The sequence below is a fragment of the Melanaphis sacchari genome, unplaced genomic scaffold (genome assembly GCF_002803265.2).
Source record: "Melanaphis sacchari strain LSU unplaced genomic scaffold, SCAv2.0 Contig221_pilon_pilon, whole genome shotgun sequence".
NCBI lineage: Eukaryota > Metazoa > Arthropoda > Insecta > Hemiptera > Aphididae > Melanaphis > Melanaphis sacchari.
The window spans coordinates 741,009-852,565 of record NW_020271098.1 but is presented as its reverse complement, the minus strand read 5'-3'; the positions used below and the strand labels follow the sequence as shown (position 1 = coordinate 852,565).

General features: G+C 28.3%; 5 protein-coding genes across 11 annotated transcripts in view; 3 read left to right on the top strand and 2 right to left on the bottom strand.

Annotated features, from left to right (window-relative positions):
- Positions 1-2,334, top strand: part of LOC112594213 (RNA-binding protein 1-like) — a 5,131-nt gene extending 2,797 nt beyond the window's left edge. Inside the window, exons 3-5 of one of the 2 annotated variants that reach the window (XR_003114644.1) lie at positions 501-575; positions 754-1,078; positions 2,130-2,213. Coding sequence is in view for 1 of the 2 variants with exons in the window: in XM_025338889.1 (XP_025194674.1) it covers positions 501-575; positions 2,130-2,253 (199 nt within the window). In the remaining variant the exon portion in view is untranslated. Of the gene's footprint in view, positions 1-500; positions 576-753; positions 1,079-2,129 lie in introns of both variants that reach the window. The other variant, XM_025338889.1, reaches the window with a different exon arrangement.
- Positions 2,335-5,379: 3,045 nt separating this feature from the next.
- Positions 5,380-18,319, top strand: LOC112594235 (protein polybromo-1). Of its 4 annotated transcripts, none has more exons than XM_025338921.1 (31): positions 5,380-5,606; positions 5,673-5,825; positions 7,264-7,383; positions 7,455-7,580; positions 7,937-8,059; positions 8,193-8,384; positions 8,650-8,909; positions 9,050-9,234; positions 9,312-9,424; positions 9,482-9,580; positions 9,753-9,818; positions 9,880-10,047; positions 10,120-10,287; positions 10,365-10,495; positions 10,576-11,100; positions 11,160-11,339; positions 12,794-12,962; positions 13,043-13,288; positions 13,349-13,525; positions 13,581-13,742; positions 13,810-13,970; positions 14,104-14,273; positions 14,332-14,504; positions 14,561-14,635; positions 14,698-14,979; positions 15,047-15,299; positions 15,373-15,526; positions 15,784-15,875; positions 17,644-17,709; positions 17,793-17,898; positions 17,962-18,181. In XM_025338921.1, exons 2-31 carry the CDS (start codon positions 5,715-5,717, stop codon positions 18,179-18,181), a joined length of 5,073 nt encoding a protein of 1,690 aa, XP_025194706.1. In that variant the 5' UTR covers positions 5,380-5,606; positions 5,673-5,714. The 4 variants fall into 4 exon arrangements, with proteins under 4 accessions (XP_025194706.1, XP_025194708.1, XP_025194709.1 ...); XM_025338923.1 differs by having other exon boundaries at positions 5,381-5,606; positions 5,673-5,819; positions 17,962-18,319; XM_025338924.1 differs by lacking the exon at positions 15,784-15,875 and adding an exon at positions 17,430-17,506 and having other exon boundaries at positions 5,381-5,606; positions 17,962-18,319.
- A 22-nt stretch (positions 18,320-18,341) lies between these two features.
- Positions 18,342-18,921, bottom strand: LOC112594234 (succinate dehydrogenase assembly factor 4, mitochondrial-like). Its single transcript, XM_025338920.1, has 2 exons — positions 18,631-18,921; positions 18,342-18,568 (listed from the first exon to the last, which is right to left on the bottom strand). The coding sequence occupies exons 1-2, from the start codon at positions 18,776-18,778 to the stop codon at positions 18,399-18,401; spliced, it is 318 nt and encodes a 105-aa protein (XP_025194705.1). The 5' UTR covers positions 18,779-18,921; the 3' UTR covers positions 18,342-18,398.
- Positions 18,922-19,433: 512 nt separating this feature from the next.
- LOC112594232 (gastrula zinc finger protein XlCGF26.1-like) lies at positions 19,434-25,141 on the top strand. Of its 2 annotated transcripts, XM_025338917.1 has the most exons (4): positions 19,434-19,969; positions 20,038-20,181; positions 21,696-22,060; positions 24,174-25,141. In XM_025338917.1, the coding sequence occupies exons 1-4, from the start codon at positions 19,826-19,828 to the stop codon at positions 24,991-24,993; spliced, it is 1,473 nt and encodes a 490-aa protein (XP_025194702.1). In that variant the 5' UTR covers positions 19,434-19,825; the 3' UTR covers positions 24,994-25,141. The 2 variants fall into 2 exon arrangements, with proteins under 2 accessions (XP_025194702.1, XP_025194703.1); XM_025338918.1 differs by lacking the exons at positions 21,696-22,060; positions 24,174-25,141 and adding an exon at positions 20,363-21,457.
- Positions 25,142-25,402: 261 nt separating this feature from the next.
- On the bottom strand, positions 25,403-71,517 carry LOC112594231 (paired box protein Pax-6-like). 2 transcript variants are annotated; one of them, XM_025338914.1, is made up of 12 exons: positions 71,009-71,517; positions 66,214-66,383; positions 54,773-54,829; positions 54,240-54,405; positions 53,653-53,833; positions 46,527-46,693; positions 46,172-46,281; positions 31,609-31,806; positions 31,360-31,442; positions 30,482-30,717; positions 28,535-28,893; positions 25,403-25,761 (listed from the first exon to the last, which is right to left on the bottom strand). In XM_025338914.1, the coding sequence occupies exons 2-12, from the start codon at positions 66,368-66,370 to the stop codon at positions 25,673-25,675; spliced, it is 1,803 nt and encodes a 600-aa protein (XP_025194699.1). In that variant the 5' UTR covers positions 66,371-66,383; positions 71,009-71,517; the 3' UTR covers positions 25,403-25,672. The 2 variants fall into 2 exon arrangements, with proteins under 2 accessions (XP_025194699.1, XP_025194701.1); XM_025338916.1 differs by lacking the exon at positions 54,773-54,829 and having other exon boundaries at positions 71,009-71,511.
- Between the last annotated feature and the right edge of the window lie 40,040 nt (positions 71,518-111,557).

Genomic DNA, 111,557 nt, shown 5'->3' with positions numbered 1-111,557 from the left:
TGATGAACAATATCAGTTATCCCTGTCAGACATTTTTATGTTGATAATAATTGTATCTGAAATAATTTTTAAGAAGTTATTTTTGTTTAAATATCTTATAACTATTATTTATATCTTTTAATTTATAGTACCTAACAAAAATTATTAAATATTGATTGAGTACACAGAACCATTAGCTATATAATGGTATATTTCAAATTTATTAGCTTAATATTGTATTATTTAATCAAATTTAAAAATATAAATAAAAATGATATTTTTAGTCTTATTTAAAATAAATAAATTATAATTATATTTATTTAGAATAGAAAAAAAAAGTTTTACTTTAAATTTTGATTTTTATCTTAATTTGTGTACTCAGTTTAAAACTGAACATATTCAGTGCGACCTAATATCTTTTTGAAGAATAAATAAAAAAATAAATACAAAAAAAGTGACTGCTATTTAAATGCTATTATATATATATATATTAATTTAAATATATTTCTGTATAATTGTAGAAGATGTTGTGGATCCAGAATTATTGTTCAAATGTCAACTGGGAAACGCTCCAGAGATAAATCACCTGCTTATAGGTAATTAATTTTATTATTAAAATCTTAACTCTTTTTGTTTAAACTTTAATTTTTATATCTGCATATAGTTAATTATTTATTTTTATATTTATATGAAATTAAATAACTAGAGGGGTAAATATTGGGTTAAAATACTATTATTTAATTTAAAATTAATGAGTATAAAAACTTTTGGCAGGTTATTTATTATAGATTCAACTTTATTGAATTCTTCATCATCACCACTACCACATCCACTACTACCATCACCTTTCAACACAGTACTACCAACTTGAGCCAGCAACAAACAACAGGGGGTGTGCGAGATTCTTGAATCCCTACTAGGCATTCTATTTTCATGAATCATTCATCATTTGGTTTTAGTTGTCAAATCCCTCGATTTTTATTGCAGTACAAAACAACAACTTAGCATTTGAAATTCATCTTCCTAGCTACTGCTGCATGCTTTGATTACATTGTTTTTGCATCGCTCATCGTTCATCATTATTCTGGTTATATTTTAGGTATTTAAATAAAATATAGTTACTAGCAGGATATTTACAAATTGAGTCTTATAAATGAAATTCTTGCCTATGAAATATTAATTTTTAACAATAATTTAATATTAAAAATAAAAAAGAATACAAATTTATTTTCAATTCAGATTCAAGTAAAAAAATATAATATATCAAAATGCAAACCCCTTCCTCAGTACATGTTTTTTTAATTTTTCTTTTATATTCCAATTTATTCCAATATTAATAACTTGATAATCATTTGTTTACCTATTGTATATAATTTAAACAATGTCCTTAAATGAAAGAAGCAATGTTTAGATCTATCAAACATGGTATTTTCTCATGAAAAAAAAATAGCATTTTTATTATATTTTTTTCATATATTTAAGTCATATTAAACAATTTTTAATATGTAAATTAATCCAGTTCTTTGATAATATATTTGCGCCAGAGTAATAAATCATAAAATATGTAATTTAAATATTAAAAGGGATGACTGGTTTCAAGAAAAATATACTCCTCTTACTATTTCTTGAGTATTGTGCCATAATTGTTATTAGATACATATCATGTATATTTGCATTCTGCAAATGTATTATTAAATAACCAGTTTAGTTTATATATATTATAAATTGTTTAATATACTAGAAAATTATAAAAACATTTAATAAAACATGGTTACTTCTTTGTGTATGAAAATATTTTATATCTGATTGATCTAAACATTGCTTTTTTCGTTTAATTACTGTCTAAATTATTTGCACTAGATAAACAAGTATATATATTTATATATATATTTGAATATAAATATGTATATGCAAATTAAAATAAAATACTACTATGAAACTGTTGTTGATCTAATATAATATAATTGAAAATTATTATGTATTGAATTAAGTGCTAATTATAACTTGTAAATGTGGAAGGGATTTTTACCAAATAAAATAATTACATCAATTTTTTATTCAAAAATTTAACAGTTTATGGAGTTTTTTATAGTTGAAGATTTTACTTTATTATAACTTACATGTTTTTGATTTTACTTCATTCGTTTTAGAGGGCGATCTTCACCTCCGCGGCGTACTTATCATTCATATTCACGTTCACCATCAAGGAGTCGTTCACCAGTTTATAGAAGTAGAAAATCTCGATCAAGATCTTATTCTAGAGGAAAATACTAATGATCACTATTTATGCAAAACAAATATGTTTCACATTTTTATAAAATACATGATTTTAATTAAAAATATATTTTGATTGATTATACTCGTACCCTTATAGATTGCTGTCAATAATTGAAAGGTGTTTGTATTCATTTGAATTATTAAAATGTATTTATTATTAAGGTTTAGATTATAATGTAATGAACACATAATTATATTGTGACTTAAAAAATTATTTTAGACAAGTGATTGGTTTATTTCTAATGATTTGTAATAAAATGTACCATACTTAATATATTTAGTCATAAATACACATTTTTACTTATTAAATATTTAATAGTGGAAACTTTATTGAAGTATTAATATATACAATTTAATTCTTATTATTGACATTGATTAAGCTAACTTACAATGAGCTGTAATGAGTGTAATGTATAATCATATGATTTAGTCTGTATTTATAACTTACCAACTATCTAAAATATTATTATATATTTATTTTTAAATTTTGAGTGAAGCTTTGAATGTATAAATATAAGAAGTTTTTTTTATTAATGAGATACTTACAGTTATTATATTTTGATAATTTCAGTAAAAAATTAAAGACAAAATTTAATATTGACAAAGATTAAAGAAAATTGAACGCGTAAAGCTCTTACTATTCAATTTTTAGACCTATTTGCAGTATCACATTAAGAACATGTTTATTTCATAAATATGTTAACTGAATTACCCGGCTTTGGCTGTATTGTAGTCGATAAATTTCTCAGAATAATTTATATTTACATGCCGTACGGCCTATATGGGTACTGGTTACAGGTAGCTGGAAACATTCGAGGATGGCCGCCATGCCGCACAATACGTATTAATTGGAGAATAATTGAAATTATTAATATTAAATTAGTCCACTTAAATGCAACATTTTTTTAAAATCTTTTCTTATTGTCCGGTAAAAGTATTGGAGGAACCACTAATCCAAATTTCAAATTCTTAGGTTGAGTAGTTTTTGAGATACAGCAATTAGTGAGCGAGGTATTTGGTTATTATATGTATAGATTATTGTCTGAAAGAGCATTAATAGGAGATAAGGACAATTGAGCAGAAGTGAAAATCAACAAGATGAACTGTTATAGTTGGCCGTTGGGTAGAGTACAATTACAACTATTATTAAGTCTCGATTTGAATGAGGTTGTTGTGGCCAGTGCATAACTTGTATTTAACTGTTGCAGTGCTGTTGATATCAAGAGATTGAAACCGACAGCCGTTGAGGTATGTTTTTTGGAATTGTTTTATATTTAGAAATTATTAGAAATGGGAGGTTGTCCCATTCCAGTTTCGTTTTTGGATGAATATGCGGTATAGAGTATATACTATAGGGGAATTAAATCGATTTAAGGGAAAAACTAAGGACCTCTGGGAGAGGGGCTTATCATAAAGGTAGCTAATTACTTGCGAGTGCTTTTTGTCTTATAACGGGAGCCCTTACAGGAAGGAGATGGTGATAACTGATAAGTGATAAGTCTGGTTTTGGGATAGAGATATGTGAATGAATAGAAATAATGGACAGCACTTGGAATGGAAGGTATTGCAATTGCTGGCTTTATCTAAAGGGCTGACTTGAAGTTTGAAGATCAGAAATAACTATATTGTTAAGGGGGAAGGTGTAGAGCGACAATGCGTTTTAATAATCTTACAATAATATAATATGATTTTATTTTTTTTGTGTAAACATTATGCAACCATGGTGGCATAGTAAGTAATAACCGTGTTTACTAAATATGACATATTATGTATTTGAAAAATTTTTTCGATTTTCAATTTGTGGGTAATTTGAACTAATTTCTGGTTACAGATCGAATCTAGTTTGAACCTATTAACCAAATTTATTAGAAAACAGAAATTTTTACTAAAAATCAGTTTTCAAAAATTTTTTTAGCAATTTCTTATTTTTTTTATGTGTTATTCTTATTACATCATTGTGTGATAAGTCTGTTGTCTGTAATCTGTATTGACTATTGACTAAAACATTAATCTTAATAATATTATGCTATGTAGATATTTTTATAGGTAGAGATGAGCTTTTAATAACCAAAAGAATACACAAAAATGTTTTAATGACCTAGAAACCCTAAACAAATGTACTTAGGTAAGTGAAAAAAAATTAATTTTAAAATAATAATTATTAATTATAATTTATTTATTTTTTATATTACACAAAATAGGTAAAAAATTGTCTTAAGAAGTAAATTAAATAAATATATTTGAATTTGAGTTGACAATTAATTATATTATTTTTTCAATATCAATAGATCAGAGTAGGTAATTGTGATTACTTATATAACACATACTATAAAAAGTTTAAAATAAAAAAATATGAGTTAAAATACACAAAATTAACGTAACATTTGTAAAAAAAATACAATAAAATGTTTATAACATAAAAAATGCAAATAAAAATTACATATTTTAAATTGTTATAAAACGAAATAAATTTAGTTATTGGTTAGAACTGTATAGCATTTAAAGAAAACAAATGCCTAAGTCATAAAAATTCTTTCTCTATTTATTAGTATATACATAATAAATGTCATGTTTTCGTCATAAGTCATAAGCCATAACCCGTTGTAATAATAATAATAATAATAATAATAATAATAATTATAACATAAAAATAAAGTACTATAATAAATTAGTAAGTAATTCATTAATCTTCATCATACTAGTTGCATTGAACTGATGTAGGTAACCACTAATCGTGTATATTAAATATTTTATAGTATAAATCCGTGGATATGACATAATATTAATGTCATACATATTATGTAGGTACATTAAATATATTTTACTAACATTTTTTTGAGAAAAAATTCATTCTAACTGATTTGGTTTATCCTAAAATTCTCAAGATCCTAATTATTGGTTCAGTAGGACTTTAAAAGTCAGATGTGTTAACCTATAATAGAATCGGTTAACGTTTTTCAATGAACAAAATGATATTCGAACAACTTGTTAGTGGGTAAAATTGTCTGACCCCTATAAACATTCATAGAAGAAACAACAATCATACTTATAACCAATGGTAGGCTCTTATTTTGTAAACAATATTAAATAATCAATAAAAATTGTTATCACTATTATTTTAGTGTTTATACTTGGGTTTTGTAAGCTGCATCTGCCGATTCTGCCGCACTAGCCACTATTCACTAATGTACTATTTACTATTTAGTTCACAATCGATATGTGTTTAGTTTTTTTCATTACTTAGTTTTTTAAACTATTTATTTTTATTCGATTATCTTGATTTATTTTCATTATAATAATATCCGGTTACAACACTTGGTGTATCGCTAAGTGAGTTTGGTTTACCGAAGGTAAGTACAAACCGGTATACATGGACTGTGGAGTATTTATGAATGTAATTTATGTGTGTATTCTAGGACGTATTTTTCTAACATTTACGGTAGAAAACTGTTTAAATTATGAATCGACGCAGGAGAGCGTCATCAATTGCTAGTCGTGCAACTGATGACGAAGTAGAAAGTTCACCAGTTGAGCACATACGCAAGAAAAGACGAGTGGATCCGGTATATGTAATTTCGAATAGAAAATTTTATATCATACAAATATGTATATGTAAAATAGATAATAATATATTTTCAGACATTAATTGAATCAAAAAATTATATGTTAAAAATCAGTTGGTTACTAATATATTTGTTAATAGATTAATTAATAGTTTTTTGATTTAGCTGTCATGAAAATATAGAAAAAAAATGGAGATCTCAATTGTGTTTAATCAGCTTCTTATTCATATCATATATTTTATTTGTATTGTTAAGGACACATGTATATGAATAATTATGATAACAATTAGACTATTTAAGTATTTCATATCACATCATCAATATAAATTAATTATAATAATCATTAAAAATACTTGTTAGTTGATACATAATGATTAGAATGTAGATTTCTATGCAATAGCATATTTTTTCCCTTTTCACTTATTTAGATTTTTGTCATTATCTTCATGAATCGTAATAATTTGAATCTAATGGTGACATTTTTTACATATTTCTGCATATGTAATGGTTAATGTATGTTTTTGTATATTTTTACAAAATTTGAAATGTATTGCATATTACAGTAAAAATTTTTCATTAAGTATTTAAGAAATTTATTATTAAAAGTTGTTAGGTTTATAATTTTTAAATAAATAAAAAAAAATTTCTTGCATATTTATAGCATATTTTTATGATTAATACTGTAAATTTTATTGTATATTTTGATACTTTTTACTGCATAAAAAGCTCTAATAATGATTTATAAACTTGCTTTTAACTAGAAATTTTTATTAAACTAAATACTTTTTATATAGCTGAGTTTTTTGTAAATACTCTAAAAAGTAATAAGTAACTATTTATTATTTTGTAAAAGAAACAATAATATGTACTAAGTAAAAATTGTATGGTCTATTTAAATCATTGGTTACCAACCTTATTTATTCTACGCCTCCTTTGTAGATTTTCAAAAATCTTGCCTCCCCCCACTTATAAATTGAAAAAAAATTATAATTTTTTTGTTTACTTTAAATTTTATAAATAAATTATATAATATTCGGAAAGACTACTTTTTTACTGATGATAGTAATTATAAAATATAAATAATTGTAAATAATATAGTATTATAGTGGAATTTTAAATATAATAAAATTTGATAAATAAAAATTTTACTTTGTGATGACTGCTTGCGCCTCCCCAGCGATGTGTATACGCTCCCAGGTTGGGAACCACTGATTTAAATTGAGCAAAGCGTTATCAAATTATTAAATTTTTAATTAAAACACATCTTGTCTCTTATAATACTAATTAAAAGATCTAATTTATTAAAACAACAATTTTTATAACTCTTGTGTTTAAATTTAATAATTTTTAAATACAATCGTTTTATATCTAATTTTTTTCATAATTTAAAAATTGTAGAAAGTTGTAATTAGTAACACATTCAATCGATGTGGTTGTGTTGTAGGTGGACATAGTTCAATCAGTTTATGATACAATAAGAAACTTTAAAAAGGAAGATGGTATGCTATTATGTGATAGTTTTATTAGAGCACCAAAAAGAAGACAAGAACCAACATATTATGATGTAAATAATTAATTGTTTTTATTATCAAGAATAATATAAGTTTATATTTTTTTTTTGTATCAATTTTACAGGTTGTTTCTAATCCAATAGATTTGATAAAGATTCAACAGAAAATTAAAACAGATGAATATGATGATGTTGACGATTTACAAGCTGATTTGGAACTTCTTACAAATAATGCCAAGTCGTTTTATAAGGTAATTATAAATATTTTAGGTGATAATGGCATATATATTACATTTAAATTTTTTTCATTGATTCACATAGTTTATTTATTTTAAACAAAGTATTGTTTGATGAAAACAGAATTAAATATGCAATGCTTTGGATAACATTAAATATTTTATGTATATTTTTATTATTTTAAATAATTGTTTTAAATCATTATAAGAATTGATTCAAAAAATGAATAGTGTTTACTAGATTTGCCAAGTATTTTATGCTGTTGGGGGTTCATTTAATTAAATAAATAAAAAAATAATCTTAATCAAGTATAAATCATTTGTATTTCAATATAAACTTAATATGTTAAATGTTAATATAATATTTTCAGAAAAATTCTCAAGAATATAAAGATGCAGTAGAGTTGTGGGATGTATTTTTAGCGACCAAAAATAATATTTTAGAAAGAGAAGGAACACCTAAAGAAAAACTTGTTATTCGTGTAGGAAAACTGGTAAGTTAATTATTAATTTTTTGTCTAATGTGTTGAAATTGTTGGTTTTTACCATAAACAAATCAAGTAGTGAAAGAAGTGTATTTAGATGGTTTAAATATTTGTATAAAATTAATTTAAATTTTATTATTAGGGGAAGAGAGGTGGATCAGCTGCTTCGATGTCAAAATCTGAACAAACTGACGAAGAAGAGAGTAATTCATCAGTTGTAGGTGGAGATGATGAATTAGCTATGTGTGAAGATTTATTTACTGCTGTTATGTCTGCTACAGATAATGAGAATCGTTTATTATCAGCAGCTTTTCAACTCTTGCCTTCTAAAAAAGTAATTATATTTTATTTATTTTGAAAAATTATTTATTTAAGTTTAAATAGTGTGGTTAACTATTAATGTAGCTAACTATGGATCATTAAGTTTTTATTCAGTTTTTCTAGTAATTACTATCTCATCCTAAGATAAACAAGTCTATATTTTTAATATTTACTTAACTTTTTTCTTTTTATTTATAAATAATTTTATCAGTCTAGCTTTAAACTTAATTTTTTACTATTCAATTTAAGTTTAAATTTTTTTCCTTCTTTATATTTAGCGTTATCCAAATTATTATGAAGTAATTGAAACTCCAATTGATTTGCGATCTATTGCTCGTAAGATACAAGATGGAAAATATGCAAATTTAGCTGAAATGGAACGAGAATTGTTGATGATGACTAAAAATGCATGTTTATTTAATGAACCTGGTTCACAAATATATAAAGATGCTAAAACTTTAAAAAAAGTTATTACTAGTAAAAAGATAGAAGTAGATCATGGAAAATATGCACCAAGCAAAAGTAGTGAAAGAATAAGGTAAATTATTTTATTTAATAACTGTGTATTTATAGTTGATTGAATTATTATTTGCTACATAATATGTTTTTTGCATTATATTCATTACATTCATTTTTTTTTTTTTTTTTTTTTAATAACAATTTATATTAATATTAAAGGGCCAAACGTATGAGAGGTAGTCAAACATCAATGTCTGCTGTAACCGCTGCTTTACAGTCTGAAGATGAGGAAGATTCAGACTTGGATGAAGATACTGTGACTGATAGCCAAAGTAATGCTGATGGCCCAGATAATCCTAGGTGGCAATTATATAATGCTGTTCGTTCTGCTACTGGATTACAAGGTAACAAATTTAATATTTAAATTTTAAATATGTGTTATTGTTACTAATGAAACATTAACTTGAAATAATTAAATTAGGTAATTTACTAAGCGATTCATTCTGGAAATTACCATCCAAACGGTACTATCCTAATTACTATCATGAAATTAGAAATCCACTTTCATTAATGCAAATTGGCAAAAAATTAAAGGTAAGTAGTTATAAAAAAAATCTAATTTGCCTCATATCAATTATATTCTATGTTTAGAATGGTGACTATGGTACAGTAAGTGAAGTGGCTGGAGATATGAATGTGATGTTAGAAAATGCAAAAAAATATTTCACCCCAGACACAAAACAGTACAAGGTATAATTATTATAAATATAATAATGAGTATTTTTAAAGAATTAAAAGAATTAAAAATTTCATTAAATATATGTTTCTTTTTTATTCATTTGTATAAAAAATTATTTATACTATTTAAAGAAAAATATTTTTTATATTTATTATTTCTATAAATTGTTTTTTTCATGTTCAGGATGCTGTAAAATTACAAAAGGTTATGCAGACTAAGGCTCAAGAATTGTTAGATTTAGGACATCAAGTATGTACTATCATAGTATGTGTTATATATAAAAAAAATCTATGTAACTTTATTCTTCCAGTATTCTGATAGTGAAGATGATTCTGCTGATGATGATTTACAGTCAACATCTCGAACTTCTAAGAAGTTTGCTCGATCACCACGATGTCTTACCCGTGGAAAATACTTGAATAATATTCCTCTTAAGAGACGTTTATATGCTTTGTGCAAGTGTCTTATGGATTATACAGTAAGAGTGATATTCAGTATTTAAAAAACATTATATTGCTTGACTTAAATATGATTTATATTTATTTAATAGACTGAGCATGGCCGTGTACCTATGTTAATGTTTATGGAAAGACCATCTAAAAAGCTCTATCCTGACTATTACAAAGTTATAGCTGAACCAATTGATATGCTGACAATTGAAGAAAAGATAAAACAAGAAAAATACAAAAGTGAAGATGAAATATTACAAGACTTTAAAGTAATTTTTTGAAATAAATATTGTATTTTTATCATAGTTGTAAATATTGTAATTTTTTTATATTTTTCATGCTTTAGTTAATGTTTGATAATTGTCGTCAATTTAATGAAGAAGGATCACTTATTTATGAGGACGCAAATACATTAGAAAAAGTATTATTGGACCGTTCCAAAGAATTGGGACCTGTGTTGACCAAACCTAATAAAATGTAAGTTATATTAATTTGTTTAAAACAAATTTATTTTTAAAATATTTATACAATTAAAATAATATTGTAATGTAATATAGTGTTTCAAGTTCATTGTTGAAATTCCGAAAATCTCAACTTCCTCAAGCAACATTACAAAAAATGCGTACTTTGTTTAACACTATTAAAGATTTTAAAGATCAGAAAGGTCGTTTGTTATCTATTATTTTTATGAAACTACCTTCTAAAAGTGAATATCCAGATTATTATGAAGTGATAAAAAAACCAATTAATTTGGAAGTAATATCCCAAAAGTTGAAGAATAATTTATATGAAAGTCTTGATGACTTAGCTGCAGATTTTGTGTTAATGTTTGACAATGCTTGTAAATATAATGAACCAGATTCTCAAATTTACAAGGATGCATTGACTTTACAAAGACTTACATTGCAAACAAAATTACAACTAAGAGCAGATGAAGATAGTACACCTGATGTGCAAAGTGCAGTACAAGAATTGTTGACTTCATTATTTGCTAGTGTTTATAATCACCAAGATGAGGAAGGTCGATGTTTTTCTGATTCTATGGCAGAACTTCCTGAACATGATGATATTGATGGCAACAAGTAAATATAATTATAATTTTGATTGTATTTAAATAATTCAATTTAAATAATTTATTTAGGGTGAGAGGCTTATCTCTAGATCTGATTAAACGGAGATTAGATGGTAATCAGTATAAGCGATTAGATACTTTCCAAGAGGATTTATTTGCTTGTTTGGAACGAGCCCGCCAACTTTCGCGGACAGATTCACAAGTATTTGAAGATTCAATTGAATTACAATCATATTTCATTAGACAAAGGTTTGTCGTTCATTTTTTTTTTTTATATGTGTTACTTTGTCAAAGGTTCCTAACCTAAACTCCTGCAAACTTGAATTAGGAGTGTCATGAAATTATTTCAAATATTAAGAAATCATAGATATGTTTCACAGTTTAAAAAAAAATAATTTATGAAAGTTATAGTGTGTGTGTTTAATGCATTAAATAGTATATAGAATGTTTGGTCATATCTAGCTAAAGACAGTTTAGTGTAGTTATATACTATAAATACATGGCATACCATTATAGATTGCCTCTGAATTTAAATAAATAGTTTAAGGTGCTGTGAGCCAAAAATGTAAACCTCTGACTCAAGCAGTTAAGACTAGGATATAATAAATAAATAATATAGTTTTTACTATTATGGTTTGTTTAGACCATTTCATTTAGATCATATATTTTAATAAATTGATCCTAACTATCTGACAGTAAAATACTTGGGTTTGATATTTGATAGACGTTTAACTTACTTTAGTTCAGCACTTAAAAAAAATTAGGTAATCAGTCAATTTCAGAATAAAATCTATCTACTACTCTTACAATCTAAAATATCCATTTTTAATAAACTTAATTTTTAAAGTGTTATTATTAATTTAGTTTGTTGAAAATGGAAAGTGGGCTTTGATAGACATTTAGGTCAACTGTTAGTCTCACGTGTAATAAATTTGTCCTTTTCAAATTTTTTCGGCTCCCGCAATTCATCAAAAATTATTATTTTTACAATGACTTAAAAAAGTCACTATTTTTTCAATTAACCAGATTATACTACCTTTTGTTTAATTTTTATTGAATTCACTTATTAAGTGGATAGTCTATATTCTTCTATAAAATCTCAGATAATTCTCAAAAACATCTCAAATAGACCTTGTCTAGAGATTTACTTATTCTATCATTTGATTAGCACTACCAAGTGGTTTTTCTGGAGTTTAAATTTCATTGCTAATCAGGATCAAAGTCAAATATGGCCTTATTTCACTAACTCATATATTCTTGATAATTATTAGAAAATGAAGTGTATCTAGTAAAAATTTCTTTTGTTTACAGTATTCAAAATCATCATTCACAATCTGCCCCAGGACTATGACTTAATGACAGATTTATTTTTTATTAAACTTCTCTATGATATGATTAATTTGTTTTTTTCTATACATAAATTAAAAAATTTCCTTAAAGCCTATTCTTCAAATTAATTCCTTTTTGTTGCACTAATTATTAAAAATATAATAAAACCATAGCTTGACACATAGTCTTACAAATTTGAATTCCTCTTTCTTATTTTGTAATTATCTTACTCAGAAATCTATAAGTTTGAGAATATTAATCTTATACTATATTATTAAAACCGTATAATGCTGCATCTTGATTCTTAGATTGTTTTAATAATAATAAATATTAAAAAAATAATGTTGAGTATATGAGTATGTTATTAATTATAGAGATGAAGTATGTCGTAATGGAGATTTGTTAAATTCACCTGCTTTAAATTATTCGCTATTGGATTTATCATTATCAGTAAATGATATGAGAGAAAGAAAAATGGCAGAAGAATCTATTAGTGGTAATCCAGAAGAGGACGAAATTAAAACAGAAGATAGTGCCTTAGAAGTATATATTTTTATTTTCTTTTTAGTATTGAAAAATTTGATTTTGTTTTTTTAAATTTTATTCAAATTCTTATGTTTAAGGAGCAAGAAGAGAATACACCTCCTCATATTGCTGGAACTGCAGATGATTCAGTTTGTGTTAATCATTTAGTTTATAGAGTTGGTGATTTTGTTTATGCGGAACCCCAAGAACGTGGTCAAGAATTGATGATATTAAATATTCAACGATTATGGACTAATCAAGAATCACAACAAATGTTGTATGGAAATCATTTTTATAGACCAAGTGAAACTTATCATTTATCAACTCGAAAATTTTTAGAAAAGGTTTGTGGTTTTTATTTTAATCCAAAATTAGAATTTTTACTATGTTTGATTTATTTTTAGGAGGTTTTTAAGACTGATTTAAATATTACAATACCAGTTAGTCGAATTAAAGGTCGGTGTGCTGTTGTAAGTGTTAAAGATTATTTCCGCTATCAACCTAAAGGATTTGATGAAAAAGATGTATATGTGTGTGAATCTAGATACTCATCTAGATGTAGAAATTTCAAAAAAATCAAGGTAAGTACTGCTTGTATTGTAAAAATTAAGTAAGTAAATTACATGAATATTTTAGAATTGGGCTTTAAGCTTAACAGCCCCATGGAAATTAGTTGAAAGAGATGAACCTTTGGATCCTAAACGGGTCATGTCTGTATTCCGTGACCGTGTAGAAAAACATAAAGAAGAAATTGCAGAACTTGAAGAACATGAAAAAATAATTGAAAAAGAAAAACCAGTTAGTATTTTTGCTTTATATAAAGTCACATAAATTGTTGTTAACATAATTTTGTTTTATTAAACAGAATATAATAATTCAAAATCCTCCTGGGATTATTGATGATGGAAATGTTTATTATGAACAATATAATACTCATGTAGGTTTACTCAAACCAGGCGATTTCGTTTATGTAAAAAATGATCAAAATCAGATAGTTCAGGTTGATAAAATTTGGGTTAATAAGCAGTAAGTAAATATTTAATGTATAGAGGTTTAATTATACCTTTTAAAAGCCTACATGTTAGTGCTAGAAATCCTTTATCATAAATTAACTAAATCAATTATAAAATAAATTTATTCATATGTTTTTAATTTTTAGAGGAGCATTTGTTTTTGGTGCAGTACTACTAACTCCCATGAACCTTCCAAATTTTTCTGGTAGACAATTCTTTAAACAAGAAGTCCTGTTAACAAATAATGAAGAAACTGTATTAATATCAAAAATCACAGGAAAATGTTCTGTGTTAGAACATGCTGAATATATATCATGTAAATGTAATAAATAATTTCTTAAATTGCATTTTTTATTTTTATATTTATTTTATAGGTCGTCCAGCAGAAATAGCTGAAGATGATGTTTATCTTTGTGAATCAATTTATGATGAATCTACTAAACAAATAAAAGAATTACCAAAAGACGGTTTAAAAAAATATACTCATTCTCCAGCTGTAAATCAAGACGAGTTTTATTTCTTTAGGAGACTTATTCATCCAGTAAAAGTAAGTAACCTTATTGAAAATATTATTTAGTTTTATTAAAAATATTTATTTTTTAGGTTGGAGCTACTGAAAACAACACTCAATCAAGTGATGTTAAAACTGTGTACAACCAACACTATGATTCTGTATCTGTAAGATTAATATAATGATTTATTTTTGTATTTTTTATACTTCATCTTTATTCTGATTACAGAATGTTAATTCTCCAGCTATGCCAAAACTAGAACCAGCTGATACAATGACAGAAGATTCAATGGATGGTGGTCCACCATCTGTCAGCTCTTCTGACTTGGGTGAACGTACATTGAATACTTCAATAATCATGTCTACTCCATCATCATCTAGAAAAAAGAACCCTAATCATAAAAAACTTGTCACTGGTTATATATTATATACAAGTGATGTTCGTAAAGCTATTGTACAAAATAATCCAGATCGTAGTTTTGGCGAAGTTAGTCGTATTGTCGGCAATGAAGTAAATTATATTTAAAAAATATCACAGTTAAATCATTTACTAAACTCTTAATACCTTGATATTACAGTGGCGTAATTTATCACAGACAGAAAAAATGGCATATGAAGAACGTGCAAATAGATTAAATGAAGAGAATTATCCACAATGGCGTCAACAGACACACCAAGCTCTAGCTCCCCCAGAAGGTTCTGATCTAATTTGGGAATGTGGTTGGGACAATTGTGATTGGCAATTTGAAGATCAATCAGATTGTTTAGATCATGCTGTAGCTGATCAATATGGACATGTGCAGACATTTTTTGCGGCTATTCCTCCCAGTGGTATGTATTTTCTTTCATAAAATAATTTAAATATTAATCAATTTTTTGTTTTGCTATTCTTTAATTTTACAAGAAATTGAATTTCAATGTCAGTGGAGAGGATGTCTTAGAGTTAAAAAGACTGGTATTGCTCCATTTCCAAGTTTACATCGCCTAGTTAGACATGTAAAAGAAGTGCATATACTTAAAAATCCCGGGAAACCAGTACCATTATCAGAACGCAACAAGTAAATACAATTTATGTTTTATGTTCTGAAGGAGATTTAATAATATTACTTATGTATAACATGGTATCCATCAAGATAAATTAGCAATTATTTTTGAGAATATTAGATTAATTAATGGACTTATTTATGTTCAAAGTATAATATTTAATTAGATAATAATTTCCATTATAAATATTTTTTTAAATCGAATCAATTGAATTTAATATCTTAGGTACTATATTTATTTCTAACTTTCAACAATCATACTTTAATTTCAGAAATTTAATGTCGAGCACTCGCTCTGTCATTACTACAACTTCTGTTTTATCTGTGGCATCTGTATCTCCACCTCCAGTTGAAAATTCTAATGGTCTGTTTTTTTTCGAAATATAGTTTATGTTTAATTTAGCATGGCCATTAAAATTTTTATTAAAAAAAAATAAATAGTTCCTTAAAATGTTTTGTTGTATGTTTCCTTGGTTTTTTATTTTTAGAATTGTTGTTAGTACTTGTTTAATTACTTGAATACATTCATAATTTTTACTACAATATATTTTAAAAACTAGTATCTTCATTTTTAAATAGGAAAAAGTATAAACATTGTCTATTTTAAATTGCTGATATTACATTTTATTTTATTTAGCAGTTTGCATTAGTATTTTATTTGTTAGTTAGAAAAATTAGTGATGAATTCTTATCTTTTTTTTTTTTTATGTATATTATAGCTCTACACAAGCTTAAATTTTTAAGTCCAGGCTCATCATAAATATAATTTTATTAATGTAGTCCTACCCAATTATAAGCCATATTATCGAAAAAAAAAGTGAAATCAAAATAGTGAAAGAAATAAAAGAAAAGGTTACTTTATTACAAAATCAAAAATATCAATAAAATATTATTATAAATATAAAAGTATATAAAAAAATTTACAAAATTATAATATTACATTTGTAGTTTTAAGTTATAAGCGATATTTTTTAAATAATTAATTTTGTCGTTAGTATTGTAATATAAGGTTAGGTTAGATATTTTTTCTGAACAATTTTTATTTATTTTTTTTTGCACCAGCAATGAACTGTTTCTCTTAAAAGTCCTTTAAATTTGCTGATGTATAAATCTTTGATGTTCATATAGTATATTAGGTGTACACTATATTCATGATAAAAGTGATAATCGATATTACTTTGAATCACAATAATAATGACAGACTAACTGAAATTATATTATTATTTATAACGTTTTTTTATTCCTTGCTCATTATTTACTATAAAAACCAAGAGTTTTCTCCAAAAATTTGACATATTTTTTTTATTTTAATTTTAGTTTTGATACTTTTAATTCACTATTTATCAATTTGCAAATTTTTTTTTTTAATTTTTATGGCTGGTTACTGTCTAGTAATATCAAGTTTGATTTATTTTACTTCCATAATTTCACTCATAAAAATACATTAAATTCCCATCATTCTAAAAAGTTTAGAATGATTAAATTTTTAATTCACTACAAATAAATAAAAAAATAAAAATTCATAAAATTTATTTAAATTTAAGTTTGATTTATATCAAATCATAAATGTAGTTAAAGTTAAGCCAATTTTAATAAATATTTATGGTTTTGCCTGGCTCAAAAAATTAACACTGAGTGCATGGTCATCTCAATTCATTTTAAGAGCTGTAATGTATATATTATAATGTAGCATTATCTTTCATATGTTCATGGTAATTTGTTTAATAGCACATTTATAATCTACAATAGATTTTTATAAATAAATATTTTTAACTAGTTTAAATGATAACCTATTTACATTTTTTTTTCTATCTTAAAGCTCTTCAAGTGACTAGAATTATTAATGTTGCGTATTAAACAAATTTACTTGTATTAGCATGTTGTGTGTTGCTTAAGTTGAATTTAAACCGCTTTATAGAAATGTTGTTCTGTCAACACGATTGAAAAAAGAACAAATGGCTCAACCAATACCTCAACAATTTGCAAATCAACCTGGTAAGTTTTTGCTCTGAAATAAATATTTACAAGCTTTTTTGAAATAGTGAGTTTTTTAACAAGAAAAAGGTATGTAATCACTAGGAAAAATAACCGTTTATTTAATTAATAAAATAATTCAATTTTTTTTTATGTAGTTGGAGGAGCTGTCAATGTTTTAAATCAGATAAATAGGAATACTCCATCTCCCATGTCTCAAAATGGTATTTATACTTATAATATGTTTATAATAAACAATATAAATCCTAAATATAGTATTATTTTAATGATATTAACATTAATTTAGGTTCGGCAAGTAATAATAGCATTACTATTAGTAAACATCCTGAACCATTATTTGTAACTGTGCCACCAAGACCTACGAGAGTATTTCATTCTGAAGCTTATATCAAGTAATTAAAATTATAATAATCTTAATTTGTAATTGGTATTTACAGATTTTTAATATTTTTCAGATATATTGAGAGCTTAAATCTGGAAAGCAAGTCCAATTGGGAACGTCAATTGATTGCTACACAAGAAAATACCAAAGGACCAGATGATCCAAATTCACTTCCAGCTATACAATGGTTGGGAAAAGGAATTGGTAATCACGGAAATGTTTTAAACGCTTTATGGGCATTAAGAAATTTTATGATGAAAGACGCCATGGGTCTCTCAAAAACAGACGAATAAGTTACTGATTTTTTTATAATTTTGAAAACAGATACTGTTTTGTCAAACTCACTTAGCATTAGAAGGTTTTTTTTTTGTCATTAACATTAATTATTCATCAAGAAACAAAATGCATTAGTTTTTTTTTTACTATTATCTTAAAAATATAATTTACAATTTACCTACTATAGATATTTAATTATAAACAAATGATTTATATTATAAATATGTGTTGAATTTAAAAATCTGTCACTCTTCCTTTTCTCTCCCAATCACCATATCTAGTTGGTTCGGGTCCTTTTGGGCCATTTTTTTCTCCAGTTGTGGGATTACGGCCTTCAGGCCATTCTTTCAAAGGCTCTTTTTCTTGAAATGGATGTTTACCAGCTTCAATTTCATCTAATTTTCCTTTAATAATCATAACTAAAAGTTATTACTTATACCTAAGCTAAATCATTATTTTACATTACCGATTGGTGTTTTCATTCTAATTTTTTCTTTTAAATCCTCTTTTTTGGAATCTGTGGATTTATATTTAGTTAACTGTATCGAACATTGTTTAATTGGCAAGCGTATTGTAGATGTTAGTCGGAATACATTCATTGAATACATTAACATTGATTATAATGAAGAAATGTTTTAATGTTGCTATTTTGTTAACAAAATAGTATTGCTTCCTGCTGGTTGATAGTTTTTATTAAGGTTGAGCTTATTATAGTTAATTATAGTTAATATAATAATATCATAGAGTTAACACTAATTGATAATTATTAGAGTTACTATTTAAATCTATGGTATTTCTTTATCATCAATGGATTACTGATTAAAATTCACAAGTCTCTACCGCCACAGAATAATCTACCGCGGTATAAGATTTTAACATAAACAGATGTATTTAAATTATATATTAGTGCTAGCAACCAAGGTTATAGTTAAACTTCACGATAACCCATGGTTACTATGTCATTTTCGCTTAACCATGATTTTGGGTATTAGAATTTAAAACTAAAAAAATCACTTCCTGATGTTTGCAATGTTTAATACTTTAATAGTCAATAATCAATAAACAGCGTAATATTAGCATATTTAATTTCTAATTCTAATGGGATAGCGTTTTCGAAAATGGATTTAAAATCTTGATTTTACTGATATAGAATGTACTGTGGTTAAATAGTGGTATACCGACTACTAACCATAAAGTTAAACCAATCACAGCGGCTGAATTTTATTTTTCCTGAAATCATAGTTTATGTTATCAATGTTATCATGGTGGATTTGGTGGAGTACTGTTCAACTACTTCAACTTAAGAAGTTAGGATCGAATTACCAGAGTGCGTAAACCGTGAAGTGAAGCATTCGGGATTTGAATATTTAATATTTGACATTTGTATTAGACAGAAAAGTTGTAATAGACTATTATACCTATGATTGAAACTACGAAAGATATTTTATATATATTTTCTTATACGCTGTTTTTGTGATGTCAGTAGTTTAATTATAAAATTTTTTGGCCAAGTGTTCAATCACCCTCTTTTTTTAACATTTAATATTTAATAAGTGACGTTAAAAACTGTGTAGTTTTTATTTGTTACCAATCGGTTTCTACTCTTTACTAGATAATTGTTATCTTCTTGTTCATAATAATTTTAATAATAATTTTTACAAATGGATCAAGAAAACCAGGGTGTTATTTATATTGAAAATTGGAATGATCTATGTCGACTGTGTTTACGCAATGAACAAACATTGCAAAATTTGTTCTTTGAAGAAACTCTATTGGAAAATATTCAAGAAGTTACAAATCTTCATGTAAGTTAATATTGTCTTGTATTTGAACTTATGTTAGAAATTGTGTTAAAATGATTCTAATTTTATAGTTTAATGTTGAGGATTCTTTACCTAATTCTATATGTAAAATATGCATCGAACAAGTTAATTCATTTGTTGAATTTCGAGTACGATGTAAAGCTACAGATGAATGGCTACGAAATGAAGCTGTGATTTTGGATAATGATCACAAGGTATACCTTTTATTTAGATAATATCATTTAGTATATAATAAATTATGTATTCAATTATGAAATATTGATAAATTATACTTAATTATAATGAAGAATTGCATACCGTCGTTCCAGTTTTTCATTGAAATTTGTTTTACTATGTCTATTATTTAATGAATGTTGATATACATGTATGTTCCAGGATAATATCGAAATTGTAGAAGTAGTGGACATCTGGAACGACGGTACTTCATTGGAAAAGAAAGAAAGCATAATTTCCCAATTATGTATAGAAAATACTGATGATAAATTTTGTTTGTGTGAAGATTGTGGGGAATGTTTTGAAACAACTAAACAACTTACTTTACATACTAAAACACATTCTTCTGACCACATTAAATGCAATTTGTGTAATGGAGTTTTAGACAGCTATAGTAAATTTGATAGTTCATTATTAAAAGATGAAATAAACTTATGCAAAAAGTGCAAAAATGTGAATAATATTGATAATTTAGAAGTAAAAAATTCTTATAAAGAAATTGAAGGAGGTTTTTTATGTGAAAAATGTCAAAAAGTTTTCAAAACATTGGCTGGTATGTTATCGCATTTAAGAAATTATGAAAAAAAATTAGAAATAGGTTCTTTGTCTTATCAGTGTCATTTTTGTGAGGAAATATTTGCAACTATTCAACAAGTTTGGATACATATGAAGACTCATGCACCTGGGGAGAAAATAAAATGCCGTCATTGTGAAAAATGTTTCAAATCATACTTGACACTTGTACGTCATGAAAACAAACATGAAGGTACCTTTAATTATGTTTGTTCATATTGTGGAAGAGCTTTTGTTACACCATATGGTCGTGATAGACATGAAATGACTCATAATGCAGCCAAAGACGTGCAATGTGAAAAATGTACAATGACATTTTACACCAGAGCTGAATATAATAGACATATGAGATATCATGACAATGTTAGGAATTTTTTGTGTTCGTTTTGTGGTAAACGATTTTTTGAAAGTGCTCATAAAACAATTCATGAACGTGCCCATACTGGAGAAAGACCATTTGCTTGTAATTTTTGTGGGAAAAAATTCATGTCCAAACAAAAAGCACGTCGACATCAAGCTATTCACTCAAGAAATAAAAATAAAAACTAAATTTCTTAATTTATTTAGTTATTGAATTCTTTGCACTACAAGTTTGTTCCTATAATATAATTTTTATGTTACCAAATATTACTTTTCATCTCTATTTTGTATTATTTGTATTTTATTCTGATTCTGAATTTATATGCTGTTAAAATTACATAATGTTTTATAATGTTACTTTTTTCATCTGTTTTGTATTTGTATTTTATTCCAAAATTTATTAATAAAAACTGGTATAGAATTTAGCAGTGTAACTATTTATTTAAGCTAGCTAAGGAAATATAATTTTTAAATCAATCTTTATTAAAATAATATTTTTAAATTTTTAATGTACCTATATTATATTTTAATATTAATCTAATAAATTATTTATACATTTTAGGATTCTATAGTAATTGATTCGGAAGAAATTAATAGTAAAGATTTATTATTAGTGGAACCAGATCAATATGAAGAACAGTTAATTGATGATCCAGAATCTATTGATAATAAGCAAATAGTTGAAAATGAAATTGAGTTATCTCATTGTATTGTTCAAACAGAAGAGGTAATGCAGATGTCTGTTAATGAAGAAGAAACATTAGAAACTAATACCAGTGATCATCAATGTGCAATTTGTGGTAAAGAGTTATTGTCTGCTTATACACTTGCAAACCACATGCGTTCTCACACAGGAGAGCGTCCTTATGGGTGCAGTGTATGTGAAAAATTCTTCAAGACTAAATCCAATTTAAATGAACATTACCGGTTAGTTGCACTTCTATTATATATTATATAAATATATAAACGGACAAATCTACTTATGAGATGGTTAGGGGTAGAGTAGGATGTAAATTCTAAGCAATTTTTTATGATGTACATGATTATGTATCTAATAGATATTAGGGGTAAAATACTAATAGAGTAAGATATGTTATGTATACTAAATTAATCGTTATAAAATTATAACATTAGATTTGAAAAATAATATACCAGTTTTAAATATTAATATACATTAATATATTATTATGACAATATGATTTGTGATTTCTAGTTAAATGCTTGTTTAATATTTTAAATATGAACATAATATTATAGAGACTATTTTATATATTATATTGTAGTGATTAGGTATGTATTGGTAAATATAGTTTTGAGTAAACAGGATTTGCATTGAACTCACTTTAGGGTTTTACTATAGTTACTTACTGCTGTTACTTTTAATTAAAAAAAAAATAACGTTATGATCTAATTGAAAATTATTTATTTTGTTTGATTTGAATAATAAAAACAAATTTTAATTCAGTAGAAAAAGGTTTATAAATGGTACACAACGCTGAAAAAATATATTTTTATTTAATTTTAGACTGTAACTAAAAATTTGAAAACATCAAATCATAATTGTAATTAAATAAAAAATAAAAAAAATGAAGTATTCTGTAAGCTCTATAAATATATTTTTTTCAAAATTATGAATTATAATTATGCAACATTAACAACTTTAATTTTGTCGAAACAATAAGAAGTTGCTTTAAACTAGTTAACACTAACTATAGTGAATTTTACATTATATATATTTTTTAAATTTTATATTGTTAAGTTATTGACATTCGTATATATGTTTAAGAGCGGAATTTGTCGGCACCCGTACCGGCATTGAATTTCACTCGCATTAATAATTATTTAAAATTTACAGTTCCTGGGTGGCAGATTAGAAATTTCGTAATTATTGTCCCTTAAATAAAAGCACTAATGGGGCTCATTATAGCATAGTACAGAAGCCTAAAGACGCAGCTATGTTATATTTAAGAAACGGGGTCTGGATAGAGAATATTAGAGACTTAAAAGATCATAAAGTTTAAATTCGTTAAAAATGATATGTTTTTAACTGTCAATGCTTTATAGGTAACCTATATAGAGCTTGCAAGTGTTTACGATGGCACAATTAAAGAGTAAGGTAGAAACTAAGGTCTTCACACAAATGTTTCAGTTGATATAGAAACACCTTGTGTATTCAATAAATTTGGGACGAATTGTATTTAACGGTCAGGAAAAAGTCTTTGTGTGACACTTAGAAATATTTAGGAAAAGACACGTGTCCCACAGATTTTCTCAAATTGTTAACTTCAAACTACTGCGGTTTAACTGTAGAAGATTTGTATTTTGTTTAGAATTTATACGTACAAATACATTAATGTCGTTTGCAAAAAGCCTTTTAAATTATGATAGCCTTAGTTTTTATTGGGTTCAAGATAAGAGTTGAACAGTTTAATTATATTTAAATATTTCAAAAATTATTTCTCATATTTAGAGTTTGATTGTTCTAAAGGTAATATGCTTGACGCCAAAAACGTCTTTAAGAGATGATGGTGAATGGGACAGTCCCCTACATCCATAACTTGTAGATTTTTAAAATCCTTAATATTTTTAATGTATAGTCTCTTAAGAGAACGTTGTCGTACTTGCATGTGTCGCATCGTTTCTATCTGATTATTGCACATCATATCAAACTTTAAACATTGATAATTATCCATTTTTATAATATCATTTAATTTTAAAACAAGTTATGAGCATTTTAAAATTTGTAATATTCATAAGCATAACCATCAGAATATATAAATAAATATTTTATAATACAAAATTTAAAACTATATAGTATAATATACAAAAACTAGTTTTATACTTGGAATTTTCACCCACAATTCCTTTAAATTGGTTTGGAGACGCTCCTACAGTTCAATACTAGACGACTACCAGAGTGAATAACAAATTATAATATTTGTACTCATATTTATTATGTTATGACGTAGACATAGGTGTACTCTAGACAGGTGTATCTAAGACGTCTATAATTAAAATAAATATTTCTTATTTCACGTAGAGTTCACAATCCGGAACTGCGTTGGATGAAGACGTCGAGTAGGGACATCCCGTCCATAACCCGAGTGACGGTCACGTCCGAAGATATTCTGACGTGCGGCCAGTGTTCCAAAGTGTTCGTGTCGCTGGACGAGTTGTCCGCACACGAGCGCGTGCACGACGATCAGCGGGAACAACCGGAACAGGTGGCGCAGACGGTCGCGGCGACAATCGCACCGGCGGCAGTGGCGTCCGCGGTGACGACGACGTTCACTTGCGAACAATGCAACAAACATTTCACGTCGAAATCGCAACTGTCCGCGCACATAAGCAACAACTGTTCAGAAGCCGCGGATCGGCAATGCCCGTACTGCGGCAAGCAGTTCCGGTCGGTGGCCACGCTGGAGAACCACAAGCGGGTGCACACCAGGGAAAAACCGTTCACGTGCGAGCTGTGCGCCAAGCCGTTCCGGACCAAGGGAAATCTGCTGGAGCACAAGCGCGTGCACAACAACAGCCTGTGGCTGATCAAGAGCGACGCGAAGATGACCGACCGCGACGCCGGTGCGGGTGGCGGTGGCGGCGACCAGCGGTTCCAGTGCACGTACTGTTCGAAACCGTTCCGGACGTACACGGCGCTGTTGAACCACGAGCGGGTGCATACCCGCGAAAAGCCGTTCGAGTGTTCCGTGTGCGGCAAGTGTTTCCGGACCAAGTCCAACCTGACGGAGCACATGAAGGGCTGTCACGACATGGACTCGTCGGCCTGCGGCTCGGACGAGGTCCAAGTGTTCACGTTCAAGACCCAACCGGTGGCCGCCGCCGAGCTGGAGTCCACGTGACGTTACGCGTTCGTCGAGGCGCAGCGGTTGTAAAACGACGATTTTTGTCGTTCGTGTCTTATGCGATTACTCGTGCACACAATATTATAGGATAGGTAATTTTATTTTTACAAGCATTTATACATATAACGATAATAATGTTATTTCGGTGTATATATATTTAATAATATAGTTAACACGTAAAACTATACAATATAATTTACAATTTATTCTTTTACAAGTACACATTTACATAATATATATATTATATATATAAGTATATGCAGTATAATATATATATATATCTATATGTATATGTATAATATTAATTCGACGTTTGTAGTTTAATCAAATTTGCGGCGATTATAGGTAATAACTATATAATATTGTTTTCAACTTTTTATTTAGCTATGATTTAGTTATAATAATAATAATAATAATAAATAATGATAATAATATTATGTTATTAAGTGTTAATAATTACAATTACATGTTATAAATATTCAAGGGTATCGCTGGTATTCGTCTAACACGTCGTGTTCGTCAGCAGATACGTCTAATGTGTTATAAATTATAATAATATTACAAATACATAACTTTTACAATAATTTATCGGTTCGCGGAAAATTGCACGGCGTCATTGACTGTACACACACGCCCGAAATCAGCTCAGAATAATACATTATTTGACAAGCTGATGTCACTGCAAGCGCGGCCAGTATTGCGAAGACAAGTCGGTCGTGTGTCCCGGTACGGCGATCGGTACCGAAACTCCAGGTGATATGAGACCTGCAAAGTTAAAAAATATTAAATATTATGAATCATACTTATTGAATATTATTTATATTGTTTACATTTTTTAAACGGATTAAAATATATTTAACGGTACATCCGTCATAACTGATGGCATTGTTTCAGATTTTATCTTTAATACGCATGTTTTTGCGCAGGTCACAATTCTTGTCAGGGATTTATTTATTATTCAAGCCAAGCAGGCGCGTACACGATAAATGTTTTGGGGATTATGGGATCTAAGGTTAAAAATTTTCATACACTTTTATGTAGGTAGCTAATGAAAAGTTTATTGAACGAAAATCACTTTCACCTTGTAAAAAAAACATTCGATAATTTTTATGAAATTTCGAATGGGGGAGGGGTTGAACCCCTAAGACTCCGTTTGTACGTGTTTCAGGTCGAGATATTTTAAAAGTAGACCAAAACAATAATATTAAATTTGAAATACGCAAATGTATATTTTGCGCAGTCCTAACGATACCACTGATTAAAACATTGATGTAACTACAAAATATATCTACTTTAAAATCAAAAAATTATTTTTACGTAATCGGGACTTCTTGAAATGATATTATAAGGCTGTGAGTTATTTTTTTATTACTCGACAAAATTTTTTAAATACATTATATTATTTTATTTTATTGTGCATCAATTCACAATTTTACGCGTTAGGATTTGCGAGGGCCCCGTCAAAATGAGCTACAAATTATTGTAAGGTTGTACTTAAATACTTTCTGATAATTTCATACATTAAAATATATATTATATATTTTCACACATATAGTGTAAAATGTACACGATAAAAGTATTCTGATGAATTTTTATCCTTAATAAAATATTATTTGCTATATTAACATGTACACTCGTACACAATTGAGAAATTTATATATAAAAAAAGTGTAGGTTTCTAGTCACGTGGCCCTCATAAAAATTCTAAGCCTTGAGCAAAGATCCTGCTCCCCTCTCCCCGGCACTGATTATAGTTTCTATATCATATAAATTTAGTTTTTATGACTGGAATGAAAATCTGAGTTATTAATTTTTTAAATAATCAGTACATTATTTTTATATTATTTTTCATTCGTATTTCCGATTATTAGTTATTATTTTAGAGAATAATTGATGTAGTTAAACAGTACAAAACTTTTTCATGGTTTTTTATTCATATATAAGTTGTTGGTTTTTAGTTAAGTAAGAAAAGGATACAAAATATGGGTCAATATATATAAAAAAAAAATTTAAAGAAAAAACGCTGCTTTTAAATGGTTAAAAAAAGCGACGCAGGGTGGGACAGCTATGTAAGGTTGATAAGTCGAAATTACCATTTTACATCAAATATCAGAAAACCGAAAATATAATTTTATCTACACGCGTTTCGTTAAATATTAGCATTTATAGGATAAAGTAGTATGTGAGGATAGCTAGTATTAAGATATAGCTCACGATTTAGTTCACAAATTACGATATAAACTTTTTGGTACTTGGCGCTTCTGGGATAGACAAACCCTTTCTAAAGTTCTTTTTCAGTTGAGCTTACATATATAAATATATATGTTATGGCAATATTCCTCAATAGTATATTATACTTATATAGTTAGTGTAATATGGTTATTATATAGGTATCACATAGCTATATAGTATCTATTACATAGGTAAGTATCAATCATTCGCTGCAATATCATCAGGCGCCGAAATATTGAAATAAGTAATAGCATTGAATGTAAGTACAAATATAGGTTAAGAATTTAAAGTATTTTTTACCCTGTTGTCTATTGGTCAACAATATTGTTAAACTATATGAATATAGATAGGTACTTAATACTGTTTTCAATAAACCAGCATACCCGTGTAAATTATACCCTTGAATTCCGATCAGTACAATCGTAATCGTATTTAAGACAGGGTAGATGGGCTTTACAGCATAAAAAAAAATATTTAGGAATTTGTTTTTGTATTTTATTTAATGATATACAAATTTTCAATGCCTAAGTCACGTCTTTGTAATTGAATGTTTACATCAATATATTGCCATTTGTTATGATGTGAATTATGATTATAATTGTTTATACTAAAGGCATAATGTTCAATAGGTATATATTAATATAATTATAAGGGACGAGTGGTTTTCCGCATATCACTTTTACATTTAATTTATAGTTATCATATTCAGACAATTCTTACACATTATAGAATGTTAATATAATTAATATTGATTACTGTGATATACAAATCATGAGTATTAGCTATAGCTATTGGTATTAGTTATAACTTTTAACTTAATCTTTAATAACTCATAACCTACTACTTCGAATTTCAATTTAATTGCATCAACGTTTTAAAAAAAAAATCATTTATTCAATAATTCAAAGTAAAATACTAAAATAGAATAAATATAATTAAATGTTTTGTGAAATATAAATAGCTGTATCTCATAGTATCTACCTACTATTTTTATTTTTAGTATTTGTCATAAAGTTTTTATCGGTTAAAACAGAGTAGGAATATTATTGTTTAAAATGAAAATGGTTAAATACGTTTAATTTAAGTCTTGAAAGTTTAAAATGTCCGCAAAAAATCGAAATAAAAAATAGATTCGAGTTCGAGTCTGATCTCGGAATAATCTGATGAAAAAAACAAAGTTCGAACTTAAGTTCGACCCACCCCGCATGAACAATAGTTAATAGTTATTCAGTGATTCTATATAATATTTGTTACGAATCCCCGGTGTACATTCACCAACAATTTAACATTAAATGTAGATAGGTACCTGTCGAATTTGAGCCATTCATGTTGTATTGGTGGTGCGCGTGGTGGTGCGAATGGTGACCGTTTATGGGAGGCGGATGGTGATGGTAGGCAGCGGCGGCGGCTGCTGCGGCGGCGGCCGCGTGGTGAGTTGGTGGACTGCTGTTGTTGGACGTCGGCGACACAGGCGGCCTTAGGTAGCCGGGCGCGCCGATGGCCAGCGGTGGCGATGTGTCGTACGTCGGCCTGGACATGCAGCCGTACGCGTCCCGCTGGTCGGTGCCGCCGCCGCCGGACATGGCGTGATGGCCACCCATGATTGGCAGCGACAGACCGTTATCGTTGTTGCCGCCGGGCATACCAAAATTCATCGACATCGGACTGAAAAGAACACGAGTGGAAAAAATTAAGTGACATACGCACAGCAGTAATATTAACAGTATAAATGATTTTAGAGTATGGTTAGGTGCTACAACCACAATAAATTATTATTAACAAAACAATACGTTTAAATAATAACAACAATATTTTGGAGATAATTTTATCTACGTTTTGAATACTGATCTTCTGATTATTTAAACACGCAAAACACAGATACATTTATTTACGTTTTTTTTCGAAAAATTATATTTTTTTTAAATCTAGGTATTGACTATTTTGAAATAACGAATATGAGGTTATTTCTGAAATATTGTTTAGTTGTTTACTTTAAACCGTGTTATTCAGCGTGATATCAGTGATTTTGCTCTATGAAACCACTAAATAGAACGAGTTATCATTTAAAACTACTTATTTTCAATATGAATGTTTTTGCACTCTAAAATTGGTGGTATGATACGCTATGTCTTAATAGAACTATTGTAGTTATTATTGTTATTAGGTACTAACTATATAATATTATAAATTAATACATTATACATTATACATATTATTGATTTTAAATGAATTATTTTCTATAAAAATCGGTGAAGTAGTTAAAATTAAATCCCGACTTTATATTATACATGTGTACATTATATTTTTACAAAGCTATTTATCTGGTTGTTTTGTGACTTTAAATAAGGGTATAAGTACCTAATTTATAATATAATAGATGGGCATTATGTAACATTCACTTTTTTTTAAGTACTTAACAAATGAACGCTTAATACATGTATGGAAAAAATCGATGCAGCAATAATTTTCGGATAATTAAAACAATCTGTTTTTTTTTTTGAGTACCTAGACAATGCTTTCCAATTAGTTTTCAATTATTATTATTAATTGCCAGTCAGGAAAAAATATTTCGATTAAAACTTGAAGGAAACTGCGAGATTATTTCATAGAATATTCTTATATTAAAAATATTCTAGGAAATGTCGACGATAATCGTACTTTTAATAATCTTTTGTTAGAAATTGCAAGTAGTAAGTAAAAGGTATATAATCATAATGCATTTCTGTAGGTACTTACATATATAATTATAACTATATCTTATAATTCGTTATTTAATATTTTACAATTTTTCATTACATGTAATTTTTCTTGAAAACAAAGAAAATGTTTGTTTCTGTATAATATGAAAACAGTTATTTGAACAAATAATAATTGAAAACCTATAGGAGTAATTTAACCTTTAAAAAGAACAAAATATCTATTAAAAGTTATTTTTTTAGATTACTGAGAGTTTTAGTGAGACAATTTAAAACATTTTAATTTTAAAGTTTGGTACTTTGTTTATAATGCGCACACACCAACAGGGTTATATAATTTAAAATAATTGTTAAAGTTTGTTTCATTCATTATCAATTCCTATTTTTTTGTAAATTTATATTTATCTCCGTGAAATTAAAATATATAATATAAAATAAACACTGATTTACTGACGAGTGCTAAAAGTAGGTATATACAGATTTTAAAAGGAATATTTTTTAACAGATACAATTATTTAGTTAGGTACTTATAATAATATTATGTAAATTGTACATACCTGAACGTGTCGTGGTTTCCGATAGTTGTGTACATATTTGGATTGGTATCTGGATTGTTTGCAAAACCATTCATCCTATTCGGAGAAGATTGTTGTTGCTGTTGCTGTTGTTGTTGTTGCTGCTGCTGTTGTTGATTTTGCGGGTCCATCGATTGGTTTTGGTTGGAATTTGGACGTCGTTGGGTACGTAGTTTCTCTTCACGTCGCCATTTAGCCCGGCGGTTCGAAAACCATACCTTCAAATCATAAACCGATAGCGTTATAATATCATAAAGTGATTCAAAATAATTCGCCCTAAGGGTAATATTTCGTAATTTTTAATTTTTTTTATATTTTTAAATGTTTAACATGAAAACATAAACTAGCTATCTACATTGGTTTAAAATCCGATTATTATAAATAACTTAATAAATAAAACTTATAGTACTTAAATAATATTCTGCATCAGAATTTTAATTTAAATGAGTATAATAAAAAAAAAAATTAAAACATAAAAATAATAAAGATGGAAAAAGTAAAAATTTTTAATTTTCGAAATAATATGTGAATATATATTTAAACGATTACTCTATAAATGTTATTTCGATTGCAACGAGCCTTTTCTTTTAAAATAATAGTACCTAATAAATAATAACGCATTTATACATACACGTATTTAGAGTTTCTACAAATGGACATATAAATATATATAAACATACACACACACACACATATAAGAGGAGAGACGTTCGTGGATGGTCTTTTAAACTTTTATGAAAAACTTTCATGTTGAAATAAAACCGAAATTCCTCGAGTTTGCCAGTAAACTTTTATATCTCTCTGCGAATATTTTTTTAGCCCTTTTATGCATTCATAAACAGAACAAAAGTGACGTTTACCTGTATTCTTGCTTCTGGCAATCCGATTTTCCCAGCGAGTCTTTCTCTAGCGAATACATCTGGATAATGTGTCCGTTCGAATTCTAAATATAAACACAGTTATCGGTTATTATAGTGTTTTTACACGGTAGAGCAAAAATAATAAATGTAGTTTATCATTTATGGTACAATACTATATAGTATACCTATACTAATACATGAAAACTGCTATACAAATGTTGTAACATCTGTATAATATATTATGTTTACCTTTTTCCAAACTATCTATCTGGTCGTTGGTGAACGACGTGCGGTTTCTTTGCAGTTTTCTCTTCAACCTGAGTCGTGCTTGATCGTCATCGTTGGCCGATCCGGTGGCTCCGCCGATCAAAGAACCGTCGTGATTGGAATTATCCCCGATGGACGTGCAAGTTTCGTCAGATCCCATTCCTCCGTCCAAGTCTAAAACTATTAAGTTTGGATCCGATTTATTATTAGATGTTAAAATACAATAACGATAGAAATTTGATTTATTTTTTATTAACAGTAATTATGACCTTATTATAATTTATTATTACTGTCGACTCTTACTTATATCTAACTATAAACATTGATTATTGAAAATATTGATTTTAATTATTTATAAATGTTACTAGAAAAAAAAATATTATAATTATATAGTTGAGGATTGATTGTTGGGGGCTCGGAGACATTCTTCCCCACAAGTTAGATTGAGTTTAATAATTTTAAGGGACACTAATTTTTATAAGAGTCTCTTTTCTTTTTTCTTTCTAATTCGAAAGACGAAAATTGAACTATAAGGTCTTGTGTGTTATGTAAGTTTATCTGCAGTGGTATTTTATATTAACCAACAAAGATATAATTGAGTATAAACATAGGTATAAAGTAAATTTGGTTGTACAAGATAACAGAAAAGTTTCGCGTTTAGTCGTCGCAAAAAACGAAGTGATTAGGTAAGTGCTTGAAACCAAATGTCCAAATGTCTATATTTATAGACACCAATGCTACTTGTATAATTGTAGTGTACGTAAAGGTTACAATATATTCCATGTAAAATCATACTCGTATGTTTTATATAAATCTATACATCCTATAAATATTCTTGTACGACTGTTTATACCACAGTTATACATTTTTAACGAATATCATACCATTCATACCTACCTATTTATATAATAATACGTTATAAATATTTTTCCTTATGTTAGGCAAGAAATAATTGTTTTCTTTTTGGCATCGAATTTATAAGTTGTTTTCATGAGATTATTATTATTTACATTGAAATTTTAAATTCCCCTCTTCCGGTACTCTTTTATAGGCTCATACGCAGGATTTTTTTATAGAGAGGGCTATGAAATAAATATTAGTATTAAACATAAATATTAATTTTTTGAGAATAAGACAAGTATTTATTAATTATAGTTTTTTGATCACACTTTATATTTCAGAAGTTTTCTAAAGTAAATTTATTTTTAATTCAATGAATCTAATAGGTGTTAATAGACCTAGATGCAAAAAAAAGGCAATGTGGGTTAACCTTCCATTGCTTGTGTGCGGACTTACGTTCCTATAAATAATTACAATTTATATAACTATATAATATAATTTTTAACTCCCTCAAATTTCTCGATAATAAATAATAAATTATCATTAATTCTAGGTACCGTTTACAGATAGGTACACACTGACGCAAACGAATTATATGTTGGTATGTCGTCGCTGCAGCCGTAATTTAAATGTGACGAATTGATTTTCCCATTCAGAGACATCTTCTAATTGGTGCCATTGTAAGAGACTCCGTATAATATTATTTTACACGTAAGTAAAATAATAGTTTAAGTCTGTAACTATACGACGCCGTCTTGTTTGATTTTAAATTTGTCACTTGTACTGTCTGCAGTGAGGGAATTTACTTAATTGAAGTGTTAAATTATTTATAACACAAGTTTCATTTTTTAATTTAACCTCAAAAATAAGAAAATAATTACCTATGTGTCAAAATATGGTTAATCGAATTTCTTAGAAAAACAATGTCAAATGAATAAAATGATACATATTTTTTATTATTGGATGGTACTTGGTAGAGTAGATGTTTATTATACTATTATAGTGTCCTTCCGTTTATTTTCGAATACTAAATGGTAATATATATCAATTTGTCATTATGGTATACACACCATACATTTGAGACTCAAGTTTAGATTCATTAAATCTTTAAACAATGTAGGCGGTAAACGTAAACCGTGGTTTAACAGTATAAACAGAAAGTTTTAAAATTCATAGGGTGGAAAATTCTTTGAACAATTTATTAAAATGATAAGTACTTGTATTATAAATAAAATAAATAATCACGAAAACTTATCATTAAAATATAGTTGAGTTTGTTTAGCACTTACAGTTTCTTTTCCATACATAGAGTGTTATATACATATATGACATATGAGTGCACGTGCATATCGAGTAGTATATAGTAAAAATAACATTAATTGGCTTACAAATAAAGTATACTTATAGTAATAAGTATTTAATTTATTGTTAGAATAGTGATTCGTTTATGATATTCTTGTTTAAATTGTTTAAAAACTTTAAATATTTCCAAAATACATTATTTCATTATGAACACGTACAAACGCGTTCATGTAGTTTGTCTTTACGTGTTATTGAAATTTATATCAAAATATGTACTACGTAAGACATATAAGATGATTTATTTGTATATTAGATGCTGAAATTTTGTTTAAAAGCTTGACGTAGGGTGACGTGTCTTGTGTTGTAACATAAAAAGCTAGCACAGGAAAACGGAAAAACTACACAGGTCGATAACCCATTTTTTGATATAGGCATTATGTTATATTTATTAATATGGGAGGAACATAATATTATTCACATCGCATCAATATTTTGGCAAAGTTGACATATCACGCGGCGTCGTATATTATTGTATATGTTGTATGTATTTATATTATATTGTTTGCATGGTGACTTGTATTAACTAAAACAATTATTTCAAAGGTCCGAGTTTATGATGTGAAAGACTGCCTATATATATGTACATATACACTGCACCTCCTGTGGCTTCAGGCCTCTTGCTATATGTATATATAGGTACATATATACAATCGTTGCAGTCACAGTCCATCCCTAAATCGGAGAGATGATTATTACAGCATCCCTTCTCTTTTCCTTTCTATATATATATATAAATATACTCGCGCTCATAGATATATACAGATACACACACACACACACACACAAAAGTACGTCGTTGCTCGTTACGCTTGTGTGTGTGTGTGCAAGGGCCGACTTTTAGGGGGTTCAAATTGTTCATTGGACCGCGCGGATCGGCGGGTCGGATTTGGGGGACGGTACATCGCGCGACACAAGGGGTTCGACCGTATATACTATATATATACACATTTTTTTTGTCTCCCTATATATATATATATATACATACCTCACCCGCCATCCTTTTCTGTGCCGATCGTCTGTCGTGGAAAAAAGGGCTTTTTTAAAATTTATATATTACACACGCGATATTGTACGTATAATAATAAATATACGTACGCATAACGCGTTCGATCCACACGGCATTCGCGCATATATATTATATATATATAACAGCCGGCGTGACAAAAATCGGTCCGGAGGTGTGTGTTTTTAGTATAAGTAAGGGGGGTGGGCAGCGTGTCTATGTGTGTGTGTCTTTGTACGATTTTCACCGTGTACACGCAATATACACGTATGTAATATATACACAACTATAAATATACGTTAGGTATATATGTATTATTATATCATACTGGATTGTACACATAATATATACTGTCACTGTCATAAACGCGGTCTACTCAGTGCGAAAAAAAAGATAAATAAAAATCTCTCGTTAATAATAATAATAACAACGCACGCACACCGCATTTATATATTTGTAAAACCCCTTTTCTCGCGGGACCGTTTAAAACTACGCCACTCTTTTCCTCCCACCGATACTCCCCGAGGTTCAAAAATTTAGTGTGGTGCAACACACGATAAACGTTCTTCACACACGCAGGAAAATTTGTCAATAATATCATGTTTAATTCCATTGTTTTTTCTTCACCTTTATTTCACTGTAGATACTCATATAATACGATTTATATACTTGTAAAAACTACAACGAAAACGGTTAGTGTACAATGCTATTATGCTACTAACATTAATATATAAAAACATGTATTATCGGATACGCGTCAATTGTTAGCCAAAAAATTATTAAATATATCTGATTTTTTTTTTATAAAAAAATAAAGAACTTTTGTTGCTAATATATAATAATATATTAATAATATATATGATAGGATATTTCGAACGTAACTTGATAAGTCATATAAATTGATATCAAAATATTCAACTAAAATTATAAATCATAATTACACAATTTTACATGGATATTTTAAATAGCCAATACATTTTTTTATTATTTGTATAAAAAATAAATTATTGACGTGTGGATATATTTGCAAACGGTTGTTGACCGCTACAGATCAATTGCTATTTTTGCGCGAACAATTTAATAATTGACGTCATTAATGAGTGGGTATTAATTACCTATAGACTATATAGATAAAGGTATACAGTATTATAATTTGTAATACACAGAATGACATTATAGGTTTCGGTCGTATTAGATCGCATATTCATGTGTAAGAACCCGTTTGTATCATATCGTATATTGCATTAGAAAAATATATACCTATGATACACTATATTACTATAACGTTCGGTTAAAGATCATTGGTGTGGGGATAACGGTATCGAGAAATCTCTTTGACGATAGACGGAGGGAACGGCTGGAGGGATCGGAAAATATTGAAGGGGGTGCTAGGTTTTTCACCACGGGGACCAGTTGTCGCGCCAAACTCACTAAGCATCCACATACACCCACATACACACACACACACACGCGCACACATATATATATATATATATATATATAATATAAAGATGATAGTCCTGCAGCAGCCATATATATTATGGTAGTGGGTGGGCGGCGCACGCGCCCTGACGACGATAAGAGAGACGCTCGGGACGACGACAGCGGCAGAAGAGAGGTCGGAGCGAGCGTTTAATATATATATGTATGTATGTATATATATATATATATATATACGTACCGTAGAAATGCGTTCGTTCCGTCTTATCGGCAACTTTCTACTCGAACGCTTCCCATTCATTTGGGCGGCCCGTCGGTTAAATAACGTCGCGGCGGCGGCCACGCTCGTTATCACACACACGCGCCCCCGCGACTTTTCCTCGGGATCCTACTCACCGACAGTTTCTCACCCATCCTACCCTCCGTTCCGCCCCAACGTCATCCATCCTTCCGTCTCTTTATCTCCTCTCTCTCTCTCTCTCTGCTGTATCCTCATCTCGTTCTTTCACCGCGTCTTCATTGCCACGTACATATATATATATATAATACGCGTCGTAGCGTTGCCGTATCGGTCTCGTGCTGTATATTATGTAGGTAGAGAGGTACATATTATTATTATATACATAAATATATGTATATACGCCACACTATTATTCAACCAGCAGATATGTCGCGTATATATAGGTGGCGGGCGGCAAACAATGTTTTTGTAACCGCGTTAGGTTATAGGCGCATATAGCAGCAGTACGTCATGGTATATATACAAATATATATATATATATGCGTGTGTGTTCGCTTATCTAGTAGAATAACCGAGCTCCGCTGGTGCGGCTGTAGCAGTATATTATATATGATGAGGTAGGTGTACGGATAGGAGAGGCGAACCGAGAGAGGGAAATTATTACGGTTATAATATATTGGTAGGTATATATATATATACTGCGCTAGCGGTAACGCCCGCCGACGGTATATTATATTATATGTGTCAGGATTGATGGTCACCACCGACACCGAACACACACACACTCACACACACACACACATATATATATATATACCTATAATATAAACTATCGCTGTTATCATAACCGCACCGCTGCCGAGGGTCGTCGTACAATAAATGGATCGCCGTCACACCGCGGTGGTTGCACGGTATGCGCTCGTGTCTGTGTAATATTATATCATATAATATAATATATACCTATCTCATTTGTGTGTGTAGCTCGTAGATTCGCTATCTGTAATCGTATGACCAAAGGACCGATATCGCATTATTATCATATTACAATATTGTACAATATAGCGTACCCTCGAGTAAAAACTCGTGGTAAGTAGAAGCACAGAACCATAATATGTAGTATAGGTAAGTATACGTACATTATTACCATACACTAATCGGGCGTGTTCCCGCGGGCGGCTTAATTTATGGGAGCGAAAACTATAAACGGACAGACAAACAGCTAAATTCTATAGGTCCTATAAACTATATAATACGACGAAAGACTCGGTGGCGTTTAGTTTTTGATTGTGCACAAACTATAATAAGCTGTACTCGTACTATAAAGACTACGTTACTCGCATACAGAGAAATATGTGTCGACCGTCAAACAATTAACATGGTGTTATACGGGACCCCGCAATGGTTAATAGAAATATTTATAGAGTATTTTATTTACGGATGACTATTATATAAAACTCAAAGGCTAACCTTTATGGACGTATCTGTTATACGATTTTTTTATTTAAGACTGTTATGAATGTTATGAATATGAACATAGCGTATTATAGGTTAAATCTTACGATGTCACAGCGTGATACTACCTATTTTATTGATGTATCGATATCGGTATTCACCATTTACGGTTTCGGATTCGCGCAATAAGTGCTGCGCTCAAATGCTCAAGTTCACTGTGTATTTATGTGTGTGCGGGTGTAATTTTGAGGGGTTGCTCGATGTGTATAGAAAGTATACCGAGAGGAAAATTACGAGATAATATTATAATCCAATCGAACATAATTACGTTTCGCCTCCGTCTTTATTATTATTTACACGCAAGACCCCTTCGCGCGCGTTATATTATGCTACGGTGCGAACGCGTGGTCATATTCGTCAAGGTCCGTAAAACAAAAATCTTTGAGGCCAAATACGGGGTTTTATATACATATTCCTACGGCATTATGTACTGCGGAGCTACTATACGAAGTATAAGTATATATTTATTTTCGTATATAAATTTCAAACATAATATAATAATATAGCTATTGCGGCCATAGTATATTATAGAATTGTACTATGTAATTATTATAGTCGTACGCGCCCGGAGTAAAAACATATATAACGGCGGACGCGCGATTAACGACGCTCCAGTGAGCCATACGCAGTGACTCCCGAGGCCGACGCGGTTCTCGATTGGTTGAACACAATGCTATTAATCGGATTTTACAAATACATATATAACAATAATATTATTTCGTTAACGTGCGTGCGATTCGCTATGTGCGCGTCGTTGAAATGCAACGCGTGCTGTGCAGTCGTGGTCGTCGAAACAATATAACTATGACGGCGGCGGCGGCGACAAGAGGTCTTTCATAATATAATATAATAATATATACATTTTATTATTATTATTACTATTATTTATATTATTGTACGTATGCGTCGCGATGTAAGCGGGGAAAAAAGTCGCTCTCAAGCACGTGCGTTGCTACTATTTAGTATTTACGCATCCTTAAGTAATCAATCGATTACAATTCAATATGACGTATATATAATATATTATTGTACTATATTTATATGGTACATAGGTATATACGCGTGATCTGGCACGGGAACAATTGACTTTTACGTGCAGCAATAAGCAATATTTACGAAATTTGTTTTTCTTACTAGACAAATGTACAGTGGTATTTTAAAAAAAAAACTTGCAGTAAACCGCACACGATATAATACATTTTACGATGTTATTATGTGACCTGTAGTCATTAGCTAACATATGTCTTAATAGTGTATCATTTATAGACTGTTATATAGTTGTATTAGTCGTCCATATATGCATAAAACCATAAAATCGTTTGCGTGATTTGATAGTATTACGTATATAGACTGCAGTATGAAAAATTATAATATTTGATGTTGAACTTAGTGCGCGACGCGCACGCTCCGCCCGATGCACACAAACTTATACACATTATTATTGTGTATACATATAATATCATCACAAGTGCTGCGCCGTCGCCTCAGCAGTTGGGGCGGAGACAAGGGACTATGAGACAGTTGTGTAGGCGCAATTTAAATTGTTTCTGGAAAAGCCGCGAGGCAACGGCTTTTGATAATTTTTAATCGGATTAAAGCGCAGGGTCTCTTTCTCTCTTACTCTGTCTCTCTGGCATTACAAAAGCATGTCACAAACAGGAATATCCCGTTAAATAACTGCAACAACGTTACCCTTTTCGGCGCCTGAGGCCAGCAAACCGTAAAAGATTTCCCGCGCAAAACGGTCGCCACCGCTGTCGCACGCGAGCACACTTTCTCTTCTCACTCTAATTCACTCTCCCTCTCTTTCTCTCTTTCACTCGGTCGGCAAAAATAAACGAGACGTAATTATTTTTAAACGAATTGTCAAATTCAGAAAGTTACGTTTTATATACACTTGGTTTTTTCGTGGGTTTTTTTAGGGTGGGGGGGGGGCACGTCAACCATTGTTTTGTCGTTTGTTCGGTTTAAACATTTTCCGCCGTTGCACCACTGGATATTATAACTAATACGAGTGTACGGTGAACATGTTTAATATAATAGGTATATAATGTTTAATACTGTACCTACCTACATGTCCTACATATACGCACGATTATATATAGGTATTATACATAGTATACTGTTCAGTATTAATTTACGGATGGTTCACGTGAAATTTTCATTGAAATAAACGGTCATTATAGTGATTATACAATATATACGGCATTATATGTACTTTATATACGCATACTACATTATTTTAACGTGATTAATCAGCTATACTACTGCAGCGTCACCGTATCACTTAAATTACCTATTTACAATGTTTATAGTACATGATACTGAATTGAATGGGTTATATAATATAATTTTATGACATTGCAAAAAAGCGCATACAATAGTATTGTATGGACATATTCGTTATATCACAAGGTATCATCGATTTAGATTGGACATTAAAAAAAAAAAATAAAAGATTCAGTTTATAATAAAAATACAAAGGTATTATTACATGATAGCTTTTATCGTTCAACTTATTCATATATTTATGTTTTATCTATTAAATTTAATTTAATAATACTCGCAGTTTTGTTACAGATAAAATAATATACCAATATAATTGAATAAGTATATATAGTTTATAGGAAAAACTTAAATTCTGAAATGTTTCTGTAGGTATACAGAGAACGGAAATCTCAAGAAAATTTGAACAAAACAGGTAAATACCGTGACAAATATCCTATATGATTATATATACGAGTATAGTGCCGCGTTTTCTCACACGAGACGAACATACATAATGTACAAGGTGATTATGTAAATTTACTTCCGAGGATGTTGGTAGTGAGGTTTATCGAAGTCGACAAATGCTACAAAGTCACGACATTGCAGAGTTTACCGTTTCCGCATTTCTATCGCGCATATATATTTTTACGTGACCTATGATACATTTATTTTTTGTTACACATAGGCCTAATGCCTATATATTTTTATATATGTATACATACTATTGTTAATAAAATGTAGTAATCATTATTGTTTAGCAATCAAATTTGTTATTTTATTTAAAATTAGATTACTTATCATATCAGTAAATTTAAAATTGTCTAATAAGTAATATTTTTGAAGTGGGTACATTATACTAATCAATGTGATACGTGTAAAACTCAATAGTAAGTACTAAGTACCTACTAAGTATTAACTAAATATATAAAATTTAAAATTGAATTTATTTAAATAAAATTAAAGGTAATAAATTAAATTTATATTAAACACAATTTATTATTAATCGTTAAAAATTAGGTATAAAAACCTATTATTGATGTCGAAGATAATGGTGGCTTATTTGTTTTATTAGTAAAGAAAAGCCAAATCAACTTAAATCGGCACTAAAAGTTGTTGACTATACGAAAGTTTTCATTATTAAAAACATGAGCTGTTGTTGATATTAAAGTTTGCGTACAAACACGTCAGAACACAATTATCTCTTCAGCTATAAAATCTCAAGTAAACGCTAAGAACAGTAATTCCTTAGTTCATAAACACGCTTTAAACTTTAACAGACTACTGATTTGTTGAAGTAACAAATCCTTTTTAAAATATCATGTAATATGAAAGATTCAAAATGTGGAATTTTAGTATGTTTACAGTATAAAATTAATTTTATTCACATATAAATAAATATAATTAGTAGATTTCCAAGTTTTTTGGTATCTAAACTACACGTAAATATCATATATCTATGTGAATCATTGAAGCTATTATAATAATATCGACTAAAATTTGTTTTACATTATAATACTCAAAAAATTATTATTTTTTTTTAATATTTGAAATTCTGAGCATATAATACATAATATTTTCTTGAAATATTATTTCATCAAAATTGACTTATAGTTTTATAGTTTTGTTTTAGGTAATTTACACATTAGTAATAGGTTTATAATGGGTTTTATTTCATTAATGTTATCGCTTCTAAAAATAATTTGGCCTAGCACTTAAAATATTTAATATGAATTAAAATTTCAGTAAAAAATATTACGTACTATTTTTTATTGTTATCTTTAAATACAGAACAGTAATTTAAATAATACAATAATATTGTAAAAAATGAATTGTTAATTCAGAACACTATTTTAATTTTAGTGTATAACGTACAATATTTTTTTGAAATTAAAAAATATAGGTATATCTATTTATTAAATTTATGAATGTAAAAACGCATGGAAATTTAATAATATTTTTAACAAATTCGTAGCCCTAGTATTTATGTTGATAATAGGTATATAATTTTACGGCCATGACATAAATTTGGCGTGATAAAATCTTGTGAGAATAAAATTATTAAAATAAATTTTAATAAATGCCTACCTATTTTGTAAAAGTTTAGTATAATATGTATGAGAACTGAAAGCTATTATACTGAATTCCGAACCTAACACAAAAAATTACGGGTAATAACGGTTCAATGCGTTAAGCATGATCGCATTTTCAAACTTTGCAGTAGTAATACCCGTGCAGCCGTGTAGGATTTAATTAAATACCACAATTACTAAATACCGGTATTAGTGTATCTCATAACACGTTTACACGTGTATTTATATACCTTTGAAATACAAACCCCACCGAAATCCTATAGTGATATGGATCCCCTTTATAATATTAATTCAATGTGATTTTTGGGTAAAATAAAGAAATATCCAGGTAAAGTATAACTAGCAGCGTTATAGCTCGCGCGCTTTTAGACATTCACATATTTTAAGGAATTACATTTTTTTTACTAAATATAATATTAATACAAATGACATTCGTCACGTTTTTTTATGTATATAAATAAGTACATAAGAAAAGAGGTGCATGCAACCGACGAAGGACCACGATGATAACACGTCATTCGTTCAGCTGCACGCGGCACACGCACGTCATGCGAAGGGCTCAAAGCAAATTATTTACAGCTAAATGGACGTCGGTGGGTTTTTGAAAATACATAAGTGCATATGCCAGTGTGAGAGTGTCGGAGGTGTGGAGGGAGAGAAGCACGTCGTCAATTCAATACCGCGTGCGGGGTCCGCATATTAATATAATATAACACGGTGGCTATATTATGTACATAATATACGTTATATTCATAATATATTATTTGATATTATGTATACGTACACAGGCGTGTGCACCCGGTCTTTATATTCATCCGCGTGTTATTTACCACCGCGAACAACAAGAAAAATAAGATACATCGCGCAATCAAAATGGCCTGTGCCGCAAAGTACTTACACAGTGTAAAATATAACATATATACATACATCATAATACTACCTTATATGTGGCTTTACAATACTACCTAGTAGGTATATTCTATTATATATGTGGGTAGTAGGTACCCACCTTGCACATATTGATATATTGTATAAGACATAATATATATGTAAATATATTACCTATATACAATATATATTTTGTAAGGATTCTCTCCGCTCTTCATGGCTCTATAGTTGTTATAACAACTTTTCAAATATTTTTTCTTTTTTAAAATATTACCTACTACTATTGCGCTTCGACAGTTTAGAAGTATATATTTGTGTTTTGTACCTAACAATAAGTTTATCGTGTGACGTGTATATACAGCCGTACATGGTTTGTTAAGACGATGAAAATATTGCACAACTACAAAAATATTTACGGGTATTCACTAATGTGCATGCTATCAACCAAAAATCCCTGTATAATATATTGTTTAACTAGATATATAGTTATACCTACAACCTATCTGCGTTAGGCGAATGCCTCTGTAACTTAACGAAGTTAAGAGAATCTTACATGTATTAAACCTGATTCCACAGAATACTTTTTCAACTCGATAGTTGCTAGCGATACAATTGATGAATAATTACAATTTAAATATATTACTATTTTTACGTTTTAAAGGATCAAAATCGAAATAACAAACCAATGTATAAAAGAAATGTATGTTTTATAAAGATTTGTTTTTGTTTTTGTTTGATTGTTGATAGGTATGTGTAAGTATATTGCAAAGGATTTCATAATTTTAATTGTTTTTAATATTGTGGTATCAGTATTTTTTATTATGAATAAAATATAATATATATATATCAATTTATTATTTTCAAATTTAATTGTTTATACATATGTATGTAGTATTTACCTATAGTATATTATATTACATTTATCAAAGTTGTAGAAAAGTTTTAAATGTTTATTAAAATAATTTTTATAATGTTTGCAGGCATTTTTTGAAACGTATCTTAATGTGATAAAACGTAGTCATATAATCATTTATAAATATATATTATGTATAAAATAATAAAATAATATAATATGTATTTCGTACACGTGACTAGATATATTATTTTGAGCTTGTAATATTATCTCTATTATATTATATATAGATATTTATATATATATGCGTACAATTTCGGGGCGCCACTGCTGCCGTGGTGCGCGATGGCCGCTCGGCTGCTGGCATTCCGCCGTTTATTTGCAGCGTAAATATATATATATATATATATACGTATATTGTTTCGACGCTGAAACCGGAATTCCGCGCTACAGCAAAATTTAATATGGTTACCGTTTGGAGGAGCCCGAAAACCCTTTTTGCGGTAATGCTACCGCACACCCGTCCGTCGACAATCCCTTTATCTAAATATAATAACCCCTCTGCCCGTCCACAGTTCCGTTTTCGCTTTGATACAATATTTTCTTGTTTCACTGTGGAGCCAGTATAGGTTTTTACTTTTTTTTTTTTAATATATCCAAACCAACCGCGTGCGTATTCGTGTAAGCGCGCGTCAGTTGAGTAGAATCATATAAAAAAAATAAATAAATAAAAAATACCGACCGGGGAATTTTATGTATATAGAAAGGCATAGCGGCGTCGGTGCCCTCTTGTATAACCCCCAATATTATCATCGCGGTGACCCCGCCCACAGGATATGATGAAATGAAGATTTATAAATGCATTAGCAATAGGTACAAATAATATTTAGGTGTTGGTCCAATAGTTGTAGAAGATTTATCAATATATTTATATTTTTATACATACAAGGTGTTTTAATAATATATATAATGATTATGTGGACTTGTTAATGCGGTGTAAATAGGTAATTAATAAACATTACGATCGCAAGTAGGTAGGTACATATGATGTTTATTATGTATCGCCATATAAGCAGAATAAATGAACGTTATTGAATTGTTTTTGTAGTAAAATATGTTTGAAAAATATCGTATAATAACTATTATTTTGTTTCTTTTGCAATTAATTATTTTTATTAAATAATCATTATTTGAAAACTTTTTAAGTCTTCATTCTTGGTTTTTGAATAGAATTGCAGACGAAGAAATAAATTACAAATTATTTTGTTTAATAATTAATTTTAAAAGTAAATGGCACATTATGTCTGCTTTTTAAAATCATTTGTTTAATAAATTATGTTTAAAATCAAGGTTTATAAGCAATTACTCGTATATTTCAGATAAAGGAATAATTTCTATAACGTACACGGCAGTAATACTTTCCTTTAACTTTAATTCATGGATGAAACATTAAAGTTTAAAGCGAATTATTCGATAAATAAGGGATAAAAATAATAAATAACATACGTCATCAATAGGTTTCAAAATTTTCAAAATTAATTTTATAGAAACGTTTTTAAAGTTTTAACAACGTATTGTCGTATTTACAATATACAATTTAAGTGTAATAGATTCGTTAATAGTCGATGCCATATCATACTTAATGTTGGGTTACACAAAATATTATCATTATTTATTTCATATAGGATTAAAACATCACTATATTATTTATTAGCATCAAGCCATCAAATAAAATATAGTGTTAAAGTTTTATTATAATATCTTGGCGTATCAGTATGCCTATATATATGTTAATATGGTAGTTGTATTCTCGGACTGTACTGATAACCATTATACATTTATTATTATTTACGCGATGTTATGTTATATATTTTGTATGTAAGATACATTTATAAACACAATATTTATATGAAAATCCTATTGTCGGCCTGTCTAGCGCGTAAAAAACTTTACGAGTAAAAGCACTCGTGAAATAAAACTAATTAAAGCCCAACAGATCAATGCAGTTATGTATAATATAAGCATCATAAATATTGTTGATGTCTTACCTTTTTTGTCGAGTATGTCGGGCAAGACGGTACAATTGGCGGCGTTAGGACTCAGCCGACCGGTTGGTTGTAGAGGACCGAACGGGTTATCTCCAGATGCTGGTGGGTACCTGTATGTAAATAATTATATTAAATGACAAAACAAATAACGACAGTGACCGTCAGTATAAGGTACATTATCATTATTGTTGATGACGCGTGTGCGATCGACCACGCGATCACCTATGTGTATACTGTGTATATATATATATTTATTTATAAATTAAACATACCATAGTATTATATCACATACGCGTGCATACAATATTATGTTATACATAAATAGGTATTGAATTATTATTATTATATTACTCACCAAGGATTGGGTCTGGGCCATGAGCCGGCCGCCGCCGCTTGACCGTTCAACAGTCTCAGCTTGTCGTACACGGCGTCCGTGCTGCTACATGTCGGCGACACGGACGCCGGTGTTTGCTGGTCCTTTTGCGCCGCCAAATTACGTAACACGCGGTTGATCGAAGACACCTGTGTACCAGTAAATCAATCGTTAATTATTTTATTAATATAAATTAATTTGACTATTTAAATATAATAATAATTTACTATGTAAGAGTAATATGTGTATAAACGGAATCATTCTGCAGATGTCGCAAAAACAGCTGGGGAACGCGTTTTAACTTTAAAATTTGTTTCTTTTTAAGGAATGTACACAAAATTTTTAACACGAAATTTAGATCACTCTGTATTTATTTTTTGTTTGCAATGATTTCACGAGCTTCATGAAAAAAAAAACGATCACGGATTTCATGGGGTTAGGGTCTATATCCAATACGATTTTATCGTAAAAATCCTTAAAATTTAGATATTCATCATACTATGCTAACAGTTTATGTAAATACGTGTGACGTATAGCAGTTCTAATATTATATGTGTAGCTTATTTAAAGTGTGTGATGTAATATTAGATATTATTGTAATAGTTTTAATAATTTCGAAATCAGCAATATTTCATTTATTAATTAAGCTATTGCCGAGAGTATATGACTAGTGATCGAGTATTAGGAACATTAAAATCGAATTAATTTCCAACAAATAAAGTAACGTAAAGTTTAAGACATGACTGTGTATAGTAGTTATCAGGTATGTAATATACGTTTTCGTGTGTATTAGCTATGTCGTGTATACGAGAGATATGTGTTGATGAATTATTAATATTTTTTTTTTCTGGCAATTTAGTGTTACGCGACATACACGTCAGATATACTCTGTAAAATGTGCGATATTCAAACAGCGGTGTCTGTAGTGTGGCCATCTATAGCTGTAACAGACGAGTGGGTGAGCGATAATGATTTCGAAAATTGTCAAAAAATAATTTCCAATCAATTTAATGCGCTCAGACTGGCGTCGCCATTGTCTTGCGCGCGCGCGCATTCGAGACCGAGAGACAGACTGTCGTTCTCATTCCATGTACATAATATATAAATATAATTTACTATATTCGGCCATAAATCCTATTTTTTATTCCTATTCTTATATATGTATACTCGGTTTTTTCTCCGCGTGGCGGCGGCGGAGGTCCTTTGTGCCGGCCGTGGCGAAGTATATAACCACGAATTTCCGACCGGAATACATTTCCGTAGCCGTCGATTGTATTGTCGTCGTGGTTATATTTTTTTCTTCATTTCTACACAGACAATTTATACGGCGCAGCGTCTGTACAAAAATGGCAGGGCGAGTACACACACACACACACACACATATTATATATATATATATATTATAAATCGGTAACGTCGAGTCACATTGTTATATATATATATATCGACACGATACATATAATTTGTGTGCGAGTGTGTTTGAGTATGTGTGGAGAAACGCACGGGTATCACGGCGACGGCTTCGAGCCGAAGGGTTTCACGCGAGTCTTGATGTGTCGCGCGGCCGACGAATCCATAATGCATGAGTTTTGTTTGTCGGTTTTCTCTCATTCTCTTTTTCTCTATCTCTCTGACTCGCACGTACAACACTCCGTGTATATATATATATATAAACACTCGCTGTCCCGAAGGGTGTCGCCTAATGTCGCCGTTGACGCCGGAAAAACTTTGGGGTTTTTCACACTTTGATTACGCATTCCCTCCTGTTTTTATAACTGCGCAAACACACATATATATACGATATACATACTGTATATAATATATACACCGTACACGGCGCGTTACCTTCGGTTTCTGATTTTCTCTTTTTACTCTATCTCCCTCATCGTGGTATGTGAAATAGATTTTACTTTTTCTGCGTGTTATACTAAACACTACACCTAAACGCCACGTGGATTCAGATAATATAAATGTATAGACACATATAAAATAAACACATTGGTATGCCTATAAACAATCATCTGAGTTTCTCTTAATATATATATAATAATAATAATAATGCTTATATATCACGACCACACATTCTTGAATTTTTATATAATTACGTATAATATTTTCACACGTCTATCGCGTAAACTTTGAAACGTAATTTATTATTAAACATAGAAAACGCTATTTTTTATAATACTTTATAAAAATGTGATTTGTTTCAAATAATATACGAGTATAGGATAATATTTATAAAGCATTATATTACATAAGTTATCGATTTTAGTGTTTGATTTTGTTATTTTTTTAGTTTTTTGGTAAAGGCTAAAATCTTCGTAGAAGTAAACTTACTACCTATATGATATGTACTCCGATACTCGTATCTTTATAAATATTTATAATTATGTTCAAATATAAGCAGTAGTGCACGTTTTTAAAAGTTTTTATACATTTCGAAGTTAATATTTAATTTTGTATCCTTTATTTAATGTAAATTTATATATTTAGACGATGGATTAGCTCTAATCTCGTTATTCTACATAATATAGATATGGAAAATACATATTTTTATATAATTGACAATTCATATTGTATTCGTATTGGTAACAAATTCTGTAATTAGCTAACTACAGACACAAGGGTAATTTTAGTATAATATGTATTAAAATTTAAAACAATAAAATACGTAATGATTATGAAAGAAATATTTTTTTAGGAATATATTAGAATATACCTGTTTTAATAAACGAAGTATAATAAATTATAAACAAGGTTGAAATTGTCCTTCGATACATTATTTTAAACCATATAGACATAATTTATTGGTACGTGTAAATATGTTAAAAATTCAATCAAAGAAATTAGTGAATATTAATTTGAGTTTTAGTGTCGACACTTTATAGAAAATACGTTTCAAATATCTAAAATTCTAAACGGAAAGTGTTTGTATGCAGGTGTATAGTTACTAGATCACGTCTTGCAATAACCCTTCATATTAATCATACCAATATCTTTACAATGAAGCTTAACATTTTTACTTACACAATTAATATAATAATAAAAATATTTACACAATAAAAGACTGTGTTTAATTATTATTAATGATTAAGTTGGTTTATTGGCGTATGATGATAACTTAAATTAGAAAAATACAATTATTGTTTATTGTTTTTTTCATTAAAAATGTACGTAGATTTGGGTGTACGTTTGGATCATCGCAGAAGTAATTCGGAGAAATCAAACAGACGAAATGTCTCCGTCATTGTCGCGATATATATATATATATATATATAAACTGTAGGGATTGTTATTTATCTGATTGGATTTGAATTCACGATACGGGAAAAAATGTACGCTGCATAATACTTTCTCAGTAGGGAAATTAAAACACAGAAACGACTACAAAAAAAAAAAAAAAAAAAAAACAGAAAAAGAAAAAGAAAAGAGAATTTTTTCCTATTTTTATTTTTGTACAGGAGGAAAAAAAACAATAGTCCCTCTATTGAAAAAGGGACATTATCTTTCTCCATCATCAGTGACATAATAGTCGAACAATGGACACGCCGTGGAACAAATGACTCCCGGAGTTCACCGGTATAAAAGACATTTGTAATTGCTCTCTGCAGTACGCATCTATATGTATGTATTTATACATTATTTTGAAACGGGGATAATATTTATTATTTTTCATTTTTTTGTTCCTTTAGACATTATATTATTATATATTTATTATGTTCCGCGTTTGGTGGACCGATCGTAGACGTGTGTTTGTGTATGCTGCTGCTGCTGCTACAGCAGTATTTACACACTTATTATACATGTATACATACGCGTGTGAGAAATCGGACGCACTGCATTGACGCTTCCAGGAAGTAGAAATGTCAAAATATTTTCGAATTCCCACAAATTGGGGGAAACGGACAATTAAAATTGCTTTACATCACAATAATATACGTGTAATGGGGGGTAAACCATGTACGGTCGCTTATGAGACGGATTTGCCGACACCGCTCTGTGTATAGTTCGGGCGATTGACGGTTCTTTGACGAGCGGAGATTTGTATGAAGTATACCGCGGTTATATGTGCGAAACCGAACGATAATTTCTTTAATCTGTTCTGGTTTTTAGAATACAATATGTGTACGTGCAACGTACGCGGTGTGAAAATATATTATTATTGTTTTCGGTCAATTTCCGCTTCAAACACTATCGAAACGTCCGTAAATTAAATGAATTCAATATACACATTATACCTATTAAACATCCCCATATATATTTGAGAAACTTTAGGTGTGTTCTATAGTTAGGTACGCGTTTATAAAAACGATAATAATTGTCAACGATCGAAGAGAAAATGTATGTGATATGTTTTTTTAAATACAATAATTATTATTATTCATTCAGATAAGTCGTTTATGCTACTGTACGATAATACCTATATTATAATAATTATAATTATAATTTATATTTTTTTGTCGTCGTACGACTGCTGCTGTTACTTATTAAACGTGCCCCAGGGACGCGACGAGGTGAGTGCGGTATACAGAGGCAAAGACTGTGACGTTAAGGCGGGCTGACTGTTTGTATGGGGAGCTGCCGAGGCGTGGAAAATATGCGTTACCGCCCGTCCTGCGTGCCGCTGTACAATACACACTTATCCTCACGACGATGGGAAAGCTGTGACGAGGCGGCGGTGTCTTGCCTGCTGCTGCTCGTCTCTCCGTGTTTATAGTATTATTTTATTATATTTTCGTCGATGTTGCCGTTGCACGTTTGACCGTCGGTTTTATGTAGGCTTAATATTATAATTTATATTAAACAATATATACGGTTGGTTGTTTTAGAATCCGCAAAATGAATAGTTTAATAAATATTTTCTTTAAGAAAATGAATGTATCGCATAAATATTAAATATTTAAGTACCTACTATAAATTAAAATCATCGAATTATCAGAGTCGGCTGTACCTGTATACAATATAATTGTATATGTGATGATGTATTCATGTACAACGAAAATGAATTAATTAGACATATTAATTATAAAAGAAGAAAAAACAGTTCATATGAAGGAATTCTGGAAATCGATTTACATAATATTATATTAGTTATATTAAATTAAGATAAAACAACATTCGTTTTTAGGTGGTGAGGTGGATTACCATGAAAGTAATTAGAAGTTATGTTTGTATTCAAAGGATTTTGATAATTTTGTAGACGATTTTAAATATTTTATATTTTTATGATATATTTTAAGTAAAGAAATATTTTAGGAAGTATTTCATTTCAGACACACACACACATATATATATATATATATACACATAGAGTCATGGAGAAACTAAAAGTAATAAGCATGGTAGGTAATATTAATTATAATATATACTATAATAGTATAAATTATAAATTATGTAATAATAACAACTTATTTAGGCTAATATAACTGTTAACAATTTTTCTTTCTGGTAGTTGTTATAATACTATGTAATTATTTAAATGATTTTGAAGTTTGAATATATCAATTATCATAATATTATATGTTAGGAAGTTAATCAAACATTCAAACAAGAGACAATTTTCATAGGAACATTAAATAAATACATTCTTAAATTATTTTTTTACATTTCAGTATTAAATTGCGTTACGGAGAAATTATACGTGGAAATATTATGCTGGTAATTTTACCATTTTTTTTAACGTTTAAATGTTAAAAGTATAAACGCTTTGGATCGCAGATAATTCGTGTTATTCGTAAAATGGCACTTCCTACATAAATTAATGCAATAATGCTATACATGAGACTGTATATCTGTTTTGTTATAACAAGATGCAATTGTAATTATATATATATATATATTTTATACACATACTATGAATTTTATTGTATACATAAGTACTAACAATTTAGTTATATATACTCGTAGAGTTTATTACCTGTTACTAAAAGCATATATTTCGCTTGCAAAAATTTATCAGTACCTACCTATATGATTTAAAGTTTTAAGTGTTATAGTATAAAATATTAACTTAATAAATGTCTGTAAGTTTTTATTTTGTTATGTAATAACTTAATGTTAATGGGATTTTAGCTAGTATAATCGATTAAAATTATATACCTATAATTACTAAATTATCTACTTAGTTGTCATTCGTGTAATATTGCAGTAAAATAAACGTGTTTTTTTTTTGATAAAATTAAAATTTAAAATTAGAGAACTCGAGAAAAAATACGTCATTCATACGAAAATTGTTGATCTTGTATATATATATATTTTATATATTATACATATAGGTACGTATATTCATGTAATATATACATATTATTCCATGATATAACAAGTACATGTTTTGAAATTAAATACGATAAATTAAAATAAAATAAAGTATAATTTATTTTTTTCTTTGATCGTTAGAGTTTGGATAATTTTTTAAATCGTTTGTGCGAATAATTGTTATTTAAATGTAAAAATAAAATAAATTGCGTCTTTGTAGTGATGCAAATATAATATAATATACAGATGGGCGGGGGCGGAAAATAATTTTTCAAAGTCGCTGTAGATATTACGTAGTATACTCGATTTGTATTCTTTTGTTTGTTTTTTCTTTCATAAATAGGTTCGGCGTACGTGTATAAAACACACGATCGGCGGCGACGCGCGTTGTTGACATTGATTGGGAGAGGCGTGATCCGGTGATGCGTAAGAAATCTGATTTGTGTCTCCCTTTCCTCGGTCACCACCGCCGAGGCCGCGGTCACACCCGCGCACACGTCAAACTCGAAAAATTATATGTGCATATTTATATATGGTTTAATAGGATTTAAAATCGACATAACATTATTAGGTACTCTGTATTTGTTCTGACCGCGCAACAAACGTATTTATTTCGTCTACAAATTTAAAATTATGATATTGATGAAGCACGTCCGTGTTGCTACAGCTGCGGAAACTGTCTGATCGAGAGGGTTGTTTTTTAAGTATCTGGTATACATATAATTTATTTACCTATACAATATTATTAGCGCGTATGTATAGTATTTACGTGTTATTTTCATACCAACAGGGGCTATATTGCGGGTTCAAATTATTATTTCGACATATAATTTTTAGATTAGATACTTACGCTTGGTATGTTATCGTTGGAACATACGCCTTCTTGTAACAGTCTATCGCGAATTTCCCAAGCGAATATAGATGGACATTCACGTTTGTATTGTGATATCTTGGACACAACTTCAGCTGTTGCTACCCTGGGCTTTGAGCCGCCAATCGCTCTAGGCCTGATAGAACCGGTTTCGTAATACCTATGATGAAAATATAATTAATGATTTTAATATCATACAACAAAAGATAATATTATGTTATATTCAATCGTTTAAATATCACATTTTATCAATTGCTGTCTAGTATGAATGTTTTTCTAACAGTCAATATAATATTTGTTTCGTAAACATAGGTACTCATTATTATTGTAATAATATTATTTTAAATCAATATTAAATTGGTTTTAAATATAGGCCATATTATTCGGTTAAATAGTTCATAAAAAAGGGCTTTTTTTATTAATTTCATCTGTGATGTTTAGGATCTATATTCTAAGTGACATGTTTGTTTCTGTCTTTTTGTATTTTTAAGCGTACCTAAATTGTTTTATAGTACAACATGGGTAATACTATATAAGTAATATGGATTCAATTTGATAATACTTGCCTTCCTAAGATTTTTGACACACATCCATTGGATACCTGTAGGATCCTTGATATGTCACAGGGCCTGGCTCCGGAATGAGCTAATTCAACTATCTTCTGCCGAGTTGAGTCCGGTAACGGTCTTCCACCAACGAACACTCCGCCAAGCTGATTAACACCACTGTGTCCTACAAGAAATAAAAACAAAACCGTATAAATAGGACATAAAATAATAGTCGTACGCTCAGCTCTACCAGAGGTAAATAGTTGGCAACACTGTAACGTTTACTTAAAAATATAATATATAATATTAACCAGGATAAAAAATATAACAGAAATGACATTTAAATTATATGTATATACAATATATATATTATAAGTTTGAATAAAAAATAATTGTTGCATCAATTTGGGAGCTTTTTCTACAATTAAGCTCAACTAATCAAACGTCACTTCTGTACAATTTTTATTCCGTGTTCATCATACAATAAGTGTATTATATGTATATATATATTATTGTATTATATTGAGTGTGTTAATTATTAATTTTCGTACCCAAGTCTAATTCACGCGTTGCAATAATCCTACCATCGTAATCAGCAGTGTTACCAACTGAAATCAAAGAAAATCATATGGTATAAGAGTTATGTGTGGTGTGTATTATACATCATATATTAGTACGAAGTTGAGGATATACACAAGGGAGTGTGCAATTTTGATCAGAGCCGGGACATGGCAACATGTTATAAAAATTATGATGCAAGTACCATTATTGAACAGTCGTAGTATATTAATAATAATAAATAATAAGCAATAACTAATAAATGGTTTATTATCAACGTATAATTTACATTCACGCGCAAGTAATTAAATTTTACAATAATTGATTATTAAAGATATTTTAAATCGTATTACTGATTAGCCTACTACAGATTAGTTAAAAATTATGATTGATTTGCGTCGATTAGATGTGTTTTACTGGAATCGTATAGAATGATGTATTGGTAATAGGTATTAGAATCAACAAGTAGGCGCTTACATAGACATAATATTCAATACTGTAACTGGAAAAGATTATTTTATGTCTTTCGGATATTACAATAACTATATTGGTTAATAGGTATCTACTTACAGTTCTAGACTATAATATTTATACCAATATAAGATACAGAAATTGCTCATAAAACTCAAATACCTAAGTATGTTCGCAACGTACCTATGTAATATATTATATAGAAGTAGGAATAGGTAATTATTCACTATAAAAGTATTTCATATCGCTTCTTACGTAACCATTTCAACTGGCTATATTATGCATCAATAAATATATTATATAGGTGCATACATTATAATATGCTGTTGCGCACGTGGTAGATATGATGTTTACGCGGCGATTAAACAGCACCAACGGCACTGCCGTCCCCGGAAACATCGTGTAATCGGTCCCCGCGGACGAGAGGGTCAAACAGATCATTACACTGCGGTTTACACGTTGTACGCGGTCCGCCCGCCCCCGGGAAAATGCTTGACCGTTCGTGGCGACGTCCCTCGCAGCGGCCGACCGAGTGGCTTTTATATATTTTTTTGCGCCGCGGTGGTGTCCGGACGTCCGGTCATCCAACCCTCCGCGGTTCTGACAGCCGCCCTCTGCGGTACACGTCGTTTATTAATATAATAATATAACGTTCATGACAAAAACAAACAATAAAAAAAGAACAACAAAATAATAATAATAATAATAATCATAAAACACGATACGCGACGCACATCCATTACGTTGACGTTGATTACACGGCGATGTATGTTTATATAGTAATAATTTTATATACATCACGGACATGATATATAATACATATAGTATAATATAGCTGAATATTATCTACCTACATATGGCAAAAGAGAAATGCGTTGACATCAGAATTTAAATATGTACAGTACAGCAAGTATAGGTATTATAAACATATAAATAATCGAATCGCACACAACTCAGTATGTTATGCAGGATACAGGTACTCACAGGGATTATATTTTATTTTTAATCAAAAATAACGTTCATTGGTTTTCCTCTAGTCACTCGTGGTCAAATTTTATAATAATGTTAGTGTACTTATATTTTTCGGGGACTTATTCTAACCTAACCATCTGTATAGTAGATATATGTCTACACTCTACGAAAAGTAATGCGAATCTGTACTTTGATATACATATATAATTTCTACATTTTTTTCTAGTTTTATACTCGCACATAGCTTTACTGACTTTGAAGTAAAATTTAAACACAACTACAGCATATATTTATTGGTACTAAATATATGTCTATAGTCCACAAAAAGTAGATATAAATTTAAAACTGCATTGTGCTCTTTTAATATACACACTATGCACGTGTACATATTTTAGGAAGTATTTGAAGATGACTGAATATATTTTGTAGATAGTTTATAATAGTATTGATGAAAAACAATTAACTTTTAAATTTTGATTTTATCAGTACACAGAATATGTACATTTTGTCCATTATTTAAATTATTGTTTTATGTTATTTAATATATTTATAAACTTAAAGAAAAAGTAATCTATTCATTTTAAAAATATTATCATTAAGCACATACGAGTATATTATATTAAGCTAAATTAAAAAGTAATTAAAAAGTAAATTGCAATAATATTTTGTTCGAATAATGTTACAATATTATTACTGTACTTATTATATTATATAGATTATAGATGCGTTTATACTGCTTAAGAAATATAAGCTTCATCTAAACACAGGTAATAATAGGTATCGTATATATTATATACTATATATACATAATAATTTCGATGACGGCGGTACGATGTTTGACCGTATATAATATCATACATTATAATATCGTGTCGACGGAACTCAGAATATTCACTTCAAACAACTCGACCGCATTTGTATAACTGCCTTTCATGTTTGACCGAACAACACGACGCGTGGTGAATTGTCGTCACTTAAGGGGTGGATGAGATGATGATGATGAGGAGGAGTAGAATATAAACCTATATAGGTAATATAATGTATTTGTACCTAATATAATATAACGACGTTTAACAGTTTTGGGATTGTAACGCTATTATAAAGAAAGCGGCGGCAGTCGCATTGATATGATCTTATTATTATAACGAATGTAGGCAATGGGGATTTTAACGAACAGGTGCGACAGTTTTGTCACATCGCAAACTCTACCACAGAACACCCCCGCACATTTGCCATTCATTATTATATATAATATAATAATACAACGATTCCAAATGTGCGGTATCGGTCAATCCTTTCGCTGTACTTAGTACTATCTATTCACAATCGTTTTGTACAACCTTGCAGCTGGTGTCGAGTGTCCACGGCATCAATGCGATAAACAAATGGGTACATAATAATATTATCCGTATAAGTATAATATACAATATTCCACATTTATTATATAATATATTGGTCGATTGTTATTGCGATTTCCACAAATACAATATCAATTCCACTCTACGGAGGCAGGAACGACAGGTAAAAATGTACCTATACCAAATACGCACAAGGATATGTCTTCTGCTATCCATACAGATCGTTATATATATAAATATATACTAGAAAATAGCGCACACATGCAAGATTTATTTTCAGATAAGGTTGTGTTAATACTTAATAGTAGATGTTTTTACTAAAATTATATTTTACTGATACTAGATGAGGATATTGAAGAATTTTTTAGAAATATATTTTTATGAAAAAAGACATTTATTTTCTGGAGGTGGGGAAAGAGTTATGAATATCCCACGTACCCATTGGTACTAGCTTAATTATTGGCACTCACGGGTTAAGTCTTCGCGTGATCGGTTATTAACTTCTCTTTAGCTTAATATGATGTTATGATTAATTTTGATAATCACCTATACTATTTTATAATACCCATGTTTATAATAATACCGATGTACAAGCACTATGCATAATCAATAACTAAATTAAAATACAAATTAAACCACAAATTATTTATCTTCTATACAGACTCTTGAGTTAAAATGTGGGCATAATATAGTATTCGGTATATAACTTATTGGCTATACAGGTTCATCGACAACTATCATTACTATAATTTATAGTATACGTATACATTTTTTGATCAAGAATATGTTACATGTATGAATAGGTTAAATTAGGTTAGGTTACTTATGTAAAATTAGTTATTAAATTTCTTCGTATATATTTTTTTTTAAATTATCATTATTCATTAAATATGTTATGTGAGATCTTATAACAGCGACATATAGTTTACTACAACTCGATATTAAATTACATTATTCTTGTTTTTAATAAATAAGCTAAACATTTTGCTTTTGCATCAAAAATCATTCCAGTAAAATGAAAGACTTAAGAATTTTTGATACAAGTAAAATATAGTTTTGAAAAATTTTTTGGTTAGGTAAGTAACAATTTACAAATAATTAATAATTAGGAATTAGGTATAATTTTGTATATAGTAAGTTTTATTCCATATTTCTAACAATGGTATCGTTTAATTAATGTATGCAGTGAATTTGAGATTATAATTTAGTGTCTCGCTATTAATCATTACTAATTCATACATATATGTAAATATATTTTGTAATTTTGTATATATTTATTTTACCTATTATTTTTTTATTGATGTAGTTTATAGTAAAAAAAGTATATTATTAGTTATCATTGGAAGACTACTGTAATAGAAGTTAAGTTAGTGTTCGTATAATTGTTTGACTACTGTAATAATTATTGTTCTAAACTATAATTATTATTGTGCATTTAACTGTACCTAACTGTTGTAAGTAAAATAGTAAATTTATATTGTAGATAATTGATGTATCGCTAATAGTTTTTATTGTTTGATGTGATAACTACAGATGGGTTCGTTATTTAATTAATAACTATTTTTGTTTTATTAAAATTGATTTTACAATATTATCTATACCGATTATAGCTTTTTTTTTATATCCTCTCTAGATTTTCTGACAATACTTTTAAACAAAACTGTCTAAACTCATAAAGTGGTTTAAAGAAATCTTATTCGCACATCGATTAATTTATATATGACAATATATGAACTTACACTATAAATTTAGAGGAATATCGTATATGTACATGCATATTTAGGTATGTATATAGAGTTAATGGGTTAAACATGATCGATGGAAAGGAATTAAGGTATATCGTTTTGTAATATAGGTATATAATGTGTAGTATAGTTTTGTCATGAAATTAATATCAATAACAATTAACAGTCAACAGAAAATAATGAACAATGAAAATTTGTTATTAATTATAATAGAAGTGGCTTATATATTACAGACTATGCCGTTGTTGTGAAATGAACCACTGGTTCAAATCAATCGATTAACGTACTCTTGAATGGACATCGCATGAGCCAAGGGTACCTGTCAAAACATTGTCTGAACAATAATTACACGAGATGTTATGTAAAATGGCGGCTTACACGGTTCTTATATATAAAAAAAAAAAGACTGGACTACTACAAAACCTGACGGGATTATATGTGGATTACAAATTTGTTAACACAATCCAGCGGTACACAAAAAACATCTATTCACTGGCCCATTTTTATTATTATATTATTACACGCCGTATATGCTCTGTAATTCTGTATAATAATAACCATTGTCAGATATACTGTCCGCACATTATTATTATGTATATTTTTTCCCTCCCTGGTACATTATACATATTTTTCCGGAATTCGGACAACCCAATAGCTCTTGTTCGCGTTGTATTGTACACGTTTCATATAAAGCGAATAATAATAATAATAATAATAATAATAATAATTCTATACCGAATACATAATATAGTTTTGTAGTATTATACACCTATACATGGATTCGAATTGATGTTTCAATATAAAATACTATCAAAATCGCTATACACCGAGTCGTGGGATCACAACCAATTTAATTGTTCTCGTTTATTGTATAAAATCATAATCGTTAAGTTTTTTTCATTGTCGCTTAACTCTAGGGGTCCAGAGTTTTATATATTTTTTTGCGTGTACGCCTATGTTATATTCATAACATTTTTAATAGTGTTTAAATGTTTAAATATTAAATTTATGTGTTATCTATTGATATATTTCTAAATCTATGATCTAGATTCAATGTATAGTAGGTTAGACTTGAGAGAAGAAAGTTATTATTTAAATAATTTAACTCAAAGTGGAATGTTAAGTTATCTTTGATATTAGATATTTATAATTATAAGCTGTTATTCATTATATTTAAATAATCTGTATTCTTAAGAGTACCTATCCAGGGAATGCAAGTTTATTACATAATTGGAGTACCTATAATATTAAAAAGTACTTTTTAAATAGATGTATTTACATGAATATCAATATTGTAAAATATATACCATTTAGTGTAAGATTATAATTTATATTATAATGTTTATACATCATTGAACTACTTCAAATTCAGGAAATATAGGAATTTACTACGTATGTTATATACAATAAAAGTAATTAATTTAGCTAAAATTTTTCAGGTATGAACATTCATATAATTGTAATTATAATTAAGTAGGTGATCTAGTAAATTTATTTTTCAAAATTTAACATTTTTATAAAAACTAAAATGTGCTTTAATTGAAAAAAAAATATGTATAATTATTTCATAGTTGTGTATGTCTTATGTAAATTTTTTATTAAAGTAATATGCTGCAGTGATGTTTCCTGATGAATAAAGTATTTAGCAAATAGTAGCTTGAAAATAAATAAGATAAAAATATTCATACACATAAATCAGAAAACCGTTTATTTTAGGCCTATGTAGTTATTATTATAGCTGCGCTTGTGTATATATATTTTATTTTATTCAGAATTTTCTTGACTGTTCGAATATAGGCGAAATGCTGGTGTAAAAAAGAAAAAAAAAGGCACTTGGAGCTTTTCCGGCCAACGACTTTGCTTACCCCTGCTTCTCCGCCATTTACGCATTTTTATCACCCTCCACTTTTCTTCTCGTTTCCCTAGCAGCCCTTGGCGTTCCTAAATTTCCAGAACCTCTTATGTCATACCCACCTCCCTTTCCTTTACCAGCCATCCAAGGGGTTTTTGGGGTGACAAGACACCCGCCCGTTGTCGGGGAAAGGGGGTGAGCAGTTAATTCTGCGTGTCATTTGCACGCCGCGCGTAATATCTTAAAGGGGGAACCTCTCTCTGTGTAGTTCTACACAGACACACAGACACACACACATATATACATACATATATATGTCTTTATTATTATATATATGTATATAATATGATATACATAACTTGATCTACTATGTCTTTGGAAAAAAATAAGGGGGAATAGAAAACTCCTCCCCAACAAAAAAATTTACATCAAAAACACTCCCGGGTTGGTATCTATATATATTTTAAGGCTGCTCGCTTGCTCTGCAGTGTAAATATTTTAAAAGAGGGTTACCCAGTTGCGCGGAGGAAATCTAATTTGTGGTTTTAAATTGTGTTATTTTAATTTCGTAGATTACAAACTGTGTTAATGTGTAGAAATAGTTATATTTCAAGAATGAGAAATTATGATTACATTTTAGTCAACATTTATATACACTATATATTATCTTTCATTTAATTGTATACGATATTAAACAATTGTATGGACTATGGAATAATACTTTACATGTATATATTGTACATAGTAGGTATATAATATAGGTACAAATATACAATCGTATATATGATATTTATAATGTAGTTTCAGTTATAATTATTATACTCTTATTTTTGAATAAATATATTTTTTATATTATATTTTAATTTGGCTATATAAAGGTATATACATTTAAAATTGGCTTCGATAGTTGATAATTCGCTGTGTCAAATTGTGACGATAATTTCGTAAAATACTAGTTTATTTTTAAATTTATAAATTTAATTATTAAACTCGTTTTAAGTAGATACAATATGACACAGAGTAAAATAAATATCAAGTTATTGTTATTTAATTTATCTTTAGTTTGTTGTTTTAAACGTTCATTAATATATTTATACATTTATATATTTAAAATTGAATAGTTAAAAAAAAAAAAACTAGCGAATTTATAACTTTGGCAAACATCACTACCGAAGTAAACATAATTGTATTTACGAAAGAAAATAATGTTGCGTGTTTAATATATTACCGGTAGGTATATGCAGGAAATGTATCTATTTATATGTAAGTATATTTCGAAAGTAATGTTAAATTATTTTTATCTTTATTATCACAATTTCACTAACTGAAGTTTTAAACGAATAATAAATTGTTATGGTGGTCTATATGCATTATGTATGTATAAAATAATACAAGTTTTAAGTGGATACTCTAAAATTCGATGTATTGCAGAAAGGTATAAGGTCATACTGATTTCATCGGGAAACGATAAAAAACGTCCTGTAATCCATGTGCCAGTTTAAAAATATTGTGATTGTAAATTATATACATATACAGCGATACAAATACATAGATTAAATAATACTCATACCTATAGTGTGTCACTGGATTTTATCGGAATATTTAGTAATTCGTTTGCTAAATTTGTGGCTTTTTCAGTTCCGTTTATAAAATACATATCTATTATATTATATTTAATCTCCGACAACGGAATGGGAAAAAATACTCAAATCGCGTTCGTATAAACAGCGCGTACTTTTAGGTGCCTACAGGTTTTCGAATTCAACAATACTAGTAATACTACAGTCTACAGTGATGTCGACGGTCGTACGGTTGACGTCTACATCACCTGTATATTATATTATATAGGTACCCTGTATCCATATAATACTTAAACGCGAGATACGCAGGTAATACAATTTGTCGTACGCTCGAGTGTAGTCATCGTCATATTATACGCCTCATCCAACGTGCGCGTGTGCGTGAGACGATCCGCGGAATTTCGGCAAAAATACAATAATCGCGGGTGACAGGTGTGAAAAAAAAATAACCGAGAGCGAAACGTCGTAGAAAGAGAGAACAGAAGCGAAGGAGACCAAGGAGATGACGAAGGAGACGGAGCCGCAGCTGTGTGTAGAATACACGTATGTACGCCGCCGTAACCCACATACGGCGTACAATAATAATAATATGCCGCCGCGTTACCGAGCGCAAAAAGGGACCGCGCGAGCGCAGCGTGTGAGCTCGTTAAATTAGCGTCGCCGTTTGGGAAACGATATATTTGCCACGTCCCATTGAGCCGGGCCGCCGCTATACGTACGCACGCTACCACCTATACACCTATACGCGCGCGAAGGCCGCACGCAGAGGACACAACTCGCGAGTCCCTCGAGGCCTATATAATAATAATATAATAAACGCGCGCGGTACACGGTTAACTGTTATTATTATTTTCATTATCATCGTATTGTGCGTGTATTCCGTCTGCGCGCTGAGGTTCTTGCACCGTATAATATGTTTTCTGTACAACCCTTTCGGCTTTCTGCGATTTATTATTCCTATGTGTTTTTTTTTTTTCGTATACTCTCTCGTCCTCGGCATTCGACGTCGTCGTCGTCGTCGTCGACGCCGAATAAAAATAATATTAATTGCATTTCATCACACGATTGACGTCGCGTCGTCGTTGACGATATAATAATAAAAATAAAAAAAAAAAATAAAAAATATAGTAGGTACGTATATCGACGACTTCCTACTGTTATACGCCGTTTCTGTGGCTGTGATCGGCAACGCCGCGTGCGTATATTGTTCGCGACGCAGTCGTGGAGTCGTTTTTAAATTTCATTCGCGGATAAAAATATAATAATGATGACAATAATAATACATTATACTCTCAGGTTTTTTTTATGACAGATAGTTCTTTGTACAGAAACCAGTTATTGATTTATAAATCGAATGAAAAAATTACCATAGCTTATATAGCTATAATATGAGTACAGTATTTATATACGTATGTAAATGTACATAGAAATATACGTACAAATAATCAGTATACAAAATCTGTATTAAACTATTGTGAAGCGAATCACTATATTTTTTAATCTGTTTGTATCTATATATATTTTTTTTTTATTATTAATAGATAATTTTTGTATTTATGTTGTACATAGATAACCACCTGGAAGTTGATATTTTTATTCTATACAGAGATTTAGATGTTTAGAGATCAAATAGTTATTTTTTTTTTTTTTGCAAAAACTGTAATTTCATGTATATTATAATAGTCACACGCGTCATGATTTTAATAAAGTTGTCTGATTTAAACTAAAAAATAATAAATTATATTAAATTGATTTTTATAAATTTATATATTTGGTGAGACAAAAATCTATTGTGGTTTGAGATAATATTACTATTTTATCAAAAATTATAATAATATTATGTAATATTCTCCTACTAAAATATAATATTCCGCTATATTTTTAATTTTTATTGTTATTTTTAATTATATCTATGTAGGTTACTTAGTTTAAAATTGTAAATTGATAATTTTCTTTTGGTAATAATTATACAGGATAAATATCTATATAGTACACATATCATTGTTATGACTATAAGGTCTTAGTAATTGGAACTATAATCAGTGGTGTATTTTCAAATATTTCTGATGGGGGAGGGGGTTTCAAAATGTATACGTGATTATTAATATAATCTATTAAACTATGATAGTTTCTAACAGTTTTTCTGTGCGATAAAGTCTTTATCTTAAAGGTATCTTTTTTTTTTTCCAGTTTTGAACCGACGATGCCGCGGGAACTGCTTTCGCATTGCTTCCGCGGCGCATCTTAAAGGTATCTAATGCCTATTACCTTTATCGCACTAAATATTTAGTCGCAACTTGAAAACCGTCGTCAGAAAAATATTATTATAATTTATAAATGTATAATTTCTTTACTTATTTCTTTATAAATATGCTGCTGTCTCTATTTTTTCTTTGCTTTTCTCTGGGGAGGGGGGGAGGGTATAGTACCCCTGAATTCTCCGGTAAATACGTCACTGTATATTCGTATAATAAGAAGTGATTTTTACGTAAGGAAAACAAGCATGTCATCACGTATAGGCGTATAGCAATCTCGGCTGCATTACCTATATACGCACTATATAGACTGCGCATCGGCACACGAGATATGTCGGTCTTGACGACATTTGACAGACGCGTTATACATATATATATATTTATATACATATGTTTATACCTACATAAACTCGATGTATCTAATATTATTTCATATATAGGTACATTTTTTCATTCGATACGGTGTCGTATAACGAGATATTGTCTTCCATCATGTTGAAGGTAAACATAAAACCGCTACACCGTTGTACACAGGGTGGCCGAAACCCGTCAGGCGAAACCCAATACGTCTGATGTTTTTATTTTAATAAAATAATAATAATATAAAAAAAACAACATTTTCCTTTATGTGTACGTATTTTTTCCGCCCGTTTTCCCTTTAATTATACACGGCAAGCTGGTTTCTGTACACGCACGGTTATTTTTCCATCCATGAGTGAACCAGTCACACGGAATCATGTCTTCAAACCGACACACATTCACACACACATATACCATACACGATATTCATACACATACACGCATATGTAAAATGATAGAAACACTACACTTCCTCGCAACCCGTTGAAAATGTTCTCTCTCTAAATATATATAGACATACAACTATCTTTCTTACTTAAATTTTCTTCATATAATATATTCCAGATTGTATAACTCATGCTTGCTGATTAAACTATAGCCGATCTATTGAGTTTATTTAATGTGTGCGGCGTATAAAAAAAACCGTATGCAGGAAGGTACGAGTATATTTAATAAAAATTATCGTATTTTATTAACTCTTCAACTCGTTTTTTATAATACGTGTGTGGTGTTTATACAATAAATTCTATACTCGGTATAAATTATTACCTATATTTTATTTAATAATAAAGGTATTTATATGGGATTTTGGCGGGATGAGTAAAATTCATGTGTTATTTACCTTTGTGTGCGAGATCATCGTGATGGTTTGGCGGCCACGCTGATCCCGTTCCTATCCCATGGTGAGATGTCAACGATTGGTGATGGTGATGATGGTGATGGTGATGATGATGAGGCAGTAAGCCAGCTTGTTCCGTTCTTGTAATGCCTTGTAACATACTTAAAGGAGCTCTGGAACAGTTTATCGAAAATGTTGATTTGAGAGGGATGTGTAATACATAATAATTTTTACACGATGTAATAAGATTTAGCGCATAAGTTATGTTTGCATCAATCATCAGATATATTGCGTGAATAATATTGTAGTATGTGTGTACCTATATCGTCTATTGCACGAGTATATAATATGATGACGATAATAGGATTAGACTTCCCGCCCGGAAGCCTGAAAACGTGTTTATCATATTATGCGTACCTATCGATATAAATCCGTAACCGCGGTAATATATAATATTTATATACTTATTTACCTAACGAGTATCGATATTATGTTGTAGGTATTATTTAGTTCAGGTAGTATACTATAAGTTATGATAATTAGGGCTCAGAAGTTAAATAGAAATTAAAATCAAGAAAATATGACTCCAAATATGTACGTACAAGAATTAAAATCTATGCTTTTGGGGAAAAAAAAGATTTAAGATACAAAAACTTATAATTTATTAATTCGATATTATGTGGAGTAATCCATTTTAGTGTCTGCAATCATTTGTTTGAAAAGTTGTAACTCTTTTGAAATTTTTACTTTTATTTTTCTTCAATAAATGCTTAGGTAACTAAATTAGTTAAAAAATGATTTAACTTGTCCAGCTTTGAGCAATATACCTACTTATGTGTGTATGCAAACATCGTGTATGCCAAAATTAGATAAAATTATATAAGCACTTAATATAGTTATCTGATATTCTTATCAATCATTTTATGACAACAATTATCACATCGATTAATTTACTTTTAATATAATATGCAGGTATACACCAACACTATGACGTATTGTGTTATAAATATGTTTTTATAGTGTGGTTTAGCACATTTAAAAACATTTTTAGGTACTTTTATATAACCATTATATACATATAGGGTGGTTTATTACCTATATTTAGTTTCCGAAGCTAATTTGTTCCGGTATATGTATGTATAAACTAGTACTATTACGAATAATAATAATAATAATAATCATAATAGTAATACTAACAATATACATAATATAGCGAAGGCCACTCGAACACGGCCATTTCTGTTGAGATGATATCATTCATATACACATATATATGTATGATATAATTCGACCACTTTAGAACCCCTCGAGCACACTTCAGTCGGGGTTGAAAAAGAAAATAATAATAATAACAATATATATAGTACAACATTATTAGCGTGTGTCACGTTATATGCCTATATCTATACAAGTGGCGCAACGTATAAAAAGACTTGGGCTGTGTATCGTACCATTCGTACCCATATTATATATATACAAATATAAAAATATATTGTGCAATATACAAACGATACATATACGACGTGTATAAGTATATATATTTATGTACCTATATTCACTCATTTTTCTCACATATTTCAATATATATATATATGTATATTATATATACCTACGCTATACGTTCTCGAAATGGTAACGCGATACTCGCTCTGGGGAAAACTATTAATGAAATAATATAAAAACACACCCCCGCTTTAAGAGTTATTCACATTTAACCCTCGCGAATTATGTCGCTAATTGTAATTGACTTCCTGTAGGTATATAATATAGCATTTAACCACCTTCTTTTTTTGTTTATTTAAACTATGTTTTTATTTTTGTTATTGCTCTACGTGATTGCTGTTTTTTTAATTACCTCTTTTTCCTTCACATTTATTTTACAATTAAGAGATTAATAAAACAAAAATAAATATTTTTTCCCTTTTTTATCCTTTATATATATAATACGGCTTTTTGATTTGCAAAATATAACGTAAATAATTATTACAACAGGGTGTAATTTATTTTATTTAGTAAAAGATGTTAATTTTTTATTTGTACACGTTTAATTTACATTTATACTTTGTATGTATGTAAGTTACTATAGTAAGTTTAAATATTGTTTTTAAATTAGGTATACACCTACTTATAATATACTAACCTATATTTTATTTTATTTATTATTAATAATATTAAATATATATAAATATTTTAAATATTGATTTTATTATATATTATTATAATATCTAGGTATAATATATTATATATATATTTATATGATTATTTGGTGTATTAATGTACTAATTATAATTCAATTATATTATTTTAGTTCACTTGTTTTCTTATTTATATTTTTAAAATATTATATTAAGATTTAAATTTATGTTTCATAAAGGAGGTATAGCTATATTTTCTAAATATTTATTTAGAAAACAATTAGTAAGCTTTTTAATTTTAGTTATTATGTTGTTTTTAAACTTTATAGGCATAAGTATTATATTAATAATAAATATGTGCTCTAACGTAAATTAGTTAACTTAACGAATATTACTTAATTCAATAACATTAAAATTTAAAACCGCTAAATTTAACAAAGATTTTAGTAAATAGTTATGTTGGAAATCATTCAAATAAAAACTTAAAATAAGTAGTTATTTTATTTGAGATGTTAGTGATTTCATTAGAATGTATTATCTACACATTATACAAATGTATCATAATGAATTAAAAGATTAAAATACTGAATATTTCGAAAATAATTAATGTGTTGCAGTAAAATTAACTTTCTCAGCAATTGTTTTACTATAAATAAAATGTTTTTGGGATAGTGTAAAAAATGTAAATACTATGTATGTACTGTATAACTATTAACTATATTAATATTATATATAATTATATTAATTAATAAACTGTAAATAACTTTATAATTTATTGGCTAATTTTTTTTACAAAATTACCTATTGGTTTTGGATAAAGCCTAATTTAAATAAATTTAAATATAGTTAATATAATAATTAAATACCTATACAACATATATAAATAACAAAATCTCATGTACCATATATATTTTTATTATATCTAATTATTTTATCTTTACTTTTTAGATAGGTATACCTACTATAATTTTCGCATGTATAGGTATATTAAGTAACTATTTAATATGTTTACTGTGATTATAATACTAAATGAAAGTATTTTAACAAATATACCTATGTATATTTAATAACTATAATTACTTAACAAAACTGCAAAACTCTTTATGGATTCAATTTAATTATGAAATATTTAATTTTAACTGTGAATTTTTAAATTATTTGCTAAAGATTTTTAATTTCTGTAGATTTTCTTGTAAAAAAATTAAATGTTTAGAACTCTTTCTAGCTCCTATATGGAAATTCTTTGTGTTTATATTACTTACGATGCGTAAAATTGTACAAACGGTGTAATAAATAATATGGTCACTCAATTAATCTATAAAATGAAATAATGTAAGTTGTATGTATAACTGTAAAACATAATAATATAAGTATATATTATTATATTGTATATTTTTATTTATGTATTCAAAATGTTTGTAAAAATAAGAGAAGGTTTTACATGAGTTATTGAATGAAAAATGAATAACTGTGTTGTTTATAATATATAAATAATAATACCTATTATTATAAGTTAAACTAAAGTAATTTAACAATTAAATTGTACTTATTATATTATCACTCAATTCTTAGTTATCATTTACATCAATACTATTTTTACTTTTCATAAACAAATAAAATTAAAAAAATATAAATAGTGATTAAAAGATTATATTATATTATAATTATGTAATTTCAGCTGATTATTGGGACAAATAAATCAGGTAGTATATGTAAATGCAATTATTTTCATAATAAGTTATAGTATTGATTGTATATACACAGAATTAGGTGCCTACACAATATAATTTTAATATGTACACTGCACAGACGTCAAACATATTTAAAAGCGGTATATACATCGTATAATATGTATAATATATGTACAATTTATTATAAAACTAGACGAACCAATAATTATTTATCAATATTATTAGTATTTCAAATTTAGTGAGGTTTTTGAGTATTAAATATAAGAAATGTATCTAAGTATAATCCTTGTCCTTTATATGTACCTATATTATGTATTATTCATATTAATTTAAAAATATAGATTATGAAGTTAGAACTATAATTTATAATACCGTAACCGACTTGTAAAATGCTTAACTGCATGTAATATATTATGTTGATAATCGTGTAAAATACGTGCTTAAGTATAATATGTTTTAAAAGTGCCGGTTATTAATAGTAATATAATAAGACATTGGTATATCAATACACATAACTATAGAATAAAGTAAGTATATATATATATATATAAGAATAAATTAATATGGAATACCTGCTATTTATTTTTTAGAATCGTAAAGCAAAATAGTTTATTTATGCATATATACATATAATATGTATTATGTTATGATTTGTGTTAAATACTGTATATATTTTAATATTATAGAAAATACGCTTGTATTATATTCAAATTAAATATATATATCTACTTAGAGATAATAGGTATACCTACTGCCGTTATTAGCAAAGAAGGGTTAAAGACAAACTTGTCATTCAAAGTATTAACAGACTCTTGATAATATTTAAAAAAAATAAAAAATACAGGTGACAGATGTGTGTTTATACCAATGAACCATGAACCTATTGTCTATTATATAGATACTAGGTAGGTAATTCATAGATGTTTTGATGAATAACATATAATGTATCTATAATACGATATTATTACTCACGTGTTGAAGTTGAATAAAATAGCAAATCCACGCACTGAACGACGTTGTAATCCAAATTAACGAATACAATATAATATATTAGTATATTATATTTATGGATTTTCACGTGTGGCTACCACGGTCAATCCGATTTAATCATCACTGCAGTAGGCAGATGTATTATTGTTGTTATATTTTATGCGCGTAGAAAACGAAAAACAAAATATTGAGAAAAAAAAAACTTATTAAAATTATTCGATTTTCGTGTACCTACGTAAATAATAAACGATGAGAAAATTAAAAACTAAATTAGGTCTTCAGTATCGCGGAGTCGCGTGTAAAATATAATTTATAACTACGTAGTCGCGTCGTGTTGCCGGACGGGAGCCGCGTGCAGCGTGTGATGCGCTTCGAGTGGTCGCGCGGTTCGGTAACGTGTGCGCCGCGACCGACGAAGCCACCGTGTGTTTCATTGCCTGGTTCCCGCGCGCGCGGCGGTGGCGGGAGACGATTGCCGCTGCAGCGTTTGTGGTGGTGGTGATTGAGAGTGGGGCGAGGGTGCGAGGGATTAGCGTACGGCGGGCACTACCGCGGGATTCGGCGGCGGTGCGTGTGTAAAATATTTTTCGGGGTAGGTCGGAACGCGGTGGGGGGTGGGACCGGAGCGCCGCCCGTCCGCCAATCGCGTGCCGGCGCCCAGATCGATATAGAACGTCGCGCTCATTCGTCCGGAAGATATGTTCCATCCGCCAGGCGCGACACACCAGCGCGCGCGCGTTCGCTCGCGAGTGCCCCACCGCATCCGCCACTCGTTCATCTCGCCGCGCCGGCACAGCCGTTGCCACCGCCGCTGCCGTTCGTACCCCGCTCCGATGGCATTATAATAATAATCATTTTTAACTCCACGACACCCCCTCTAACCCTCCCCTTGATAACGCCGCCGCTTTTTATCTCCCCGCCACCCGGTCGGATATATAGCGACACCCAACCCCGCACGCACTCACAGACACATATATACACACAAATCCTTATCCGCCGACCGTCACCCTGCAGCTCCGACGAAGTTATCCCGCTCCGCTGTAACGTCCGTTTGTTTGCGTTTCGCGTATACGTTTGTATTTATTGTTGTTTTTTTCTCTCACCTCTCTCGTTTACCACCAACCCACTACATCCTTCACCCACCACCCTTATCCGCCGACACTGCAGCAAACTGTTAACACGCTTTTATATATACCGGACGAGTGAGAGGTATAAACATTGTCACGCGCGCGTTCCGCCACCGCCGCAATATATCCCAATGTCTGTACATGTTATATACGCGTGTATAGATATATTTATTTATATTATCCGTACATATTATGCATATTATGGCGTGCACTGTACATGTATGATATCTACCTATACATATAGCTGTGGATGTTTATACGCCTATTATACGTAGGTATAATAGCTAGTGGAACGTTGCCATTCTGCATCCGTGTTCATTTGACTATGATTTGTAAGCGTGCTATACATCATCAGAATCATGAGATGTATTATATTATATACTATGATATATAATGTGGTTATATTATATAATAGATATATCTAACTATTAAATACTTATATGTACATATTATATTAAACACATATAATACGTTGTACTATATGCTTACAAGTTACACGTGCCTTTATACATATTGCATACGGACATATATAGCCTTGCCAGGAGTATCTTTATATAATTATATGTGCATTAGTATATATTATACTATGCATTAAATGGCTCAATGCTTTAATTTTAAAAATCCTGCAGTGAGTGAACTTACTGAGCTGAGAATGGCTCGATTAATTGTTGAAATGCATCCGTGATATTTATAACGCATATATATAATATGTAAGTTCATCAAACTGTATAATTTCTATAGAATTAAAAATACTGTCTATTCTCTTTAAAATATCAGTACCGAAAATACCTATAGGTACTTTTGTATCAATTGTGTCTATGGTATAAATATACGGTTTATTTTATATTTTTATTTTACCACTAAATAAATGTTAATATTATTATCTCTTTATTTTAGGTTTGTGTTAGTTATATATCCAGATCGAGTAGCCACGGTTTAGGTTAGGTTGTATATCTTATATAATATAAATTCTTAATCACATATTCTTTCGTTAAAATTGTTTCCAAAAAACAAACAGTAGATATAAGTATATCTACTATCTATAGATTTGATGCTTATTTCATACGCCACGGTATATCTGGTAAGACGCTTAGGTTTAGATATAATGTTGTATTATATATATTATCCGGGTTTTATTTTTATATTTTATATATTTAAATCAGCCGTTTTAAATAAAAATATATTATTTGTATATTATTAACTTTTAATATACATATACGTATAAATACGTATAAAGTAGGTATATTATAAAAAATGTGTAATGCACAGAATTGTGGTGTATTGGTGAGGTGAATATCTATTTAAATTATTTGAATGCTAAATAATATTACATGATTATAATTTATATTACTAAATTACATTTTTTACTGTCTTAATAGTGTAATTTTCCGAAACTATCGTAAAATATAATATTTTAGGTAATTATGAAATCATAATTATAGTTTCCTTAATCCCTTTAAAGTTATGTAATACATATTATATATCAATCGCATTTTATTATTTATTTTTAGTGACAGAGGTGCTCAAAATTTCAAAACAAAATTTATTATGATAAAAAAGACAGATCAAGTACCTATGTTATATTAACAGACAAAATTATTGATAATAAACAAAAATATATAACAATTATACAAATACCTTTGCTCATTAGTCCCTACTAAACTACCTCTACAATTATAATGTGGTTTGTTAAAATCAAAATTAATATTGAGTATCTACAGAAAAAGTACGTGAAAGTTGTACACTTTACAAAAAAAAAAAAATCACATAAATCAAATATTTAGATTTTACTATCTTAGACACCGTATATAAGGGTTGCTGTAAATTGTGACTTATTTTTAATTTTTTGTATAAATTGCGGCCCGGGTATATTTTGTATATATGTAAACTGCGGCCGAGGTATAATTTATATAAAATATAAATTTATATATTAAAATCAATATTTTCCTTCTCATTTTTCAGACTTATTAGGACTGGCAATATAATTGTTTTAGTATTGGTATGGTTAAAAATGTTCGTTTTGCTGCTTTTTGTTTATAATTAAAAAATGTATTATTAACAAGTAATAATAAAGTATTAGGTAAAAATGTGTATCATTAACAAATATATTATTGAAAAAAAACTGTAATTAAGAAGCTGGTAAAAATGTGTAAGATAATTTCTACACTTAGTCTAACCAAGTAATTTTTTTTTGCTTGCAATTCATACATTTTTCATGTATAAATGTTTCTTTTTCAGTCATTTTTTTTGCTTTTTGTTCCCTGACTTCTCAAACTGATATTTACATCGTAGATTATTAGTTATTTATTACTAATCTTTAAATTGTACAGCCGACCGGAAATTGGAACATTCCGGCCCGCAATTTACATATGTTATAAAAATACGCGGGCCACAATTTACGTATGTTTTAAAAGTACATTGGCCGTAATTTACATAGTATATGACTATGACCTTTTTTTGGGAACGCGATTTATACAGATTCCGGTATATAGGTATACTTGATAGGCGTTTGGATCCCGCACTTTACTGCAAAACAAAAAACACAGTTAATTTTAGGAAGAAAATGTGCTACGTTTAATAAATTCGAATTTTGCCAACATTCAATTCATACAAAATCAATAAAAAGTATCATATAAATCTATAATATTAAGAACGATTTTGACATACACCTACGGCGCATAATGTGATAAACAAATCTGGAAAATTGCCAAGTACTAACCATCTTAAACCTGTATTATACCATCATTATCCAGCAGTCGTCTTAATATAATCCATTACTTTCCATTCATCGACTTCTGTTTCGTATTGGTTTTCCCTTTGATATGAATTTATATTATGCTTTATATTATACATATACAGTAATTTATAGAGACATAACAATATAAACTGATGACCGATAAACAACAAATTTTGTATAACGAAAGAAAATGTCCAATAGTATACCAGCTTATTTCAATATTTTTATTATTTATCTCATATCTTTGTAATAGTTATACTATTTTACAATATTAAATAATTTTCCCCGTTGTCTGAAAATTGATTACAACTTTCGTTTGTACCTTACTTATATAGACTAAATAAACAAATTCGCTTTTCGTTATTATTGTAAACTTATAATAAACTATCTGCAATGTAATGATATAGACATATAGTATAGATATAATATTAAGTAAAATATGATACGCTTACGTCACATTGCCTATCAATAAAGATTGGTTCTATCCTTTAAAATAAAAATAATAATGTTAAAGTTTAATCTAGTGATGGGTACTATCGAATAGCCACTATCGAACTATTCGATAGGTTTTCCAAATTATCAAATACTATTCGATAGTTCCCATCACTGGTTTAATCTTATTTTTCTTGTTTATTATTTGTTAATACGTTTTATTCTCAATACAAATGAATATAATATACAGAGTGATTTATTAAGTAAGATTACTCCATCATTGTATCATTTGACAACGTATTTATTCAATAATTTTGATTTTAGAATTGTTTTTAATTCCTATATAGGTTGGAGGTTATATTTTTAAGTACTTATCTATCCAATTATACTTAGATTTTCAGATAGTTAATCCTATGGCGATATGAAATCTTATTTTTTCGAATGAGAACTATCGTTTTTAAAAATTATTATTTGAGTAACTTTTTTTATTGAACATTTTAACCCATCTAAATCTAAATTTAAACGACTATTTTCTGAGTTATTAATTTTTTTTGTTTTGGAGAAGGGGTGGATAGAAAAAAATGCTTATTCTAGATAATTTAGGCCAATTGTCGTTTTTACAATTTATCTCCAAGTTTCTCATTATTTACTGTCAGCTTTCTTCATTCAGCACATCTTCTTATGTTTGAGAACCTTCTTTGACTTGATCTTCCCTGCAACGCTAGTTGCTAGATATTCCTCTTGATCAAATTGTATGAGGTCTCTATTTTATTATTTTGCGTGTCTGTGTAAGTTAGCCCTCTTCCTTTGCTTTTCTTACTAAACAATCTTCTTAACAATTAACATTAAAAAATGAGTAATTATATTCATTAGTTTATTCATGTATGAAAAAATGAACTCAATCATGCTTGATGAATCACTCTATATATTATAATTATACATAGGATTGGTTTCAAAAAACAAATTAAGTTTAATCCACGAGTAGATATACACAAGACTTTATCTGTGTGCGATGTAACTATGGATGATCAACGGTTTATCTCTTAATGTCCTTGATAGAATACACTCTACTGAGCGGTGAGCAGTTTAATTGATTTTTTTTTTTGTAATTCATTATATTAAGGTTATATTATTTTTTTAATTTAAAGTGCAATAAATATAAATGTAGTGGAATCAAAAATAAAAATCTTAGTCATTAGAGTTGGTAATTTTGAAAACCCTCCGGTAATCTGGACGATGCTGAGTTTGAATTCGTCCGGACTATCAAGGCTCTACACATTACTGTATATATTATATCTCGTAGTCATAACATTTTTATTATATAGGTAAACATTATGGACCTATATATTATTATATATAGATGTTACTCATAAAATATATTAACCATTTCTACTATATTGTTAGCATTTATGATAGTTTTATTTATTAATAAAAAGTACCAAAGTGGTAGTACCTATTATAGTACCTACTATATTTTTATTATTATTTTAACTTGTTCCATAGTTTCATGACATGACATTTTAGGAATTTTTGGAACAAGTTTATAAGTAGGCGCATGTAAAATTATTTACATATATTATAGATTAAATTATATAAGTATAAACTTTATAGGTATATAGTATGTTTACAGTATACACAATATAATTTATATTTATATGAGAAGGTTTTTCTAAAATCCAGAATTAATTCAATGTTAGTAGATACTATATGTACGGTATATAAGAAATATATAAAAAAAAATATATATAAATACTTGTGTGTGTATTTATAGTTTATACTAATAAATCAATACTTGAGATTTTAATGTAATTTACAAATTAATTTTGTACCTACACAGAGTACTATATACTTATATCTATCAATATACTTACCGTTATATAAAGTAATTTTAATTTGCAAAACTTCAAATACTTCTTTTTAATTTTAAACTATATATACCTTATGACTGATTTACAACCCTTTCAAATATCAATAACGACGAATTCAACGAACCATATACAAATCCAATAAACAGACAACTGTTGTATAAATACGATTAAATGGTTATTGTTATGTTCAGTCCCTTCCCTATTGTATAAGGTATATATTTGTGTGTAATCTAAAGTTTTATTTTAAATTCTCAGAGTATTATTATATATTTAAATAATTCCAATAAAGATACTAATTGAACTGTACATGACTGATGATTAATTTAGTTATCAGACTTATGATGGAATACAAATTAAATATCATTTTTTATTATGTTATTCCTATACAAGCTTAAAAATAATATTTTTTGTCTATATATTTTATTCTATGAAAAATATGAACATCATCTTGTGTGATTGATTTTATTTTTCATTAAAATTTATCAATACTTAATAATTAATATACATACGTTTTAAAATTTTTTTTAGTGATACTCAATAAATAGATAGATCATTTATAATAATTCCCCGTAAAATCTCCAGATATGGCATTGAGTGCAGGACGTCTACATATTATTATATTATATATCTATAGTCTCTATAGATGGTCAGACATAAATAGTGCGTGTATACATTGTTTTTAAAACGATAATAAATAACAATTCATAAATTTATATTGTCGTTTGTTCCATAAACCATTATGACACTATATATACACCGTTTATGATTAGCCATGGCTAAGTTTGAAGAACGAGAATACGTGTGATACTTTTATTCGTATATTACAGTTGAAAACTTGCAGACGTCATCGTGGTGATAGATAAATCGCTCTAAAATCAAATATACGTTAATTATATTCACAGGTAAACAATGTAAATTAGTATGATGTATTGTTAATACCCTTTCATAATATAATACGTACTTACATCACGAATACGTAGTCAGCGAGTATTACCTATCACCTATATGCGATTTATAAACTAGTGCCACACTTAGCGCCAGACCGACTTATCGAGGTTTTGAATTTCTGACCTTTGATTACAGCTATAGCCACTGTATAGTTTAATAATATGATTCAATTATATTTTCTATTAACTTTTATACTAATTTATAAGTAGGTCGTTGGCCCAATCCGGACCTAGTCACGTTACTCCACATATCGTAACTTTAATTAGATGTCTACTTAAGTTATTTGATTATCATAATCTAGAGTTTGAAGATTATCTTCAAGGTATTTCATTTATAATATACTTCTATTAACTAATATACATATTTTATTATTTATTTTTAAGTTTTTTTTTCTTAGTACTTTTATCAATTTTATTAATTCTAAAATATATTTATATAACAATATTATGTGCGTTGAATATAATAACGATAAGATATGTATATATTTTATTTTTATTAAATATTGTTTTTTAATGACTTCATATTGAGTTGAGTTGAGGACAAGAATTATTGAATGAAATAATAAAAAACGACGATAAAATTTTTGGAAATAACGATGAACACTTGATAAATCCATATATATACCACGTACGGCTATATCTATTTATATTAACTGCGATATAATATAATACGTTTATTATGTAGTTCGCTTGTTCACAATTCGACACGGATCGACGTCGCAGGCCGACGTCTTGTTTGTATACCTTGTACGTATTTTTATTTTCCAGACATCTCTTTTGAAGTGCCGCGAATACCAAGCGACCGACACCCTTATTATAATAGCAATAAGTCGCGAAATCGAATATCGTTTGGTATACGCGCTATACACCGAAGGTAAGTATAAGTATTATAAAATATCTCGTGTTCTCTTGACCAGCTGACATGCCATCGGCGGGGCGGTGTTTATCGTTTATCAAAAAACTCATTTATATTATTGTTATTATAGTCGTTTCCATTTATTGCGCGGACGCGCATTATTATAATATATTATATATTATTATTATACGTACGGTGTGGCGTACAGTCTACTCCACGTCTCCACACGAGGACATCTGTTTTCGGTAGTGTGCGATTCCCTCGCGCCGCGATATAATAATATGTATTGACGATTACTCAAATATCTGCAGCGCGCGAGTGTTCGGTAGAAAGAGCATACGATATATTACGGGTAGATAGGTATATACATAATAGTAGTAATTTTGTCTTTGAAAACATTTTTTTTTTTTATTATTATTATTACTATTTTCAAGAAGTCATTGTGGGTCGGGAAGGGGATGTATATACATGTGTATATGACCTTCTTGACTTTCAGCAATACAGCCGGGGAGTTGAGAGAGTGCCTATATATCGCGCCGACATATACTGCAGGCGCTACAATGGGACCCTCTCTCCGACATACACTCGTCGTCGACGTTGTCGTCGTCGTCATCGTGTTGTGTATAAGGAGTGAAGTGAAAAAAAAAACATCCACACTCATACACCACTCACACGTCTTTTGAACACTTTTGCTGGACAAATATATGTGTAGTGCGTGCACGCGGAGTGTTATGTGTGTGTGTGTGTGTGTATTCATTGTTAAACGTCAATAATGTTTTACAGATATCACCTTTTGTGCATTTCTCTCTCGGCAATACTTTATAGGTTTTTTTTTTCGTTTTATATTTAACGAAACTACCCATTGTTGGTACTTAAGTATGTTCGATGTGAAGCGTATTGCGGCTATTGTTTTGTTTTGGGGAAGGTTAAACGGTTTTGCTAACAGACCGTTATTAACATTCTACTCGTGTATATGTATGTATACGGTATGCGCTATTATACATATATTATATTGTTCGAAAATATCTATATGTGATGTGTGTGTGTGTTATGGTGTAGTGCTTCGGACAATAATAATAATAATAGAGCCTATAAGCCATTAATTAAATAATTGTCCATACCCCATAGATCGTTTAGAATTAATAAGAATAGATTATTAGAAAACTGTGGTTATATTATTGTGAAAATACTTGTTGGCACTTATATTAACCGTTAAAACTTACTAAGCCAATAAATATTATACTATACAATTGGAACCTAAAACACATACTATCGTAATTCATAATAACATTACGTTAAAAGTTGTGTAAAGATTATTTAATAATCTGTCTTGAATCTTGCAATTCCTTGTAATCACTATTATTATATTAAATTGAATAATATTAAAAGATTAAAACATATGATAAACTTCGTCCCCGCAGAAATTTATAATTGTTACTTCATTTTTTTTCTCAGGTATTTTTAAATTATTTTTGAATTATTAAACAAAAATTATAAACGAGTTTTTCAAAAATATTGAAACTTTAAATTTTGTTTGATAAATATTTTTTGAGGATTCAAATAAATAAATCTTTACAATCTATATTATATCATAGTGGGATCTGTATGATTTTTTTATCCTATTATATCATGTTGTGAAGAACATTTATTATAACATTTATTATTATTGAACTACGAACTACGTATTATAATTATTATTAATAAATATTTTAATTAAACTATTTAATATTACAACGTGTTTTAAAGTGCCTTGTAAAATTATGAACAATATAAAATAATAATAGCCTTTAAGCGGTTTACCCTCTTAGTCTATTACTTCATATTATTATTTCCGGATTCAATCATGATATTATATAAACGTTATACATACGTTTTTTTTACTTCCTCTCAAACACGCGTCAGATTTTGCAATAACTGAAACGTCACAACTTCCGGTTTCCGTCCCGGCGTTGGCGACAACAGCAGCAGCAGCAATAGCGGTCCATTGATTTAGCCACCCAGCAGGTGACCCATTCAGGTCGCGTTTTCACCTGATTAGGTGCTCATCATTACGTAAAAACTGCATAGGACTTTTTTTGTTCTCTTCGCGCCTGGACGTCCTACCGTTTATTTGTTTCGTGTCGAAAAAATATCCTTTTAGGTTTTCCTTTTTATAAACGGACTGCATTTATACATAAACGCAGGACTCAGTGCACGAGGTGTTTTTTGACTTCTCCGACACAGTAGGTCTCTCCCTTCGGCCCAAAGCCTTATCTTGGATGAATATCTGACATTAACGGACTGTCCAACAGACCAGAAAAAATTCGACAATAGAGCGCCGGGGATTATCTATTCATTAAGCGTACTCAGTGTAAACGTTTTGTCGAATTTAATATTGGAAAAAATTAATATTGAAAAAAATACGCCTCCCAGCATTTTTTTTGTGTACAAGAGAACTGCACTGCAAACATTCCCTATGTGGTAAACATATATTATTTCCAAAAATGTATAAACATTAAGCATGTCGGTACCTAATATAATATATTATAATGTTTAATACTTTAATCACATTTCTTAAAATGAAATGTATTGGATATAATTTTCACATTTATAAAAGTTTAATTAAATTAATGATAATAATTATTTGCCACATATAATACTGGATTATAATTCAAATACTAATTTTTTATAAATATAGTTGTTATTTGTAAACAATCTATAGTAAAGTTAACAGTTCCTGAAATACGTAAAGAGGTAATTGTATAAGCCATGCATAAACATATAGTAAATTTGCATTTCCGAAGGTTATACGATGGATGCATTTATACATGAAGACTCCCAGTTCAAATACTTATTATATATATTAAATAGTATTTTGTAAATACAAAAAAAGAACACATTGAGGCGAAGACGAACTTGTAAAGAATTGTTTTTATTTTTATCACGAATAAATATTATTTAATATTAATATACCTACCTATACATTATGACTTTTGTTGATGACATTAAAATTGCGTCTATAATTAAATGAATATTATGTTAGAGGCATTTATTTAGTATACCTATTTTGTGTGCCAGTTAATAATGAAACTAAATGTGTTTACTATTTATAATAATATACTTAGGTTTATTATCATTATTTCAGTGAAATTAAAAACGTGTTTATTGTGTTTCGTGTTTTATAATAATGGCGCAATATTAGATTGTATACTTTACGGGTTATAGTGAAATTGTATACCTCTTACGGACATAGTGGTAATTGACTGTTGAAGTACCTACACCGCCGCGTCGGTGCGGTATGGATGATGATACGCATATAGCTGCACAACCGGAACGATCGTCCATTATTTTTTCTTCGACTCGACATCTGTTGAACGACGATAAGAAAAAATTAAGTGCAGAGAAAAAATTAATAATATAGAGTGTGTATATATATTATATTTTATTATATATATATATATTTTTACATATTTCCTTCTACACGAAAAACAACCGTATCGAATAATACAGGGGGTAGGTATATATATATATATATATATTATAGTAGCCTCCCTTTTCTCCGGATGTGTTATATACACGAGGCGATTCAGTCTTGCAAACGTCCGATAAACTTTGTTACGCCCCTGAAGAGTATATCGTTTATTACAACCCTTTATGAACGAGCCCGGCACGCTGTGGCTCGTCAATATATATTACATATATATATATACATTATTAAACCCTTATTCTAACTATATATATGTAACAATCGATGCATAATGGCCAATGGGTATTTTATTGTATTTTTTAAATTTTCAATGCAAGATTATATTTATAGTAATAAACTAATAATGTTATACGATATTATATAATTACTCTATAAGATATATTTAAATGTATGAAACCGTATAACAATTTTACGGAAAAAAAAACAATAATAATATAGTTGTGTATAGTTCACAAAATACACATTAAAAAAAAAAAAAAAACTATTATTGAAATACGCGTATTATTGAATACATGCAGAGAATAAAACGTAAATGATTGCATTATTTAATTTAAATATAGCTATTTATAGATATTAATATCTATATAATATTATTACCTATCAGGCGTAGATAATATAGCTATATGTATTTAATATTGATAATTTATAATGAAATTGGTTTATTTTATACTTCAATCGAGTTATTATTAATAAGGAACGATGAGAGATTTTTTTAATTGGGTGTTTTGAAAAAAACATTTTTTTGAAAATTAAAACAACCAAACAGTTAAAATATTTTCATACAGGTATTTCTCTATAGTTTTAAAATTTAAATACTTAAATGAGACTATTTGAAAATATAACTTTTTAGTGGTTTTCGAACAAGTTATTAATAATAAAATAATAATTATAAAAGAAATACTTCGGAGAAATATTTAAATACGGATTTTTATATCACAAACAATATAATACAAGAGTTTCACTCAGAATTGGTTCTCGATTAAAATGATTACAAAAATCATCTCAATATTCAATTCAATTAAATAAAATATAATTCAAATTTATGTAATTACTGTTTTTTCGCCATTAAAATAGATTAAATATAAGACATTTTATTTTTAAAAATAATGAAATAATTTAAAACAATAACAGGCATAATAGAAAAAAAAGTATTTTCTCAATAATTATTGATTCATATTAAACTTGTTTAATAACCATTTAATGAAGCATTATCAATATTAATCAATTACTAATACAAAAAATTAAACTTGTAATAATTGTTTCATACCATTTCTCTATCAGATTTATTATTCGAACATTATTAATTCTTATGTATAAATTCATTTAGTATTTTCGCATTACTGGCAACGCAGATAGAAATGTATTTTTTTTAATACTTGAGATAATATTTTAAAAATGAAATAAACGAACCATTGACCGCATTATTTCCAGTGAGTTGATATAGAATCGGTACTTGGAACAAACGCTTATTTTTGCATCTAATTTAGCCAGCCATTTTTTTTAGCACACTTTCAATTTTCCATTCAACACACTTAATTCGATAAAAGAAAAAAAAACACAAAAATTCAAAAATAAGGATAACTACAGTAGGTATATAAATACAATGCATTTATCCATTTATCGTGTAATCTACGTCATCCGTTCTGTACTTCTGTACATAAGTATATAACGTGTTTATTAGAGGTAATTCATCATCGCCGCGCGTCTCCAATTGCTTGCGATAATATATACTCTATATAATATATTATACGTTAACGGGAATTAGTCTCGGAGATCGTCCGAGGGCGGACCCCGCCATTAATGATGGGTAAAGCGATGTGTGTTCTACGAGGGGATATATACGTTTACTACACGCACGTATTTCGTATATCGAGTGGATGTGGCGAATTCGCTATTGGCCCGTGATCATTCATAAATCCGACACGCGTTCTCGGCGACACTTTATAATAATATTGCCTTTTTAACAGCCACCGCGGGTTTTGAGTAAATGATATATTACAGTGCCTGTTATATTATGTATATAATAATGTAATATATATGTACAGTGTTTGTAAGTATATAATATACAATATACACATAAACTAATACATACGCGTTAGTGTATTATGTACAGGCAATTGCATATATAAGTACCTATAGGTCTTATTTATACATAAATCAAGATGGCCGCAAATTGCAACGATTTCCGAGATTGATGTAATATGCCAATATTTATTCATTCTTATATTGTTCAGAAATATGTATACGATGTACTTATCACATTTTACGTCTCCGACCTACCTGCATTCAAGTCATATCAATATCAGCTATTAAATCCTAGACAATATGAGTTGTGAAATAAAAGTTATAAATATATATGTCAGAGATCTTCAACCTACAATCCATGGACCGATCCAACTTGCCAAGCCAATTGATATTTATAAAATAAATCAGCTTTAAATGTATTAGTTGTTCACTTAATCGGAAAAAAATAATAAATTAAAAGGTGTTTAATTAATCAAATTTACTATAGTTAAAATAATAAATTATAAATAATAAAACTATTCTTATTTTTCTTAAATTTCATTACCTTTTAGATTTTTATTCTTCTCTAAACAATTTTGAGCAGTGATGCCGGAACATATTTTAGTTTAGACTTGCCGTAAAAAAGATTGGATATCCTTGATATATTAAAAACTATTTTTTTATATAAAATTTCTGGAAGGGGTTAAACTTTAAGTCCTAAATCCCTCCTCTGTATATGGTTTTGGGTGTTTTGGCTATATATTAAAGGTTCATCAAAGAATAATTTTTACTAATATATAATGTTGTATATATAGAATGCAATGTTATGTAGTGACCGTATAGTATGACAATATGAACTTATTTTTTTAATATAATAACATTATATGAAGAATGACACGTCAACACACTTAGATCAACATTTTCAAAATTACTTTAATAACAAAAATATTCGAAATACTTTAAGAGCATAGTTCTATCTCTAATTTACCAAATATTTCTTTCGGTTACTTTTAGTCATTTTAATCGTTTAATCAACATTTAACTTAACTATAAAATATTGAAGAAAACATTTTTTCAACACTTTGTTTTACTACAAATATCCTAGAAGGACTTGTGTTATGTTATTAATTATTTCCTATACTTATCTTATATTATTACCATAATAAATATCTAATTAATCTGTTTGAACAAGTTTTGGTTATTTAAATTATCGATATTTTAATGTATTGTAAATATAATTATTTATAAATTAAATTAATTTTTATTATTTACTTCAATACTATTTTTATATTTTTATTTTTACCTATACTATTTTATTCATTTATTTCTTACACGTTTAAATTTTAAATATGAAGATATAATGTAAAATATTGTGTATTATAATACAAGTTAGTTTACCATAGTTTCAATTTTAAAATTGTAACATGTTCATGTTTTTTAGGCTTATTCTACGATAGATTTACGTTACTGTTGCTGGGTGTTTTAAAAAAAAAATTCAAGTGAATATCATATTAAACTGACGAGGATCAAATGTACGTTTAATCACCTGATATATTTACGACGGCAACAGTGGTGTAAAGCAACAGGTGGGTTATTTGTTTTGTATCGGTTTTTTGTTAATCAATATTATTGAATTACCACCGCCGCATCCACTAATCAGTGATGGGTTCTAATGGTAGAAAACTTGAATAATTTTATAATTTCTTGCTTATTTCATAAAAAAATAATAATAATTGTATCAGTCTTTTTTAATGACTGTATAATTTATTTCGTAAAATATTTTTTTATTTTAAATATTAAATCATACAATATCATGTTCAAATATTTTTTTTAAATTCATATTTTCATAAATTTTAATTTTTAAACATATCACTAAACTAATTATTGTAATATTTATGAATTTATATTCAATATTCATATTGTATTATAGTTTTATTTGTTATTTAAAAGTAATAAAGAATTTTTCATCAAATTTATAAAAATGAATAAAACTTAGGATACTAACAAATTATAGTTAAATTTAACATGCACAATGAGTAATGAGTAATGACACGGATATTTTATTGGGTCATTATATACACGTATATGATAGATATATTACAAATGAAAATGTTAGGTGTGTGATTTTATGAAATAATATTATTGTTATGGAAAAAGTATGGTGTGCAGAAAATCATAACCTAAACTAACTACGTGTCTGCAAATAATAATAATCGATTTTTCCTTGTCCCAAAGCTTTTATTATTCGGCTGGGGTGAGAACTAGTGAACTGTTCGTAACCGCTTATGTCACCCGGGGGAAGGACGATAATAATACAAAGAGGGATCTCGTTTTGAGAGTGCGGAGATTTTAATAATTATCTTTACATCCGTCAGTTTACCAAAATTAGCACCACACGGGTAATAGTACTCTAGAGGGTGTATTTTTTCACACATAGTCTGTTACGTCAATAAATATAGTTATGAAAAAATATTAATATAGGTGTAATAATGCATTATTCCTTGATACAAATTAATATTAAAAAATAGACTAGATATAAAGCAATACAAATAATATTTAATATTTAAATGATATTAAACAAAAAAATAATATACTAATGAAATATAAGAGCTCAAATATATAATTCATACATACAAGCAAATATAATAATTAAAGTCACTAATTAATAAAAAAAAAAAAAAATTGCAACTTGTATTTTTATAAATGTATTATTTATTTTAGATTAATTCATTTAGTTCTATTATTTTTATTTTTATTTTTAATTTATTTTTTTTTTATAGAATAACTTTGATAATTTAATTACCGGCTATATTTGACATTATATGAAATTATAGATTATATATGTACCTACTCATAAAATTGATGTTGTATATTAGCATAATAACACGTATTATTATTATTAACATATAGTTATAATCACAATTCAAATATTAATAAATTATTTACAATTTTTATTTCTGTAAAATAAATTATTTTGCTAAATAATACTATTATTTTTAAGATTTCAAAAAAATGATGTAAATATTTTTACATATTATGCGTGTATGTGCTTGCTTTAATCAGTGTTGTTCTTTTTTATAGTTGACATTTTTTTAAATTAATTTAGCATGTAGCAAGATAAAACGATTTTTATATGTTCATTGCAGATGAAATCTGTATATGAGATAAATTTAAACATATATTTATATTTTATTTAGCGAGGAACAAACTTCTCCCTCCCTCCACGTGTCATTTTGACGAAACACCGTATACAAACAGCCTCTTTTATGCGTCCCTGAATATTAATAAATTTCACCAAATGACTTTTCCATTCCAGCAGATAAACCGGGTACCTACCTCCCTTTCATTGCATATATAGGACCGCGTTACATTATTATTATAATATGTATGCGTATAAAATGATGAAAAACAACAACCGTTTAGCTCATGTGTTTTGAATGAAAGGGGTAACCGTTGATAATCATGTACTATATGTATAAATATATATATATATATATATGTGCGCGCATACGAAGAGGAACAGAGAGATATGTAAAAAGAGACGAATAGAGAAAAAAGAGCAACAAAGAGTGAGAGAGAGACTGGAAACGGGATGGGCAAAAAATGCAACAACAACCCTTTGACCGGTTCAAATGCTTTTTCAACCGGAAAGTTATTGTTTTATTTTGCATAAATACGGTTCAGGTTATACGACGCTTTTCATCGTGTATAAATACGTGTAACTACTGCGGCACTCATGGTCCATTACATAAACGTACACCTCGATAAGCACGAATCATTATTAAAAGCCCATACATCTTCTCCCCAAACCACCTACTCTGTTTCTCACCTATTATTCATTTATTATTATCTTTATATATATATGCGTATATATAATATTATAATGACACAGGTACCCACACATTCGTATAAGTACGTAAATATATATGATAAATTATGTATACAACCTTTCATAATATATTTATTTAGTTAAAAATTTAGTTTATTATAAATTATAATATATATTACGAATACTTTTTTACGGATAAAAGTAGAAGTATAGAACATAATTATGTACATAGCATTTTTAAAATATAAAGTATTACATAGCGTTGTGTAATCCTGTGTGTTCTACTGATTTAAATAGTGATTTAAAATATATACCAAATGATTTATGAAAAAAATACATTATTATAGGTATAAAATCTTTTACTTCAATGGAAATAGTTTTATAAATATTAGTTTGTATAAGTATGATTATAATAATAATTATAATTATACACTTATATATAGGTAGGCCGTAGGCACATATATTAAAGTAAAAACTAAAAACATAAATACTAATACATTATATGTATTATTATATTACTAAATGTATACATTTATACAAAAATATAATTATAGGTTGTACATAAATATAAGCAATGAAACCTCTGAATAACGGACACTCTTGGTAACTGAAATATCGTGCACTATTCGAAGCTGCAGTTTATTATTCAGAGAGACTACATTTTTTAAGTTAATAAAAGAAAAATGTGTAAAAGGGAAAAATATGTAGGTACTAGCTTAAGTTAGATTAAAGTGTTATCATTTAACGTCTTAATGGTATTATAATTTCAATATTTTAAGTAAACACATTTAAAAAAATAAAATAATCTGCATTATAATAGGTAAATTTGTTTTTAACAATACAGTCAATTGTAGTTTAATTATTAATTATTATGTGTTGGCTTAGCAGATTAATTGAAAAATAATCCACAAAATCAAAATTAAAAGTTGATTGTGCGACGTTTATATTTTTACAACTTTTATTTTTTGCGGAATTTATTGTACCACTTAATCCCTGTTCAGCATGTAGTATAATACCATTTCGCGTGTAACGTAAATGATGATTTCTGTAGAATCGGTCGAGATATTATTATGCATGAGCTCGCTGTATTACCTGTATATTGTACATTTCTGGTAGGAAAAAATTTGACGTCTTACACGGAAAAATATACGCGTTTACCTACGGCTTGTTCACGTTTGACGTCGTATAATATTCATCATCATTTGTCGTCGCGTTACAACAAACAGCTGCTGCAATAATACAATAATACACATTATATATTATATATATATATATACATCGGTGTGCATTATGTGCTTGTATGTATAAATTATTATTGAAGTATATGTAGGTGATCTACATGTTTCTCAGACTCCGCGGAAGGAAAAAAAAAATAATACACCTAAATAAAGAACCGCTCATTCCCGGGGTCATTATACACAACATTATATTGTATAATATAGTGCCCGTGTACGCAAACGTACACACGGCGCAAACAAAGATAATGGTTTGTATCAAGCTGCGTCCGCGCCAAGTCAAAAGGGTCGTGTCGATACCGAGTTTGATGTTATCTGCGACGATTATACATGTATAAACGCGCAGAATAATACTATATAGCGTGTGTGTACCGGGGGGTGTATTTAGCCCGTGTGTACATGTGTGTGCACGCCATTATCGGTCGCGCGCAGCGACGACGTACGCTTGTGCGTTTGTGTGTGTGCGTGTTGCGATGGTTGGGGGTAGAGAAATACGCGTAATAGTAATAATAATAATAATAATAATAATAATATATACCTGTGACAATGCAATACGAACGGAGTTCATGGGAATACCCGGCCGGGGTCCGTGCAGGATTTAATTAAGGGTTCCGGAATCGGTGGGCATTACTGGGCGTCGCCGGTGCGGTAAACGGCTTAAACAACACAATGTCGCCACGCTATTTATTCCTCTAAATAACATTATATCATACATGCGTAGGGTACTTATTATATACCGTGTATATGCACAGTGTACACATCATATGTAAACATCTATGTGCATAATACTTTGCGCAGTAGCTGGGTATATGCAAAGTATGCGATTATAAAATATCATTATACGCATGCGATCGCCGTCCGCGAAGTAGTGTGGCGTGTACAACAGCGGGTTTTTCACTTGGGACTAAAATTGTTATTCAATAATACAATACCTGTGTACTTAAACGGTAATCACGAGTTTGTTTGCATTTTGCGTCAGTAAGTAAATCATAATATGATGTTCATAATAATGTATATTATGTTCATAAACATTGTTGCGGCGACCGTTAGTTGTATAAACAACACTTGGTATATAGGTATGTACGAATAATATGTATCCACATATACCTATTATATAATGCGATATACCACGGACGCGGTCTCGCGACGAAGACCATGCCGATCAAATGCAAAACGAAATATTATAATAATATATATTGTATATAATTATATACGTATAATAGAACCTGCCGCCTAAATATTGCGTCCTTTACAGTTTACGTAAATAGTGTAAATTATATATTACATGTACTTTTATACATATATATGTAGGTATAATACGTGTATACCACCGTGAATTATACTTCGCGGATAACTTTTTCAATTAAGTGGGAAGTTTCGTTGCCTCGATGATAAGAGCCGGGAATTCAATTTAAAACGAAAAAAATAAGAGATGAAAAAAATGAAAATGCATTTTGCGTGTGTATGCATACCAACGTGTTTGTAATAAAAGTTTCCTAGCTGCGCACTGACGACAGAAGATTAAATTTCTACTAAGTATGAATCTTTTTTATTTATGTATTTTTTGTTGTAACGCTTCTGAGCATTTAAGTGATATAAATGAATAGAAAAAAAATAAAAATAAATAAATAATGTTCTACGAAGAAAAATAATAAAACGTTAACAGTGAGAAAAAAACGTTTTGTATATAGATATATAATAATATTAGCTAACATCTTTCAAAAATGAAAAACCTTAAAAATATTGCCTAAAATGTAAATACATATTTTAAAAACTACTTTTTAAATTAAAATTATTTTTCACAGAGATAAGGGAATAAAGAATATAATCAAATTTATGTAAATATTAATTTTTTTTTTTGAAAAACTTTGGTATAAATATAATTAACTTAAAATGCTTTTTGTAACAAAATAAAAAAATAAATAAATATAACAGTAGTAATAACTAATGACGCAAATATTTTTGAAATATGTTTTTATATTGTATGTATTTATGACGTAAATATATGATTTACTAAAACTAGTTTATGATACATATATATATATATATTATACCTACTGGCTACATTAATTGATTTTTTTTAGAAATTATATTTATATAATTTTATTTTATACTAGATGTGTCTGTGTAAAATATTTATGGATAAAAGCTTTTCATTATTATCAACGCAACGAATATATTTAAAAATTAACACATTTAGTGATATATTATAATTGCTATTGAAATAATGATTTAAATTCTAAAAGATTAATGTTGGGTTGCATAAAAATGTATTAATTTAATGATTGACTAAAATGTAATGGAAGAATCTTGAACTATAAACTAAATCATGTTTTTGAGATTATCAACTCAGACAGCTGATTAAGACAGAGTTTTTGAATTTTTTTATCATATATCTACTTCATTATGAACATATTTTAATGTCAAAGTAATTGAATGTGAGGTACCTTTAATATTATAGTTCCAACATGTCATTATACCAGAACGGTTTACGCGAAAATACGCACTACAACTATTAATACGTTTCGTACGCGTCTTCGTGGATTTCGACAAAGCGCACTATAGGTCCTATTGTCCGTGTGGCATTTGACTGCGGGAGTTTGCCGATAAATGAAAGAGGCTTTTGTGCTCCTTGTCTACAGGCGGTTCATTCCATCAGTTCACATCAGCATGACAGATTCGCGATTTTTTTTATATATACATATATTTATTATTTTTTTAGTACTGATTACTATTATTGTTTGAATGTTTTTTTTCGCCTACCTAATTCTGGCTTCGGTTACAATAATTGCATGTTCGACTGACTTCTCACGTCCAAATACGATTTACGACAATTGTTTGGAGGTACACGGTAATAAACAATTGACTTAAAGACTTTTTTTTACTTTTTGTTCTCCCCAATCCAATGGCATTTTCATGCGTATTGATAACAATATAATATGACGTACATAATGACCGCAGCGTGTACTCTGTTAATAGCTTTAAACTATAATATATTAGAGGATGGTATATAATATACACTCGAAATAGTTTTTAATTTGTTTTATATCCATGTATAACGGATATCTTAAGAGGACACCTAAAAATGTAGGCTAGTTTTTCTGCAGAGCTATAACTTCCAGTTATATACGGTGTAATATACTCATACTCCTGTTATTTGTGATAAATATAATATAATGAAATATATAGAGTTAATAGGCTCAAGATGGTCTAAAATATTTTGAGCGAACGAATAATAACATAATAATGATTGATAATAGGTATTTAATGTTTTAATAATTGAAGTGACACAAGGATACTCTACACGGTGATAGTCTAATATTTTCTATTTAGCTCATCTAAACTTTAAATATTTATGAATTTTAACTAATAACCAATTAATAATTAGTTTGAAATCCGATTTTTCTCAAAAAATAAAATTACAAATGTATGATATATCATTTAAAAAAGCAAGACACTTAAAAAACCGTAACGAGAAAAATCGCGCTAAAATATGTTTTTTTTTTTAATGATTTCAATAACAATCATGTACAAATATATTTACAAAAGTCAAAGCTTTTTGACAGAACTGGCCTCATAAGAAAGTGGCTGCATAAATGTAGGGCTTAATATTATCATGATAATTATTTATATGATAGTTTTTCTTACACAATAGTGTATAATAAAATTAAAAAATGTATATGACAATATCTGATACTCCAAAATATGCAATATAAGCCTAAGGTTTTTATTTAAACTCTGCAATTCACAGTTGCTGCAGGAATTTATATTTTTTAACATTAAAATACATTTGAAACCATCACATTCTTTCAAAATTGTCAAAAACAAACTTGCGCACATTTTTTGGTAGCCAAACGATTGTTGAAAAATGTAAAATAGTGTCCATAAATCACACTCAGTCTCGCCCGAATACCCAATAATTTCTTTTTATAGTTGACACCTATTTTACGATTTTTATGAACCTCCCCCGCAAACACTCACATAATGTTCATATCAATGGTATATATTATATGTATATGTAGGGACAAATTGTCTGCACCCTCGTATAATGGACAATGCGCGAATGTCGCACTGCAGGACGTCGAATAAAAATATATATTATTTTCCCCTCCTCACTTCATTCTTGCTAATAATACGCAGTCTTAAAGAATTCTATTCATTTGATATCTGTTCTCTTTTTTTACGCCTCTTAAGTTGTTATTTGTTGGAGTTTATGAGCGAAAAAATATAAACGTATATAAGTATAGGTACATAAAAAAAAACACATGTCTTCGTAAAATCTTCTATTCTGGGTACCCGTGCTCAAACAATAATTATGTTCGGGAGACACTTATAAAGGTATTATGTTTTATATATATATATATACAAATATAATGTATAATACAAACGTTTGTGAAAAATGAATTTCGAAACATTCATTCAAAAGTTTTTCAGTAGGGTCAACGCCTTTCGACTAAATAACTTACAGGTCTGTAGTTATTCTATTGTGATTTTTTCTTTATCGTGGAATTTCAGTTAATATAAATAATAAGAATACATACCTACTGGTTACTGTTGTTTTTATATTCTGAAATATTATTTGTTCATCTTATTTGCGCACGCGTCCGACGTACAAATGAAGTTTATTTTATTTTTTATAGGTTTGTACTAATTTTAATAATATTAATAAATGTATAATATCTATAATATGGTTGACATAAAATCTATAAATTCTATAGAAATAAAGTTTAATTTTTACTTTTAAATTAATTTATACGGTTTTAATAAGTTATTGAATTATTAAAAATAATATAGGATTAGAACCTATACTTTGTTTTATTAATAAATTTATAATAATATGATGAATATAAAATGCATGATTACGTTAAATTACTTAAATGATTTTATTTAAAATCACGTTGCATGCTGTTGATATATCTAATATTTAAGCCTACCTAGCTATTTTGAATTTGGTTTTAATATTTCACAATATAACTGTAAGCTGGTTTTATAATTTTTTGCAATACCACAATAAGAAAATAGTACAATTTAAATTGATTTATTTAGAAACCTTCTTAAATTAAATATTTTGTTCGTATCAAACCGTTAAAGTGATGTTAACACTTAATATTATAACTATTGTATTCATCAAAGTGTGAATCCGTCTATTCTGTATCATTATTACAGGTATATTGCATTAATATACATTTTTATTTAATATTTAAATACTGCTCTAAAATTAATACTTGATCATAGTGATATTAAAAATATATTACACAAATGTAAGCAAAATTTTAGTAAATTTATAGATATGCTTTATTGTGGTTTATTAAGAAAAAAAATATTTTAATCGTTTAAGATTTAAAGTATTTCAGTATAATGTAATATTGCAGTTAATACAATCAAATTCTCGGAAATCTATAAAACGAATTATGTATCTTTATATTATTATATTTATTCTTTATACCGTAATGCAAAAAACATATGCTAAGAATATTTAAGCGGATTATTTGAAAAAAAATTCTTCATTTGTTGTAGGTACGTATACATAATAGTGACGTCGTATATTCCACCTGATCTCTCACGTAGGCGGGTACATTTTTTTTCGCCAAGAATATTTAAAAACCGTATGTTTGTGAAAAACTGCTTTTAAGTACGTGTATCATGATTGTTGTATAAAGTGAGTATGTATTGTTAGTGTTATGTAAAAAGCATATAGACGGATACTTGTTATAGTTGTTAAGCTGTTGTGAAGAATTGCACCGGTGCATGAATAAAATGAGATCCCTATACTGAATTTTGTATTTATACGCATGATGGTATCCTCGAGTTTGTGATGAAAATTAAATTTTTTTTATTTATAGAAATAAAAATTGGTATAAAATATAAAACCTTAAGAGATTCCAACCATACAATAGTGCAATAACTATGTATATATTATGTAGTAATGGAATTCTTCTGAAATGAAATATATTTTCACGTACTTCCAATATATATATTATATACTATGTAATATTCATTCATATATTACATAGTATATACTATAGTACTATACTATATATGATATATACAGAGAGAGAAAAAGCATTATATTTTACGCCTGGAGCTCTGTTGACGTACTTAACTACTAATAATGGTGTTAGTATATCGTAATTTTTCATGGAAATAACTTGAGAATATTCAAATATGCATCTGCAATTACCACTGTAATAGGTATAGTGTATCTACTCAATAAAAACTACAGTTGGTTTTTTTTTTATACAATTAATATTATTATTAGAAATTCATACTTTTTAATAATATTTTAAACATTTAAATTAAAATATTATAGAATAGTATTAAACAAATCATCAAGTTTGTTTAATAAAAACATTTTGTTATTATGAAAATGTATATATAGTTTAAATAACAACAATAATATGTATACATTATAATACAATTTAAAAAAACTAAAACTTATACATTTTTTAATTTAATTGTTTTAATAATAAATTATTATAATTTATTACAATATAAATTGTTCAAAAATGCATTAATTCAAGATAAATTGATTTCATTAGAGTAAGAAATATTGATTTTAAATAATAAATTATAATCGTTATTTAACATAAAGTTTATATCATTAGAATGATATAATTATAATTTATAAAAAACTTTGTTGTAGGATAAATTAAAATTTATATATTTATGTATATATAAAGTAATTTACGCATAGTTTACATAAAAATATTTATTATTTAATTTCAAATAGAAATATTAATATTGGTAATAACTGCTAAAAGTTCAACATTTTTCTCACGATATATAACAACTAATATTAGGAACGAATATTTGTTGGTATTTTTATAACTTTAAGTGATTTAACTTTTAAAATGTTTTCATTTATTTATGATTAAAAATACAAGGTTTACATTTAAAGTATAAATTTAAACAATTTCTAGTTTGATAATACTTATATTATACTAAAAATATATAACATAACTTAGGTTTATATATAAATATATATTTTTGTAGAGTATAATTTACCAACTTTGACTAGGTATTTAAAAATTCGTATTAAAAAAAAAATGTTGCAAAATGAACTTATTTTTATATTACATATTTTTACACATTTCGATTTATAAATGTATAACATTTACACGCTTTATACATAATTCGCTATTTTTCAAAATAATTTTAAATTAAATAAATTTATTTTCATGTGTCAAAAAAAAAAAAAATGTCCTTAAAAAATACAGACATATCCATTGTGAATTAAATGGGTCATCAATGTAACATTATAACTTCTTTAATCATTATAAGTATAAAGTATGCACAATGCACATTACATCGTTTTAAGTATTTTAAAAATTTAATCATTTGTAAACATTTAGATTTTCTAATATAAATACAAATTTTGATTTTTAATAACTATACTATAAATCTAAGCTCTAACTAAGATTAGTAATGAATATGAATTCCGTTTATTTTCTTAACCATTATTCAATTATAGATTTTAAATTAAGTCCATTAAATGCTTTCCAATTGAATTATATTTAAATACATTACATGTCGGATCCAAAATATCATAATGCCATTACTATTTGATATGTGGTTTTACGTTTTCAGATATTTCACACAATTGCGGGTATTTTGAATGAATGCCACCACAGGTGACTACAGTCTATGGCTGTCAATCAATAAAATATGTATTTATTGGTATTTTTGTTATAGATATTCTCATAGCATAATCTAAGAACCCCATAAACGTTATCGAACTGCGATTGTTTAAATCAGTATATATAGTCAGAACAATAGAAGGGGAGAAAAATGTATACCGATAACGGTCAACATTGGTATATTATATTATTCAAGTGTGTGTATAAATTTGTTGTATACAGACGTAAATGTTATTAAAATTAAGCTCATAGTCAATTATAACCATTATCCAATAACTAATAACTATTAGTGTTATATACTGTATTACTGTATAACTATTCAATATGTAGACAACAGGATAACATCAAACCCCGTCGGATATACGTAATGAATAGTACCTATAACTTATGGAAAATATTAAATTGACAAATAGTAGTAAATTTATAAATTTATAATGTAGCATGTATTTCGTGATAAGCGCCATCTTTTCCCCAAAAATTATTGATATATATATATATACAAATATTGACAAATGAAATATGGATTTTCTATAAACTATAAAATAAACACAATAATATTATAGAAAAATCATTCCTCGAAATATCAAAATATGCCATAAGAAGTCATAATAGTCCTACTAAATTAAGAATATAATTGATACTTCTCTAAACAGAATTTTGATTCAACCAACTTTATTCATCCATTCATTATTAATAATGATTTTTGCCTAGGCTCAATAATTACCAAGTCAGAATATACTTATATGAACTAACTATCCATATCAATAATGGCTTAAATAAAACTTTAAGCTTAAACGAAGAAAATAGTAGCACAATAAATTATGAACATAAGTTATTAAAGCTAGGAACTTATAGAAGCTTATATGTTTTTCAATAATCATTCAAAATATTGTTAAGTAATAATGTTATACATACTATGTAATATATCAACTTAATTTTCAAGAAATTGAAAAAAATTGGATTAAAATGATATACATTTTTTTTTTTAATTAGAGAATATACAATCTATACCCAAAGGTATAATAAGAAAATGTGCTACATTATATTAAAAAAACATGAATAGGGTGAGGAAAGAAACCATCCTGAGATCGAACTTCCTTCAAAATGATATAAATGATAAAATAGTCTATCTGCTGTGTGTTTTCCCAATTTTTTATGTGTTGTGAAAAACATAAAGTCAGTCGATTATGAAAGGTCGAATACAGTCAATTGATATAATTTGTCTATTGGTATCGTAATATGTGTTTTTGTCTAGCGTTTATAGTTAGTATAATAATATTCTAGATCAGGTAAAGTTTTTTCGTTATGAAAATTAAATTAGAAATTTCTTATTTAATAATGAATACATTTATAATTTTTGGGTTTTCAATTAAAAATAAATATTTTTAATAGTATACTTTAGCATTCTTGCATATTTTTAAAGCATATTATATGATAATTTTTAAGAGTATAAATGCATAGCCCCTCTTTAGATCCGTACCTGAGTCTTGTGATAATAAAATGTACTTATTTATAGATATTACGCAATATTTTTATTAAATTTTAATAGTTAAATCCTAAAACGGTTAATTAAGTTTATTATTTCTAAATAATGATGATTCGAGTAATATGATTTTATAAGTTATAAAATCTGAGGTTAATGAACACATGTCATTCGTTTGTAACATAAATACAATATAGTTATCTAAAAATATCTAGAAAGAAGTACCTAAATAGTATAGTTGCAACTTTCAATAAAAATTTTCGATATAATATAAAACGCATTGGATTACACGTCATAATCGAGTAGTTGTCTTAATACCTCCATGGAACATGCCTTTTATTCTGTACTCAGTTCTCTTAGAATACGTTTGACCTTGTCCGCTGCTTGTTATAATTATACTTATATGGCTTTCAATCTTCGTTTAATAGGTATGTATTATATTGTACTTTATTGTTTGCTTACAGTTCAAGATAAAACTTCAAATGGAAAATTGAGATATGAAATGGAAGTTATCATTGCTCATTGCGAGGAAATGTATTGTAATACAATATATAAATGCATTATATTATAATTACACAACATTAAAAAAAAAATCCAATATGATTTATTATTATATTTATAGATTATCGATAAAATGTAATTAAAATATATTTTGTAAATGTAAAATGTACAATATTTTTAATCGTTAACACAAATCTTTACATTATAAACTCTGGTGGTTATATTTGAATTATATTCAGCTTAATATTCTCCCCCGGCTATGTTCCTACACGGCTACACCGTTTATTTAAGTATGTCAATGCAATTATATCTGATGTTTAGTAACAGGGGGATGTAGAATACTATATTGTGTGTAATATATTATACATTAATAAAACACGTTTAACCCTAACGAACTCATCATTTAATCTGACTGCCAAAAGATATAATCATTTTAAAACGTAAATAAGTCCCTCTCTGTCATGAAAAATATTATACTGTGACCATACATACGTCGTTACTATATTCTGTACATAGATTCTTGTTTTAGGAATAATCATTTCTGTGGAGTTGAGGCGGACATAGTTGTAAACCTGAGTACGGTGACATCTTACCCTTGTCGGTCAATAGACTTAATTTTCCACCAAGGCTGAAAAAAAAAGTTGGCTAGTGAGTATCACTCTGCTGTACGGTAAATATATTCCGAATAGGTCACTGTAATGGAAGTGTTAAATTTGAATTCAATGTATAATTGTATGTTCGAAAAACGATTCTGAGCAAGACAGTCTATCAGCTTATTTCAGTAAGTAAATTTCATTGTTATGTTTTTTTGATATTGCTATAAGATAAAGAAGAAATACAAAAGATTGAATTTAATATTTTACTGAAAACATTGCATTTAAAATGTTATCATAATAATATCATGTATATAAAAAATATAATAATATACGTATAAACTGCGTATGTCCTTACGAATAATGTTTTTCAACTATAATAAAGTAATTAATATTATTATTCGTTATTCATCATTAAAATTGTAACTATGTACACATTTGAATTTAACATAACTATAAAAAATAATTGAAATCGTATATTTCTTAGAATTTGTGGTCTCCATATGAAATACTTATGACTTATGAGGAACTTTGTACAACATTTTCAAGCTATAGCTATAAAAATTTTATATTTAATAAATTTTCAACTGAAAAACACTGCGAATTTTCGTGATTTTGACGAATTTTATCAAAATTGATCTCCAAATGCTTATAAAAATAAATTGCCCACGTGATTTAAATATGTTAACATATCTTTAAAAATAACTTAATCTTTTATCAAAATGTATAAAAATAAAACTGAAAAATTTAAAATATCTATAAATAATTTAATAAAAGTCGAAATACTTAAAAAAATTTTATCATAATATATAGAAAATGATTATATAAACACTTAGTGGAAACGTATCAACATTTAAAAAAATAGAGTATTTATAGTTTTTTTTAACTACATCAAAATATCAATCGTTTGTGGAGAAATAATTATTTTATGTGAGAATATGTAAAATATTATAAAAATTTGATCCTTATATGCACATATGAAATATACTTGACAAAATTCACGTTCAGAATCTTACATAATTATTTTACTGAATTTACATTTTATCTAGTATATGATTACATTTCATAAGACTAATGTACTATGAAGTTAATGTAGTTTTTAAAATTACCTACTACAATTAGCTTCTATTATTTATCAATACATTTTTACTTTAAGTTTAAAAAAATTAATTCTTAATTTTATAGACTATCAATACTGTCAATATCACATATGTGCACTAAATTAAAAAAAAAAAAAAGTCAGTTGTTTATGTAACAAGTTTATATTATTGTCAATAATTATGTGAAATATTATTTTTAATTTTTGTAACAAAAGGCGAAATTCGAGCTTAAAGTTAAAATACATTTTGGTATATATTATTAAATAAATTAGATAAAATATAAAAGTTATGAGGTACGTCTTATTATTATAATATTAACTTATTTTGTATGCCAACTTCATATGATAAAACGTATTATCCTACTCAAAGTCAGATTAAAAGATTTGTGCCCCTACGCGCCTTGTAAAAACAGCACCCTTATTTTTGATTTTTATACACGAAAGTTGTTTTATAAAATATATTTTTGAGCATAATCACGTTTTATTTAAAACCATATATAATATGCGTTGTGATGAAATATATGCATATACCTACTTATTTATTTATTTATTTATTTATTAAATATACGGATTTCCCCTTTTAACATTTAAAAACATAATAATTGTATAATTGTATAATTACTGTATTGTAGTTTGCCCGAAATTTAAGACTATATATATATATATATATGCATATATAATGTATCTACTTAGGAACTCGATGGATATAAAATACGATTGACATTCAACAGAAAAGTGTACATACATATATTATGAACATGCGTGTGTGTGTGTATTTTTAGGTATATTATAATAGGTTATTCTTCGGAAAACCATGTGCGTTTCGCCAAGCGCGAAAATAAACTCTCAAAGTCTTTGCAGTGACTCGAGGAACCTGATGATGCGTTTATAGACCATATATATATATAAGGAAATCGCGGCTAATTCTTAGAACACTGCATGCGTGCTTTTCTGCAGAGGATGCGTGGGTGATGTACTCAACTATATAAACGATACGTGTTTTCTTAAAGCCGATTCGTTTACATACGAAAGAGCGCACTACAGTGCGATAATTATTTCGACACATGGAATACTACACGATATATATATATATAAGTAACGGTATATCGTATATACTTTTATATATGTGTGTTATATATATATGTGTGTTATATATATGTGTGGGTGTGTGTATGTTTATACAAACGAAAACGGTAAGACACACACATACACTTGTCGTTTATTTTTATATGAGTGTGTGTGTTATAGTTTGGAGTGACGGAAAGAGCACATATTATTGGCTTAATGTTTTCCGATCGGCCGAGCGGAAGCGCGAGGGAGTCTTAACGTTTTGACGTTGTACCCACGGCGGCAGTAGTTCCTCATCTCTTGACACACAATTATACTATACTGCACCCTTAGCATATTATATGCGCACGCGTATTATTTACACACACACACACGTTCTTTTAATAATATAGGTATACATGTTTATATGTGTGCGTCAGATGCACACACGCGCGCCCACGTCGCACTTGTTATTCGAATTTACTAAATGTGATTAAAACTCTACACTATATGTATATATGTGAGTGTGTTTCTATATATATATATATAATATGCAAACTGTCGTGATTTAAATGTATACACTTTAATGATTAGCCGGTTATTGTTGATAATATGAGTTATAAAACATATATACATACATATATACGCACGACTGCGTCAATACTCGCTGTACGTATATTGTAGTGTTTTATAGATATATTAATTAATCTCTGACATGAGAATGTTTCTATTCTCATATAAAATTAACTACGATGATCGTACCTAGATATTATACTAAATATTTAAATAATATAACGTGATTGCTGAAAATTTGTTGGTATAAGTATATGCAACTTAGTAAAATTCGTGTGCAAAACCATTGTTAAAATATTATATATATTATATATATATATATATCTATAATGTGTGATACTGTAAAAATTGTAATAAATTTTATCAATTAATTAACTATTCATAATTGGTCATTTATAAAAGTATAATGAATTAACGTTCGATGTTACAAAAATATTGTACTCTGTGAAAGAAATATTTACAACACTATAGTATATGTATAGTGTATACCTATATCTACAACCTATAACCAGGTCCTTAATATTGTGGCATAACTATAATAGTAGTTTAATGATGATAATGATTTATTATCTCTATAAATATTCCTCAGAATATCTCCCTTGGTTTTTAGACAAATTGTAAAATATTTTCAACATACAGATACAAAAATGAGTCATTTAGAAATCATAATTAAATATTGCTTGAGAGAGTTATTATAATATTGTTATGATACACTAATTTATCCAACAAATGTCAACGTATTCTTTTAAATCATGTAGGATCTAATTATTTTTCGATGGACTTTTAATTTTATAAATTATAGTTTATACAAATAATGTTGACCAATAACACATTTTATGTTATAGTATGCTAAGAAAAAAAATTCTCATTTGACAACCGTCAATCTTACCTTGATGTGTCAATTAACTTACCACTTAGTTTGGCTATAAAATGATCATTCTATCGATTTACAATAAGTATAGGTAACTAGTCTGTGGAATTTAGATTAATAAAAAGCTTATATTAAAATTAATTTCGATAAGCCAGTTATTTTATTTTGTTTTAAAGTCGCTTTAATATGTGTTGTTAATTATTGAGCTACATATCTTAGTTTATAACTGTCTAGTAGCTATAAAAATTAAAATTAAAATTAAAAATATGTATTGTTATCTGCTTGTATGCAATAAATTATGTAACTGAGCAACTTCCTTTAAAATATTATTAACGGTCATATGAACAATAATAGGGTTACAATTATGCAATTGAAATAATCTCCTATACTGATTATATAATATAATTTATTTTATGTTATTTAAATAATAATACGGAATAACACATAGTAACCAAATAAAAACAAAAAAAAAAAAACGGGTAATTAAAAATATTTTTAAAAAATAATCGACAATGGATGATTTAATATTTATCATATTAACCACTGAAGTCGAAAATGTTTTTGAAAATTATTTTCATTGCATTCTAAAATAGTAAAATGTTCTATATGTTTTTACGGAACTATAATTTTAAAAACTGATGATTGTATTCAACTAAATGGATACTCCAATTTTATATTAAAATTAGAGTTATGTTATATTGTTTAGTTGTTGAGATATCATAAATAATAATTGATGACACATCTTGCATACCTTGCATAGTATTAATAAGTTTGTACATCAATATGATTCAAATTATGATCATTTCTCAATTATATATTTAATATAAACTTTTAGCTTTAGAGAAAACTGCATTTGGTATCGTACCTAATATAATATTATTTACGTAGACAATAAAGGTAATCCTAATATTATAAACATTTCTTAACTATAAATTATTAAATGGTTTATATAATGTATAAACTACATAATCATTTTCAGTGTACATATTTTATTATTTCACAAAATAATTTATTAAAATAAGTAATTTAAAAAAAAAAATAATAATTTTAAAAACTAATGAATATGATGAATTACGAGCATCAACATTGAAAACTATTGCTTGTATCGGGGACAATTTAAAGTTATCGTAAAACATAATTATAATATAGTCTGATTGATGTTTGTAAAATAAAAACATGTATAGTATTAAATACATCCACAGCTGGAGTAATGAGCAAGAGTGCTACATTTAAAAAAAAAACGTATTTTACAATGTCAATATTTAGTGTTACGTCTTCTAACTTTGAACACACCATATTATATAAATATATGACCATAATTTAGAATTCGAATATATAAGTGGTTTATTGTGCTCGTTTATCATACATAATATATGCATACTTATCAACATTTTTTCGCGTTAAAGACCTATATAATTTATTTTCGCAAATAAAGGAATATGAGTATATATGTAGAATCTTTACACTGTGGCAATACAAGCGACGATTTTCGGATGACTACTTCGTGTGATTTGTGAGCAGGTGTTATCGCTATGGTTGCGGTGAGTAAATACACACATATATAGGTCCATGTACAATAAGTATATATATATATATATACATGAGTTACAGTAAAATACAAATATGATTTCCATATACGATGTATATTTCCGTTTCCTCGCCTCGTCGTGTATAGCCTAATTTGATTTGGCTGCGATATTTACCGTTCGTTAGAGCCTACAGTACAATGAATAATATATTTTAATGCCCAAACAGATTTCATTTGTACCTCAACGCCGGAACCGGTAAACAGACCTTTTTTCTTTTCTTTACTTTTATTTTTTATTTTTACTTCCCCTTTTTCATTTCACACTGCAAAATTATACATCTATATAATGATATACATGTACAATAACTTCCTCACTCTTTTACCCGGCGCCCTTGCTGAATACGCAATACGCAATGTATACCATTTCAGTGTACACCGTCGAAGAATATTATACAGGCACCTTAGAATATAGTATATATAATATTATGTGTGTATGTATTATAATATTTCGTATGGCCAAACGATGGTGGGTGGACAGACGAGTGGTAGTGAGATGGAGGTGATAGTAGGTGGCAGCAGGAAGGAAAGCGCCGTGTCTGTTTTCACGGCGGATTACACACGGAAATAATGGTCCAGTGAGCACACACGTCGCGGGCGGCGCGCGAAAGGGGGACTTTATAATTTCGTATTAGCTCTGAATTTTTTTTTATCGTATTATTATTATTATTATTATTATCAGTAAAGAAAGGGCCGAATAATCGTGTAAATAAAATTTTTTTTTCATTCCCCATCTTCCGGTCGGGTTTTTGTTCGGAAGCGACGAAAAAAAGTAAAATAAATAATCGACGAAGATTTTCCAAAAATACTTTTCTTTGTTAATACTTTTTACGTTGTAAAAATATTATTACAATGTAATTTAAAAATTGGAATTCTCTTAAATTTTATTTTAAATTTAATATATTTCTCCAAGTTTCTTTTTTTTCTTATACAAAAAAATATATTTTTATATTATTATTATATGTAGGTATATAAATATTGACATATTGTGTATTTTATTAAATATTTTAAAATGCAAAATCAAAGAGGAGAAAACATAACATGTTTTGCGGAAGTATTACACTTCGCATTGTAGTGAAGTTTCTATACCTATAGGTATACTACTAGACCTCCTATGGCAAAAGTAATCTGAAAATCATATCATGTCATAGTATATAAATTTAAAAGATAACTAAAACAATTTTATTAATAGATAATGGGCAATACTTTAAAAAAAATACTACATATATACCTATGTATAATAGTAGTTGTATCCAAAACCTGCGTTGTAATGCGTTATGTGTTGAAGTAGGTATGGGTAAAAATATTAAAAAACCTTATGGTGGACAGAATACAAAAGGACACCTGTATACTGCATTTATAGAGTCTTTTCACATCACCGCTGCACCATAGTTGTCCGTTGTTATAAAAAGTTACTGTATAATAAAATAATGCGATAACTGCTGCAGCAGCAGAAGAAACATATGTTTAATATATCATTATATATATATATTATTGTGTGTAGAAGTATGAGGCCATGAAGATGACGAATGACGATATTATATTATTATGATGTAAAAAATAATGACAACAATATCTGCAAATACACGTGTAATGTAGGTATGAATATAATATAATAATACTCGAGTCTCGCCTGTACCTTCCTAAATGCCCATACGATTGCACAAGCGAACGAACAGCAATAATAGTTTTAACTTTGAGTTTTCGATCCTCGTGCGGATAAAAATATAATATATTATAATATACAACAACAATACGATTATGACTACAGTATACATACTCGTATATATATATTATATTAAATACGGTCATCATCGTTGAATCGTTGCGAGCACGCGCCCTCGACGATCAACAGTTTCTCGTGATGATGTGCATTTTTTTTTTTTTTAATACTAATAATATCGTATCCGTGAAATCGTGACGGGAACCAAAAAAAAAAAAAAATTACGATATTATAACGCCGGCGAGGGTTAAAAACAACTATGTAACGACGAGTATTGGACACACACACACACACACACACACACGATATATATATATATTGAAGTACGCGGTGGTCACGTGTCGTCCATGTCTTTTAAACCGACTCAGAAATAATACATATATATATAAATTTGTAGAACCTTCCGACCCCTGAATGAAATAATAAAAGGGGTGAGGAGTGGGTCTTACGGGGTGGGTGAGTCGCGCTTCCCGCTGTACGTTATTATTATTATTATTATTATTATTATTATTATTACATAGATCTTATCAGTCGTTTCTGCATGATGTGTTAATATATTGGTACGGCGCACGCGCGATATGTTATAATGAAAATGTTGTGTTTAGAAAATCGGCGGCAGCGTGACAAACGAGACACCGCTTTATGTCGTAACTCGTAAGGTCGCCACCGCCACTCGAAATCGGCACACGCCGCGCGATGGTCGATTTGTATTTATATATAATATAGTTTATCTATATCGAAACGAATCTACTACCCTTCAAAGGCATCCATTATATATATATATACAAATGTGAGTATGATGCATATAAAATACGCACTTTAATGTGTCTTATGTGTATATAATATGTAAAATGTATGTCAGACGTGTATACTTCAAACAAACGCATAGAGCCGCCTTGGTCACGTGTTCTGTATAATACGATGTTTAGTTAAAACTAAATGTATAGACTTTGCACTTTCACAAGTGAACGGTTTATACCCTACCACGGTCGTTCCACTGCAGTAAAAAAAAGATTCTGTCGACAATACTTCGTGCCAGCTAAATTATAATTCATGTATTTATAGGGCCGGCGTAAGAAGTATTGGTGCCCTGGGTGAAATCATATTTCGGCGCCCTTACAACCCTCCCTTCCCCTGCCTAGTTTGAATAGTAGTAAAATTAAGTCTTTTTGTAAGTTAAATAAAATTAGTTCCTATGTATTTTGTAACATAACTTTAAACTTTATTACCTGATCATAAAATATTGTAATAAGGTTATACATATTATTTATTAAATTATAAAATTGCAGCATTTCGTAAAAAAAAAATTCATTTATTAATAATAATTAAAATATAATATTATTATAAATAGTCAATAGACCACACGAATTATTGAGCTATAGCAATCATCACAATAATACTCTATAATATTATAGTATACAACAACGGTTTTCGCTGCCGAAAGTATTATATTATGGGCTGCTAAAAAATATTAGATCAAATATATTATTTTACACCACCACTGCCTATATTCTATAATATAAATATAATATAATTCTGTGTTTCACTAATTACTTATTAACTAAGACAACCAGAGAACGGAATTGATTGTAAATAAGAAATCAAAATATTATGTACAAATTTACTAAACAAAGTATTAATAATATTAATTACCTGTTGGCAGTTACTTATTAGTTTTTACATTTGATATAACACAGTAGACCATACGGCGTACATAGCGAGAGCTCGTCGAAAACAATAAATAATTGTTTTTAGGCAGACGCCCAGGTCGCCCATAGCTTTCACCGGCCCTGTGTATCCTATAGCCATAATATTATATCGAACGTCGCACAGTAATGTTTGTACTATTGTCCATCTATAATTTTCATCGCGATTAATTTTAAATATGTCATTATAAAACAATAAATTCAAGTAAAACCATTAATTATAAATGCTAGTTGTACAAAATGTCCAGTTCAATTTGTTGGATTCAGTTATTCTTATATCTATGCTTTTTTTTGATAACAAAATTCAAATTAAAAAGTATATTCCAATAATTAATGTTTTATCTAAAAAAAAAAAAACTCTTTTAATTATATCAAAAAAGTAGGCTATTTTTGTTAATGGTCTAGATGTATTGTTTACGATTAAATTTAAATTACGAGGAGCACAATGCTGATCGTGAATTGCATTTAGTTTAATCACTATTATTATTATTATTATTATATTTTACACCGTTATGTATTTCAGATATTATGTTGAAAGCTTTTTCGTAATCTTGGTCTCTACAGTTTGATTATGACAACCTTTTTTTTTCTTTATTATGATTTGTGAATATCTTTAGTGACGTAATATAACTGTAACAAATAAAATAAAGTTTTATCGTTACCAATCAATAAATTTGAAATAATTTTATCCGGCAATATGAAGAAACACTAAAATAATTACAATATACAAATACATTATAACTATTAAGTACACTATTGTACACCATATTAAACAGGTTATTAGATATATCATATACGTTTATTCAATAAACAAATTATATTTAATGATTATACGAGTATATAGGTATGATATATTTAAACCTAGAATTAAATTTTAATATTATGAATACACATTAAAATTAGTAATAAATTTATAAACAACAATATAATATAGCAGGTGACAGTATACGGTATAATATTATTAAAGTATGACATTAATTAGATAAGCCTAGATTAAGAAATTTGTTGGTTCACGAAAAACAAATATTTTTTTGTTTCTTTAAGTGCCCATTGGTTACATAAAATAAAATAGTTATTATATTATTATTATTATTATTATTATTCTATATGATTGTAAATCTGTATATTTGGTCAAAACCATTCATATTCCTGCGTTAAAAATATGACTAGTTTACATTTTAATAAATTTACTTAACAGAGTTTAAGTTCAGTTCACTAGCATTATTTATTTGTCATAGAAAACATATTGTGTTAAATGTCAAATAATTACCAATCGTTAACCTTAAATTATATAAATATGATAACACAATTTATGTTTTCAACAGTACTCAATGACATTATACTTATTGATAAGTATAAATTTTAAGAAACTCACGTGAGATGAAAATTCTATTTTCAAACTAATATTATAACTGAATTTTTTTATATAAATTATTTGTACAGTATAGGAATAGTGAAGCACATACGCCCATCACATCTATCTGAGACTATACTTAAATAAATGCATCATCGTTTACTATCTACGTTAGTACCTTTATTATATTTTTCAAATGGTTTTCTTTGATATTTTTTAGTATCATTCTTTACTTCTCATTAGATTTATATTATTGAAAATAATAGTATTATAAAAATCCTTTTTTTTTTAATCTTATTATTATTATTTATTTTTTTAACCGATTATGTTAAAATTTTATTATTTTTTTTCAACTCAAAGTTCTTAAATCTATAGTACTTGTTAAAATTTTAATAGTATATTGATATCATATATTGATATATATTTTGTTTTTTTGTCAACTATCAAATGATCTATACATAAATATGTAATAATATAATCAGTATCTACAGTGTTGCAATAATATTAGATAATAATTTAATTTGAAATTTTAATATATAACTATATGTCTTTATTTATATATATATATATTATCGTAGATTCTCTTAAACATTTTTAAATAATTCATTCATCATCGCAATATTTTATGAACTCGCTTATTTTTCAAACTTTGTTATTAGAAGTCAATTTAAATGTTGTTGTTATTTCAAATTCATTTTTTTTGTTTTTTGAAATTGTTTTGTTTTTTAATACAAGAAAATATACTTATAAATTGGTTTTTTTCAGATATTATTTTAGAAAATGTTTTTTTCTGTCACGTAGACGGGCGTACAGCAAACGATTCTACACACGTGAAGCCTGTTATAATATTTATTATTATTATACGACGATAGAGAAAAATCTCGAGACTTCGCGCAGAGTTCGCATGAGTATACCATATACCCTCGGGGTAGGTGTGTGTTCTATATATGTATGTATAAACTACAAGCAACGAACTACAAAACTATATACATATATACTATGTATACTGACGGGCCAAGTAATTGAACTGGAACCCTCTGACAACCGAACTGTCAATGTTGTGGACGTTGTGGTATATCTTATCGGGAGAAAAAATCATTTTCCCTCTCACAGTATAAACACAAACACACACACACACTGTGTGGTCTCTGTGTGTATATAATATGACACCTCTTCACCAACTCTCTATCCTAAATTTCTCTCTAATGTACAATATAATGAGTGTGCGTGTGGAGGGTAATTTTGTGTAATTACTGTATTATATATATATATATATATATGTATGTATGTATATAATGTGTGTGGTATTGGCTTACTGTTCTACTGCATAATTTATTATGTATACAGATTATAATAATTTATATATTATGTAGTTTGATTTAGGAGATAAACCACGAGGTTATTATATTACCAATAATTATAATTATATATAGTGAAATTAGGGCCTAATTTAAAGAAAATTATTGAGGTCCTATAAATAATTTATTTTAAGTCCATATTTAACTTAAAATATTGGCAAACATATTAAAAAATAATAATGAATGTAATAAAAGGTAGCTGACTATCAAATATGAGTTATTTAATTCAAACATTATAATACTGTTTTCAGTTAATTACAATGCATTTTTTTTTTTAACATCACATGAATCGTGATTGATTGCTAATAACGACGAAGAGTTCAATTTAACTTATTAGGTTAAAAAAGAGCGCATGTGAGTTATGAATAAATATTAAATTTTCTGCATTAATTAAATTCGTGCATGGTATAAGAGTATTTATTTATTTATTTATTTTTTTTTGTACCTATAAATTAGGTAGTAAAAACGGAAAGCCTTAAACATTTAGGGATTTTGTGTTT

Excerpts from the sequence above, each read along its gene's own strand:
- LOC112594235 (XM_025338922.1), top strand. The coding sequence starts at position 5,715 with ATGAATCGACGCAGGAGAGCGTCATCAATTGCTAGTCGTGCAACTGAT. Across the intron at positions 8,910-9,049 it reads AAAAGTAGTGAAAGAATAAG|GGCCAAACGTATGAGAGGTA; the intron begins GTAAATTATTTT and ends TTAATATTAAAG. Across the intron at positions 13,289-13,348 it reads CTCGAAAATTTTTAGAAAAG|GAGGTTTTTAAGACTGATTT; the intron begins GTTTGTGGTTTT and ends ATTTATTTTTAG.
- LOC112594234 (XM_025338920.1), bottom strand. The coding sequence starts at position 18,778 with ATGTTAATGTATTCAATGAATGTATTCCGACTAACATCTACAATACGC. Across the intron at positions 18,569-18,630 it reads TAGAATGAAAACACCAATCG|GAAAATTAGATGAAATTGAA; the intron begins GTAATGTAAAAT and ends TGATTATTAAAG.
- LOC112594232 (XM_025338917.1), top strand. The coding sequence starts at position 19,826 with ATGGATCAAGAAAACCAGGGTGTTATTTATATTGAAAATTGGAATGAT. Across the intron at positions 20,182-21,695 it reads TTTTGGATAATGATCACAAG|GATTCTATAGTAATTGATTC; the intron begins GTATACCTTTTA and ends TATACATTTTAG. Across the intron at positions 22,061-24,173 it reads AATTTAAATGAACATTACCG|AGTTCACAATCCGGAACTGC; the intron begins GTTAGTTGCACT and ends TATTTCACGTAG.
- LOC112594231 (XM_025338914.1), bottom strand. The coding sequence starts at position 66,370 with ATGTTACAAGGCATTACAAGAACGGAACAAGCTGGCTTACTGCCTCAT. Across the intron at positions 30,718-31,359 it reads TGCCAGAAGCAAGAATACAG|GTATGGTTTTCGAACCGCCG; the intron begins GTAAACGTCACT and ends TATGATTTGAAG. Across the intron at positions 25,762-28,534 it reads GAATGGCTCAAATTCGACAG|GTCTCATATCACCTGGAGTT; the intron begins GTACCTATCTAC and ends TTAACTTTGCAG.